At 52.7% G+C, this 138,574-nt stretch overlaps 3 protein-coding genes and 2 non-coding genes across 31 annotated transcripts; 4 read left to right on the top strand and 1 right to left on the bottom strand.

Moving 5' to 3' along the window:
• Nucleotides 1-25,668: 25,668 nt before the first annotated feature.
• Nucleotides 25,669-111,410, top strand: PRRC2B (proline rich coiled-coil 2B). Of its 20 annotated transcripts, none has more exons than XM_069582115.1 (32): nt 25,669-25,974; nt 53,531-53,700; nt 55,084-55,261; nt 57,263-57,365; nt 59,626-59,698; nt 63,595-63,738; nt 65,593-65,834; nt 66,291-66,412; nt 66,843-66,985; nt 70,576-70,666; nt 72,970-73,156; nt 77,202-77,517; nt 78,687-78,880; nt 81,232-81,427; nt 85,810-86,026; nt 86,649-88,700; nt 89,978-90,174; nt 90,740-90,885; nt 92,862-93,003; nt 94,775-94,857; nt 95,164-95,352; nt 95,498-95,695; nt 96,256-96,342; nt 96,847-96,951; nt 97,098-97,290; nt 98,057-98,154; nt 99,075-99,202; nt 99,724-99,964; nt 102,422-102,601; nt 103,047-103,138; nt 105,785-105,866; nt 107,070-111,410. In XM_069582115.1, the coding sequence occupies exons 2-32, from the start codon at nt 53,586-53,588 to the stop codon at nt 107,202-107,204; spliced, it is 6,669 nt and encodes a 2,222-aa protein (XP_069438216.1). In that variant the 5' UTR covers nt 25,669-25,974; nt 53,531-53,585; the 3' UTR covers nt 107,205-111,410. The 20 variants fall into 20 exon arrangements, with proteins under 20 accessions (XP_069438216.1, XP_069438213.1, XP_069438215.1 ...); XM_069582112.1 differs by having other exon boundaries at nt 77,199-77,517; XM_069582114.1 differs by having other exon boundaries at nt 72,964-73,156; nt 95,167-95,352; nt 102,425-102,601.
• Nucleotides 97,767-97,852, top strand: LOC138931523 (small nucleolar RNA SNORD62). Its single transcript, XR_011446592.1, has one exon. It is a non-coding gene; the product is annotated as a small nucleolar RNA SNORD62 (small nucleolar RNA).
• LOC138438461 (small nucleolar RNA SNORD62) lies at nt 101,801-101,886 on the top strand. Its single transcript, XR_011256389.1, has one exon. It is a non-coding gene; the product is annotated as a small nucleolar RNA SNORD62 (small nucleolar RNA).
• Nucleotides 111,404-130,012, top strand: POMT1 (protein O-mannosyltransferase 1). Of its 3 annotated transcripts, none has more exons than XM_069582145.1 (20): nt 111,404-113,066; nt 113,719-113,874; nt 114,975-115,081; nt 115,465-115,515; nt 116,057-116,203; nt 116,919-117,030; nt 117,364-117,429; nt 117,511-117,604; nt 117,924-118,079; nt 118,433-118,563; nt 118,857-118,952; nt 122,468-122,560; nt 124,233-124,329; nt 125,643-125,735; nt 125,956-126,076; nt 126,347-126,444; nt 126,942-127,055; nt 127,718-127,844; nt 128,578-128,755; nt 129,259-130,012. In XM_069582145.1, exons 1-20 carry the CDS (start codon nt 112,672-112,674, stop codon nt 129,431-129,433), a joined length of 2,607 nt encoding a protein of 868 aa, XP_069438246.1. In that variant the 5' UTR covers nt 111,404-112,671; the 3' UTR covers nt 129,434-130,012. The 3 variants fall into 3 exon arrangements, with proteins under 3 accessions (XP_069438246.1, XP_069438247.1, XP_069438248.1); XM_069582146.1 differs by having other exon boundaries at nt 112,624-113,399; XM_069582147.1 differs by having other exon boundaries at nt 112,912-113,115.
• Nucleotides 130,004-138,331, bottom strand: UCK1 (uridine-cytidine kinase 1). 6 transcript variants are annotated; one of them, XR_011255432.1, is made up of 7 exons: nt 135,288-135,513; nt 134,739-134,898; nt 133,819-133,915; nt 133,515-133,657; nt 131,908-133,423; nt 131,708-131,756; nt 130,004-131,246 (listed from the first exon to the last, which is right to left on the bottom strand). XR_011255432.1 is itself a non-coding variant. In XM_069582150.1 (7 exons), exons 1-7 carry the CDS (start codon nt 135,642-135,644, stop codon nt 131,065-131,067), a joined length of 1,083 nt encoding a protein of 360 aa, XP_069438251.1. In that variant the 5' UTR covers nt 135,645-138,331; the 3' UTR covers nt 130,004-131,064. The 6 variants fall into 6 exon arrangements, 2 of the variants coding, with proteins under 2 accessions (XP_069438251.1, XP_069438250.1); XR_011255433.1 differs by having other exon boundaries at nt 132,471-133,423; XR_011255434.1 differs by having other exon boundaries at nt 134,739-134,926; nt 135,288-135,512.
• Nucleotides 138,332-138,574: the final 243 nt, after the last annotated feature.

Raw genomic sequence — 138,574 nt, 5'->3', positions numbered from 1 at the left:
GGATGAAGACCCACTCCCTTTCTGTCAAAGTTCAAAGCACACAGCAGCCTGGTTTGGCATCAGTGACCTCCGTAAGTCCCATCCTGGGCCGTGCCCCCCTCAAGGCTGAACGAGTCACAACCTCCATCACAGGTCTCAGCTACAAACGGGAACACGAAGCCCAAAAGGCCACACACAGGAGCTGGGCACAAAGTGAACCAGGTGCCTGCACACCAGCACTTACGGGATTGACTCCAGCCTGAGACCCCCACAGTGGTAGATTCAGAGAGAACTCGAGGCCTGGGTCCCCGGTGGTCCCTTCTCAAGGCTGCCCAAGGGGAACATTTGCAGAAGGCAGACCCAGTCTGTCTTCTCCCTGCCTCCTAGTCCCTCCTGCTCCCCAGGCTGGGCAGCCTGTCGGCTTAAACAGATGTCTGCTTGCTGAGGGTTCCCCAGGAAACCCTCCCTGCCTGCCTCAGCGGAAAGTATCCACATTCTAGGTCTCTTCCCTCCCCCACCCCCAATAAAACCCTTTCCATCTCTGGAGCTGCTGCGGGCAGAATGAGACCAGGGGGCGCAGGCAACCAGGGAACCAGGACAGGATGGCAAGTCCCGGGGACCCCGCAGGGCTGGCAGTGAGCTCCCCAGCTTGGGGGTGTTTATGCAGAGTGGCTGGTCATGTGGCCAGCATGTGGGAGAGGTGAGCCCACCTGAGGAGAGCTGAATTAACAGATCTTACATGGTAAAGCATCTGCCTGCAATGCAGGAGACCTGAGTTTGATCCCTGGGTTGGGAAGATCCCCTGGAGAAAGAAATGGCAACCCACTCCAGTACTCTTACCTGGAAAATTCCATGGACGGAGGAACCTGGTAGGCTATAGTCCATGCGGTCACAAAGAGTCAGATATGACTGAGCAACTTCTCTTTCACTAAGGGCCGCTTCCAACCCAGCGGGTCTCTGGTTTTCTTCAAAACTTTCTAATTTCTCCTAATTTTTTTTTTTTTTACCAAAGTCATAAAAGAATGGAGTTCAAAAAGAAACATGAGGCCCCCCCAGTGTTCACTGCAGCACTGTTCACAATCGCCAAGACATGGAAGCAACCGAAACATCCACAGACAGATGAATGGATAAAGGAGATGTGATATGGCTTCCTCCCGGTGGTCCAGTGGCTAAGACTCTGGCCTGCCACAACTAAAGATCCAGTGTGTCGCAACAAAGACCTGGTGCAGGCCGATAAAGTAAATAAATAGTTACCAACCACGACAACAAAAGCTGCGGTAGAGCACGCCTCAGGAATTCGAGATCGTCTTTCACCTTGGGGTGTGTGACCCCCGAGGGAGCTCACTTGGTCCTTATCAGGGGCTGCAGTCCCTGACCCCGGCTGCCTTTCCCCTGAGCTGGGCAGGATTCAGGTTCCTTCACATTCCAGACAGGCCGGCTCTCCCAGGGCTCTGTGATAAAGCAAACCACAAACAGACTTCCCACGAACTTGTGACAGCCTCGTTGCCGGGAAGGTGAAGCTTCCTTCTCGCCCTCAGCACTGCCCCAAGGAAGCGGGGAGGAGGCAGGTGGGGGAGACAGAGGGGGTCAACTGTCTCACTTGCAGAGGACAAACAGCTGGGACCAAAAATTCAAGAAGAAATAGGAGGCAGCACCATGCTGTGCCAACTATGTCTTCCGTAGCAACTTAATCTCTCTGAGTCTCAGATCTTACAAACCAAACTGCTCTGGTATGCACTCCCTTTTTAAAATTAAAAACCATGGGCCCCTTTTCATCCTGTCTTAACATTTACCACTCTTATGTACAGGAGACTTGGGAGTTTACAAGGCCGTGTGTGCGCGCTTAGTCGTGTCCAATTCTTTGCGACCCCATGGACTGTAGCCCGACAGGCTCCTCTGCCCATGGGATTTGCCAGGCAAGAATACTGGAGTGGGTGGCCATCTCCTCCTCCAGGAGATCTTCTGAACCAGGGATCGAGCTCACGTCTCTTGTGTTTCCTGCGTCGGCAGGCCGATCCTTCACCACTACTGCCCCCTGTTGTCGTGCTGTTCAATTCCTCAGTCGTGTCTGTGACCCCATGGACTGCAGCACGCCAGGCTTCCCTGCTCTTCACCATCTCCCGGAGTGTACTCAGACTTGTGTCCATTGAGCCGGTGAGGCCATCCAACCGTTTCATTCTCTGTTGCCCTCTTCTCCTCCTGCCCTGAATCTTTCCCAGCATCAGGGTCTTTTCCAATGAGTTGGCTCTCTTCACCTGGGAAGCCTCTTATAAAGCTCATCAACGAGGCAATGCATGGCAAAAACCACTACAATACTGTAAAGTAATTAGCCTCCAATGAAAATAAATTAATCAATTAAAAACTTTTAATGGAAAAAAATCTATTATCGTAATCAATTCTCACCACAAACTCAGGGGGAAATAGTAGAAGTCTATTTTCCCCCTTACGAGATTAGAAAACCGACGCTCAAGACGAGGTCATCGTGGATTAGGAAAGACTTTAACCCAACGACTTGAGTTCTCATATGGGAAAAGGACGATGAGGACACACAGACCTGCCCAGGAAGGATATCACGGGACGAAAGAGGCAGAGGTTGAAGTGATGTGTCTCCAAGCCCAGGAACACCAAAGATTGCCAGCGAGCACCAGAGGCTAGAAAGAGCCAAGGAAAAACTCCCCCCAGATCCTGCAGAGGGAACATGGCCCTTCTGATACACCGACATTGGACCACCAGCCTCAGAACTGTGAGAGAATGCATGCCTGTTGTTTCGAGCCCCCAGCTGATGGTCCTTTTTTCTAGCAGCTTCAGGAAAGCCATATAACAGCACTGTAAGAGCAGAGGCTGAGTGAGGGATGTTCCACCCACCAGCGTCCATCTGGCCCTGAGGCGCTGGCCCCTTCCGACTGGAGGAGTCTTTGAGGATTTCATTACCCATGTGATCCCTCCCATGTCACGGAAATCAGGCAAAACCCCGTCTCAGTTCATTGCAGAGAAGGCTTTCACAAACATTGTATACGTTTTTTTGTTTTTTCACTCTGAATATTTTTTTTATTTTTAAAAAACTTGTAAATTGAAATATAGTTGATGTGATATTAAAAACATATGTTATACATATAGATATATTGATATATAATGATATATGTGATGGAATATTACCCAGTCATTAAAAAGCCATAATAAATAATATCATTTGCAGCTACATGGATGAACCTAGAAACCATCATACTAAGTAAAACAGGTCAGAGAAAGACAAATATTACACGATATCATTTATGTGTGGAATCTAAAACCATTCCCATCAGTTGGTCTTAGCACCCTGGTTGAAAATCAATTGATCATAGAGATGACCGTTTATCTCTGGCCTCTCAATTCTACCCCACTGGTTTATTTATCCAGCCTTATGCTAGCAACGCTCATTTGTCTACTGTACCTTTATGGTACATTTTGAAACCGAGAAATGTGAGTCCTGCAAATTTATTCTTTTTCAAGATAGTTTCAGCCATTCTGAGCCCTTTGAAATTCAATATGAATTTTAGGATGGATTTTCCCATTTCTGCAAAAATACCATTGAGGACATCCCTGGCGGTACAGTAGATAAGAATTCGCCTGCCAACACAGGGCACGTGGGTTTGATCCTTGGTCTGGGAAGATTCCGCATGCCTCAGAACAACTAAGGCCATGCACCACAACTGCTGAGCCCATGTTCTAAAGCTCTCAAGCCGCAACTACTGAGCCTGCACGCTGCAACTCCTGAAGGCCGTGTGCTCTGCAACAAGGGAAGCCACTGCAATGAGAAGCCTGTGCGCCACAACGAAAAGTGGTCCCTGCTCACCACAACTGGGGGGAGACCACACGGAGCAATGAAGACCCAGAGCAACCAACAGAAGAATAAACGATTTTTTTAAAAAACACCATTGATATTTTGGTAGGAACTGAATGGAACCTGAATATTTCTTTGGGTAGTATTACCATCTTAACAAGAGTCTAACCCAGTCTAACAAGTCTTCTAACCCAGTGACATGTCTTTCCGTTTATATAGCTCTCTTTTCATTTCTTTCAGCAATATTTTGCAGTTTTCAGTGTACAAAACTTACACTTTCTTTACTGAATTTATTCCTAAGTATTTTCTTCTTTTTCATGGGATTATAAATTCATAATTGTTCTCTTTATTTCCTTTTTCGATTGATCATTTCAGCACCTAGAAACACAACGGATACCTGAATGATGATTTTTTAATCCTACAACTTTGCTGAATTCATTTATTAGCTCTAACAAACAGGCTTATTTTTACGTTCTTTAGGATTTTCTACATATAATATTGGGCTTCCCAGGTGACTAAGTGGTAAAGAGCCCACCTGCCAATGCAGGGGGCCCAAGAGACACAGATTCAGTCCCTGGGTCGGGAAGATCCCCTGGAGAAGGAAATGGCAACCCGCTTGCCTGGGAAATCCCATGGACAGAGGAGCTTGGCAGTCCACGGGATCACAAAACAGTCAGACATGACTTAGCGACTAAACAACAACAACGGACTAATGTATGCAGAACACGCCCAGACCTGCATGGAAACAGAGAACCTCGGGTATTTGTGGGTCATCATTCTGTTCTCCAGGGGATCTTCCCAACCCAGGGATCGAACCTGGGTCTCCTGCAGTGCAGGCAGATTCTTTACCATCTGAGCTACCAGGGAAGCTCCCTGTGTAGTATTAGTTATTGTTATTGCTGGGCTGGATGAAGCACAAGCTAGAATCAAGATTTCTGGGAGAAATATCAATAACCTCAGATACGCAGATGATACCACCCTTCTGGCAGAAAGCCAAGAACTATAGAGCCTCTTGATGAAAGTGAAAGAGGAGAGTGAAAAAGTTAGCTTAAAACCCAACATTCAGAAAACTAAGATCATAGCATCTGGTCCCATCACTTCAGGGCAAATAGATGGGGAAACAGTGGCTGACTTTATTTTGGGGGGTTCCAAAATCACTGCAGATGGTTACTAGAGCCATGAAATTAAAAAATGCTTATTCCTTGGAAGAAAAGTTATAACCAACCTAGACAGCATATTAAAAAGCAGAGACATTACTTTGCCAACAAAGGTCCATCCAGTCAAGGCTATGGTTCTTCCAGTAGTCATGTATGGATATGAGAGTTGGACTATAAAGAAAGCTGAGCACCAAAGAATTGATGCTTTTGAACTCTGGTGTTGGAGAAAACTCTTGAGAGTCCCTTGGACTGCAGGGAGATCCAACCAGTCCATCCTAAAGGAAATCAGTCCTAAATATTCATTGGAAGGACTGATGCTGAAGCTGAAACTCCAATATTTTGGCCACCTGATGCGAAGAACTGACTCACTTGAAAAGACCTTGATGCTGGGAAAGATTGAAGGCAGGAGGACAAGGGGACGACAGAAGATGAGATGGTTGGATGGCATCACTGACTCAATGGACATGAGTTTGAGTAAACTCCGGGAGCTGGTGATGGACAGGGAGGCCTGGCGTGCTGCAGTCCATGGAGTCCCAAAGAGTCACACAGGACTGAGTGACTGAACTGAACTGAACTGATTGATGTTTCAGCATGTTTGCCCCCTGCTGGTTCTGAAGAACTCACCAATTTATCAGCTTTGGTTATGTGACAAAAGTAAAAATATGGCTAGTCCTGTACTGATAGAATAATCTCAAGTGTTTTTAATCTTCCTAGAAAATTGAATGATCTGGAATGCTCTTAATGATCTGATTTGGGGACATTTTCAAAACAGCTATAAGGCAGAATGCTGTTCATGTTGTCTATTTAAAATATATTTATTTAGCTGTGCCGGGTCTTAGCTGATGCATTTGGGATCTTCTATCTTTGTTACGGTTTACAAACTCTTAGTTGCAGCACATGGGATCAAAACCAGGCCCCCTGCATTGGGAGCATGGAGTCTTAGCCACTGGACCACCAGGGAAGTCCTTCCTGTGTCTTATTTCTGTCTTATATGGCACCTCCTTATGTGCCCGTGTTCCCATGGGTCTCTTAGAAATACTGTTATGAAGATGACTGGCTTAACGGACCTCACCTTTTAGTATCACTATGTCCTTTTGAGGAGAAGGCGATGGCACCCCACTCCAGTACTCTTGCCTGGAAAATCCCATGGGCAGAGGAGCCTGGTAGGCTGCAGTCCATGGGGTCGCTAAGAGTCAGACACAACTGAGAGACTTCACTTTCACTTTTCACTTTCATGCATTGGAGAAGGAAATGGCAACCCACTCCAGAGTTCTTGCCTAGAGAATCCCAAGGACGGGGGAGCCTGGTGGGCTGCTGTCTATGGGGTCGCACGGAGTCAGACACGACTGAAGCGACTTAGCAGCAGCAGCAGCAGCAGGTCCTTTTGAGAATATGTTACCCTTGTTCAAGGCCAGGGTGCGCTGTTGCAGGGATTTCCACTAGATGGGAAAGTTCGCTTCCGTTTATTAAATATAATCAAGGGACATCAAAAGAAGAGCCATCGTTACTGTTTTCTGTTGTCTCTGATACCACGGAAACTTTGCACTTTATTCAGATTGTTGCTGTCGTCACTCTTACCATCGTAATCCCACAGGCAAGTGCACTGTGCATCGCTGAGAACTCGGAGTAAGCTTGCAAAACACCTTCTCCCAGAAAGTGAATCAGATCTCTCCTAAGGCCTCAGACACCTCACTGATTAAATTGTTGATCCAGAAAAATGTCTGGTTTTTTGTGGTGATGGGTGGAGCCTTCCATTTAAATTCTTCAACGTTATGACTTTTGTTTTTTTGCCATGCCTGGTGGCTTGTGAGATCTCAGCTCCGGACCAGGGATCAAACCTGGTCAGCAGTGAAAGTGCCCGAACCCTAACCTCTGGACTGTCAGGGAATTCCCAGATGATCCTGGGGCTCATTTCCCCCAGATGTTTGTTCTTCTGCAAGAATTATGATCAGGACAGGGTTTATTTGCCCTCCCCAGGTCACAGAGCTTCACACTGGAGAAGCTGTGCACAGATTTCTGATTGCATTTCTCCTGGATCCTTCTCCCTTGGCCAAATGTCTTCAGTTCCTCCATTTGGCTCTGGAGATGAGTTTATAGGCTGAAAGTCCTCGCTGTTAGCAAACAGCTTTTTGATTTGTCTTTTCAGAGTTTCCTTGCTTATAAACCTCTGGCGGGCAGGTCATTCCTCTGCCGGAGAAGCTCCACCTGCTCAGTCACACCCAGTTTCCTATAACTGCTCCAGACGGATTGTGGTTATGTGCTTGAGCAGACTCCTCCAATTCTGGGTTCCAAACCACTTAGGGCTTCCTAGGCTCGGTGGCTTCCCAGGTGGCTCAACGGTAAAGAATCCACCTGCAATGTAGATGTGGGTTCCTGGAGAAGCAGATGGCAACCCACTCCAGTATTCTTGCCTGGGAAATCCCATGGACAGAGGAAACTGGCGGACTACAGTCCATGGGATCGCAGAGTCAGACACGACTTAGCGACTAAACAACAAGGTTCAGTGGCAAAGTGGGCGCCCTGCCAGGGGTCTCGTGTCAGACTACGACGTCTAGCTTGAGCGCAATCTCCTCCACCAAGGTGCCCGATGGCATCCAGGCAGGTCCTTCCGGGGGCAGCGGCCGCCATCCCGCCTTGCCTGCACCTTTGGCTTCCCCCGGCCCCTCCATCCTCGAGCCGCATCGCCTGACCGGCCCCACACCCCCTAGGCCCAGGGCTCAACCCGCGCCGCCCAAAGGTGAACACCGGGAAGTAAGCGCCCACCCGGGGCCTGAGCCTACTCCCCGCGTCGCCGTCGGGACAACGTGAAGGTTTAGCCTACCCCTCACAGCACCTTGGCCAATCGACGATGCTCACCGGTAGATAGGCGGCGACTCAGTCCAATTGTGTCCTTCCGACCACAAGCGGCTCGCCCAATCGCTAGGGGAAGTAACCAAGGACGCCTCCGGAAGAAACTGGGAAGGCGGGGGAAATTGAAGGGGTGTGGCCTCAGGGCCCCGCCTCCCACTCTGCGAGGCGGAGGTTCTGCGCGTGCGTGATGGAGGGTGGGGCGGCTAGGGTGGAGGCTTCCCTAAGGTGGGCATTCCGTCATCGTTAATTCTTTGCAGGAATCTTTTAAAACCTCTTGTCCAGAACTAGCTTAGCCAAAACTAAGCATATCACACTGATCCCCTTATCCAATGACTGCTTCTGTTTATTCTAGAAAAAAAAATCAGTAATATTAAATTTTACTAATCACTTCTTGGCTTTTGGGCTAAGACCAAGTGTAGTATGGGGACTTCCAAGGTGGCACAGTGGTAAAGAATCCGCCTGCCTGTGCAGGAGACGCAGAAGACGCAGGTTGGATCCCTGGGTCAGGAAGATCCTCTGGAGTAGGAAATGACAACCCGCTCCAGTATCCTTACCAGAAAAACTCCATGGACAGAGGAGCCTGGTGGGCTACAGTCCATGGGGTCTCAAAGAGCCTGACATGACTGAACACAGACAAATTTTACTAATTTACAGATTGATCCTCAACTGAGAGAGGATGACAGGATCAAGCTGTGTAATACACACTGGCAAAGTTTAATATCACTCATTAAAAAAAATTTTTTTAATTGAACTGTGGTTGATCTGCAACATTGTGTTCAATTTCTGCTCCCCAGCACATTGACTCAGCTATACATCTATATATTCCCTTTCGTATTCTTTTCCATTATGGTTTATCACAGGATATTGAATATAGTTCCCTGTGTGAGTTAAAAAAAAGAATAAAGATGAATCAAGACTTCCCTGGCAGTCCAGTGATTAGGACTCCACCTTTTAAGGTACAGATGCAAGGGGCACAGATTCAACCCTTGGTCAACACCCCACATGCTCATGGCACAGCCAAAAAGAAAAGAATAAAAGGTGAATAAAAGGATCATATTTCCCTCTTCCCCAGTGGACCAGGTGGAATTCTCCCCAGAGTACTAGCGCCTCACTTTGGAGGCTCTGCCCTACAAGCCCATTTGTTGTCTTCAGAGACAGGAGAGTGGCAACGCTTTATCTATATTTTGGAGAAAGTCTGCCTAGAATGACCCCAGGCAAGTCAGTTAACCTCTCTGTGCAGTTTCCTCATGGTTAAAATAGAAGTATTAACAATATCTGTCTCATAGGGGATTGGGGGAGGATGGAGTGAGTCAATAATATGAAAGTGCTTAGAACAATGCCTAAGGGCACAGGATAAGCTCTTAAATAATGAGGGGTGAGTAGGCGTAGTGTCAGAGCAGCTCCCTACTGCTAACCTGTCCTTACTTCTTTTCAATTACTGGGTTTGGAGTCAGAGTGATCTGGTTCCATATTGATTTATTCTTCAAGCATGAGCCTCTCACCTCCTTGCTGTTGTTGTTTGGTCGCAAAAAGTCGAAGCCAACTCTTTGCAACCCCATGGACTGAAGCACACCAGGCTCCCCTGTCCACTATCTCCCAGCATTTGCTCAAACTCATGTCCATTGAGTCGATGATGCCATCCAACCATCTCGTCCTCTGTTGCCCCTTCTCTTCCTGCCCTGAATCTTTCCCAGTGTCAGGATCTTTTCCAATGAGTTGGCTCTTTGAATCAGGTGGTCAAAGTATTGGAGCTCCAGCATCAGTCCTTCCAATGCATATTCAGTGTTGATTTCCTTTAGGATAGCCTTCTAAAATGTACTTAAATTTCTGAGCCTCCGTTTCCTCCTCCATAAATGAGAGGCGTGCTATGCTGTGCTTAGTCACTCAGTTGTGTCTGACTCTTTGTGACCCCATGGACTGTAGCCCCCCAGGCTACTCTCTCCATGGAGATTCTCTAGGCAAGAATACTGGAACGGGTTGCCATGCCCTCCTCCAGGGGATCTTCCCAACCCAGGGATCCAACCAAATGAGAGATGATGTACAGATAAAATGACAACATGAGTGTAACTTATTTATCTCGGCGCCTGACGTTTAGCAGATTCTTAGTTTTTGAAAAAAGAACTATCATTTTTGTTGTAGCAGAGACTAATGTGTTCAACAATCCCCACTTCCTTTTCCTCCAGGGCACTCCATTAGACTATATTTCCCAACCTCCCATGCTGGTAGGTGGGGACACAAGACTGACTTCTAGCCAGTGGAGTGTGGGCAGAAGTAATACGCACGCTTCCAAGGCCTGCCTTTCTCTGGAGTGATGGTAGAACCAGAGGATGGAAGGTTCCTGAATTCCCGAAGGAATTTCCAGAATTCCTGAGTTCTGCTCCATTTGGAACAGAAGGAATTAGGAAAACCCATGTGGAAGAAATAAAAAAATAAACTTGAATTGAAATGCACTGCTAAAATGCTAGGGTTGCTTGTCACAGCCTTGAGCCAACCGAATACATAGCCATTTCTCTTGTTATCATACTTTTTTTTTTTGAAATCTCAACTCTCCTGACTTCAGTTGGCACAAGATTTGTTCTACATTTCAAAAGTATGCTGTTTGGTGGTGGCATTTTAAATGTGTGCACACTGCCCCCCAGCAGGACTGTAAACCCATCTTTGAGCTGTTTCTTTTGTGCACACTCCCTCTTAGTCCTGAGTCCCACACCCACGGAGCCCAGATCCTCCAGTGGCACCTGTGGAATGATGCGAGGGTAACTATCCACAGATGGGGGCAGAAGTTGTTCCCTGCTTCATCACATTCCTAGCTCACCTGTTTTTCCTCCTTTCCTCTCCTTGTTACAGGTTCCTGTTTTTAAAAATTTTAATTGTATATTGGAGTAGAATTAATTTACAATGTTGTGTTGGTTTTAGGTGTACAGCAAAGTGATCTAGTTATACATATACACATATATGGTCTTCCTAGGTGGCACTAGTGGTCAAGAAGCCACTTGCTAATGCAAGGGACATCATGAGATGTAGATATGATCCCTGGGTTGGGAAGATCCCCTGGAAGACAGCATGGCAACCCACTCCAGTACTCTTGCCTGGAGAAACTCACGGACGAAGGAGCCTGGCGGGCTACAGTCCATGGTGTCTCAAGAGAGCTGGACACGACTGAAGCAATTTGGCACATGCATGCATGCATACACATATATTTTTTTCCGCCACGTTGTGTGGCTTGCAATATCTTAGTGCCATGACCAGGAATCAGAGCCATGCTCCCTGCATTGGGAACACGGAGTCTTAACCACTGGAGTATGAGGCAAGTCTTTATTCTTTTTCAGATTCTTCTCCCATTTAGGTTATTACAGAATACTGAATAGAGTTCCCTGTGCTATACAATAGGTCCCTATGGATTATTTTAATATAGCAGTGTGTATATGTTAATCCCAAATTCCTAGTCTATCCCTCTTCCCTTTGGGGAACTGTAAGTTTGTTTTTGAGGTCTGGTTTGTAAATAAGTTCTTGTGTATCATTGTTTTAGATTCCACACATGTGGTATCATATGATAGTTGTCTTTTTCTGACTTACCTCACTTAGTTTGATAATCTCTAGGCCCACGCAAATGGCATCCTTTCATCCTCGTTATGGCTGAGTAATATTCCACTGTGTACATGTACATCTTTATCCATTCTTCTGTCGATGGACACTTAGGTTGCTTTCATGTCTTTGCTATCTATTATAAATAGGACTGCTGTGATCACTGGGGTGCATGAATCCTTTCAAATTAGAGTTTTCTCAAACATATTCCCAGGAGTAGGGTTGCTGGATCTTATGACAGCTCTTGCGCCTCCTCCATGACTTAGCAGGTAAAGAATCCACCTGCAGCGTAGAAGACAGGGGAGATACGGGTTCGATCCCTGGACTGGGAAGATCTCTTGGAGGAGGAGATGGTAACCCACGCCTGTACTCTTGCCTGGGAAATCCCATGGGCATGGACATAGGAGCCTGGTGGGTTACAGTCCAAAGGGTCACAGAGAGTTGGACACAACTGAGCGTCTAAGCGCGTTCACACACACACGCGCAGTACCTCTATTTTTAGTTTTTTAGAGAACCTCCGTTCTCTTGTCTATAGTGGCTGTACCAATTTATATTCCCGCCAACAGTGTAGTAGGGTTCCCTTTTCTCCATACCCTCTGTAGATTCCTTTTTCATTACCTCATTTATTTAGCAAATATTTATTGAACTCCCTCCTATGCTGTTCCAGGCACTGTGTGAGATTTGGGGATGTAGTAGTGAACATGCAAACACCATCCCAGTCAGAGGATCTTATAGCCTAATGGGCAAGACAAGCAAGGAGGATTTTCAGCGTAAAACACTGGCCCATAAGCTCCGTGAGCATCATATCTGTCTTGTGAGCCTTGGTATCCTGGGACTAGTGCCAAAAAAGGCATAGAGATATGATACTATGGGAATTTGGAGGTGGGTATCAACAGGAAAGTGTTCTTAAAAGAGGTGATATTCATGGGAATTCCTTCATGGTCCGGTGGTTAGGACTCCAAACTTTCACTGCAGGGGGCACAGCTTTGATCCCTGTTTGGGGAACTAAGATCCTGCATGCCAGGCCACACAGCCAAAACAAACAAACAAAATTAATCAAAAAACACTAAACCAAGGGACATTAAAAACAAAAAATGAGGTGGTGTCCAGCCTGAGTGTTGAGGGTTGAGTAGGATTCCACTAGGCAAAGGAGGTTGTGTGGGTCCAGGGACAGTTTATTCCAGGCAAAAGGAACCTGTGGTACCAAGTCGGCTGGCAAAAGCTATGACCCTGGACAGTGATGGGGCGAGAGATGGGCCTGGAGAGGTCAGGAGGGATAAGATCATATTTCAGAAGTCCAAGGAGTTTGGCCTGCGACATTAATGAACACCTGACAAGACCATCATCTGGTGTTTCACTGGTTAATTCTTCCCCTGCAAAGAACAGGCACAGCCTCAGGAGTGACTCAGTTAAACTTCTCAGGGAAAAGCCATTCTTAGCCAATCTAGGTGCTTTCGAACTGTGGTGCTGGACAAGACTCTTGAGAGTCCCTTGGACAGCAAGGAGATCAAACCAGTCAATCCTAAAGGAAATCAATCCTAAATATTCATTGGAAGGACTGATGCTGAAGCTGAAGCTCGATACTTTCACCATCTGATGGGAAGAACTGACTCATGGAAAAAGCCCCAGATGCTGGGAAGAATTGAAGGCAGGAGGAGAAGCGGGCATCAGAGGATGAGATGGTTGGATGACATCATCGACTCAATGGACATGAGTTTGTGCAAGCTCTGGGAGATGGTAAAGGACAGGGAAGCCTGGCGTGCTGCAGTCCATTGGGTCGCAAAGAGTCAGCCGTGACTTAGTGACTGAACAAGTTGCTCTAGAAGAACTTTTGCAGGTGTGGCCCCTGACCAGTGGGGACCCAACCCAGGGCAGCCCAATCATCTCATTATTCTTGCTGTTTCATTTTTGTTTCTTTTGACCTTGCCTTGTGGTATGCAAGATCCTAATTTCTGGATCAGTGATCGAAACCGAGCCCCCTGCAGTGGAATCTTGCTACATTTCATATTCTGCAGCTGGGCCCCACCGGCATGTCATTTCCTCTCTCTGGCTATTGTTTGTGTCTAGTCCTCTGGTGGGATGATAAAATTCTGGACATCCACACCCAGCCTTTGTGACAAGGGGCTTGCTGCCCTCATTATCTCCCATCAATCCTTTTTTTTTGGCTGTGCCATACTGCTTGCAGAATTTTAGTTCCCTGCCCAGGGGTTGAACCCAGGCCATGGCAATGAAAGCCCTGAGTCCTAACCACTAGACCGCCAGTGAATTCCCCATCGTTCTTGGTATACCCTCTTTAGACCAGCTATACAGTTAGCTGCTAACCCACTGGCCCAGGCAAATGGAACCATCATGTCTTCATTCACTGTGTTAACTAAGAAGTAAACATATTTATGCAGACATCCTAGTTATTCAAACTTATTTCCAAAATTGTCTTAAATTTTCCTCCAATTATTTTCCTTTCTTTTTGTTCATCTAATGCTACACCAAAGATTTTGGTGCCAAACAAATTCAGTATGGCATAATGACTTGAAATCAGGCAAAACTGGGTTTGACTCATGGATCTGGTCATCGTTAGCTGTGTTGGCTAGTTACCTACTCTCTCCGAGCCTTGCTTTTCTCATCTGTAAAATGGGGATGACAGATTCAGTGAGACAAGGTATGTGGACTGTTTAACACAACACCTGGCATGTAGTAAGCCCTGTAGGCGGCAGCCATTCCTCAAGATTCAAAAAATATTTATTGAGCACCTATTAGTACGCATGCACGCATGCATTATGAGTCATGTGCTCAAAAAGTAACTCTACATGAGCCTGCTGCTGGTAGTTTTTATCTGTTCTGCTTTTTAAATTTTTAAAAAAATATTTATTTATTTGGCTGCATCTGGTCTTAGTTGCAACACAAGGGAGCTTCGATCTTATTTGGGGCATGTATGATGTAGTTCTGTCAATAGGGATTGAACCTGGGCCCCCTGTGTTGAGAGCAGAGTCTTAGTCACTGGACCACCGGGGTAGCCGCTGCTTTTATTTCTGTTGTTGTTTCTGACTGCCCAGTTTGTAGGATCTTAATTCCTCAAACAGAGATTGAAAGTGCCCTTGGCAGTGAAAGTAGAGTCCTTACCACTAGATCACCAGGGAGTTCCTTTTTCTGCTTTTAAATTATGAGAGGAGAAACACACTCAGGCACACTGTTTCCAAATTGTGGCCTACAGACCCCTCACCTCTTAAGGACCTAGAAGAGTCAAAACCATTTTCATAATAATACTAAGACACTATTTGATTTTCACTCTGTAGACAGCTACTATGGTGGGTAAAATTGCTGGCTGCCTAGCTTGAATCAAAGCAGTAGCTCCCAATGGTACTATTAAAAGTTGCATTCTGCATTGCCATGCTCTTTGCAGAAAAAAAGGAAGGCCACTTCTGCTTCAGAATGACGCTGATGAAGCCGTAAAATTTCAGTAAAGCTCAACTCTGAAGGACGTACCTTTTTAGTATTTGTCTGACAAAATGGGAAGTACACAAACGCGCTTCTCTGAGGCAGACTAAAGAAGTCTGGTCGTCTCCAAGAAAGGCACTTGTATGACTCAGTCGCCAGCTGAACTGGCTGCTTTTCTCAGTGATCACCATTCTCCTGAAAGACAGACGACCGCTATGGCCATTCAGACTGGGCTGTAAAATAGACCTGCCATCCGCTTGACTGCCGTCAGGTTGCCAGCCTTGTCATTATTAGGTCATCTACTCCTAATGGGGACCCAGGAGACTCCTCAGATGGCATAGGAGAAAGTGTCCTTGACTCCACAAATCCTGTTTCCCCTTGGACTCAGATGAATAAGCCATTTAGAAATAAAGTGTGTATTTCCCTTAAAATTTAAATATCACCAGGCAGGTTGGAACCCTAAATGATACACAAGGAACTTTCCTGGTGGTCCGGTGGCTGAGGTCTGTGCTCCCAATGCAAGGGGCCTGGGTTCCACCCCTGGTCCAGGAACTAGACCCCTGATCTGGGAACGAGATCCCACGTGCCACAATTAAACGTCTCATGCTGTGACTAAAGATCCTGCATGCCCCCAAAAAAGATGTGCTGGAACTACATAAAAGACCTGGAGCTTTTTAAAAACTAAATAAAAGACCCGGGGCAGCCAAATAAATAAACAGATAGTTCTTTAAAATTAAAACAATAAATATATGCATGTGAACAGATGGCAGTAACATAACTGACCAAGATCCCAGCAAAAGGGCCATTTCAAATGAGGAATATTTTTATTGTGGTAAAATATACATGCCGTGAAGTTGAATATTTTAACTACTTTAACATGTGTGCATTTCGTACACTTGGAATGTTGCACAATCTTCACCTCTATCTAGTCTCATCATTCCCAAAAGGAAATCCCACACCCATTAAGCAGTCACTCCCCATCCCCACTCCTCCCAGCTCCTGGCAACCCTAATCTGCTTTCTGTTTCTATGGATCTGCCTATCTGGGGTATGTTTCATAAATGGGATTATGTAACATATGGCCTTTTGTATCTGGCTTCTCTCTCTTTGGGTAATGTTTCCAAAGTTCCTCCATGTGATAGCACCTAACAGTACTTCTTTCAATAGTTAAATAAATAATATTTCACTGGCACTAGTGGTAAAGAATCCGCCTGCCAGTGCAGGAGATGCAAGACATGTGGGTTCCATCCCTGGGTCAGGAAGATTCCCTGGAGTAGGACGTGGCAACCCACTCCAGTATTCTTCCCTGGAGAATTCCATGGACAGAGGAGCTGGGCGGACTGCAGTCCATGTGGCCAAAGAGCATGGAACACGAGTGAGCAACTGAGCACACGAGCCTACCACATTTTATCTACTCAGCTGTTAATGGACATTTGGGTTGCTTCTACCTTTTGACTACTGTGAATAATGCTGCTATGAACAGTCCTGTATAAGCTTTTGTTTGAACCTCTGTCTTCAACTCTTTTAGGTAAACACCTAGGTATAGAATTGCTGAGTTATGTGATAATTCTATGTTTAATGTTTTCAGGACCCTCCATCCTGTTTTACTAAGCAGGTACACCATTTTACATTCCCATCAGGAATATATGAGTGTTCCAATACATTCCCATCCTCACCAACACTTGTTATTTTCCATATAGGCATCCCAGAGGGTATGAAGCTGTATCTCACTGTTCTTTTAATTTGCATTTCCCTGATGGCTAATGATGTTGAGCCTTTTTTCATTTGTTTGTTGGCCATTTGTCTATCTTCTCTGGAGAAATGTCTATTCAAGTCCTTTGCCCACATTTTCATGGAGCTGTTTGTCTTTTTGTTACTGAGATGTGTTCTTTAGATATTCTGGGTATCAGACCCTTTTCAGGTATATGGTTAGCAAATACTCTTTTTTCTCAGTTTGGGTTTTCTTCTCCCTTTTGCATCAGAAAGTTAGATTTTGAGATCTATTATTTCTCTAGTACCACATTTCTGGAATCCTGCCACAGAAGGCAAGACCTGATTCCTAAATTCTCCTGCCAGTGACCTTCATTTATTCTTCCATTGGTCTTACCTCCTGGTCATGTGTCAACTCCATCAGTTGGTATGGCTTCTCAGGCTCCATGCTGAGGAAGATTCAAAAGTGGGAAGATTCTCATTGGGAAAGAGGACCACAGTTCAGGAATCCTGCCATTGGTACTTGCTTTTTTGGTACTTGCCATCCCATCTTCATTTAGAAGCCTCCTTAGTGAATTTCTTCTTTCCTTTCCCTCCTCATGATCAGTTGCTAAATTATGTCCAATTCTTTGCAACCCCATGGACTGTAGCCTGTTAGAATCCTCTATCCATGGGATTTCCCAGGCCAGAATAGGGGAGCCTGTTGCCATTTCCTTCTCCAGGGGATCTTCCCCACCCAGAGATCGAGGCTGAGTCTCCGGCATTGGCAGGAGCGCTGAGCCACCAGGGAAGCCCTGTCCCTCAGATTTTTCACCCTCCTCTCAGCCGAGGTTGCCAAAGTTTTAACTAAATAAATATGTATTTATTTGGCTGCACCAGGTCTTAGTCGTGGCATGTGGGATCTAGTTCATTGACCAGGGATCAAACCCAGTCCCCTGCACGGCATGCTTGGAGGCTGAGCCGCGGGATCACCAGGGAAGTCCCACAGTTGCCAGGTTTTAAATCTTATCTTCACACATCTTTGCTTCCCCAGTCTTGGCTCGTTCTCTCTCCGTGGTGGAAAACAGAGGGCAAATTCGTTAAGACTCAGGTGTGGTGTTGAAAAATTGACAGCACTCCAGCCCTGAACTCCCTTTGTCATGAGCCCCTCAGAGGAGACCTCGCTTTTAAGCCCTTCTATGTGAGGTATTGAGACCTAGATGTGAACGCCAAGGTCTGTGCAGGGCCCAGGCTGCCTGTTCAGACCCAAGCGTCATATTTTTAGCCCAAGGCTCCCATTCCTGCCAGAGGGCACATTTCCTGGGATGTGGCCACTTTTCCGATGGCCACCAGCCAGCTCATGGTCCCCTTCTGGGGCGCAGATGCTCCCATCTCTGGCCCTTCATTCAAGCTGGTCCTTCCATCTGGAATGTTCTTCCCCAGTCTCCTCTGATTAAACTCCACTGTTCCTTCAAAGCCTGGTGTCAAAAGCACTTGCTCCAAGAAGGCTCCCCCAGCCTCCCTGGCTAGAAACAATTTCTCCCTAGACTACGGTCTTTTTTTCCTTAAGATGACCACATTTTCTGAACAGTAATTGGGACTCGGGCTCTCTGTCACTGGTACAATTGCCTTTTGGAGAACAGGTGCAGAGACTATGACAGCAGGCCCATCCAGGAATCCCTGGCGTGTGGGATCACTGCACAAGCTGTAGGCTCACATTCCTAGATTGTACTGCAAGTTACTGCAGTTCTGAGCCGGGAGAGTGTGCTGCTGCTGCTAAGTCGCTTCAGTCGTGTCTGACTCTGTGCAACCCCATAGATGGCAGTCCACCAGGCTCCCCCCGTCCCTGGGATTCTCCAGGCAAGAACACTGGAATGGGTTGCCATTTCCTTCTCCAGTGCTTGAAAGTGAAAAGGGAAAGTGAAGTCGCTCAGTCGTGTCCTACTATTTGTGACCCCATGGACTGCAGCCTACCAGCTCCTCCGTCCATGGGATTTGCCAGGCAAGAGTACTGGAGTGGGGTGCCATTGCCTTCTCTGGGAGAGTATGCTACTAGGTCGGAATCAGGCCTGGATGATTCAGACCCAGCTCAGGCCCCTGCCTGTGTAGTAGGGAAGAGCCTTTGTATTCTATTACACGTTAATCACTAAAGGGATGTTGCCTGTAAGCTTCAGTGATACATAATGGCCCATCTCTGAGAACCGTGCCTCCCAGGTAATGATTGTTAAACTAAAATACCTTTGTTTAGCTCACCAGGAAACCTCCTGACCAGGCCCACCTGGTAAATGACTGCAGGAAGGGAGAAATGAACACAGACACTCCAGAGGCTGACTGGAACCAGGAAATGTTTGACTTTACTACCCCCTCTTTTTTTTTTTTTTACCCCCTCTTTTTAGTATAAAAGAAGTCTGGATTCTAACTCAGGCAAGATGGCTCTTGGAACATGAGTCTATCATCTTTTCAGTTGGCCAGCTTTCAGAATAATTGCCATTCCTTGCTCCAACAACTCGTGTCTCAATTTATTGCCCTGTCTTGCCACAAGAATACAAGCTTGAACTCAGTGGCACCTGGACGTAGTGAGAGCTTGATGAATCAGTTTTTGTTTTTGTTGGGTTTGGTTTTTTTTTTTTAATTCCTCTTGAAAGTTTCTTGAATGAAGAGATGAGTTATTTCTCACCTTGCCATTTCTCAGCATCTGACTGGCTGCCATGATGGATCTCAGTAAATATTTTTTGGCTTCCCTGGTGGCTCAGATGGTAAAGAATCTGCCTGCAATGCAGGAGACCTGGGTTCGATCCCTGGGTCGGGAAGATCCCCTGGAGAATGAAATGGCAACCCACTCTGGTATTCTTGCCTGAGAAATGCCATGGACAGAGGAGCCTAATGGGCTACAGTCCATGGGGTCGCAAAGAACTGGACACGACTGAGTGACTAACACACACACAAATAATTTTTTCAGTCGGATGGAATGTCTTCACTAGACAGAATGAGTGGAGGTTTGGCTAAGACATGGGGTGAGGGAAGGCAAGAGGTTCTGAGAACTGATTCACTGACGGACGGAATGCACGTGTAAGAGGCCTGTCAGCTTCCACTTTCACTCCTTTGGAACCCAGCTGTCATGCTCTAAGGAAGCCCAGACTGTGTTTCTGGAGAGAGGGGCTACAAAGAAAACCCTGGAGCATGAGACACCTCGTGGAAGAAGAGACAGTGCAGCGGCCGCAGTGATCCCTGTTGTACCAGGTGGAGTGAAAGAACCCAGCCAGGTCAGTTCAGTCGGGCAGTCATGTCCGGCTCTTTGCGACCCCATGGACTGCAACACGCCAGGCCTCCCGGTCCATCACCAACTCCCGGAGTTTACTCAAACTCCTGTCCATTGAGTCGGTGATGCCACCCAACCATCTCATCCTCTGTCGTCCCCTTCTCCTCCTGCCTTCAATCTTTCCCAGCATCAAGGTCTTTTCCAATGAGTCACCTCTTCGCATCAGGTGGCCAAAGTATTGGAGCTTCAAGCTTCAATATCAGTCCTTCCAATGAATATTCGGACTGATTTCCTTTAGGATGGACTGGTGGATCTCCTTGCAGTCCAAGGGACTCTCAAGAGTCTCCTCCAACACCAGAGTTCAAAAGCATCAATTCTTTGGTGTTCAGCTTTCTTTATAGTCCAACTCTCACATCCATACATGACTACTGGAAAAACCATAGCCTTGACTAGACGAACTTTGTTGGCAAAATAATGTCTCTGCTTTTTAATATGCTGTCCAGGTTGATCATAACTTTTCTTCCAAGGAGTAAGCATCTTTTAATTTCATGGCTGCAGTCACCATCTGCAGTGATTTTGGAGCCCAGAAAAATAGTCTGCCACTGTTTCCACTGTTTCCCTATCTGTTTGCCCCGAAGTGATGGGACCGGACGCCATGATCTTATTTTCTGAATGTTGAGCTTTAAGCCAACTTTTCCACCTATCCAAAACCCCCCAAATTGTGAGAAATTACAATTTGTAGTTGTTTAAATTTATGTATTTATTTATTTTTGGCTGTGCTGGGTCTTTGTTGCTGCGAGCAGGCATTCTCTGCTGCTGCTGCTGCTGCTGCTAAGTCGCTTCAGTCATGTCCGATTCTGTGCGACCCCATAGACGGCAGCCCAGGAGGTTCCCCCATCCCTGGGATTCTCCAGGCAAGAATGCTGGAGTGGGTTGCCATTTCCTTATCCAATGCAGGAAAGTGAAAAGTGAGAGTGAAGTCGCTCAGTCGTGTCCGACTCTTAGCGACCCCATGGACTGCAGCCTACCAGGCTCCTCCACCCATGGGCTTTTCCAGGCAAGAGTACTGAAGTGGGGTGCCAGTGCCTTCTCCAGCAGGCATTCTCTAGTTGTGGCTAGCAGGGGCTCCTCTCTAATTGTGGTGTGCCGACCGCTCATTGCAGTGGCTTCTCTTGCTCCAGACTCAAGAGCTCAGGCTCCGTAGTCGCAGCACACGGGCCTACTTTTCCCTGAGGCATGTGGAGTCTTCCTGAAGCAAGGACTGAACCCGTATCTCCTGCATTTGCGGGCAGATTCTTAACCACTGAATCACCACGGCATTCCCTGTTGTTGTTTCAAGCCACTAAGTTTTGGGGCTGCTTGTTACAAAGCAACTGATGACTGACAAGGCAGGCTCCAAGGTGTCTGAGATGAAAAAGGAGTAGCGGTAATAAGCAACGTGTGCTGAACGCCTGCTGGTTGCCAGCTTGCGCTAACAGCTGATACAGTGTGCACAGCACCTCATTCAATTCTCGCGACAATCCTCTTCCCCAGTTTTCAGAGATTCAGTGAGTCAGAGCCACTTGTGTAAAGACACACAGTAAATGAGAATAGAGACAGAATCTAACTCAGAGGTGTCTGACTTTGAATCCTGCATTCGTTTCAGACCATGGCTCCAGGCTGGGGGCAAGCCCAGGGGAAGGACATAGACTCAGTGCCTGCTTCAGGGTTGAGCGTGGACACCCACCGAAGAGGTGAGTTCAGGTGAGCTGACTGGGCCTTACTGGAACCTGTGGGTTGTGTGCATGGCCATGCCATGGACAAGACTCAGGCTCTGAGTGGCTGAAGGGAGGCTTGGCTTTGAAGCCAGATGGGGCCACCAGGAGAGGCTGCAGACCTGTCCCTGGACTCCATGCCTGGGTCAGTGCTTTAAGGCTGGCTTCCTGTTTGTGTTCTGTGTCTAGTGGTCCTCCACTTCCCTTCCCTCCAGTGGGACACTGATTTGCCAGAGCTTTCTGAGGTCTGGAGGGCGAGAGAGGTTCTCTTGTCCATCTCACAGCCAGGCAGTGGTGGTGGATGAAGGTCCAGTGGCCTCAATAGATTGATCTGTAAAATGGGGTTGATGATAGACCCTAACTCACAGAATCATGGTGAAGAGGCTGTGATATGCAAAGTGGGAGCTGTGCGACAAGCCCTCAACAAGTGTGTGTACTCCTTTCTACTCAGCTCTGTCACCAGCTCCCTATGGAAACTCGAGCAACTCCACAAAACTGTGTTTTAATTTCCTTACCCCAAAGTACTCAATAAATAGTGACTATTCTTTTCGTGTGTGTGTCTGCTTTGGGTCTTAGTTGCAGCATGTGAACTCAAAGGTGCAGCATGCGGGATCTAGTTCCCTGCCCAGGGATGGAACCCAGGCCCTCTGCATTGGGAGCACCGAGTCTTAGCCACCAGACCACCAGGGGAGTCCCAGTGGTGAATACTCCTGAGGGAGGCATGAAAGAAACCCGGCAAAGTCTCAGGCTCTCCAGGCAGTGGAGTGATGAGAGGCAGCTTTTCTGGCTTCCTTTTGAGGCCAAGACTATAGAGCACCAGCAGAGGTCAAATTCTGATCTTCAAGATTCTCTGTCCCTTCATTTTTTTTTTTTCTTCTTTCATGCAATCATCTCTCATTAAGCACCTACGATGTGATACAGATTGTGGGCTAGGGGAATTAAAAAAATGAAGAATTCACTGAGTCTGTCTGGAGGAGCTCCTAGTCTTGTAGGGGCCACAGATATGCACAAAGATGAGGACCACCAGGAAGACTGGGACTGTGATAGAGGGAAGGTTGGAGTGTGCCACTGGGGTTAAAGAAGAAGAAAGTAGAGGGGAAAAAAGGAGAGAGAGAGAGGAAGAAGAGGGAGCACAAAGGGAGGCAACTTTCCAAAGGGCTAAGAAGAAAAAAAAAGACCTGAATATGACCAATGATGGGCTTTCCATGTTCCATGTGAAATTAATGCAAAGGAAATAAAAATCTATCCATTATGTGGTTTTAGAAAAGAAAATCATGAATGAAGAAATATATGCATGTGTTATACAAAAATATTAAATTTCAATGTAACCAAAAACAGTGAACACATTTTGGGACAAATAAAATTATGGATTCATAAAATCTGCAATTTGCTGTGAGAAATAGATGGAATCCTCCCTCCGACTCACTTTGGGGGTTCGAAGAGATTTCTCCACTCATAAGCATAGTTTCTGAATATTTAAAAGAAGAAGAAGAAAAAACCCTAAGCTGAACAAGCTATGGTTTTTCCACTAGTCATGTATGGATGTGAGAGTTGGACCACAAAGAAGGCTGAGTGCCAAAGAATTGATGTTTTTGAACTGTGGAGCTGAAGACTCTTGAAAGTCCCTTGGACAGCAAGGAGATCAAACCAGTCAATCTTAAAGGAAATCAACCTTGAATGTTCATTGGAAGGACTGATGCTGAAGCTCCAATACTTTGGCACCTGATGCAAAGAGCTAACTCATTGGAAAAGATTCTGATGCTGGGAAAGACTGTGGGCAAGAGGAGAAGCGGGTGACAGAGGATGAGATGGTTGGAGGGCATTACTGACTCAATAGACATGACTTTGAGCAAACTCTGGGAGATAGTGAAGGACAGGGAAGCATGGCATGCTGCAATCCGTGGGGTTGCAAAGAGTAGGACACAACTTAGCTACTGAATGACAAAAAAACAAAAAACTGAACTCTCTCTTGTCCATTGCTTCATGCCAGCTCTCCCCAGCTTTGCCTTGCTTGGGCCACTCAGTTCGCACTTCCTTTCAATGTTCCAGCTCTGACTACTGCTGTTTATAGTTGTTCAGTTGCCAAGTCATGTCTGACTCTTCTCGACCCCATGGACTGCAGCACACAGGCTTGCCTGTCCCTCACCATCTCCTGGAGTTTGCCCAAGTTCATGTCCACTGAATCGGTGATGTCATCCAACCATCTCATCCTCTGTCGCCCTCTTAGTGACTTGAACGAAATGAAACTGGCTCATTGATTGTTCCCCTCTGCATTGCCCGTGGTCTCCTGGGGATAAATGACCCCAAAGTCCAGCCCTGGTCCAGCCCTCATACTCTGATCCCTTTCTCCTTCCTACCTCTGTCCTCTCTAGGTCTTCAGTTCTGGGAGAGCTTGATGGACACTTTCAGGGTCCTGGAGAAACCCCAGGTACCAGCCCTAACTGACAGTGTTAGTCCAAGGATAACAGCCCCTCTCCCTGCTCCAGCATCTTCGCCTTGTTTTCCCCACAGACCAGCACAGCTGGGGTCAAATCCTTGCTCCACCACCCATGACCTCAATTTCCTTATCCATCAAGTGGGAACAATAATAACTGTTTCCCATGTATTGAGTTATCTCTTGTAAAATGCTTACCAGCCTGCCCAGCCCGGAAAAGTGCTCAATAAACAGTACCTAGCATTGTGGCTGTTGTCACCCCAGAGAAGTGCAGGATGAAAATGATTTCCTGAGACTGGGACAAAAGCCGGGTTTCCTGGTGCTCGTGAAGCACGCCATTTCAACTCCCAGGGACTTAGCAGCCTTTGCTGTCCCCAGAGGGCGTCACTCTCCTTTCTCTTGTCCATTTGACTTTCTCCCTGCCTGCCATCTGTAATATTTCCTCACCTGTTTTCCAGAGCACTCAAAACCCTCCAAACTTTTCATCTTTTTTTTTTTTTTTTGGTCCTCTCTCTCCAGATAATAAAAGAGATAACCTCCTGATTCTTTAAGAGTTCCAGAGTCCCTTACCTTCCAGCCAAGACAGTCAAGGGCCGGACACTCATTCATCGCCATTCTACAAACCAACCAATATTCACTGAGCGCCTACTATGTGTCAGGCACTGCGGTGCTCAGTGCTAAGCATAAACTTCACCCTGATCCGAGTTAAGTTGAAGCGGGTTAACTTTCCTCCCAAGTCTGGCTGTGTGGCCTTGGGCAAGTTCCTTCACCTCTCAGAGTCTCCGTGTCTCACCTGTGAATTGGAACAATCAATATCCGCTCAACAGCTGGGATGAAAGGAAACCAATCACTCCCCCGCGGCTGGCCGCTCCCCGTCGGTGCTGACGGTGTGTATGGACAAGTGCCAGAGACGATTTGGATTCCCGGCTCCAGATACATTTCTTTGTCTTTGCTCTTTCAAATCGCTTGCTTTCCTAAGTGCCCAAGTATCCAGAATAAAAGGCGAGAATGCCCCCTGAGCCCTCAGACCGCAGAGGTCTCCGGAGCAGCGTGCCTTCTCCCTGACCTTTTGTTTGGCCTTCACACACACACACTCAAGAGGCTGAGTTTATTATTGTCCTTCTTACGAAAATGTAATAAAGTATCTAGACTGGGCGACAATCTTGCTTTTGAATTAACAATGCATGATGCCTGCGGCTCCCTTTCCGGGCTTCTGTGAAATGACGTGTTGTAACAGCACCGGGCTCCCCGTCTGGCGGCGGGCGCCGCAGTTCTGCAGGAAGGGGGGGCGGGGGGCGGGGATCCGGGCTCTCCCCGCCCCCCGCGCGCCCCCCGACTTCCCCCCCGCTTCCCAAGCCGCCCTGCGCCAGGGCCTCGCCCGCCCCTGGCCCCCTCCAGCCCAGCACCCCCTCTTCCGGCCCGCTCGGCCCGCCTCCCGACCCAGCCCCGCCTCAGGGCCTCCTTCCCTTTCCCTCAGCCCCGCCCCTCGGGCACCCCTCCCCCCTGGCTCCCCCGGCCTCTTCAGGGGGCCCCCGTCCCAGATTCCCCCTCTCCCAGGCCCCCTACCCCCGGCTTCGTCTCCTAGGCCCTGCAGGCCCTCCCCTGGGTCCCTCGCGCGAGCTCGACCCCCCTCTCCCGGGACCCCAGCCCCCCCTCTTCGGGCCCGGAGGCGGGAGGCGACCGCCGGTCCCCGGAGGCGCGGCAGGGGGCGCTGCGCGGGCCGAGGCGCGGCTGCGGGCTGAGGCGGCGGCGGCGGTGGCGGCGTGAGGAGGAGGCGGGCGGAGGCGGGGGCGGCGGCAGGCGGGGGGGCGGGGAGCCGAGAGCTGGAGGGAGGCGAGCGGCGAGACACAGGCTCCGAGGCTCCAGCGAGCGAGCGAGCGAGCGACGAGCGAGCCCGGGAGGGAGGGAGCGAGCGAGCGAGCAGCCGCGCCGCCGCCTCGCAATCCGCCGCCATCCCGCCGCCTGACCGCCGCCCGATCGCCATCGCCAGGCCCAGTCGCGCCCGCGGAACTAGACCAGGTGGGCCCGGGGCGCCGGGCTGCGGGGGGCGGCGCGGGGCCGGGGCGGCGGCGGCGGGCGCGGCGCTAAAAGATGGAGGCGGCGCGGCGCGAGCCGGCTTTTGTCTCTCGGTGGCTGCTGACTGACAGCGGCGCTCGGGCCGGGCCGACCTTTGTCCGCGATCGCGGGGGCTCGGCCCGCCCCGCGCCGCCGCCGTCGGCCCGCGGGGCCGGGCTGGGGGCGACCGTGGGGCGGGGGGTGCGGCGGGCGGCCCTCTCCCCATTGTTGTGGCGGCGACGAGCGGCCTAGGCTCGGGCGCGCGGCGGGGTCGGGGCGCCCCCGGGGCTGGGGGGCCTCCGAGGGAGGGGCCGCGGGGCGGCCGAGGCTGCGGAGAGCCCGGGGAGTCGCCTTTCCGGCCCAGATTCCGGCGGCCGCGGGTGTCTCGGCGGCCCGAGGAGTCTGGGCCGGTTTCCTGCCGCCCGGCCCCCCATCTTGCTTCCTCCTGAGAGCGGCCGCGGGATGCAGGGCCGGGGCCCGGGGCCGACCCTCGGGGCCGGGGGGGCGGAGTCCCTCGCCCCTCGCCGGGTGTCCCCGAAGTTGGTGATCAGGGTTGCCGGCCTGGGTGCGAGGGGCCGGGGGCTCACAGTCGCCCAGACGGCCGCGCTTTGAGTGCGGGAACGAGAGCATTATTTTCAAAACACTTAATGCTCTGTTGCTGAAAATGTTCAATAATAAACTGGATCTCTCCCCGCTCAGGGCCTGCCAGATGGTTTTTTTTTTTCCCTCTCTTCCTCCCCGCCCCACCCCCCGCCCAAGTAAAACCCAGCACTGTTGAAATCGCGGGCCTCTGAAGAGTGGATTTGCCTTCGTAAAATTGGAAGGCGGTTTTTTTTTTTTTAAACCGTTTTCTCCCTCTTTCGAAATACCGTGGGAGGTCCAAGCCCACCTTGAGGCGAGCCGAGGAGGTGTTTTTCAGCCGAATGGTCGCTTGAAGGAAGGGGGGGTGGTGGGGGGCTGAGAGCTCTCCGGAGTGTGTCATTTGCTACATGGCTGCCCGAGAGAAACCTTTAGAAGGCTTTGGTTCACAGGATTGTTCACTTGTCCCTGAGATTGTTGTTTTTCTGTAAGGTTTTGTGTGCATTTTAAGTGGCTTTGTACATCATCCAGTTGGGTTCCTGTAACCGTCCATTTGAAGTCTCAGCATGGTTTCTGGGAATCCACTTGCAGCCATCTAGCCCTGTTTGCGCAGTGCTGGGGTGTTAAGTGGGCCTGGGGAGGCCCTGACTTTGAGGTGCAAGCCCTGCTTCTGTCAAATAGCTCAGATTCCCAGAGCCTTCGTTGACACAGGTAGGGACCTTGCATCCTCTCCCTCTTAAGGCCTGGCACATAGTTGGTGCTTAATGGTGGTTTCTCCTGTGGCTGTTTGTACACCTGCCATCAAGTCCTAGGATGGAAGCTGAGCCACTGGTGGTGCCACCCTTCATGCTGAGCAGTCAGGCAGATGCCACAGGTGCTGGGCTGAGGCACGGCCAGGGAGAAGGATTGCAGGGCACGGAACATCACTGGGCTCTTGCTCCTTCAGCACTGGGGCTCAGTGGGGAGACCAGGCTGGAGAAGAGCAGGCTTTGGAGCACTCAGGAACTCCATCGATCTGGGCTGTGTGGCAGTGGGTTTATCCCCTGGGATCGGGGTGCCTGCCCTTTCTGAGGCTGTTCCCGCAACTGGATTTAAGGCACAGCAGAAAACATGAGATGCTGGAGGCTGAGGACAACAAGCAGAGGCCCAGGGAGTCTTGCCTCTTGAGGGTAACTGCTTTCCCTCGGGAATGGCAAATAAACATTTGCTTGGACACATGTGTCCCTTGGAGCCTGGATTCTGGTCCTCATTGGGTTAGCTTACGCAAGTCTCAGCCTCAGCTCCTGCATCTGTAGAATGGGAATAATTACACCTTGCCTTGGGTATCTGTTGGGGCTCTTGGGAGCCTCACATATTATTTGCAGCAAAGCACTTCCATCCATGGGAGGGTGATGAAAATGTATGTATGTATGTTTTTGTTGGTTATCTGGTTTTCTGGTGTCTTTTTAATTCGTGATCTTTTGCTCCTGTCATTTTGGTGGATGGAACCACCCCAAATTCTGTCCGTAGCTGATGTTTTTATTTTGCCTTGTAGCACCAGAAAAGCCAAAAGAGAGAGGCTACTCAGCCAAGTCTGAGGTTTGTGCTGTTTGTGGGAGACCATAGGAAGGACTGAGGCTAGTTTGGGGAGACTGACCCCAGTCTTGGCCACGGGTGAGGACTGAGACCTAAGTTACCTCTGGACCAAACCTATAGCTTGTTTGTAAAGGGCCCTGGAGACTCTGCTTGAACGTAAGGTGGTTCTGCAGTCAGTGGGGAATTTGTTTCAGTTCATTCTGGCATTCCCACAACCACCTTGGTTTTGTTTTGTTCTCTGTGTGTGGTTTTTTTTTTAAACCTCCTTGGAACCTTCTGGCCTCCTGGCTGTGTGACTGAGACGTTCTAGTGGGTCAAGTCATCCTTTCAATTTTCCCTACTTCCTGCCTCTTGGCCCATCCTTTCCGTCTGATTTCAGTCTGGCCCAGCACTGTGGAGGTTAGCTGGGTGGTGATGTGATGAATTCACTGCCCCTTCCACAACCTTTTTATTTACCTGTGAATTTCAGCTCTGACTGGCTCCCTAATGCTACCTGCACGGTGGAGGGGCTTGTTTCAGCCAATTGTAGGTGCTTGTCTCTGCTTAAACATTCTGGGTCCTCTCCAGTCTCCTTCAAGCCCAAATGGGTAAAAAGAGAGTCTGGGGAAGGAAGAGCCAGAAAACCTTGGGAGAGAGGAATTTCAGGAATGGCAAGTCAGAACTAGTTCCTGCCCGGTCTAGTTGCCTGGAGCCTGGCCCAGGGATTTTTGTTAAGCCTTTTGGTTGGCCCATTCCCTACTCCCTTTTAAAAATCAGGGTTGTTTTTTTTTTTTTTCTGAAGGATTGTTTTATTGTGCTTCCAAGTTTTTTTTTTTTTTATTGCACAAAGTACTGACTCATGTTGCTAATGGCTGTATGCTGGTTGTATGTCTCATTGTTCTACCGCTTTAAGATTGCTCATTTCTGTATTTGTTTCTATTTCAAACCAGAATAGGGCAGGTGGGCCAGTACATTTATTTCTAAATTTGATAATGAGGCTTCTCTTTTGTCAAAGGTGTGTATCTTGCTATGGGTGGGCAGGTGTTAAATAGGGCCTATCTACACTAGATTTTAAAGCAGTGCATTTCCCTGTGAAAAAGAAAATTTCTAACAGAGAGGTGTTGGGGTTTGTGTCCTGAATTTCATATTTTAGTCAGGGCAAACTAGACTGGCTTCTTTTCCAATCATAGCTTGATTTCTTTCTTAAGATTTTTTTTCCTGGGGCTTGTACAGACTTAAACCTTGGATTTGTCCTTTTAACAAAGAAATAAAGGCATAATTTGGAAAATATATGTACATATAACTGAGTCATTTTCCTGAAACTCAGGAATTGTAAATCAACTATAAAATTCAGTGAAAAAGAGGCAACGAGGTATATCACAGGACTATATTGAGTATCTTGTAATAGTGTATAAGGGAAAATAATCTGAAAAGAAAAATATATGTAACTAGATCATTTTGCTGTACACCTTAAACATGTTGTAAATCAACTGTACTTCAATTTAAAAAAGAAAAGTAAGGACGTCTTTGGTGGTCTAGTGGTTAAGACCACTAGAAGACTCTGTGCTTCCAACAGAGGGGGTGCAGGTTTGATTCCTGGTCAAGGAAGTAAGATCCCACGTGCCTTGGGGCACAACCAAAAAATAAAGTAAAGCAAAAAAAGAAAAGGCATGGCCTGTGGTGCTGGAGATGAGAGAGAGGTGGGAGAGGGTGAGCTTCCTGATGGAATAGAATTGTTTAGACAGGCTTTTGGGTGAGCGAGGTGCCATTTGGACTGGCGTCTCCCCTGGGAACAGGGGGACCTGGGCTTTGCTGTAGTGCTGTCGCTGTGCCTCTCTGGGTGGCACGTGGGAATCTGCTCTGGGAGGGAGGCCTGCCTTCCTGAGTTGAGCCAAAAGTCTTGGTTGGGCTTGTTCTGAGCTGTGCTTGCTCTTTTTTGGTGGTGGTTTTCTGTGCGGCCTGAGCTCAGGGCTGGGTTGCTCCTGTGAGGCTGTTGGCTTGTGAAGCTGTGCAGGTGGAGAGGTGTCTGTGGGCAGAGCGTGGTCTATCTTGAGTTGCTGGCAGTCCTTCACATTCTCCCAGGTGACTTCCTTCCACTCTCACCTCTGCAGCTGGTTTTGTAGCTCTGCTCTGTATCCTTCCTCCTTTCAAGAAAGCTGCCAGCCTTTTCCTCCTTGTGGTAATGCAGAGACAGTATGTGTTGCTTTTAGAAGTCACTGCCGGACTTTGGCCAGGCATGGTGCAAGGCCCTTTAAGTACTTTTCCCCAAAAAACAACCTTTCCCCTGAGGGGTAGGGGGACTGCAAAATACTGAAAGGAATAAAGACAAAAATAAAAACACAAATCACCTCTAACCTCACCATCCAGAGGCAACTGCATTAAGACTCGTGGATTTCCTTCCTTTGATTATATGTTTTTTTCAAAATTAGAAAATACTACTATATACACTATTCAGGGATTATAGATCCTCTTAATGTTATAGTATATTTCCCCACGTTGTTGAAAACATGATTTTTTAATAATAATAATAGTTGCTGTTACATGGATATGTCATGATTTACTTAATCCTCCATTATTAGATTGTTGTTACCCACTTTGTGTTCTTACAAACAAGACTTTAGGGAGCATCCTTGTTTACCAAGCCTTGGGTCCACGTTGCTGTTTCCTGTTGGTGGAATTCCCAGTTGGAGGGTGTGCAGGCTCCTGCTTTGGCTCAGCAACAGTGTCTCCTGCAGCCATGGCTACCTCTATGTCCAGCCTCGGTCACAAGGTGGCTTCCTTCTTAGACCACTGAGTTCTGGGTGTCTCAGTCCTGGCGAAGCCCTTTGATGAGTGGAGTTGGGGTCTTACTCTGTTTCCTGGCTTGGATGTGGACAAAGGTCTCGATTTAGACACTTACTGTCCTGGGACTTAGATGTGGATGCTCCACTCATGTTCCTCAGGAGCTCATGTCCAGTGGGGGGAGATAGCACTTCCTTAGAGAGGCCTTCCAAGCCGCTCAGCCCATCTCCATCATCACCCTCCGTGATTCTTCCTAGCCCGTGCTGCTTCTCTATTTGCTTTTTTCCTCTTGCTTTCTTTTCACAACTTTAAATACAGGGTTGGTTTTTTTCATTGTTGTTTTGTTAAAAAATTATTGTGGAATAGAAATGACATAAGATTTACCATTGTAACCATTTTTAAGTGTACAGCCTAGTAGGATTAAGTACATGCCCAGTGTTGTGCAACCACTGTTTGTCTCTAGAACTTGATCGTCCCCGCACATTGGAACTCTGCACTGATTAACATGCCCCCCGACCCCCACCAGCCATTCCCCCTGCCTCAGGCCCTGGCAACTTCCAGTTTACTGTTTGTCTCTATGAATTTGATTGGCCTGGGTCCCTCAGATAAGTGGAATTGTCCAATATTTGTCCTTTGGTGAATGGCTTCTTTTACTTAGCGTGGTTTTTCAGGGCTCATCTGTCTGTGTTGTTGTGGCATGTGTCTGAATTCCATTCCTTTTTAAGGCTGAACAGTAGTCTCTTACAGGCTTCCCTGGTGGCTCAGCTGTAAAAGCATCTGCCTGCAATGCAAGAGACCTGGGTTTGATCCCTGGGTTGGGAAGATCCCCTGGAGGAGGGCCTGGAGAATCCCACGGACAGAGGAGCCTGGTGGGCTCACACAGAGCCGGACGAGACTGAAGCGACTAAGCAGCAGCAGTCTATGTTATGCCCTCAGCGACCGCCTTTTGTTTATCCCTTTGTCTGTAGATGGCCTACAACTTAGAAATACTTGGGGTTTTTTTATTTTTGTTGTTTGTTTGTTTGTTTCTGTGCTGCCCTGCATGCAGGATCTTAGTTTCCCCACTAGGGATCCATCCTGGGCCCCCTGCAGTGGTAGCGCAAAGTCCTAACCACTGGACTGCCTGGGAACTGCCCAACATTTTTGTTGTATTTTTTTGACTCGCTCTTACGCCCCAGTGGAATGCGTGTCACGTGAAGCAGATTCTTCACTTCCCGCCTCCTGATGCTCTGCGTCTCACACAGATGGCCCTCCATCCGTACATGTCGGGTGAGAAGTTGAGCCCAGCTCGGCCCGGGTTCAGGCGGTCAGGGAAGGCCTTCTAGAGAACGCCTTCTAGAGAACGTAGCTGACTTGAAGTAAGCTCTTCTTGAAAACAGGGAGCCCTGGAGTATTAAAAATGTGTTTCTAAGTTGAAATGCCTGGGCTGCAGTAGAAAGCTAGTGAGTCAGCTTGCTTTCCAGAGCACGAGGCCCTTCAGTGTGGATGTGGTGAGAATGCTGGGGGGGTGGGGTAGGACTTCAGCTCCAGGCCTTGAGTTGATTTTCCCAACGTGCTTCGAGCTCATCTCTGTGTGGAATTGGGGGGGTGAATCTCACTGCCGCACCAACTGGAAAAAGGAGGTCACCTCCAGCACTCTCTCCACGGTTCCTTTGTTTCTTTAGAGCTTTTTTTGGCAGGTGTTGTTTACATCCAGTTCAGAGCTTAAAGAACTGCTCTGTTCCAGGGCGTGCAGAACACACAGGCTGGTCTGGGAGGACCAACCTGTCCATGGGTCTGAATGGGCTGAGTGTTCAGAAATAGTTGGGGAGAGTGGAACACTGCCCTGAAGCATAAAGTGGAATTCTTTCTGATATAAAATTAATTGCAAAAATATACTTACTGGGGAAAAAAAAAAAAGCAAGTGTGTGTAGAAAAATGAATGCTCTTCTCTTCAGCTTCTAAGGCAATAGGCGTCATTTATGGTTCGGTGTGTTTATCCTTCTCATACTAAAGAGCAAAGGTGGGCTCATGCTGTTCTTTTCTTCATTTTCAAACTTAACCATGAGCTTTTTTCCCCCAGACTAATATATACAGATCTATCATACTGTTAATGTTTTTAAAATAATATTTGTAAGGTTTTTTTTAAAAAATATGAACGTGTATGGAAGAAGAAAACAAAAATAGATCTTAATCTTAACCTTGGCCCAGATAGTCCCAGTTGATTTGTTTTAGAAAATACTTAGGAAAATTAAATCTGTATTGAAAAATATAAGGGTTCTTCCCCAGTCTTTCTGAAAGGAGACCGTTGTTTGAAAGCAGGGAAGAAAAGTTATGCACATTATCCATTCCCTGTGTGTGTGTGTGTGTGTGTGTGTGTGCGTGCGTGTGTATGTAGACCTACAGCAGGTTGTCCCTCTCACTTAATGTCGTATGTGTGTATCCATTCCCCGTGTGTGTGTGTGTGTGTGTGTGTATACCTACAGCAGGCTGCCCCTCACTTAATGTCTTGGTGTGCTCCATGACACTTGTGTAGACTGATTACATCATTTATTTTAGCAACTACAAAGAATGATCTGTGGATTCACATGATTTTACCCTGTTTCCTATCGGTGGACATTGGGCTATTTCTAATTTTTGGATAATAATACAATTTTGGTGAAATTCAGTCGAATTTGTCTTCATAAACATATAATTTGTATGTGATAGCACTTGAGAGTATGTTTCTGTAGTGTGGGGTCTTCCCGTTGAGTAGCGTTTCGGTAAGAGTTCCGTTAAACTCTTTTTTAAAAAAATTTGTGCCAATTTACATAAAATAGTATACGAGAGTGGGTGTTTCTGAACTGGGGGCTTTTCTAAATGAATCATCATTTGAGGTCATTTTGGGCGCACACATTTCCCAAATTAAAAGCAGCGACTGTTGAAGGCTTCCTGTGGTCTGGTGTAGGATCTCAGCGTTTGATTGGCATTGACAGGCACAGCAGAGGTGGCATTCCCGAGGACTCCAGTGCAGGTGCCTGGGCATCTGCTCAGATGAGGCCGATGGGGGCTGGTGGGGGTGGTGTGCGGAGAGGCACAGGCAGCCAGGTTTCCTTTGATTTTCCTTTTCAGTTAAAGTCATGGGGCTTGGCACAGTTGTTTTCCTCTAGCCTCTGTGCATTCAGGGACCGCCCCCGCGGGGGAGCTCTCACAGAAGCCCTTCCGGGGGTTTCTGAGGCTTGCATCACAGCCCTCGGTGGTCTTGCTGCTAGTGGTGCGGCTGCTGTGTGGGAGCGGTTATCTGGGGGCCGCTGCCCTCTTGCTCCCAGTTCTTCACTCACCCACTTGTCTCTGGCCCCCACTTTCCCCGCCTGTCTGTTCTGGGAGCTCACACCTAGTGGGCGAAGTGACTACGGAAACGAAGCCCCTGGAAATGCCTGGGTGGGATTTCATCAGGCCAGGTGCTCCGGGAGACGAGTGCCCAGGGCAGGGTGCCGTGGGGAATAGAGTGCCAGCCCTTGCGCTTGTTATTGTTAGTTGGAACCTGGATAGAATCCCTTAAATTCCTTCTCCTGAGGGAGAGTAGCCCTTGGCTTTGGTCAGCTGTCTTCATATCCAGGTTCTTCCACTTGTGAGCTGGGTGATTAAGATGATTTAATCTTCTGGAGTCTCCATTCTCTTTGTCTGCAAAATGTCACAGTGACACCTGCCTCCTAGCACTGGGGGAGGATTCAATGGGTCCTATGCTGAAGTGTTTCTAAGGTGCCTGGCACAGGTGGGCAGGCGCTCAGTAAACAGTAGCTATTAATGGCTCCTGGATCCAGCACTAGCTGAGGGCCTGGGGGTTTGGAGCAGGCAGGCTTATACACTTGGGGCTCTTTAGTTCGCTGGAGGTTGAGGTTTCTAATTGTGTACTCAGCCCTGTGCTAAAGATTTAAACCCAAGCCTCACAGCACCCCCGCTCACCGGCAGGAGCTCAGACAGTGTAACCAAGGGCCTCCCTGGGGCATTGGCGCTCTCCTTACTGTCCACTCTCTCCAAGGTAAACACGCCCAACAGGAGCGTCTGGTCACTGCCTGCTGCCCTTCACTGAGTTTGTTCTTTCTTGGAGAGTTTTAGGTAAATGTCTTGAAAAGAATAAAGACAAGGTTTGTTGAAGTTGATGGCGTCAGGCAGACAGACCTTCTGGACCTTAAACAGACCTCCTTCACCCCTGTTTCCATATGTGAGCCCCTGTTTCTCAGTCTGCCCAGAGGGGATGGAACCTGCCTCCCAGGGTTGCTGTGCTGATGGCAGCTGGTCAGCTCAGAAGCAGGACGCCGTGTCGATTCCGTACCGCCAGGTTTGGTGGTGGTTCAGTCGCTCAGTCCTGTCCGACCCTTGTGACCCCATGGACTGTAGCCCGCCAGGCTCCTCTGTCCATGGGATTATCCCCACAAGAATGCTGGAGTGGGGTGCCATTTCCTTCTCTGGGGGATCTTTCCCACGCAGGGGTCGATCCCGGGTCTCCTGCGTTGCAGGCAGGTTCCTTGCTGACTGAGCCAGCAGGGGTTCTCACAGCTCAGTTTATCTAAACACTGAAGAATGCAATGGAATGACAGGCCAGGCCCGTTCCACAAACCCCAGACACTCCAGAAAGTACACAGGGTAGGAAACAGGTCATTCCTTGCAGTTGCTCTCTCTTTCAGATCGAGAGATGAGTGCTGTCTTAAATAATTTCGTTTTCTAGTAATGGGAATGTTTTAGTCACCTGTGAGCTGTTACCCTGACGTGACCACCGGGAAACAGGAGATAGGAACCTATCTTTAAGTGTATATACTTAAGACATGCTCTATGTGGCCCCCCAGCGCCGTCACTTTGGTCCTTTCCTGCCCAGAAAGGGCCATGGTCGCTCTCTCTGCTCGGGTGAGTCCTCGTGCCGTGTCGGTCGTGTCTGGCAGCCGCAGAGCATAGCGTTCGCCAGGCGCTGCTCTCCACAGAGCGTCAGGCGAGTGACAAGGTGTTGGCGTGGGGAGTCCGGGGAGCGGGGGCAAGGTGGGCGTGTGCTCTGTGACGTGGCCTTGTTGGGAAGGGGCAGCACAGTCTGTGATAGTTGGGCAACGGGGGCTGCAAGAGCAGAGCTCTGTCTGGAGGGGGCTGGTCCTGTGATAGCCAGTTCTCATTAATAACCCGCTGGGAGGGATTGGGGGCAGGAGGAAAAGGGGATGACAGAGGATGAGATGGCTGGATGGCATCACAGACTCGATGGACGTGAGTCTGAGTGAACTCCGGGAGTTGGTGATGGACAGGGAGGCCTGGCTTGCTGCAATTCATGGGGTCGCAGAGTCAGACACGACTGAACTGAAAGTCAGCCTGTGTGCATGCGGGCGCATGGCTCCTCTTCTCCAGTGCTGAAAAGACAGATTGGCATCCTTCTGAAAGCCCCTGGGCAACACTTGGCCCTCCTTTTTGGGGTTCTTTCTTTTCAGACCTGGTCTTGCCTGATTGGTGGCCCTGGACTGTCATTGTCCTGGGTTTCCTCTGGAGTCTGAGGCTTGGAGAATAAATGGCATACGGGTTCCCGGGCTATAGTCCTTTGGACTTTGTTGGAGGGCGTTGAAACCAACCTGGCCCTTTTAGCCCCTGCCTTCAGTATGTGTGTGTTAGTCACTCAGTCGTGTCTGACTCTTCTGCAACCCCGTGGACTGTAACCCACCAGGCTCCTCTGTCCGTGGTATTCTCAGGGCAAGAATGCTGGAGTGGGTTGCCATTCCCTTCCCCAGGGGATCTTCCTGACGGTCTCCTGCATTGCAGGCAGATTCTTTACCATCTGAGCCACCAGGGAAGCCCTGCCTTCAGTATATTAGGATTTTATTTTCTTCAAAGAGGAGTGGCTTGGGGTGCTTGGTTATTGATGGACCATCTCTGTCACAGCACACACACCCTGCTGCACGCAGCTTAGCTCTGCATGGGCATGACAGAGTGCGAGAGGGCGTGATGCGACTTTGGCCTGGTCCTTCACCTCTCAGCCTCCACTCCCTCATCTTCGGGGGCCACAGTGAGGACGGCCACCCCAGCGTTGTTGGCAGGATCCTCTGCACAGCTGTAATTACTATTCTGCCAGCCTGGTGGAGTAATTCCCCGCTCGGATTAGAGGGAGGTGTTGCCCTCCAGGTGGAATGCTTTGTATGCTAACAAGCCTCCTCTGGGGCCGCGTGCAGCCTGAAGCTGGGGAGGCTGGTGGGTGGAGGAGGGCTGCCTGAGGAGGGCAGGGTCTGTTCTAAGGGTGCTGTGTGCCACATCCCCGTGGGCATGAGCTGCCGGAGGGCCTCCCATGTGATAAACCTGATTATAGAGGTCTGGGGTCTGAGCCCTGCTGGTTTCTCTGGATGGCGTCCCAGTTCTCTCCTTCCTCACCTCCCTGTCTGCCCTGCGGTTCTTTGGGCACAGACTAAAAATAGGCTTCGTAGAAATGTCAGACAGTACAGGAGTATTGGCCCACGTGTAAAGTTATATGTAGCAGGACGTTAGCTGTAGCATTATTTGTCACAGGACGAGGTTGGAAATAAGTTACATGTCTGGAGAGCATGGGTAAACAAATGTGGCACAAATGTGCAGTGAAATACTAGGCAGACATTAAAAAGAGTCTCAGGGTGGTATGCATTTTTTTGAAAAAAAAAAAAAAAGACCACATGTATAATAAAAAGCAAGCAAGCAATAATAAAAGAAAGCAAGTTTCTGCATGATACAGTAACAACCCTCATCTATAAAGTCCAAGACCACAAAAAAAACTGCTGATAGCTTTACACAGCATCCACCAAGTTCACATTGTTACCTTTTGAGTTGGATTGACTTGTTTTGCCTATTTTAGGACCATTTGAATTTGTTACACTGAATGTGTATTAGAAATACCTGTTAGTTAATAGAGATAACTAATTACAGAGGTAACCCATATAAATTTAAATGAAGTCATGTACCTATGGGCCAGACCCCTGGGTTGGTGCGGATTGGTGCCTTACTGGCTCTTTCCTGGTAGAGCATCTTCCAGACTCTTGAGTTTTGCTCAGACTCACCCCAAGTGCCTCACCTCCTGGTTCTGGGGCCCTGATGGGGGTCACAGGAATCTAATCAATTCAGTCATGTCTGTTTATATATCACTGGTCCTCAGAAATTGCTCTGTTGAGCTGGTTAAAAGGAACAATCCAATACAAATGCCATCTCCAACTTCTGTTCTCTGCTAAATCAGATTTTACAATATAGATTGCGATGGCATTTGCAGAGTGCTTCTCACTTGATAATTCGCCATTATTTGGAGGCAGAAAAGGAAGGAGAAACGGAAATAGAACTTATATGTCCTGTGTTTCTTTTATTTGCCAGGTCCTTGCTAAGTTTTGACCCTGGGCAGGGAGACCTTTATGTGGCACATCCGTCCAGCTGTCCATCCCTGGCTGTATGTTGAAATTGCCTTAAGTTTTTTATTTAAAAATTTTTTTCTACTTGCTAAGTGAACTGCATGTTGAAAAGGTGAAATAGGCCAGTAGCTGTCTGCAGATTGCAAATGAATTTCTATCCGAGTCCTCTCTCAGGACTCAGCTCAAGCCAGTGTGCCGCTGAGCTAGGTGAACAGGGACTGACCCCACTGCCCGTGAAAGAAGGAGCTGTAAGAATTTTAAGTAGATCAGCAATGATGACGATGGTCACCGGAACCACTGAGCAAGTGCTGTGCTTGGGGAGACACAAGGCAGACCCCAGTGGGTGAGGAGCCTGTAGCCGGCGCACACCATGTGCCCGTTGGACCCTAAATTAAGAGTGGGGTTCTTTACCTGATGCTTTCCTGCTCAGACCCCACTCCACCCTGGGCCAGACTCTCCTGCACAGTCACCATGGCCCCAGGGGTACGGACAGAGTCTGGGAGAACTGTGGGCCTTTTATTTTGGGCCTGGGCCCCTTGGTGGTCAGTGTGGACCCTGTAATCACAGTAGCAGGTGTTTCTCCAGTGCCCAGCACTCCTGGATGTCAGACTTGACTGGGTTCAAGTTCAGGATTTGCTGTGCCTTAACCTGAAGCTAGTGACCTTGGGCCAGTCATTTAACTTCCCTGAGCTTTGGTGTCTTGCTTGTAATTGAGGGTATAAGTACTTTTCTCTAAGTGGCTATTTTATTTTTTGTTCTAAAGAACTCCTGTTTTAAATTTCAGCTTTATTCAAATATGCTCATTAAGTTACTTTTGGCTGTTTTCTTTGTTAATTGTTTCTGCTTGCCTTCGCATTCAGTTGTGTCTTTTTTCTGACTTCTTATCAGATGCTTAATTTCATTCTTTTCTGTTAGGAATTTTAAGTTTTTAGATTAAGTTTCCTCTGAGTACAAATTTGTCTTTGTTTCACGTATGGTGTTCTTTCTACATCTATGCTATTTTCTAGGTATCCTGCAACTATGATTTTGAATTCCCCTTTGAGTCAAAAGTTTTTTAAGAGGGAGTTTTAGGTTTTCCAACGGATAGCATTATTGTTACTTCTCCTTTCGTTACATCTTGTTTCATTGCACCGTGGTCAGAGATTTTTGCTCTTTCAGGATTTGGGGCTTTCCTTAAAGTCACACAGAGAGTAACTTTTTGAACATGTTTGCTGATGTACCTTTTCACATGATTCATGAGTTTCTGTTTTGAGTGGGCTTTAGATCAAATCTTACTTAAGACCAAGGTTTAGAGATTTCTGTGTTTTCCAATGTTCTCTACTTATAGTGATTTTTTTTCATTTTTAAATTATTCTATAAATATAGATTCATGACAGTTATATTTTCTTTGTGGAGTGTACTTCCTACCCATGTAAAAATGACTCTTTTCATTCTGCTTTTGTGTCTGGCTTCTTTCAGCAGTGTTGTTACATGTATTTGTGAGTTTCACCCGTGTAGTTGTGTGTGAGTTTATTCCTTCTCATTTATCTTTTTTCCAGTTTTATTGAGATATAATTGACAAGGTGTACCGGATAGTGACTTCACTTTCATACACTGTGAAATGATTATCCACAGTAAGTTTAGCGAACGTCATCTCATACAGATAACAAAATTAAAGAAATAGAAAAAACGTTTTTTCCTCCGGATGAGAACTCCTAGGATTTACTGACAGATTTTCGTATATAGCATACAGTAGTGTTAATTATGTTTACGTGTTATACATTGCATCCCTGGGACTTACTTATCTTGTGACTGGAAATTTGTACCTTTTGACCACCTTCATCCTTTCCCTCTCCACTCCCCTCCGGTAGGCACATATCTGCTCTCTTTTTCTGTGAGTGAGTTATAGTTACTTAGTTACTTAATTACTGGTACTTTGTTTAATTGACCCGCAGCACTATATTGGTTCTTGGTACACAGCATAGTGATTCAGTATTTTTCCACGTTTCAAAAGATCACCACAGTAAGCCGAGTTACCATCTGTCTGTTCCTTCTCATTGTTAAATAGTATTCTGTTATGTGAATATAGTGGCTTCCCTGGTGGCTCAGACAGTAAAGTGTCTGCCTGTAATGCGGGAGACCTGGGTTCGATCCCTGGCTCAGGAAGATCCCTTGGAGAAGGAAATGGCAACCCGCTCCAGTACTCTGGCCTGGAAAATCCCATGGAGGAGCCTGGTAGGCTACAGTCCATGAGATCGCAAAGAGCTGGACGCGACTGAGCAACTTCACTTTCACTTTCATGTGAATATAGTATTTGTTGATTCTAGTGATAGATTTTTTAGCTTGTTTCCATTTTGAGCTATTCCGAATAGTACTGGCTGCCATGAACACTCTGACACATCTTTCATGCGTGTGAGTATGTGTTCTCTTGGATTCATACCTAAGAGTGGAACTGCCAGGTCACAGGGGAGACCCTCGCTCGGCTTGGGTGGACAGCTGCCTGTTTTCAGAGATGCTAGCTGCTGCCATGCCCGCCGCGGGGCAGGAGCAGTGTCCTCCACACTGCAGCGCTTGTCGTCAGGCTGTGTCAGCTCTCCCCACACTGCTCTCAGGATTCCGTGACCGATTTCTGAAATTGATAAGAAAATCAAAGGCCGAGGATAATCAAAGCATCCTCGAAGAACACAGCTGATGTACTGAAGAGCATGGTACTAGATGTGAGGACTTGGTAAGAACTACAGTGAGTGAGGCATCGCAGTGTTGGCGGAAGGATAGGCAAATAGCTGGATAGGACAGAGCTGCCCTTGACACAGGCTGCGCGTGAATAGCCACTTAGTTTGTGACAAAGGTGCCACATAGCAAATGGGAAGGGCGGCCTTTTCAGAAGCACCGGGAGGGGGCTTTCCTCAGCCTTCTAGCGTGGGGTCATGGGTTCAGTATCTGGTTGGGGAACTAAGGTTCCACATGCCATGGGTGTGGCCAACATTTTTTAAAAAACATAATATTAAATAAGAAGTACTGGGAAAGTTGGATTCTCTGTATGGGGGTGGGGTGGGGGGAGAATTTTTCTACCCCAAATCCTATCCAGGATCAGTTTTAGGTAGATTACAGAGCTAAACATGAAAGAGAAAACAGCTTCTAGAATAAAACAGGAGAGTTAGCTTTATGATCTTGGAGAAGACAAAATTCTTTAAATAGGATACAGACAGCACTACCAAATTAGGAAAGATTTAGAAATTGAAGTGTACTTTAAACTTCCTATATTCTGGAGCATTTGATTACAAATGCTCCAATAAAATGCAACACGTACTGTCTTGTAGTTGCCCAGGTGCCTTAGAAGGTGTGTCAGTTCTGTCTGCCCTGGGGACCCCTGCCCTGCTCTCGTCAGGGCCGGTCCCCTCTTGCTGCAGTGCAGCTGCCACCCTGGGCCTTGGGTGGTGGTCCCTCTGGGTCTTGCCCTCTGTGCTGGACCCCTTGTGTCTTGCATCCCGTGTGTATCATTGGTTGGGGAGCTGAGCATCGAGTAACAGCAACTGCCTTAAGCTGTCTTAAACGATAAGGACATTTATTGGCTCAAATAAGAACTCCAGAGGTGGGCAGGCTCTGGGTGTTGGTCCTGTGTGGGGTGTCCCTAATGAACCAGGTGGGTCACTGGTAAGGAGGCTTGAGTTTTTCCCTTAGACCAGGCGTGCCCCTCGCCCAGCTGGGTATGGGCCAGCCTCTCAGGCCTCTTGTCTGCCTGGGGGAGGACTAGGTCACTTCCTCTAGAAAGGAAGAAGGGAGAACTGACTTCCTGGCAGGAATGGCTACTGCATTTATTTGCCTCTTGTTCACGAGAGCATCTTTCCCTGCAACTTTCTAAGAACGTAAATGTTTTGTGGCCTTGTGTCACGAGTTGAAAACGTCCTTCCATCCCCACACTTGGCTCAGTCAGCTGGATAGGAGGGTTAATGATGCTCAGGAGAGTCAAGTCACTGGCTCATGAGGACTCACTGCCATCCCTTTGTTCCTCCCTGGGACCTTTTTTGCGGGTGATGGTTGGCTTTTGGCAGCTTTGGGGTTCTTGTCTTTATCCCTAATGTGCTGAGATTTCCCGTTGTACCCTGTGTTCTTTTTACCCCCATTTCTCTGAGCACTTGGCAGGTCCTTGCAGTCTTGTATACTTCCGCTCTGGGAATTTCTCAGGTAACTTTTATTTGATAATTTCCCTCTTCTTGTGGTTCTGGAAATCTTAGTTAAATTTGGACCCTTGGATTAATCTAATTTGGGGTAGGAGTAGAGACTAGTATTCATTTATCCCCCTTGTTAATTTTTCTGAGAGATCCTTTGTCTTGCATTTCTTCTACTGATGTGAAAGTTAAAATTTGTGAGAATAGTTTGGATTTATAGAAAAGTTGGAGATGCTGTGTATTCTGCTCCCAGTTTCTCTTAAAAAGATCTTCCATTATTATGGTCCATTTGTCCTGGCGACTTAACCAGTGTTTATACATTGAGGCTGCTTCATTCATATTTCCTTGATTTTTGCCTATTGTCCTTTTTCTGTTCTGGGATACAACGTTAGTTGTCACGTTTAGCTTCTCTTCGGTTGGCAATTACCAGGTTTTCCTTGTCGCCAGTGACCTTGAGAGTTTCGAAGAGAGATTTTGTAGAATGCTCCTAGTTGTGATTTCTCTGGTACTTTTCTCATGATTAACCTGACATTATGGGGTTTTGGCTGTCATGTCTTTAATTCTTCCTCGGGCTTTTTCCTGTTTTCTGATTGCCCCTTAAGAGGAAAAAAATCCTGATGTGTGCACACAGCATCTTCTCTTAATTTCCTCAGGACATTAATTAAAAAAAAACAACAACTTTGGATCCCGGGACTGTCTGTTTCCTTCAGGCTCTTTTGTTTGGTTTGTCTTTCAGTTTCGGTCTCAGATGAGCACAGCTGATTGGAAAACCTGGTGGGTGGGTCAGAAGGAGCTCTTGGGGGTGGGGTGGGAGAGTGAGAAGCCATCCTTTTATTCTTGAGTCCCCAAGAGCCTGCCTTTTTTTGAGAAGACCCCCTTCTTTGCCAGGAGTGTGGAGACCTCAAGGGAGGCAGTCTTGTTTGTCTCCCTCTTTCCTGTGAGGCCAACTGCAGAGGGAGTTTCAGGCCCTCAGGGCTGGGCCTCAGGTTTTCACTTAGCTTCTGTTTTTAGCTCCTTTCCTCACTCCCACCACCCTCTTTGACCTGGTGTTCTCAAGTCTAGACTTCTCTTAATTTATCCAGAGAGGAGGGGAACAGGGAGCTGACGTGGGAGGCTGGCTGTTGTACATACAGCCTTTGTGCAAGTGCTCCCAGCTCTAACATCCTCTCCCCTCCTCCCACCCCCGCCCCAGCCCTGCAGTCTTACAGGGTGCCCAGTGCTCCTAGGACTTCCTGAGCTCTCTGGAGTCCTCAGTTTCTAGGATCCTTTAATCTCCTGTTTGTTACTACTCATGTCTGTTCTTTGCTAAAGTTGTCCCTGTCTTTTGGGTTCTCTTTGTTGTCGTTTTTTAGAGGGTTTTGGAAAGATGAACCATAAATGCCTGTGGTCTTTATGCTGCGTTTAGCCAGAACACCCCTGCTTTTTAAAGAGTTTCTGTGAATCAAGTGAAATTGAATGAAGGGTCATTTCTGGGATGTGTGTGCACATGTAGATAGGTGTGCAGTCACGTTTATGTACGAATGTGTGTGTCTGTTGATGACCCCACTCAGCTGCTTTTTTCCACGTGATCAGTGGTGGTTGTCTCATAGCATCAGGACATCTAGAGCTGCCTTTGCAGTTGTGGCTGCAGAGGTTTGCAAGTCCCTGAAGAAAGGGTGGGTTGGGAGGTCTGGTCATTTGGCACCGTGTCCTTACAGAGCTCTCTGTTCTCTTGAGAAGGGAGGGACCCTGAAGGTGCAGGGTGGGTGGGGGTAAGGGAGTGACCAGGCCTGTTGGTGGATTCCTGCTCTGCCACGGAGGTCTCCATCGCACCTTGGGACCACTATCTCTAGTCTCTGCAACAGTCTTCCAAGTAGATCTTCTGTCCCCACAGCGGGGTTTGGGCTCACAGGCTCCTTCCATCCTCTCAGTCTGTGTGGAGAGAGCTGCTGCCTGCTGGAGGGAATTGGTCCTCGTGGGGAGGGCTTGCCCCCAGAGCCCGTGCAGCAGCAGTCGCTGCTCCCTGGTGATAGAGCCGATCTCTCTCCCTCTCTCTCTCTCTCCCCGCACCCCCCCCCCATCCTCTGTTTTCAGCAGTGGAACTGTGAGGTCCTGGGGTTTGGCAAGGTTGGAAGGCATGCTGTCTCCTGGGCTAAAGAAAAGCACTTCCTGCCAGTTAGTCCTCTCGCTTGCTTCCAGTGCCCAGACTCCAGCTGCTGCGGGTGACGTCGTTCCTACAGGAAGGGCTTTGGGTGTAAACACCGTTGCTGGTGGCTGCATGGGGCGGGAGAGTGACAGGCGCGGCTGGCTGGGACGGCGGCCTCCAGCGCTTGAGCTCAGCTTGTCTGCAGTGTTCTCTAAGCTTTCCTTAAAATCACTTTCATAATTTTTTTAAACGAAGATCTGTTTAGAATTTAGATAGTAGTTTTTGACTTCCATTGCTGAACTCCTGAAGTAGGAAACAAAACCGCAATGGAAGAGTAGCAGGAGGCAGATAATTAGCATTGCAGCCCGGTGGCCCCTGCCTCCCAGGGACTTGTGCTGGTAGAGAGGTCCAGCAGTTTGACTGGGAACTGGGTGACAGTGATCATTTTTCATTTTGTGTTTTAAGCTTCACGGTTTTTTTGTATCAAGCATCTATTCCTTGTTACTAAGACATGTTGGGGGTAAATGAATGAGCAGGACCAGGGCTGTCCACCGCAAGTCTGTCCTCACCCCAGCGTGTGGCTGCCTTGGATGCCCCTGCTTACTGCCCTCACGTGGGTTGCCTTGAAACCTGGGCAGCTCAGTGCTGTTCAAAATGCGGTCACAGTGGAGTGTTGATCTCCAGGGTTTCTGAGCATTAAAGCACATCTCTGTCTCCTAAGAATTAATTAAAGGTGTCCACAGGCAGATCCTGAACCCCCGTGAATTTTCGGTCTTGGTTTGCAGATCTGCTCTCTGCCGTCAGGGTCCTTAGGCTGTGAGACTGCAGAGAGGGGTCAGGTCCCTGGAGCCTGGAGGTAGGCAGGAAGCTGGAGGCGTCACTGGCCGCAGAGGAGTCGGAAAATTGAGTAGTGTTGCAGGGCCAGTGGTGGTGCTGAGCCTGGGGCCCAACCTGCGGGAGAGCCCTGGGTTGCGTGTGTTGTGTTCTTCATTCATTTATTCCTGATGCCAGACCTTTGAGGTGCATAGCAGGGTGTTCATCTCAGTAGATCCACAGGAAACCGGCCAGTGTGGAGGTGACATGCGACCTGAGTTTGGAGAGAGGAGAGCGGCAGGGGTGGGGTGGGGATGAGAGTGGCAGGGGTGTGGGGTCGCCTGTTTGTCCTGGATTTGACCCTCCAGCGAGCATCAGGATGAGGTTGAAGGTGTCTGAGCAGGTGCCCGTGACCTGGTTTGGTTCTGGTGGGGGGTGGTTAAGGCTGGACGGGGTTCAGGGAAGCGGGCGCGGGGCTTGCAGACCCCAAAGTGTGCCGGAAAAGTGGGGGTGGGGAAGGGCTCTAGGCCCTGCAGCTCGGCCGTCGCCCTTACTGCCTTCCTGTCTCACCTCGGTGGCTTCCTGAGCCTGCTGTCTCCTGGGGGTGTGCTTCTCCCCCGCATCGTCCCCCGCTTTGTGTCCCTCGGGCCTTTGCTTCCCTTCTGCCTGTCCTTGCCTGTGGAGGTGTGTGCTGTGTTCTGCAGTCATACCTCACGCCTGTCCTGCAGAAATCTCACCTGCCTGGGGCTCCTGCAGGTGGAATGATTGGGCCTGAGCTCCATCTTTGCAGGTGGGCCAGCTCCTGCCTGTTGGGGCCTGGAGAGATGTTAGGGCGGGTCCCCTGCTTCTGGCAGGCCAACATGATTTTCTGACTGGGGCCCTGAAGAGAGCCACTGAAAGCTGGAGGTGTGGAGTTGGTGGTGCGATCGCTGGACGAGATAGCAGACGCTCCCCTGCAAACCCAGGTGGGGCTCCCCACTCTCCACCCCCCACCACATCCTGGGGCATATGTGAACCCCTTTTTGTTGAGTCCATTTCCATATCTACTTCTCCTTTTAGACTAGGGGTCCGCTGGCTGCAGCCCCCAACTCTGGCCCCCTTCCTGTTTCAGTGAATGGAGTTTTGCTGGAAGCCAGCTCTGCTGCTTCCTGTTGTCTGGTCGCAGCAGCGCAGGGCAGGGTGGTTGGCGTGTGCTGGAGATGCTCAGTCTGGCCCTCCACGGAAGGCACTGTGGAGCCTGCTCTGGAGGGCGGGCTGGGGTCTTTGTTGCCTCCACATGCCCAGCACTGAGTAACCCCTTGGCAGCCACAGAGTGGGCAGCACACATCTGAGAACTTGAACTCGGTGGTTGGCACCTACCCCTGTGTTAACGTTCTTTTTTCACAGACGCTGACATGTTGGAGAAGGATGGGATTATGTATTCATCTCATCCTGGATTGTGTGGTGATGGTTCTTTATGTTCTGACTGAGACTGGACAAGCATACTGTCTGGTGACCATGTCCTTTCCAGACCTGCTTATTTCCTGACCTGTTTATCCAGCCCCGCTCTCCGCTTCCATTCCGGAATGGTTCATGCTTTTTGGTGTGTTCTGTGTGGCAGTGGGATCTTTCTTTCCTTTCTCTTCACCCCAGGCTGGGGGCTTTTGCTTGTGCCTGGTGGCTGTGGCACCTAGGCTGAGTACACTGTTTTTGTGGCTTGTGGGTCTTCCCCGGGGACCCCTCCTCTCTGAGCACGCAGTGGGCCCTTCCTTGTCAGTCGGTGACTGGAGGAAAGAGCCACGTGGTGTTGGCTCCAGGTGTCCTCAGGATTGCGGACTGCTCAGGAAAGCAGAGGTTTGCTCAAATGTTGCCAGACGTAGGGACACCTGTGAAAGCCTGGGTTTGCCCCGATGTAAAGCTGGCTGTTGTTTGCCAGCAGTGTTAGCGTGTAGAAAATGTTTTGTTTTTAAGCACCTTGTCTAGCCTCGTCATCTGTGCAGTCGCTGGGAGGCACCCTTAGAGGCAGGGTTGCCACATGGCTGGGCCGGGGCGCTCGCTGTCCCCCCGGCCGAGCCCCAGCAGCCTGGAGTCAGGGTCCCTGGGCAGAGAGTCTGCAGCCAGCTGTCCCCACCCGGGCTCCAGGCCTGCCCCAGCACTCAATGGCCTGTGACCCTGGGCGGTTTACTGCTCTGTCCTGACCATAATGTAGTGTCTTTCTCTGTAAAGCGGGCTGATGACCGTAGTGTCTTCTGAGCATGGAGGACAGTGAGTGTCAGCGGGTGCCCAGCTCACCCTGAGGGCTACCCCGGGGAGTCCCCAGCTGGGCGGGCGTCTGCCGTTGGCTAGTACCCAAGTGGAAGTGAAATGAATCCTATTACTCGGAAACGGCTTTTTATAAGCTGGAAGCTGGGAGGTCCTCCCTCTGGTGGATGAGAGCAAGCGTCTTCTGGTGACCTAACGGCTGGGACTACTGTCTGGAGGGGCGGGGCCTGGACTAAGTTGCCTTTGTTGGTGAATCTTTCTGGTTCCTTTGTTCTTATAGAGCCTTTCCTCTCGGCACTTTTAGGAAGGTTGCCAGAATAGGCAGACCCGGATTTAAGATGTCCTTTTTTTCATTCCCCTAAAGTTGTCTTCACACGGATTTGGGGTACTTTTTTTCCTTCTTTCTTTCTAGGTGAGAATGCCCAGGGACCCAGGCAGGGCCTGGGGGGGTGGTGCGGGACTGGGTGGTGGGGAGGGCTTCCAGCAGGAGGGCGGGACAGGGCTCCCTTGTCTTATAGTTGCTGTAGATGGAGTACCGAGGACCCAAATTAGATCTTGTTTAGAAAAAAGAAGCAACACCCCAGAAAAGAATTCTGCTGCCTACAAAAGGGAGCGCGTGCAGAGCGAGAGCCCTGGCTGGGCTCCCGGCTTGCTCTGTGCCGCCCACAGAACCTGGAGTCTCCACTGGTTCGTCCCCAATGAGCCAGGCTGAACGGACATGCCCCTGACCCACCAGAAGCGTGTTCTCTGGCCTCCCAGCCTCGCGAGCCACACCCACATGTTTGTCTCTGCCATCTGACAGGCTAGTCGAGCCCTTGTGTAATCTTTGCGTGTGTATTGACAGACCAGAAACTCAGCAGATATTCATAAGCTAGATAAAGCCATACTAACAGTATTCTGGGCCTGATGCTTGTGAAAACCCAGGGGTAGGCAGAGCAGCCAGAGACGCAGGTGCAGCAGAGCTGGGCCCTACACATGACCCCTTCTTGGAGGAGATGGATACCTGTGTGTGCTGGTGGGGAAACCAGAATGATTTGATTTGTATTTGGTGTTTGTTCAGTGAAGTCTTCATGCAAAGAACCCTTGCATGCCCTGAGGCTGGTGTCTGTAACCTTGCTTTGTAAAGGGTAAATACCAGTAGTTGTTGCTCTGTGGGCCCCATGCGGCCTCTTGCAGTTTCCGCAGGCTGGCTGTGTGTAACTGGCCCGCCCTGCTGGAGGGGGAGTTGGGCCTGAAGGACGTCCATCTGTGCACTCTATGTGGAGCCTTATGGTGAACGAGTATCAGGCCCCCTCCCCCACAGGGGCTGTTTCCGTAGCAATGGGGACTCAGTCGCATTGCCTGTTAGCACCCCAGATTTCTGTAGCAATGCAGAATCCAGTCCCGATGTGTGGTGAGACGCTGCTTTGACAATAAACCGCATAATTTCATGGCCATGGGTTATTAACATTGGGTATGTTTGATTTTAGAACCTGTTGGCATTTGTGAAATCTGGCTGTGGTCCCTCAGTCTGTGTGGGAAAACTCAAGTGCATAACTTGGTTAAAAAGTGGGAAAGGGGCCTTCCAAAAAGTATGCCTGTGGGTTCAGAGCAGGTGTTAGTCCAGCGCGTTCCTGCCTTGGCTTCACTGAGGGGCTTTTGTCAAAAGGAGTAGAAAGCACATTCCCTAAACGTAGTAGGTGCTCGGTTAGCATTTGCTGAGGGGTTGAGTTTATTTAGAGGACGTAATTCAAGCAACAATTATTGACCATTCAAGCAACAATTATTGACCGATCAACACTTCTTAGCTCCCATTGGCTCAGATATTTTCCTTATTTTTTTCCAGGATGCCAAGAGTGGGGGTGCGGTCAGGCTCTGGTTCCCTAGTGCTTCTTGGGGGTGAGTGTGGGGACTGGTTAGTTCTGAGTGGTGTGGTGTCATCAGGAGACCCACTGAGCGCTCTGTGTCCGCTCTGACCTGTGTGCACTCTGACCTCTACCCCCGGGCCCAGGCAGTGCAGAATCAGGGAGATCTGTTTGTATCAGTGAACTGGTGGAAATTTGGACTAAGGAATACTTCTTAAGATTTACTTTTTATCGAGGTAACACTGGTTTATAACATTGTGTGTTTTATCTGTACAACTTTGTGTTTCTATTTCTTGTGTCCCAGAGCATGCTGACCACAAAAATTGCATTTCCATCCATCATCATGCAGATGAGCCTCTGCCCATTCTTCCTCTGCTTGTCCCTCCCTTGCTGCTCACCACTGCTCTCTGTATCTGCGTGTGTGCTTTGGTTTCATTTATTTTTTGCTTGATGGTTTAATTTTTATATTCCACCTGTGAGTTGAAATCATACAATATTTGTCTTTCTACATCTGACGTATTTCACTTAGCATTATACCCTAAAGGTTCATCCTTGTTGTCACAAATGGCAAAGTTTTGTCTTTTTAAATGGCTGGGTAGTATTTCATTGTGTATATGTATCACAGTTTCTTTATTCATTCATCCTTTTGGCTATTGTAAATAATGCTGTAATGAACACTGGGGTGCATACATCTTTTCAAATTAGTATTTTCATATTCTTTGCATAAATTCCCAGAAGTGGGACTGTCAGGATTATGTGATAGTTCGAGTCTTGATTTTTTTGATTGCCCAGAATGTCTGATGAATAATTTTTATTTCGCTTGTCTTTGTTGGTTTGGGTTTTGATTCAGTAGGGAATAGTGTACCTGGATTTAAATGGTGGTGTTCCACCTGTAGTCCTGCAGGTCATGTGGCTGGGAGGAGGGCACCGCTGGCTTTGTTTAGAAGTGTTTGTAGGTTCAGGGGCAGCAGACACGTGGCTGAGACTTAGCATTTCCCACGACAGTGCTAAAGTGAGACATTCTGGAACATGCTTCTTATTAATCAGCTGTGTGACTGCAGACCTGTAGGCTGGACGTGGGGCGGAGGTTATGTCCCAGGCCCAGCTCAGGGCTTGGACACATGGCAGTGCCTGCCTAGTAAAGACGTGTTGAATGAATGAATATATTAGTTTTCTGTTGTTGCTGTGACTGATGACCATAAAACTCTAGTGGCTGAAAACAAAACAGACACATTCTCTCCTGGTTCTGGATGTTAGAAGTCTGCAGTGATGCTGCTGGGCTGAAATCAAAGCAGCGGCAGGGCTGCGTTTCTCCTGGGGGCTTTCCTGGCCTGGTGAGCTTTTCCGGGTGGCCTGCACCCCTCTGCTCCTAGTCCTCTTCCAGCTTTAAAGAGCCTTACTCCAACCTGTGCTCCTGTTAACCACTCAGACTCTGACCCTCCTGCCTCCCTCTCTAAGACCCTTGTGATTACATTAAGCCCACCCGGATAATCCAGGATGATCTGTCCATTTCAGGATCCTCAATTTAATCATACCTGCAAAGTCCCTGTTGGCTGGGAAGGTAACATACTCATGGGTTCTGGGAATTAGGGCATCCACACTTACGTTACTCAGCAGGCCACGGGAGTTTGTGGAGAGTGCTCAGAGTCCTCAGTGGAGTAGTCCCCTACTGATGAATAAGAGACTCCACCCCGCTGCCTGGGCTGCTCCCACTTTGGGGGGGCCCTGCTTGGACCCCTGCTGGAGCTGTAGGGCCTCCTCAGGGGTGCCCATCTATTTCCCATGTTCAGGGCTTTTCCTTTTAGACCCAGAGTCAGCAGATTTTGCCAACCACATGTCCTGTTGCATATTCTTTGTTTTTTAAAAACAAGTGTGAAAATGGCGGGGCGGGGGGGGGGGAGTCATCTTTACCTTGAGGGCCTTAGAAAATGAGCCATTGACTGGTGCCTGACTAGTATTTTGCCAACCCATGTTTTGGACTGAACCCTGCAGGCTGGGGCTGCCTGTGGCTATCACCTTGGGGACAGTGTTCGAGAGCTCTTGTTAGTAGTGCGATGCGTGCACGCGTGTGAGTGTATTGGGAGGGGTTCATGTTCCTACCCTAGTGAACTTTTCTGTTGTTTCTTCTATCTGACAGAAACATCTGAAAATCAGATCTCATCTAGTCTTAATGGAGAATTTCAGGTGGTTTTCCATTTGAAAGCTTATTATTAATTACTGATCATTCTGACATGGGACAAGATCCAGTCTCTTTCCTGCAGGGCCTTGCAGCCCAGGGTTGGGAAGCAGCTTGGGGAGGTTAGTTATTACCAGTTCTGATTGTGGCAGAAGCTCCGTGTGTGCAGCTTTAGGGGCAGGGATTTAAAGATAGAGGGTGTGTAGCCCCTGGCACATGAGCAGGCACCAGAGAGGGAGCTGGCGTGGAGCGCTCTGATGGGCCGTCTTGGTGAGCGCTTGCGATTATCAGTCCTCATTTGTTCCTTCATGGGGCCTGCTCTCCTCTCCTGGCCACCTGGGGCCTGAGCGCTGGGCTGCGTGGGGGCCTCTCCCTGGCCGGCTGTGTCTGCCTAAACCGGGTTCTGAGTGAGGAAGGGAGTTAAGTACCCGTCCTGGGTGGCTCTGTCCTGGTGGCCCAGTGGTAAAGAACCCACCCATCTGCTAATGCAGGGGATGCGGTTTCCATCCCTGGGTTGGGAAGATCCTCTGGAGGAGGAAACTCCAGTATTCTTGCCTGGAGATCCCGTGGACAGAAGAGCCTGGCAAGCTACAGTTCATGGGGTCCTGAGAGTCAGACATGCCACACCGCACATGGGTGGCTGAAGGCCTGTGGGGAGGAGAGTGGCACTTCCGTGAAGGAGGGCAACCACTGGGTGGGTGACCCCTGCACGTCGTATGCAACTCAGGACGCTCAGCCCCAGGTGTCCATCGAGGTGCTGGAGTGTTTCCAGATACAGAATGGGTGCCTATCTGTTCCTGCACCCGAGACCGTGACTGGCAGGGCTTGAGTATCGCATTTCACGTGACAGGAACGAAAGGACGGATGCGCCCAGCTCACTGGGTGTGCTCCTCTGGCCGAGGTGGCTTCAGAATAGGGTGAAATGACTGACCTTCCTGCAGCGGCTATGCCAGGTGCCTGTTGTGAGTCATGGATATTTTCACTTCCCTTTTGTCATTGAAAACATTTTATCAGTAGGCCTAAGTTGATGCTTTAGCTTTTTTCCGCATACGTTGATTCCAGTGGGAAGTTACAGTCACTTGTACGAGTTTTTGTTCTCGCACGATCAGATGTAGAACCTAAAGCCAGGGTGAGCGTAGAATGGAAACACTGGCGCTGCTGGTCCTCAGTGCCCGGCACGTGGCCTCACTGGCTGTTCAAATCGATGAATGCCAAAGGGAATGAGGAAGGTGCTTCTGGAGGAGCCGGCGGAAAGGTAGAAGGTGGCCCTTGGGAGACGCTGCTTCCTTGGCTGGCCTTTCAAGATTTTTTTCCCAGTGGAGGGCAGGCATGGACAGTACTGCCCACATGGGCTCCTCTCCCCAAGGGGGCCTGCTCTGTCTCCCGCCCATGCCCTGCTCTTGGCGCCTGAACAGGTGTTTCCCTCTGGGTGCTGGTTCTTTGGTTTGAAAAGCGCCCATACCAGCTGCTTCATGTGATTTCCTGGCTGTGCACTTCCCTGTGGCTTGGTTTTGCTCATCCTGGTAATGGACAGCTTTCCATGAGGAAGACGTTATTTGTGATGTTACATTGTTGTGCTACAAGGGAATGAGCCTTTGTTTTTCTACCTTGAGGAGCTGTCCTTGATTCAGAGGGCCTGATGTGTGAAGTTTACCTCTCATTGTGGCTGGTGAGTGCGAGAGTGCAGCTGATTTTCAGGCAGGGAGAGTTCCTATCATTGGAAGTGGGGTGGTGTCTACAAGATGCTCTTTAAATGTGAGAAAGGCTGCCTGCGTGGGAACGGCATCTTTCTAGGGACAGAGTCCGAAGCTTTCTTCACATCTTCAAGGAGATCCATGATCCCTAAGGATTCAGTTCACTGGATCAGAGGTTCTGGTGGATTAACACTTTTTTTCCCCCCCATTTCAAAGGCAGATCGGGAGCGGTGCCGAGAAAAATTTCCTTACTAGATGACATTTCATCGCAATGTCCGATCGTTTGGGGCAAATAACCAAGGGCAAGGATGGGAAAAGCAAGTATTCGACTCTCAGCCTGTTTGACAAGTATAAAGGAAAATCAGTAGATTCAATCAGATCCTCAGGTAAGAGCGGGTAGGGGCCCAGTACCCTATGCTTTCCCTTAGGGAGACTTTTGGGTCTAGGACCAGGAAAACCTAGGGTCCCCTGTCTGGTTAGACAGATGTGGTCCACACAAGCCAGTCTTCTGGGCCTATGGGGTCACCCCCATAGTTCTTGGGGAGCCCATTACCCTCTACTTCTATGTGATGTCCTATTTCAGATCCTGGACTATTCCTGACTGCTGTAGCAGGATTATTTCCTCATCTGTCTTGTCTTATTGAAGCTCTGGCTATTTTGAGCCCGATGGGTAGAATGGAATTTAATTTGCACTAGAATTACCCTTTTTAGCTTTTGTGGTTCTGCTATTCCGGAACTTGGTGGGAAAATTTCCTGTTGATTCTGTCCACACCCCCTGAGAATGTTTTGAATGTTGGGGTCCCTGCTTAGGCTTGGCTGAGTCCCCGCAGTCCTGCTGTCATGAGGCCAGAGCAGTCTCCCCTTGCACAGGGCTGGTGATTGTGTGGGACGGAGGTTTTGGGGCCTGGCTCTTTACTGTGTCCTAAACTTAAACTCCCTGAGCCTACTGCCCACAAATAACCGGAAGCCTCCACAGTGGCTTCAGCAGCCAGTGTCTTTGAAGTCCTTGGTGAAGAGCTTGTCAGTTCAGTTCAGTTCAGTCGCTCAGTCATGTCCGACTCTTTGCGACCCCGTGAATTGCAGCACGCCAGGCCTCCCTGTCCATCACTGTCTCCCGGAGTTCACTCAGACTCACGTCCATCGAGTCAGTGATGCCATCCAGCCATCTCATCCTCTGTTGTCCCCTTTTCCTCCTGCCCCCAATCCCTCCCAGCATCAGAGTCTTTTCCAATGAGTCAACTCTTCTCATGAGGTGGCCAAAGTATTGGAGTTTCAGCCTTAGCATCATTCCTTCCAAAGAAATCCCAGGGCTGATCTCCTTCAGAATGGACTGGTTGGATCTCCTTGCAGTCCAAGGGACTCTCAAGAGTCTTCTCCAACACCACAGTTGAAGCTTGTAAAGTGACTATAAGTTACGACCACGCACTTTTGTGTGTTTTTGTTTAAAATACTTTGATTTATTTATTTGGCTGCGCTGGGTGTTAGTTGCTGCACGCAGGATCTTGAGTTGCAGCATGCGGGTTCTTAGTTGTAGCATGTGGGGTCTAGTTCCCTGACCAGAGATTGAGCCTAGCCCCCTGCCTTGGCACTGCAGTCTTAAGTCACTGGGCCGCCAGGGAAGTTCCTTCTCACGGCAGATCTGTCCCTTGTTTTTCACTTGGTCGCCATTGTCATCATCACTTAGAGTTTAGAAGAGCAGCCGAGTGAACCCAGAATCTCTGCTTCCGTGGCTTCCTGTGCAGCATCTCTTTCCATCCCTCCCCCTGCAGTTATTCCTCGACATGGCTTACAAAGTCTCGGGAAAGTTGCCACGGCCCGGCGCATGCCACCGCCTGCAAACCTGCCAAGTCTGAAGTCTGAAAACAAAGGAAACGACCCCAACATCGTGATAGTACCCAAGGACGGAACAGGATGGGCAAACAAGCAGGACCAGCAAGACCCAAAGAGGTGAGAGCGAGGGGTGGGCGGTAGGCGGGAGTTGGAGGACGCCCCTTCCACCTCTACTCCTGCTGCTGAGTTGTTTCTCGCTTCCTGGCTCCTGGAGCCAAAGCGGCAGGGTTTCTGTGAGCCACCTGGTCCCCAGTGATCAGTGTCCCTCTTGCCTTATTAAGAAAGCCCTCATCACTCCCAGAGGAGCTTATGCAATGACTCGAGCCAGTTCCTGAACAACCCACTGTGGACAGAGCCGAGTGCTTGATTTTGGTTGGGGTCCCTGGGTGCTGGGCCCCAGGTGGAGAAGGAGGAACCTTCTGCATTGAGGGATCACAGCGCCCCATATAGGCGGCTGCTCTCCTCCCCACAACCCGGTCACTGAGGAGAGCCACACCAGGCCCAGGCACTCCGGGTCAGTGCGCAGCTGCCCTGCATCGGGGACGGCTAGGAAGGCATCAGGAAGGGACAGGGCCTCACTAAGGCCAGCAGGCAGAGCCCGGCTGCTGGGGTTTGCTTGTCAGGCAGTGGAAATGGAGCAGTTTGGCCTCGTCCACCTTTGTGCCCTGTTTCCCTGAGGTCCAGTTGCTGATACCCCAGACCCAGAAAGTAAAGGTGGCCCAGATCACGGCCTGCCAACCAGGGTCCTTTTCTCTAATTGAAAATGGCCCAAAGCTTCCTGTAGTTAATTCAGACAAGATGTAGAGAGTGAACAGATTATTAGGCCAGGTGATTGATCAGTAATAAGCAAATACTGTAAACATTTCCTAACAGTCTGAATAGGGATCGTCCCAATTCATGGGGTAGTGTGACGTGTAGAATAGGCTCTGCTGTGTGATTTCTAGCGAGGCCGTTGATTAGCTTTGTGGAAGCTGGGGAACCATTTGACTTCTGACCATCAGTGTCCTCCTGTGAAGTACAAATAACCCCTGGCTCCAGGGGCGGCTACAGGAGAGGGACAAGAGGACCCAGGTGACATGCTTGGCACAGGGCCTGGTGGGTGGCAGATGTCAGTGTTACTCTTCCTGCCAGTCACAGACACTGCAGCCTCTAATGAAACGGGTGCTGCACGTTTCAGTGTAAGCAATGAAATGCCTCTGCTACTGCTAGTTCTAGAGAGCTAGGACGAAACCTCGCTCCCTCCTTTTATCCAGTCTTAACACACCGTCGGCATGGCATCGGGCAGCTTGAACGGGGCCGGTGTGCTGAAGCATGTTTGCCAGAGAGAGGTGGAGAGCGTTGGTAGTGGCAGCAGATGCTGGCGCTGCGTCTCTGCTGCCCCCTCCCTGGTGGTCAGGCAGGTGGCCGAGTGGGGAGGACCACACCCACTGGGGCTCGGTGTTTGGAGTACACAGAAAAGTTCATTGTGGTTTTATCTGTCATGGAAGAGAATCTGGAGATTGGCACGTTCTAGGCCTTCCACCTGTGTCATTAGGAGAAAGTGGTGGGTTCACGTGTGTTGTCATACTGAGATGTGCGTGTGGTGTTAGCCTACTTGTGTTAAAAAGTACTATGCTAACGTGTGTGGAAAAGTCTGCTAGAGTTTCTCTCTGGAGGATGACATGGTGACACATTCTGTATGGTATGTGTTTATTTTTACCTTGAGCATATATTTTTTTTCACAAACCGATAGGTTAAAAAAGGATCTCCTGTTTCAGAGTGGTCAGCCCCTGAGGAGCTGTGAATCCTTGGTCAGGAGTGAGAGGCGGGGGCCCCTCCACCCACCACTGTAGCCGCCTTCGTGGCAGATTCTCCGTCTCTCTGTTGTTCGCCCCTTTGTTGTTCACAGTGGGCTTTCAGTCTCTGCAGGCAGAAGCTGTTCAGGAAGGCAGACAGCTGTGCTGGCCGTCCTGTTAGGGGTCGGTGAGCAGACCTCACATGTGGTCCAGTTCTCATTCTCTTGGCCAGCCTAGGAGTCTGCCGGGGGGAGGTATTTGTAACCCGCCAGAGGAGGTTGGAATGTGGAGGGACCCTGAGGTCATGGCCTCTGATCCTCGTGTGTGTCCTGCCTTTGTCCAGTTCCAGTGTGACGGCCTCTCAGCCGCCGGAGTTGCTGCCGCAGCCGGGTTTGCAGAAATCTGTCTCCAATTTGCAGAAGCCGACACAGTCGATCAGTCAGGAGGTAGGTGCTGGGGACCCCATCACCGTGAAGGGTGGCTCCCTGTGACCTGCCCATTCCAGAGGCCAACCTGAAGAGTGACTTTCAAAAAAGACCCCAGATTCAGGATAGAATGTAGATGCCTAGTTGGATTCCTGTTGGCTTAGCTCAAGGTGAGTCACCTGGGCAGCTGCATGCTAGATCCGGGCCCCGCAGTGTCTCCTCGGAAGCAAGAGCCATAAGGAGACAGCAAGCGTTAGGCCACAGGAGGTTCAACAGTCTGGTGAGTTTGGAAAGCAAAACAAAGCGGGCACCTTCATGGGTTTTCTTAGCGTCAGACTTTCTCTCTGTATCTTCAGTATGCTGATGTGTCCTGGGTCTCCAGGTGAAGGACACTGTGGACAGCAGTCCCCGAATTTACTTGTCCTTGGAAATGTCTTTTAGCAGACTGTCTCTGGGGACTAGTGTTTCTCAGAATATGCTTTGTGGAATAATGAGCTATAATCCTTCATTTGTCAATGCATTTCAGACACCTCTCTAAACAGAAAATCATGATTAATCAAGAGCTCGTATTGTACTTGGTCCATCAGCATCTGTGGGTTACAAAGGCTAGCAGCTGGTAGCTGGAAATCTGGACAGATACCTGGCACTCGCTGGCTCTCTTGAAAAGAACCACTCTGTGGGGAACATTCACCGCTTTGCCAAAGGGACACCCTCCTCCAGCCAATACTGAACTGTGCTTTTAAATCAAAGGAAAAGAAGAAGAAGGAAAAAAATCTATATTCATGTGAGACTCCATGTTCACCAGCCTAAGTCCACTGAGGCCTGTTGAACAGTGGGTAGCGTGGAGTTCGTGTCTCTTTCCCAGATTTGAGACGAAGTGTGGTTAGGGCGCCTTGGTTGTTCTGTAGCCCTGGCTTGGTGTCAGAGCTGGCTCTGTGAGCCTGTTGGAGATGAGCTCGCCACGTCCCTGCCGTGTAGGGCCTGGGCTCCCGTGGAGAACGGGTGCTGTGGGCCCGTCGGGGCCGGATCAGGCCCTGCCCTGGAGCCAGCCCGCGGCCCCTCTGGCGCTTCCTGGCTTTCCTTTCCTGCAGAGACGGTGAGAGGAAGAGGCCCCCAGTGTTTCCCGGCTTTGAAACCTTGTCTCAGAGGCAGTTTGACTCTGGGCACGCAATTTGCTGCAGTGTTAGTAACCCTTCCTTGGCCGGCCCCACAGGCCTTCTCTTCCAGTTTGGTGCCCTTGGTGGGCGAGGGCCAGGGCCCCTGTGACTGCAGACCCCAAGGGGGTGGCTGTGGGATAGCAGTGACCTGGGGCCTCTGCCTCCTGGTCCGGAGGCCCACCTCCAGCTCCCAGCTGTTCAGACCCCCCCGGGACCTGTGGGCATTCCAGGTCACTGGGAGCAAGTCTGTGATAAATGGGTTGTTGCACTTAAGCTCTGCCTTGGAGGCTGGAGAGACCACCATCTGCCCTGAGCGTGTGTGGAGGTGGCAGCAGGGGAGGACAGAGAAGGGAATTATTTGATCTGGGATCCAGTCCAGTGGGTGAAGAGACGTCACGCTGCGTCAGCTTGGTTTTGTGTATCTTTACCTTCAGTTGTTTAGGCATGTTGCTGGGAGAGGCAGCTGAACTCAGTGGTTGGGGACCTGAAGGGGCTTTGGACCCTGGTAGGGTGGGAACAAGTCCTGGTCCTCCTTCCCTAGTTGGGTGTCTAACCCACGTGACCCTGGTGTGCCTGGCACCTGGCTTGCATGTAGGGAGCTTTCAGCAAAGGTGTGCCGATGAGGCGCGCCCAGATGAGGTGGGAGCGGAAGGCTGGGCTTGGGGAGTCAGGCCTTGGAGGATGACAGGAGCCGTGGGAAGTGGTGCCGGGCTTGCCAGCGACACAGCAGGCACGTCAGCTTTCCCATACGTGTATTCTCTTAGCAGCAGCACAGTTTTTAAGGCACGTGCTGGAGTTGGGTTTGGTCTTGTCCCTGGAGCAAGACAGAGGAGCTCTGTGTGGGCGCGTGTTCCAGGCTGTGGCCCTGGCTCTGCTCTGTGACCCTGGGCTGGCCGCTTGCCCTCCGGCCTGCTCTGCATCTGTCGTGTGGCCAGTGCTTCCTGAGCCCGGGCTGCTTCCTGAGTGAGTGGAAGGCTATGTGGCAAGCACGTGTGCTTGGGTCCTGCCCAGCTGGTGGTAGTGGGTACAGCGATGTAGCCTCGGGGCACCTTGCTGTGACATGGTCGGGGCACGGACAGCAGCCTGCTGGGCTGGCCCTGTTCTCATTCTCTTCTTTCTTTCAGAATACAAATTCAGCTCCAGGTGGACCAAAGTCATGGGCACAGCTGAATGGAAAGCCAGCAGGACACGAAGGTGGTAAGTGAGCGTGTGGTGTCGCACTGGGTCGTGAGAGGGACGAGTACCTTTTCTGGACTGTCCCAGTTCAGTTCAGACAGCCTGAAGCTTTGTGGACTCTCCTCGCTGAGCGAGGTACTGCCTTTGCCTGGCGTGGAGGCGCTGATTCTGCGGACCACATCAGCTCTCTGGTCTCATTGAACATTAACACTGAAGACAGTCCCCCGGGTGTGTGGAGGAGACCCCAGCACACCCTGGTTGGCTGAGCTGCTAAAGGAACAAGTCCTCACTCAGCGAGCACCCGCCTCCTCCCTGGTGGGGCGAGGTGTCATGTGCGGGACGCTGGCTTGCGGCCCGGGTTTGTAAATCAGCAGCCCTGGGAGCTGAGCTGCTTGCTTTTGGACGGTGGCACCAGAGCAGGCAGAGGTTATGTGGGGTTTGTTGCCATGGTGTCCCGCCTGACACAGGGAGACACATGCAGACGGCTGTTCAGCCCAGGGACGGTGGAGGGCGCGTGGGAAGAGGAAGTGTCCAGAGCCTTAGGTCAGTGCCGAGCCGCGGGCTGAGATGGCTCCAGGGCAGGCCAGGGTACAGTGGCTGCGTGGTGGGGTGGGGATCTGGGCTGTGGGCCCAGGTCAGCAGGTGTTTTTGCAAGGAGCCAAACATCCGGATTTCTCTCTGGACTCTCCTGGTTTTCCAGTGTTGGGGGCATTTTTCTAGCACGATGTGTAGACAGCACCAGTCAACGCCTCGAGCTGGAAGGAAAGGGATGGAGGTATGAGCGGCTTGACCACAGCTGCCCTTTCCTCCGTGACCAGCACAGGCCACCGTCTTTACCGTCAGCCCTGTCCTGGCGTTGCCTCTGTCTTCTGCGTGTCCCTGCTGGCCGAGGCCTTCCCAGGCCTCACGTGTCATGGTTGAGAGTGGACACCAGCTCCACCCGCCAGCTGCCCTGCACACCTGGCTGCTCTGCCACTCTGAGCATGGGCCCTTCTGGGTTGGGTTGCCGTGCGGGTGAAGACTTGCCCCTTCCTCCGTCTCCATGGGGATGTCAATCAGTCGGTGTGGCGGGGACACGCAGCTTCAGCCGGGAGGGTGAGGTGGAGGGAGCCAGACAAGCAGAGAGGGTTGGGTGGGGGCTGTGACAGGGCCTTTTAGACCTAGACAAGGTCCTTCCAGAGGCTTTGTGGAGACCATTCACTGGGCTGTTCACAGTGGGTCTTTGCTCTCTGTAGCCTGTATTTCTGTGAGGTTGAAATATTCTTAAGTAAATTCAATGTACTTATTTTTAATTAACAGGAACGATAGAGGTTATTTGAATTAAAGTTGGCACAGCTCTTATGGAGGGCAGCCTGACACTGCCCATCAGTACCAGCCTGATACCCTCTGACCTAGCAGTTCCTCTGCGGGGCGATCACCCTGCAAGTGATACCTGTGTAACACAAGATCTCACTGCCCTGTTATAACTGCAAAAGATTGGAAGCAGCCACTTGAAATGTCCATCAAATGATGGTACTTTAATGAAATGCTGTTTGGCTAGAAGGAAAAAAATGCAGTTTTCTACTGATCTGGCAAGCTTTCCAGGACATATTATTAAGTGAAAAAAGCATAGAATAGTATGCAGAGTATTTTACCATTTGTGCAAAAAATCAGGATGAGAGAAAATACGTTTCTAGAAAATGTATGTGCATTAAAAAAAAAAAAAAAGATCTCTGGAGGGAAAGGAAGAGAGGGGACAGAACAGAAAAGTGCATATTTTGTGAGGACATTTGATGTAGATCAGGGCTTCCCTGGTGGCTCAGACAGTGAGAATCTGCCTGGGAAGCTGGAGGCCCCAGGTTCCATCCCTGGGTTGGGAAGATCCCCTGGAGAAGGAAATGGCAGTCCATTCCAGTGCTCTTGCCATGGATGGAGGAGCCCGGCGGGCTGTTGTCCACGGGGTTGCAGAGAGTCCCACACGACTGAGCAACTGACACTTCCACTTTTCTTTGATGTGGAAAGATGGGGTACCTGGGTGGGAGGAGGCCTTCTGTTGATTCTTCTTTAAGGCTTCTTACCTTTGAACCTTTTGATTTATTTATGGAAATGAAACTTGGTTTAGAAATAATTTTAAAACACAGTGAAATATCCTGTCAACATGTTGTAGCTCGTCTGGGAGGCGGCAGAACCTAGTAGCCCAAGAGGAAAGAACAGACGTGTGCTGACTATGACCCCTCCTACGCGGGGGTTACAGCCTGTGAGGCTTCCAGGGCTGTGCACAGACATTGTCACGACTTTGGAACTGTCGATGTCCTTCCTGAGTTGATGGACTCTGCATGTGGAGGGTGGTCCCAGGCCTGTTTCACCTGGACCAGGCCCAGGCCTAGGTCTGCCTGTGTGGTTCAGGCAGAGGCCAGAGGTGCGTGGCCCGCAGGCTCTGCTGCCTAAACCACCAGCAGCTCCCTCTGGGGCCTTGCAAGAAGCCCCTGATTGTGCTGCCTCTGTTCCTCCGGGCAGAGAACAGAGGGCAGGAGGGAATGCTGGGTGAGCATTACAGGGCATCGGAACCTTAAGAATGTGATTTTGCTGTGAATGTTGGAGTTCTTCACTTTGTCCTTTTTATCTCTGGAGGGCAAGTTTTATTCATAATTAGAATATCACCTTTATGATTATTAAGACAGGAAAAAAGTACTAGGCTTTTTTTGTTTTCTTGGTTATTACTTTAACTTCCAACTGTCTACCTTTTTTTGTGTGTGTGGCCACATGACATGTGAGATCATTCCTTGACCAGGGATGGAACCCGTGCTCCTCTGCAGTGGGAGCTCGGAGTCGTAACCCCTGGACCACCAGGGAAGTCCGTCTATTCCTACTTTTAAAGTATTGACTTTCATATTTCACTCCTGCCAGTGACCTTTTGATACAATGAGGCAACTGTGAGAGTATTGGTCCTCCTTCGTGACACCTGGCGATTGTCTCTCAAGTGAAGCATTGGTTAGTAATGTGTCCGTCTACCCCTGTGGTGGGTTCATCTGACCCCCCTGTCCCTTTTTACTAAGGGGGATGGTGGACGGATGGCCACCTTGAGCTTCTGCACTGACCCTGCCGCCTCTTTCTGAAAAAGCCTGCTGCGGTCAGCAGGTGCTCCGGTCAGTAATTCCTGGGGACAGACGTGGGTGTGTTGCCTGGGGGTCAGGGTGAGCCACAGTCGGATGTTTACCGTGTGGTGCTGCACGTGCGCTGTGTGTTCACTGAAGGGACCGGACCCCACTCCAAGCCCTGAAATGCGTCACTCGTCCGTGCCCATTCATCGAAGATGATTGCAGGGTCCCAGTGCCCCTTGCTCTGAGTGATAGGAGCAACCCCTTTCTCTGCAGGGGTTGATAGTGTTGGAGAGTGAATGAAAGAACAAGGAAAGAAGTTGTTCCTGGGATTATAAGAGTTAAAGTGTTTGGCCTTGGAGGGCTTGAGGAGCTTTGTAGGAAATGGTTTACTGGAGTGGACAGACAATCCAGGAGGCAGTGTGAGCTGTGAGGTGTTGGGGAGGGGCATTACCTCCACCCAAAAGCCGCTGACCTCAGACAGGTTTCCCCAAAGACTGTGCTTGTCTCCCCTCTCCTCAGGACCACCGCCGAAAGGACGGTACTGCCTTCCTCCAGGAGTGGGAAGGGAGGCTCAGACTGCAGTATCTGCCATACCCAACCTCTGCTGTTTGTGACCAGCTCCAGCAGGGGGCCTGCTGCGGTCTGCAGGCAGCCTCCCCTCGTCACCCTCAGGAAAGCCTGGTGCCACTTTGTGGGCACAGAAGGCCAGCACAGATGGCACCGCGGGAGGCAGTGCCCTTCAGGGTGGTGGGGCCGCCAGTGTGCTCCGAGGCTGAAGCAGAGAACCATGGACACCAGTCTCACCTGCCCCCTGAGTCTTTCTGATTCTCTTGACAGGTTTAAGGGCCTCAAGCCGACTGTTATCCTTCTCTCCCGAGGAATTTCCGACGCTGAAAGCAGCTGGAGGGCAGGACAAGGCTGGCAAAGAAAAGGGCGTCTTAGATCTGTCGTATGGGCCAGGACCAAGCCTCCGCCCTCAGAGTAAGTGAGCTGCAGCCTCCGTCTGGAACAGCAAAGTTCCCCTTCAGCTTCTGCCTCTTAGACACGAGCCATCTCTCAAGCAGCCAGGCTCCCTGCCTGGAGAGCACGGCTGCCGATCCTGTACTGGGTTCTCGTGTCTGTGGACTCACTTCCTGGGCTGGGCTGGAGGTTGCGCCTCCCTTCCCGTCCTTTGGGTCAGTCCAGGCCTGTCCGTCTTCCCAGCAGTCATCGGAGGCTGTGCTGTGCCTGGGTGGTCATGGCAGGGACAGCTGAACCAAGGGCAAGTTAACTTGACTCCCAGTTCAAGAGCTTATTTTCTAAGCAGTGGTTTCCAGAGCTAGCTGAGTCTTGTCAGAATCACTTGGGGGTTCGTTAAGTCTGATTTCCAGTCCTCTCCTACCCCGCAGCCGAATTAGAATCTGTTTTTTAACATGTTTCCCTGGTTGCGTAGCCAGCCCACCGCTCATCTCCATGGCCCCTAATTGGGGGTCTGGCCAAGGGGTAAGCAGGGTTGTGTAGCAATTCTTATTGGTAATAACTTTTTTTCTTCATAGCCTTGGGTAGTTAGAGTTTAAGGTATTGTTTGGGAGTGGGATTTCCCATCAGTTCTAATCACAGATTCTGAAATAGCCCTTGGGTAGGGAGTTGATCAGGTCTTGAAATATGAGAGACTTTTTTATCTGCTTGTTTTGATTAATCCCCAAGGTATCCCAGAGTCAGAACGGATATCCTATAAATGAAATGATAACCGTGAAGCTCTTTAATAAAACATACTGTCTTCTCGGTGGTCTATGCTGGGTTATTTTGTTTGTTCCAAATATATAATCAGATTCCTTAGGCCAGAAACATCATCTTTCTGGGATTAATTAAGATGAGCTGTTGTAGGACTATAATAATTTAGAACTAGAAGAAGCTTCTGGAATCAGTTCTGTCCCCTTGTTTGAGAAGATGAAGAAGCAGATGACCTCAGGTGACCAGAGCTTGGCTAAGGTCATGTACAAGGTGGCTGAAGAGTTGGGAGCAGTGTGACTTTGTGGCTCCGATCCTGGGTTCCATTCTCTTAGGGGTCAAGTACTCAAGAACCTTTCATGTTTCAACTTCTCTAACTATAAGTTGACCAAAAAGAGGAGTCTTTTTGGCGCATCTGATTCCTTGTTGGCCTATAATCCCACCAGGCTTTGCTACGTTGAGCAGGAGAAAGCGTCATCTTAAAACAATGGTCAGAGAGGATTGGCAGATTTCAGTCTGTGACCTGCAGGAGGTCCCCCGGCCACTGTGGGAGCAGGTGGGATGAGGCCTGAGCAGGGGGCCCAGCCCCTTCCAGTGCCTAATTGAGGGAGCCAGTAGCTGTTTTCTACATCACAGCTAGGGAGTCCCTGACTAGAGTTGGCACTGCAGAGCAGGGTTTGAATTCGGGTCAGGAACTCTGGTTCCAACATCAAGTCCAGTGCCAAGCCTGGTACCAGTCCCGATGGGACTGGGTCAGTATTAGTGGAAACAGTGACCCAAGACTGCTCTTATGGGGCTTCTGGGTCTCTTTGGGGTGTTAGGTCTCAGGTTGTGTGGTCTCTGAGTTGATGAAGGAAGACCATCCCTTGTTTACACTTGCCTTCCCTCTGAGCAGACTGTGTTTTGTGTTTCTCTGACAGTCAGACACCCTCAGCAGTTTCATACTCATTGGCCAGATGTCTGCCCCCCACCTTCCCTGACAGACTTGACCAGTCAACTCAATTCTTCACTTTTTTTTTTTTAATTTTTGGTGAGTGAGGGGGGTCCCTTGACCTTCAGAACCTCATACAATCCCTCCTCCCCCTTCCTCTTTCCTCTCCCCTTTTGCCCCCTTTCAATTTCCAGATGTGACAAGCTGGAGGGAGGGCGGTGGGCGAAACATAATTTCTGCCACGTCTCTGAGCGCCTCCCCAACTGAGCTGGGCAGCAGGAACTCGAGTGCAGGAGACGGAGCCCCCTCCTCGGCATGCGCCAGCGGTTCTAAGGACCCCTCTCTCCGCCCGGCTCAGCCTGCCCGCAGAGGGGCTTCACAGTTCTTGGGGAGTGTATACCACCCACCTACATACCATGACATGCTTCCTGCTTTTGTAAGTCTTCAGAGTGTGCATTCTGTCCCCGCAGAGTCAGATCGTTCATGTCCAGCAGAACCTACTTCACGTGGTTGAATGTCCACCGTGGGCATCCCCCATCCCCACCCAGTCTCTTTGCCCTGGTGCCTTACCCTGGAGGTTTCCATTACTTTTGCATTTTCACTTCCCCCGTTTCAAATTTTAAGGGCCTCTGGCTTCTTTCCCTGGCGATGTGGATGTTATCTTAACCTTGGTTCTTTTAGAAGGAGGAGAGGCAGGTATTCCCCAAGACACAAGTCCCCAGATTTGTGTACTGATAGCAGGAAAAATGGGGGAGATGGTGATAGGATTAATTGGGAAACCCCAAGACTTTCCTGTTTCTGTTTCCCGTTTGCCAGAACAAATTCTGATGCCAGTGGAACTTAGACTCTGGGCCATTACTGGAAAACCCTGTTCATTGATGTTATGTTTCAGATGTGTTCGCCACAGTCAACAGAGAACCAGGGTACAGTGGAAAGAGGATCTTTTCCCCTTCCTCAGCTCCGTCTTGAACCCCGTGTTCCTTTTAGACAGTTCCAGATGAATGACCAAGACGGGTAAGGCCAAAGCAGTGTAGCCACGTATGTAGAAGCCACCCTGGTTGGTGGTATTTGGGCAGTACAGTGGGTTTACATAGGACAGCGCTTTGGCTTCCGGAGGCCTCAGAAGCTGGAAAGCACCCTGATGCCCAGGGTGCGTGGGAGGGCGGCCTCCCGGGCAGGGCCAGGAGGGGCTGTGAGTTCAGCTCCCTGCTAGTTGTGCACTGCTGTCACCGTGGATTTAACACCGAGCAGCTAAAATGAAGCAGAACTTCTCTTGGCGATGTATTTGTTGATTATATGTTCTTTAAAAAGGGGAGGATTATAATATCAAGGGCACACGTGAACCTTTGCAGTGGGGGACATAGTTCTGGAGAAGTATTTGGGTTTGCTTCCATCTGTGTACTTGACACCAGCCCAGTGTCTTTACCCTTCTCTCTGTCATCAGAAAAGAAAATAGATTGGGAGTGAGCCGCCCAATCCGTCCACTGAGGCCGCTGGTGGAGCGGGTGCCACGACCCACCATCGTCAACGCAGAAAACCTGAAGGGCCTCGATGACCTGGACACTGACGCCGACGATGGCTGGGCAGGTGGGTGGTGGCGTTTGCCGGCGGGCTCTCGACTGACGGTTTAGCAGGCGGGGACTGCACTCTTGTTTCTGCTTCTTGCCAAGGTTGGCAAGTTCCTGCGACACAGTGTCTACGGGAACTCATGGGGGCAGAGGGCAGCAGACAGCCTTGGGCCTGAGAGATCCTTGCTGATCCTTACCAGCAGTTGTTTCCTCACGCAGCCACATTGTCTGTCTTGGTCTTTCGTCTTACTCTTAGAGGGAGAAAGAGTGTTTGTAACAAAAGCGTTAAAACAGGAGGGTGGCGAGCCCCACATAGCGCCCTGTCAGTGCATTTCAGCAAGTTCCAACATTCTGCATTCTCATAATTACCCACACTCCCGATCTGATTATTTTCTTTTAAAATTCTTCTGGAGGTTTGTTTCCAAGTAAAAGGCGCATATTAAGTTGTAGGGTTTTGATAAACCCACGTGCTTGAGCAGCACAGCCGCGTCAAGACACAGTACTCACTCCATCCCTTCCCAGCCAGTCTCCCTCCTGACTCTGCCCGAGGCCTCCCCCTTCTGATGAGTCCTAACTGCAGATGGATGGAGTGGTGCGGCTTCCCTTCTGCTGTAAGGTTTGTGAGACCACCCGTGTTGTTACGTGTGTCAGTGGTTGCTTTTAATCACTGAGGCGTGTGTCATTGTATCAAATCCTGTAGTTTGCTTGAAAGTTTATTATGGATGCTGTTCTCATTTCTCTTGAGTTAATATCCAGCAGTGGAGTCGTTGGTTGAAGGGGAGGTGTGTGACGAGGTCTGCCAGAAAGCACGCAGACCTCCGCGGTGGCTGGTGTGTGCTCCAGTGGCAGTCCTGAGAACTTGGCTCTGCATCCTTACAGTGCTCTGGTGTTCATCTCTTTAATTTTAGCCATTCCAGTGGGTGTGTAGCGTTAGCTCATTGTGCTTTTAATTTGCATCTTGCTGATGAGTAATCATACGCTTGTTTTCATGCCGATTTGGCTACTGGTATATTTTTTGAGTGTTCAGATACACATCGTTGGAGGCTTAATATTTCACAAAAGTTTTTTCCCACTGCCTGCCTGATCCATTTTCTCAGCACTGCACTTTAATTAGCAGAAGTTTTAAATTTTGATGAAGTTTAACTTATAAATTTGTGTTTTTTATGGTTTATTGTGTCTTTTATAAAAATCTTTGTCCCTCCTGGTGGCAAAGATAACTCCCTTATGTTTTATAATTTTAACACTGGTTTTTAGATGTGTGGTCCATGTATTAATTTGTATATGGTGTGAGATGGGAGTCAGGGTTCATTTTAATCCAACAGGATACCCAGTTGTTCTACACCGTTTGTGACAAGACTTCTCTTTCCCTGTGGCATTGCTTTGACACCTTTGCCAACAATTGATCGATCATAGAAGTGTGGGTCTAATTCTGGACCCTGTTTGTTCTATTTATTCATCCTTATGCCAACACCACACTGTAGCGTTGTGGTAAGTTAGTGTAAATTTCCCAGCTTTGTTCATTTTTAAGATTATTTTACTCTTCTAAGTCCATTTTCATATAATTCTAGAATCTTTTTTTTAAAAAATGATGTCTGTAAGATTTGTAATGATATAGATATCACTCTTTTTCATCGCTGATAATTAGGTAATTTGTATTTTTTCTCTTGTTCACTTCTGCCAGGGGCTCATTAGTTTTATTCATCTTTACAAAGAACTTTTGGCTTTAATTTTCTCCATTGTTTTGACTGTTTTCTAGTTCACTGATCATTTTAATTGGAAATTTCTAGATTTCTCATTTAATCCCATTGTAGTCACAAGGGCTTATTCTGTGTGACTTCCATTCTTTCCAGTTTATTAAGACTGGTTTTATCACTAAGATACGTGGTCTGTTTTGCTGCATAGTCCAAGTGCTTTTGAGAAGAGTGTATTCTGTAGCTCACATTCTGTATGTATCAGTTTAGTCAAGGTGGTTGGTAGTGCTGTTCATAACATTTTTGTCTAGTTCTACCCGTTACTCAAAGTAAGGTATTAGACTCTCTACTACAGTTGCAGATTTATCTGTTTCTACCTTTAATTCTGTCAATTTTCGCTTCATTTATTTTGAAGCTGTTACACCCACTTTCTATTTTTATGACTGGTGTGCTGGCCGTTTCTGTTGTTTTCACATGCTCTTGGTCTCTCCTCCGCCTCTTGCCTGGAGTCTGTCTCGCCCTGTGTCAGGTCACCTTCTGGCTGTATTTACTGTTGTCGTGCTGTGTTTTTGCATCCGCATCCTTCAGCCCATTGGTGTCTGTATGCACCGCGAGGCTCTGGGAGATAGTATGTGATCACATTTGCTTTGTCGTCAGATCTAACTCTTTAACTGGATTGGGCTTTTTGCCACGTCCCTTTTTTCAGTGATATAATTCATGTGACAGATTTTTGTATTATATAAAATTTGCCCCCTTAAAGTCTACCATTCAGAGATGATTAGTATATTAACAAGTTTGTGCAATCATCCCCACTGTTGAATTCCCGAACATTTCCATCACCCGCAGAAGAAGCCCCGTACCCATGAGCACTCACTCCCGGTGACCCTCCCTCCACACACAGCCTCTGGCAAGCACCGTCTACTTTCTGTCTGTGGATTTGTGTGTTTCGGATGTTTTGTACGAACGGAGTCGCACAGCAGGATCTGAGGCCTTTCGCACCTGGCTCCGTCTCTCAGCATGATGTCTGCAGGGGCCGGCATGTTGTAGCGTGTGTGTGAACTCTTTTTTTTTTAATGTGGCCAAATCCTGTTCCATTGTGTGCATCTACCATGTTTTGTGTGCTCGCTCATCCATTGATGGACACTTTCTGCCACCTGAGCCACTCGGTCACAGATCCCACCTCTCAGGAGTGTGTGTTGGCAGGGAGGCCTCCTGGCTGGTTTCTGCCTGCTTCTGCTCACTCCTCACCTTGTAACACACTTGCAGAACACTTGGTCTGCACAGATTTAAGGACTGTTCTCTTAACAGAGTTAATCTAACCAGGGAGGCTACTGTGCTGTGACCAAAGCCAGTACTATCTTCCGCTTGTATTTTTGTTGTTATTTGTTTAATTAATTTATTTTTTAATTGAAGGATAATTGCTTTACAGAATTTTGTTGTTTTCTGTCAATCCTCAACGTGAGTCAGCCGTAGGTGTTCATATATCCCCTCCCTTTTGAACCTCCCTCATCTGTCTCCCCATCCCACCCCTCTAGGTTGATACAGAGCCCCTGTTTGAGTTTCCTGAGCCAGACAGCAAATTCCCATTGGCTATCTATGTTACATATGGTCACTTGTATTTGTTTTAATATGGTTTTTATTCATTTATTTGGCTGCATCATGTGTTAGTTGTGGGATCCAGATCCCTGAGCAGGGATCGGGCCTGGGCCCCCTGCATTGGGAGCGTGGAGTCTTAGTCCCTGTCCTCCACTTCTCTCTGCAGTGTGTGCTCTGGTGGTGGCAGCTGGGGGTGCCCCTTAGCCAGGTGGGCTGGCGCCCTTCCTGCCTGGAGGCAGCGCTCCCCCCACCCCAGCGGTGCTCTTACCACTGTTGGGATGTGCATCTTGTATCCTTCTCGCTGGCCCTCCTCCTGTTGCAGGCCTCCATGAAGAAGTGGACTACTCCGAGAAGCTGAAGTTCAGTGATGATGAGGAGGAGGAGGAAGTGGTGAAGGACGGCAGGCCAAAGTGGTAAGGGCGCCGTCCCTGCTCACAGCACCGCTCCCAGTGCCGGGGGCTGAGGGGGCGTACGTGCACTGGTGTTCTCCGTGCTGCCGTGCGCTGACCCTGGCAACCTCGTGTGGGCAGATGCTGCTTCCGTTTTGCAGATGGAAGGACAGCTGTTTGGGGGTGGGGAGCCAGGGTAGGCACCAGGCGTGGCTGGCTGAGTCCTAGCCATTTAGCCACCGAGCCCGCATTTTTCCCAAGTGTGTCTTGTAGACTGATTGTTCTGCATACTGCCATGAGTGTGTGGTGCCCCTAAAGGCTTCTCTGGCCAAGCAGACTTGGGAAACCGCCTGGGTTCAGCTCTACTCCAAGAGTGCCCGGAGCCTAGGATGTGCGTGCTACAGCCTGCTGGGAATCTGGGAGTGGGGGAGAAGCCGAGAGCGGGGCATGCCACGTTGCCTAAGCATATTTGACCACTTGAATCTTTTCTCTCTCTTTTTTTGGATCATTTCGTTGTACTGATGCTTGCTCCCAACACCATTTGGAAAATACTTAAATTGTAGTCTAGCCAGTCTAGTTTTTAGCAGAATACCAGTAGCATTGGCTTGTACTTTTAAAATAGTACCTATGGTCACTTTAATTTGCGTACCCCCCCCCCCGCCAGTGTTGGGAAATATGGATGCTTCTCTTTATATGGAATTGCCTGTTTCCTTTGTACCTATATATCTGTTAGACTTGCTGTGCTCTATGTGAAAATGTGATCACTGTTCTATATTGCTTAGATAGTAGTGCTTTGGTGTTTTTCCCCTTTGTCTGTTTCACTGTCAGGAATTGAACGTTTACGTAGTCGGGTCTGCAAGTCTCTGTTGTGTCATCTTTGGCTTCACAGCTCCTCTTCTGCAGGGAGCTGGTAACGATCTTCTGTCACTCTTCCTCAGCTGGCACACAGACAGTTAGCTAATTGAGGCTTCTGAAATTTATTTTAATGCTGCTTGATTTCAGCTGAAGCTTTGGATGCCCTTGGGAAATAAATATTTATTGGTCAGTTTTTGGAACTAAGCTCAGAAGGAGATGTGATCCAGAATTTAAATCAGTGGAAACGTGAAGCTTTGTAGGTTCATTGGAGCAGCAGTCCACTCCGTTCCTCTCTCTGAATTGATGTGACTTGACTGTCCATCTGAAAGAGTGAGACTCTGGCTGTCGTGCCCAGGGACACGCCACATTGAGTCCCCAAGCCGGCCACCACTCAGTGTTCTCTGAGCTGGCTGAGACTCCTCCTGCAGGCCCCACCCATGATGGGCTCCTGAAACTTCCCTGGCTCCATCCCTACCTGTTCACTGTCTCTGGGACCACAGGGACCTGAATCGTTTCCTTCACGCACCATCCAGAGGCTGGCCGGCTGGTCCCTCCTTCCCTGTCCCCCTCACCCTGTGGCTTAGTCACCGTCTTGATAGACTTGGGTCTTTCCTGGCAGGTCGGGAACCTTCCGTGGGCACCACACCTCGGCTCGCCACCAGGAGGCACTGGCGGGCGTTGCTCTGTCTGGCCTCCTGCCTCTCCTCACCCGCCTCACCTCCCTCCACCGCCAGAGCGTTTGTGCACGTGTGTGTGCGTGTGCGTGCAGGAGCATGGGTATTAGCCAGGCCTGACTCCCTGACTTTCTCTGTGCTCCCGCTGGGTTTTTGGGCACCACTTCTGCACTAGCAGAGGTGTGAGTAGATGCACACATGTTTTGTCACAGAGCTTTTGTTTGCACCACAGCGTGTAAAGGTGAGCACCACTCAGCGAACCTTCCCGGAGCCTCTGCTGGGCGTCTGTCTCCTCCTCCTCCATCCAGTGTGTGCATTGCTCCTCTTGCTCTTTGTAATGTATCACTCAGCAAGCCTTCTTCTGCTGTTGTGCTGAACATTTGTTCAGTCCTGGGATGGGGCTTTGGCAGAGACAGAAGGGCCTGCAGTGGGAGGCCTGGGTTCAACTCTGTTAGCTCTTTCTTGTGAACAGCTCCCCAACCTCCCAGAGACTCACTGACCAGCTCTTTAAAATGGAGGAAGTAGAGGCGTGTTTTTTTTTTTTTTTTTGTAGTAGTAGATGAAGTAATGGATGTGAGGCATCCTGCCTGGAGCTGTGTCTTTAAGACTGACTTGGTAAAATGGGTGCTGGTGTAGGTGCTCTGGGCGTGTCCTCTCAGCCATAAAGCAGATGTGCCATTTGTCTTTTATGAAGGAAATCAGTTTGTAGAAGCTAACTTTCAAATTGCTAATGGTCTGATGAGACCATGCCTGGGCCGACCAGGAAAACCAAGTCTTCACGGTTTGTCCTAGGAACAGTTGGGACCCCAGGAGGCAGCGGCAGTTGTCCTTGAGCTCTGCAGACAGTGCTGATGCCAAGCGCACCCAAGAGGAAGGAAAAGACTGGAATGAAACAGGAGGCGTGACCCGTGTCGTCCGGAAGGTGCCGGAACCTCAGCCACCTTCCAGGAAGCTGCACAGCTGGGCGTCAGGCCCTGACTACCAGGTACCGTGGGCACTGCGGGGGAGGGGTCCTGTGCCTGTTTGGCTGGGGGACATGCCTGTGCGTGTGCGCACACACAAGCCCTCCAAGTTCAGTTGACCAGAGATCCAAGGCAGAGACTCCAGCAGGTCACCTGAAAGGCTGTTCTGTGCATTTACAATGAACAGGAAGGGGTGGAGCCAGGGAGGTTTCAGGAGCCCATCGTGGGTGGGCCTGCAGGGGGAGTCTCAGCCAGTTCAGAGAACGCTGAGTGGTGGCCGGCTTGGGGACTCAGTGTGTGTCCCTGGTCACTAAGGCCAGAGTCTCACTCTTTCAGATGGACAGTCAATTAGGTTTCACTGAGTTCAGTGGTCTGGTCGGTTTTCTGAAAAAGTCTAAGCAGACATTTCTCTCTCTCTTTTTCTAAGCTATTTTAAATTGGAGGATATTTACTTTACAATATTGTCTTGGTTTCTGCCCTACATTAACATGAATCAGCCATAGGTATACATATGTCTCCTGCCTCTTGAACCTCCCTCCCTTTTGTTTTTATTTTGACTGCACTGTGCAGCACGTGGAATCTAGTTTCCTGCCCAGAGACTGAACTTGAGCCCCCTGCATTGGGGCAGAGTCTTAACAACTGGACCTCCAGGGAAGTCCCTCTTTAGTCACAAACTTATAGAAAAGTTGGTGTAACGCAAAGAACATTTTTCCTGAGCCATTTGAAGAATAAGTTGCTAGTCCGATCAGGCTCTGTCACCACAGAATGCTTCTCAGGTAAGCACAGTCAAATCCAGGAAGTTCGCGTTGACTTAGCACCGCCACCTTGTCGGCAGACTCCATCCCATTGCCCCCGCTGTCCAGCTGATGGTCCGGATGCACAGGAATCTGGCTCAGGGTCAGGTGTCCTTCAGTGTGAGGTGGACCCTCAGCCTCTGCTCCGCTTTCCTGAGGTTGACGCTCTGGAAGATCAGAAGCCAACTGCTTTGTGCAGTGTGCCGTTTGTCTGGAGCTTCCTCATGGTGGGGTTCAAGGCTTCCCTCTTGTGGCTAGAGTCTCTCAGAGTTGGCACTGACTCTTCTCATTGCTTCCGCCTGGATGACCCTGGTCCCTCTCTGCCCGCTGTGACAGCCTTACTTTAATCTCGGGATTGAGGTGCTGGCTACTGGGTTTCATAACATCGAGCTTTCACATGTACCACAGATTGGTAATTGATAGAAGTTTTGTGGCTAGTTACTTTAAGACTATGAATATCTAGTTTCTCATCAAATTTTTAATTAATATTGTTTCTTTGGATGTTCAGGTTGTCTTTGATTTGGGAGCTTCAGGTTTGTAGCCATGTGCTTTTCACTGTCTCCATTCTTTTTTTGAGAGATTCCTTGCTTTCTGGTAGAATAAGCTTTTCCAAGCTCATTTTGTCCTTATCTAGCCTTGGCCCTGGAGTCAGCCTTTAATGACACTTATAAACTGGTGCGTGGGCACCAGGAGTGCCTCTGCTTCTGGTCTTTTCCATGGATAGTTGGGGAATGTATGTACGTGAGAGAGACACACACACACAGACACATACATGGAGTTAGGGATTGTGTATATGTGAGAGAGAGACACACACATGAGAGAGACAGAGAGACACACACGCACACAGTTAGGGAATGTGTGTATGTGAGAGAGTGGGAGACACGAAGCACGCACACACACACTTCATTCTGGCTGTTTCCCGTTATCTCCCTAGTCTCTCTGTTTCTACCCTCACCCTCTCCCTTGCACAGGTGCCCTCCTCAGTTCCTCACATGTCAGCCCCCTCCCAGAGACCCTGAATTTCCCTGCTGAGCCATCTCTTCTAGAAGTTCCTTCCTCCTCCCACTTGATTGGGCTCCACCTTCCTCATCAGCCACACCTCCATGTGGACAACCTGCTTACCTGCCTGGGCTCCGACTACCTGCCCTGAGCTGTCTGACCCGCAGGGTGCTGACCTGGCGCTGCCGCATCGCCTGGCTTCGGGATGGAACTAAGCTGGAAGGGCAAGCTGCGGAGGGGAAGGCATTCATTTAAAGAAACTTGGCAGACTTGCCATTTCCAGAGCACTGTGCTGTTTAAAGGACTTCCACATCTTCCTGTAAAGTGAAAATACCTTTTATCTTGAGTTTTTGTGCTGAGCACATATCGTGTCTTGCTAGGCATTGTGCTCGGTACAGGGGACACAGGAATGAAAACAGACACAGTACAGCGCTTATAAATTATCTTGCGATTAACCCAGATTTCATCCCAATATTGGGGTTGCTCAGTATTCAAAAGAAGATTTTTTTACTTTGATCTGCTCATAGCAACCCTGAATTATCTTGAGTGTTTTTATTATTATCTAGAGTCAACAAAGATAAAATCTCTTATCATTTCATGAATACAAATTTCTGAAAAGATTGTCACAGCTTAAATGTTTTGCAGAATATTTAGTTTATAAAATGATAGCTCACTTCGCGCAGTTTTGAAAGGCATGTCTGTAGTTTTGATGATATGCACATACCCTTTGATTCTGGTATTTACTTTCTGGGAAATTGTGAAGAGAATAATAACAGGGGTGTGCCTTAGGGATCATCCAGGTGTCCTGAGCATCAGGGGGTGAGATGTGTCTTGGTGGAGACTCGAGGTGAGACAGTACATGGCTGTTACGGTGCCTGGACAGATGGCAGTGATTGGGGCAAAGTAAAAGGAGAGTGCACACTTGGCCCCAATTATATCATGTAAAAAGTACCTTTGTGATTCTAAATTAGACATTTATAATCTTGTAGTAATTGCCTCTGGATTATAGGAAGTTAGTTTTCGGGAGAAAAATCACTCTCTGCTGTCACTGCTACCCACTGCTTTTATGGAGGTGTAATTTACATAAAGGGCTTCTTCCCTGGCTTCTCAGTGGTAAAGAACCTGCCTGCCAGTGCGGGAGGCATGGGTTTGATTCCTGGGTTGGGACTGTCCTGTGGAGAAGGAAATAGCAATTCACGCCAGTATTCTTGCTTGGAAAGTCCTGTGGACAGAGGAGCCTGGTGGGCTACAGTCCATGGGGTCACAAGGAGTCAGACACAACTGAGCAACTGAGCACTATTCTAAACCTGAGGCAGCCTTTCTCTTGAACCTTATAGTCCGTGGGTTTGTAGAAGAGTCATACAAGACTTAGCAACTGAACGATGACAATTAAAATACAAGAAAAGACACAACAGACCTTGGTTTCATATGTCTGATGACTTTTCAACAGTTACCTTCATCTGTGTAACTGTCCCTCAAAACAAGAAGTTGTCTGTTTTTCTGCCAGTTGTATGTCATTCGACTTCCAGTGGCTAGGTCCAGGGGTCCAGCCCATCTTCTGTTCTGCTGCATATTCTGCCTGCAGCCTCTCTTCCTGCAAATCAGTAAGAAATCATCCCAGAACTGAGAGGTTTTCACACTGCATCGTTTGTGCCCTGTTGGTTGTCTAGTAACTTAACAATCAACTTGAGACTTAAAAGTAGGTAAAATACCTTGAAGAGATGTTTTTAGAGATGCTGTTTTGTTTTTACATTAATCAGTTTGAAACCTCACCAGTTTCAAACCAGTGTGAGTGTGAGTTCTGGTGTCTTGGGGCTCTTTGTACCCAGAGGTTCATCTGCTGTCGTGGGAGGAGCAGTAGGGCAGTTCTGTGGCTGAGGAGTGATGAGCATGTGGTTTTTCGCTCCTGTTCTTTAGCTGTGGACACCCTGACCTTGCATGCCCAGAGGTGGCTGCAGGAGTGCCCATTCTCGTGAGCGTTTCCTGCATTTCAGTCATGGTGTTAAGAGGTTTGCAAACGATTCCGTGCACCTTTACAGCCTGGAGGGCTTCCTTGATTATCAACAGTTTCCAAAAGAGAAATTAGGGTTTAGACTGTTGGTGCTTGCCCAGCCCTCTTTGCAAATATAGCATAGGGCAGAGCAGGATCGAAGCTCAGGTCCTTTTGCCGTAGGCTTCTTGAAGGTGCCCAAGGGTCTTGAGAAGGGAGCTGACCCCCTCCAGGCGGTGGCCTGTCTCTGAGTTGTGACATCCTCTGACCGTCTTCTCTCAGCAGAAGTCCTCCATGGGCACCTTATTTCGGCAGCAGTCTGCCGAGGACAAAGAGGACAAGCCCCCCCCGCGGCAGAAGTTCATCCAGTCGGAGATGTCAGAGGCTGTGGAGCGAGCCCGGAAGCGCCGGGAGGAGGAGGAGCGCCGCGCGCGCGAGGAAAGGCTGGCTGCCTGTGCTGCCAAACTCAAGCAGCTTGACCAGAAGTGCAAGCAGGCTCAGCGGGCCAGTGAGGCCCAGAAGCAGGCGGAGAAGGAAGCTCCCCGCTCTCCGGGGGCTGAGAAGGTGACTCCCCAGGAAAATGGCCCTGCCATCCACAAAGGTGAGCAGTGAGCCTGGCCCCTGACCTGGAAACAAGGGCTGTGTCATTGGGCATCTCCCTGGCTTCTTAGCACAAACTGTGGCCAATGGCTGGACACACAGGGATCCAGTTGTTAAGAGTTCAGGCCTGGATTAGGGGCCTGGGTTCACGTCCTATTTTCACCACTGAAGCCAGCTGGCCACTTGCTTCCCCTCTGACACCTCCCCTCTGACTTCCCACTTTCCTCGCCCATGAAGTGGGTTGGGGAGAGTTTGTACCCACCCCCTGGGCTCAGAGTCCTGGGAGATGATGTCACGAAGCATGTGGCACATTTCTAGGTGCAGAAGCACCCGCCTTCTCACGGGCGCTTCTAACGAAGCACTGTCTTCATTACCACTACTGCTTGGCGGTGGAGATGTGGGTACTGGAGGACCTCATTAGGAGCACAGCGCTCTCTGTGACGCTGAAGGAAGCCTGCCTGCTTTTTAGAATACATTTTCCCTGATGTTAATCCTAAAAGGACTGGATCACGTGGCTGCACTAGACACACCAAACAGTGTTAAGTGGTGGAGGGGGTCTCTTGCTCTAGGTTTTAATAATATGATCAGTTATGTTCTCTGTGACTTTCTTAAGTGAACTCAAACAAAGTCTCTAAAGTAGAGAAGGGCCTGATGTTAGTTTCAGTTGCTGAAAGCTTCTCAGATGGAGGGCGTTCTGGTGACCTCGTGGTGATCAGTGCCCTTCAGGCCAAGGAACTCAGACCCTGGTCCTTCTGTAAATGCCGTGTCACTGAAGTCTGGTGAAGCCTGGGCCCAGTGTCGGGGACCTACTGAGGGGGCAGTAGAGAGTCAGGGAGTGGACGGCAGGGTGCAGAGTGGGCTGGGCCTGGGTGTGGGGTGTGTCCCCGGCTCTTCCATACCCGCCCTGCCTATCAGCATTCCTCTAGGACGCTGCCCCACCTCCAGGCTTTGCACTGGTGTTTGCTCTCTGCAGGAGATTTCTTGAGAATGCAAACGTCAGTTATAATGAAGGTGGAAGAAAGAATGCCAAGCTGGGATGGGGAAGACAGCAGGGGATTCCAAGCGGCATGGTCTTGGAGACCGTGGGGAGCATCCCGTTTGAAGCGCACTCCGTGGACTGGAAGCTTTTATTAACTGACCTGGCTGTTTCTCCACTTACTTGTTCTGTAGGCTCCCCTGAGTTCTCTGCCCAGGAGACCGCCAGCACGTTTTCAGAAGAAGCCCCCACAGCTCCTCCAGCAGTGGCTCAGAGTGGCAGCAGTGAGGAGGGACCCAGGGAGGCTGGGTCCCCTGCGCAGGAATTCAACAAGTACCAAAAGTCACTCCCTCCCAGGTTCCAGCGCCAGCAGCAGCAGCAGCAGCAGGTAAACAGGAGACGCCTAGCCCATATTGTAAACAGATCCGCCCCTCCATCTCCCAGGCCCCTTCAATTAAAGCAGATGACACCCACCCTCCTGTACCCCAGTCGCCAGCAGGGACGTGGAGAGTGGGGGCCTTGGAGATCAGCTCTGGCCTTTCATTTCTCCAGGTAATTCATCCTCTGGATGAAAACCTTTGTTGGTAGTTTGTGGACCCTGTTGTCTAGCGTTGAAAGGAATGGCTGGTGGTGTCTGAGTGGTTTTTTTACTGCGAGGTGTACAGTGTGGCCACTCTTCACACTGATGGCGGCCCCACCCTGGAGCCTACCCAGGAGGAAGAGGCCTGGGGGCTCTGTGGACAGCACTGGAGAGGAATGTTGGCTTTGAGTTAAGGGTGGAGGCTTGTAGGTTTCACATCAAACAGCTTTGGGTTCTGCTTATCTAGCCATGTGGGGCCTTGGACAGGTCAGTGTGAAGCGGAAGGAATGAAGCCCTGACTCTGCGTGGCGGTGAGGGGTTCTGTGATGCCTGTAGACTAGTTTGTCGATAGTCTAGTAGTGTCTTTATTGGTGTTCCATCAATGTTCTTAAAATATTGAGTCTCTCTCTTTGTTTTGGCTGTGCTGGGTCTTCGTGGTGGCATGTCAGCTTCTCTGTTTGCAGAGCATAGGCTTAGGTGCCCTATGGCATGTGGGATCTTAGTTCCCTGGCCAGGGATCAATCCGTGTCCCTGCATTGAAAGGTGGATTCTTAACCACTGGACCCCCAGGGAAGTCTGGTAAATTATTGTTAGTAATCGAAAATGTTCCAAAATGTGGGTGCCCTGGGGAAACAGATAAAATTTTATACCTTTACCCAGAATTTTTTTAAAGTTCCCTTTACAACCTTCACCCCAGACCCTATTTTCCTTGGGCTCCTAGGAAGCCTTCCAGAAGCCCACCGTGGCCTGTGTTCTAGACAGTTAGGTGCGTTCACTGTGCTGTTGTGGTTTTGTACCGTGAGCAGGCGCCATGCAGTCACTCCTGGACTTGGTGAACACTTACTGCCGACTGGAGAGATCTCTGGAGTCACTCCAGCCAGACACAGCCGTAACAGCTGCTCTAGGGAAGTCTTCTGGGGAGGGTGGGGATGGGCAGTGACAGGTAAATCCTTCCTGAAGAGTAGGAAGAAGGCTGAACATGCCAGAATAGCCTGAGGGAGTCTGGCAAATGGACTGTCTGGTCAGCTTCCCTGGGGACCTGGGGTCTAGACAGGAGGAGGAGCTGTGGGCAGAGCCCTGGAGAGCTCCGCTTACTGAGTGCTGAGCGCTCCTAAGAGGTGCTAGGGCCCCCGGTGAGCCATCTGGGGAACCCAGCCCAGGCTGGAGTTGAGCCAGCCGGCTGGGATAGGGTGTGCTGGGCCAGCTGTCCCGCTTGTTTGACTGCCCCTGTGTCTGCCTAGGACGCTGGTTCGGGATGTGCTTGTGAGGGAAGCCCCAGGGGTCGTCGGTGCTGTGGAGCAGGTCTGAAGTGAACCCTCGCTGGGTCTAGGTCCTTGATTTTTAATACTCTGTTGATGTGTTACTTCATCCATTCATGCAGTGAGCTTTTTCCGCACTGTGTCTGGCGGTAGAGGTGAGTGGACTGTGTGAACTTGACACGCGATCCCCTGATATAGAGAGGGAGGCAACCGCAGGAGAAACATCAGTGCTGTGAGAGCCGAGACCAGGGGACCTGATCTTCCTTGGAACTTGTGGCAGGCTTCCCAGAGGAAGTTCTCTTTAAGCTGAAACCTGAAGGAGGGGTGTGGGTGAGCAGGTTTGGGGCCCAGGGAACACATGGCCCAGCATGTTTCCAAGGCCTGAAGCAGGCGGGCAGGCAGGTGTGTGGACTGGAGGCCAGGGCAGTAGTGGGAGGTGATGCTGGAGAGGCAGATGGGTCAGGACCCGCAGGACCCTGCAGATCACATGCAGCCCTCTGGGATTCCAGCTGTTGGATGGAGAGCCGTGGAGAACCCAGGAAGACTCTGGCCGTGGTCAGGGCATTGGAGTGTGGAGAGCGAATTGAAGGGACAGTGGGGGCTGGGGATGGGGAGGAGCACTGGGGAGGGGTGCTCTGGGAGGGGTGCTGGTCAGGTGTCAGCTCCAGGAGAGCCTTTGATCTGCGTGAGCACCCAAGCTGCCATGTGTAGTGGAGGAGCCTGAGGGCCCCGTGTGACGATGGGATGACTGTGCATCCATCCTGGGAGAGGGCCCGGGCCTGAACGTGGTCATGGTACACTGGGGCCTGCCCTCTCTGGTCTTCTGTCTGGTGGGTTTTCCCTGGAGGCGTGTGTGTGCGGGCACCACGGCACCTGTGCAGCCCAGTCTCTCTCTGCCAGGAGCAGCTGTACAAGACGCAGCACTGGCAGCCGGTGTACCCTCCGCCGTCCCACCCGCAGCGCGCCTTCTACCCGCACCACCCCCAGATGCTGGGCTTCGACCCCAGGTGGATGATGATGCCCTCCTACATGGACCCCCGGATCCCGCCCACTCGGACCCCAGTGGATTTCTACCCCTCAGCCCTGCATCCCTCAGGTAAGCACCAAGGTGCAGTGAAGGCCAGGGTATGTAGTGTGGTCAAGGGCATGGCCTTGGGAGGTAGACAGACCCCACCTGGATTCCAGTCTGACCTCTTTGCAAGTCACATATCCAGTCTGAGTTATAACTTCCTTGTTTGCAAAACAAGTGTGTAGTAGTACCTCCCACAAAGAATTGTTAGGAAGAGACTTTAAGATTCTGAATCATAAATTGTCTTTGTTAATTTTCATGTCTCTGCCACGTAGTTTGGTCCCTCTTTCCGTTCTTTAGTGTTCTTTTTGTTCTCTCTTTTCCTTGATTAGTCTTTCCCAAGGTTTATCAAATGCCGTTTTTTTAATGCCATTTTAAAAAAAGTATCTTTTGAGGTTCTTAATTCCTGTCTTTTATTTGGCTTTTATTTCATTAATTTCTGCCCCCCCCCATTATTTCCACTGAAATTATTTTGTTCTTTTTCCGATTATGTTGGATGCTTAATTAGATCACTAGTTTCTGAGATTTCTGATGTATTTATATCTCACCCGAGTTTATGAGCCACTGAGTTTTAAAATAACATTTTTATTACTGTACAGTTTTAAATATTAGTCTGATTTTGAGTGATTTTTAATGGTATATTGTAAAATTTCCAAATACAGAGTTTTAATATCATCCATATGTTGTTAATTTCTACTGTGGCTGCCTTTTGGTCATATATCATGGTCTGTATGATATAGACCAGCAGTCACAATTTTTTTCCATTAATACCAGATAATAAATGTTTTAGTCTTTGAACTGCTACTCCAGTTTTGCTGTTGTAGAACAAAAACAGCTATAGACAATAGTAAGTGAATAGGTGTGGTTGCTTTTCAGTAAAACTTTATTTTTAACAAGCGGCAGATCAAACTTCACTCAGGGACTTAAAAAGAATATATTCTCCTATTGGACATGGTCCATTAAAGTGTGCCTGCTAACTGTGCTGTAGAAATATCTATCATCACAGTTTTTTTTATCCCCTTGATCAGTTTCTAAGAGGTGTGTGAACATTTTCCACGGTGTTGTGGGTTTGTCAAATCTTGTAATCATGTCAGTTTTTGTTTGACCTACCTGGAAGCGTATAGGCTTGAGATGACTGCATCTTATTTCTTGTATCTTCATATAGCACCTTTGTTTCTTGGGTTTTCTGTCTTTAACGTCTACTTTATCTGATGATAATTTCAGTCCAGTTTTCTTTAGATTAGTATTCGGGTGGTATCTTTTTACCCCAACTTTTTATTGTCAGCCTGAGCCCTTTGTGGAGGAGAATGTCTTTGTATGTTTAAGATGTGTCAACTGTGACTTTAGTCACCGAAGTTGTTCCCTTTAGATTGGGGGCGTGGGTGTCAAGTCTTCTTTTTGTTTTCCTTCTACATTCTGTTTCCACTGTGAGTGGTTAGGTTAAATTCTAACACGTACCCTTGACTTAACACAGGCTAATCAGATTACCCTGAACCTGAGCTCTGATTCGGGAGTCTTTTAATCTTTGCCTGGAATTTTAATTCTTCCCTTGTTTTGATGCTTACCAAATTATTCTCTCTGCTGTTTCATTCAATCCATGCTTGTTCAGATCTGCCTACGTGTTTACTAGTGTCTTTGCTGCTTATCCTTCCATCTGGGTTCCATTTATTTTTTTCAGAACATACGTTCTGTCAAGGCCTCTAAGAAAGTTTTTTGGCAATACGTATTCTTCACATGGGGTTTCCCAGGTGGCACTAGTGGTAAAGAATTTGCCTGCCAGTGCAGGAGACGTGGGTTCCAAACCCGGGTCTAAAAGATCCCCTGGAGGCGAAAATGGCACCCCACCTCAGTATTCTTGCCTGCGGAATCCCATAGACAGAGGAACCTGACTGGCTACAGTCCATGGGGCTGCAGAGTTCTATGCAACTGAGCACTATTTTCCACCTACGGCAGCCTTTCTCTTGAACGATAGTGCAGCTGGGTATGGAACTCTAGGCTTGCAGTCACTTTCTTTCAGGGCTGTGAAGATAGTATTCCTTTTCTTCTGGCTCCTGTGTCTAGTCTGTGTTGCTTTAAGACCGCTTTGTCTTTGGCCTCCTGTAGTTCTTTCTCAAAATGCTGTGTCTAGGTATGTATCTATATCCATCCTTACTTTATTCTGCTTAAAACTCACAGTGCTCACATCTGAGGTTGTATTGCTTTCATCACTTCTGGGAGTTTCTCTTCTAATTACCGTGCTGCCTGTTTGCCTGCTTTCATTCTCTGTCCTCTCTTCCTGTGTCGCCCACTTCGGTTATTTGTGCTGACTGTGCTGAACGAGTGCCTGCATCATCGGGCTGCTCCGCACTCTGCCTCCTGGTCTCGAGTGCATGAGAGCTGATGTCTGTGGTGCCTTCTGGGAAATGCCTGGAATTATTCTCTAATTCCTCGTTCTCTCAGGCTGTGCCTCATCTGCTGTCTGTATTTTTTACTGTCCAGTGGGTTTTTACTTTCAGTGGCTGTATTATTACTAGGCTTTTCCTCTCAAATCTTTTTTTCTCGTGTCTTACATTTTTTTGTGAGTTTTCAGTTCCTTCTTATTTGCTTTTAATCAAGTAAACCGTAATTCTCTGGTGTTTAACGTTTCGATCTGTTCCTGAGGTTCTTGGGGAATGGTGCATGATCCCGTGGACGTGCTGTGGACTCGTGGTGGATTGCTTTCCCGGCGATGTTCTGGGAGTTTTGAACGCATAAGTTCGTTTCCGGCAGAGCTATTCTTACCTTTGGGACTCGGTGTAGCTTCGTTTGAGAGTGTATCCCTCCAGGGTGGCTCTGTGTTTTCATCTACCAGCCTAGAACTACCTTTCATTGTAACTCAGGAAGTTTTTGGAGAATTCTAGGGGTGTAAATCTGAACTCCACTCTACTACCCCCAAGCCTGTGTGAAAGCTGGCATGCAGCCATGAATTCCTCACTGGGGACGGTTTTCCCTGACCTGACCCTGGCTGGGACATTAGCTCAATCATCTACCTGTCCTAAAGAGTGTGAGGTTTTTCTGGTCTGCCTTGTAATTGAATGCATAGCCCTTTGAGGGTCTTTGTGTAAGCAGCACCTCGGCTGTAACTCTCTGCCTTATGCAGAGAAGCCTCGTCTCTTGTCGGGAGCGGCGAGGGGGTGGTATTTAGGAGCGCAGCTGTAGGTCACTACCTCTGGCAGATGTGTCCCTGCGTCCCCTCTCAGGAGCCCTGGCTCGTGCCTCTGGCACCTGGCTCTTGCCCACGGCTGTGGTTTCCGCTCCCTGGGGGATTCCTGGTTTTGGGGAGCAGAGCTCTGCAAGTGAAATGTGTGATATGTTTTGTGCAGTGTTTTTGTGACAGGAGGCTTTTTTCAGGTGATGAGCTGCCATATTGCCAAAAATAGCTCTGTGTGGTGCTGAGCAGTTCTGCCTACCTCGTGATCAATACTTAATGAACGGGGTGTAATTTTAGGATTCCAGAGAGGGTCCTCGCCACCACATGACTCAGACTACCTTTGTGCCGGAGTTGTATATTGGTAACCTTTGGACAGAGCATCCACAGCTGAAAGAAAGTATAAAACTACTAGCCTGATGCAGAATCATTTTCCTGATCAGATTATCTCAGCTTTAAAAATGGGCACAAAAAAACACTGGTGGCCAGTAATTAGCTTTGTGAAATATCTGAAAAATCAGACCCTCTTTTCTACACAGACTCTGGCCACATGGGAGGCCTTTAATGTCGTCTACAGCATCCCATCTGTTAGAACTGGACAGAGGGGCCCTAGTGAGGGGGTGCCGTCTCCCAGGCTGGTTTGTATCTGGTTGGACCGAGATGTCAGCTTATCCCTGTTTCCTCAGGCCAGTTAAGAATTGAGTGTCATCTGTGTGTCCCCTTCTCCCGTTTCCTGGAGAGAAAGTGGATTATCACTATAAGCTCAGGGGCAGAAACAAGCAGAGCTGAAGTCCAGACCCCTTTCTGAATCTTCTTGTAGGGTTTGGAAGCAGGCAGACGCTGGCTCCTTGGTGCATGTAGGCTTCCTGGAGTGTAGCTCATCTTCCCTGTGTCTGTGCAGGAGACCCTCGGGCATTTCCTGCTGCTGGCTGCCTGGCCCCTTAGCTTTCTGCTGCCAGCCACGGGCTCTCTAGTTGGTTGTGTCCTGTTTCCATCTGCCAGTTGTTTAACATCCTTCAACATAGGGGATCTTCATCGGGAACTAAGACTGGACCTCCAGGGCCTTCGAACAGGCCTTTCAGATGGCGTGCCTGTGTGCTTTTGGAGGCTCTATGATCAGATGACGTGAAGCAGGTGGGCTGCCGCATCCGCAGGATGGTCAGGGCAGCTCGTCTCCTCTGGGCCTGTGGGCCACCCATGGTTTGCTGAACGAGGTGACCAATTGGCTGTTTGCCTTCTTCAGGATTGATGAAACCCATAATGCCCCCGGATTCCCTTAGTGGGACTGCCTGTCGCTCTGAGGACCAGAGCTGTGTGCCCCCGCTGCCAGAAAGGAAGGTGACCGCCATTGACCCCGCCCCCGTGTGGAGCCCCGAGGGTTACATGGCGTTGCAGAGCAAGGGCTACTCGCTGCCCCACCCGAAATCCAGCGACAATTTGGCCATGGACATGCATGTCAGGTGAGGTGACGCTTGGTCCTGCTGCCTTGCAGCTGAAGGAGGAGTCTCGGTCCTCAGTGAGATGGGCTCTGGGAGGAGGCCATCCCGGGAGACACCGCCCTCAGGAAAGGGGCGCCTTGAGAGAGACCAGTGTGCTCTGGGAAAGGAGAGTGAGATGAGGATAGCTGGGTGCTTTCATGTGAGAGGCTCCGATGGTGACTGAAGGTCCAGGAGGAATCCTGGGGTCAGAGGCAAATCCCAAAGAACCTTGGGCCAGGGCCGTGGGGTGGGGTTGAGCATGTGTGTTACGGCTCCTTCCTGTGAAAGTAAGGTGAGCTGGCTCTGCCGGCCCAGCACCCCAGACTCTTCTCGGACTTTCCGGCTCCAGCGTGTTTGAACCAGAGGATGCCCAGCTGTTCGTGGAGTCCGCCAGCCACTGATCATCACTCTGGACTCCAGGGGCCGCCACCAGCCCATGGCCCAGCATCTCTGAGGCCTGTTTAAAGATAGAGCGAATGTTCGTGCCTATGTTTTTTTCTTTTTCATTTAAAAAAAAAATTTTTTTTTTTTTAAACTGTGTTCAGCGTGGAAACCAGGAACCAGGCTCCAATCACATTGACTGATTTTTCTGGTTCCTTTTCAGGAGTGAAAGCTCTTACTCTGCCTCCCCCGGAAGGTCAGGGGGCGTGAGTGCCCAGCGCGAGCTCCTTGAGGAGAGAGGGCAGGAGTACTTGAGCGCTTCTGACAAGAAGGCCCCAGCAGACTGTGACTCCCGTGTCTCCTCTCAGAGAGTAGGCCAGGAGCTTTTGTTTCCACCCCAAGAAAATGGTCAGGAAGCAGGCACTCCTGTGAGTCACACCCCAAACCTCAGGTGCTCCCCACTGGAGCCTGACTTTGCCCCCACGGAGAAAAAGCCCGAGTATGGTGACTGGGATGTGAACCACCAGTCAAAGGTTGCCGACCCAGACGCTGCGGTTGAGAAGGAGGTACCGCGGGAGGAGCCACCCTTCAGCGTCTCCTCCTGGGAGAAGGAAGGGAGCCCAAGCAAGCCGCCGGCTCTGGAGCCTGAGTGGACGCCAGAAGCCCGGGGCACCAGCAGCCAGCACCCGGAGCAGACCAGCAGGACCCGTAGGTCCGGCCCCATCAAGAAACCTGTCTTGAAGGCCCTCAAGGTGGAGGACAAGGAGAAGGAGCTCGAGAAAGTAAAGCCGGAACTGGCAGAGGGGAACACCCGCCTGGCCCGGGAGACGGGGCCTGTCCATGAAGTGGCTGAGGATGAGGACCAAGAGAACGACCCCGCGCTGGCCAACGTGGCCCTGGCCACCTCAGAGGACCAGGGCTCAGCCCGTGGCAGCTTGGGCCGTGAGGCCAGCTGTCCTGAGGAGGACAACAAGCCTGATGGGGCCCCGGAGGCCAGACCCTCCAGGGAGGCCAGCCACACACCCCCGACCAAGAGGAATAACTGGATCTTCATTGATGAGGAGCAAGCCTTTGGGGGCCGGGGGCCGGCCCGGGGCCGAGGCCGCGGGTTCCGAGAGTTCACCTTCCGCGGGCGGCCCACTGGTAGCGGCCTGTGTGGCGGGGGCGTCCTTGGGGCGCGGGGCATCTACAGCGGCAGTCAGAGGAGTGGCCGGGGCCGCGGGCCGCCGGATGACTTCCCCCGGGCCAAGCCCCGGCGGAGGATTGCCAGCGAGACCCACAGCGAGGGCTCTGAGTACGAGGAGCTTCCCAAGCGGCGGCGGCAGCGAGGCACCGAGCCTGGGGATGAGGGCACGCTCCCGGAGCGGGAGGAGGCCACGGGAAGGAAGGGCGACTTCAGGGAGTCCTGGCGGTCCGGCAGGATGCACCCCGAGGACCACAGTGGGCCTGAGGCCAAGAACCGAGGCCCCCGGGCCTTCGGGCGTGCCCTACCCCCGCGCCTGAGCAACTGTGCATACAGCCGGAGAACCTTCGCGGCTAAGGAGGTGGCCCCTTGGCCCAGCCGGGGTCCTGGTGCCTCCTGGCAGGAGTCTGGCCCCCCTGATGCGTGTGGGGCCCGGCGGCCCTTAGACAGAGACTATATCCCAGATGCCTACAGACGCCCCGACGCCTTGGGCTCCCGGGGCTTCGAGGATGGCCGCCTGGAGGACCGGAGGGCCTTCTTCCAAGATGACCATGCTGCAGAGTCCGAAAACACAGAGAACCGGCCCTTCCGGCGAAGGCGGCCCCCACGCCAGGACAAGCCGCCCCGCTTCCGGCGCCTCCGGCAAGAACGGGAGGCCCTGGGCCTGTGGGGGCCGGAGGACGAGCCACCTGTGGTGGCCGGCCAGTGGCCGGGCCGTCCCAGACCCTGCCCTGGGGACAGGAGCGGCGCCTCAGGCCGCAGGTCCCCTGAGCTCGCCTATCAGAACTCCTCCGACCATGCCAATGAGGAGTGGGAGACAGCCTCTGAGAGCAGCGACTTCAGTGAGAGGCGGGAGCGGCGGGCCGGCCCCGAGCTGGACCCCCAGGCTGATGGCGGCCCCCCTGGGGTGAGCGCAGGCGAGAAGAAGGAGCTGGCCAAGCGGAGCTTCTCAGGCCAGAGACCCCTGGTGGACAGGCAGACCCGGAAGCTGGAGCCGGGAGGGTTTGGGGAGAAGTCTGTTAGGCCAGGTGGCGGTGACACTTCTCCCCGCTATGAGAGTCATCAGAACGGGACGCCTCTGAAAGCCAAAAGGTAAACCAGAAGCAGAGTCCCGGGTTCGTTCTTGTTGTTATGGTTCTGTCAGCCGGTGTTTCCGGCAGCACCTCACGCATGCTGTCCCGCCGTGTGTCAGGGCCCCGACTCCTCCCCTCTCGTTGTGCTCCAGGGCGACCGCCCGCCGAGGCCATCGTGTGTGGGCACCTCCATCATTGGCTCTCACCCTGCTGTCTGCTTCTCTGGGGTGTGTTGTTGCTTCAGAACCGAGACCAGAGGCCCTGTCCGGTGATCCCCTGGAGTGGCTGTCCCAGTACCACTCCAGGGTTCAGTCTCTGTATGTCTCCTCGGGGTCCAGCCAAAGGGCCACCACCACACGGTTGGGGTCGCTCCCTGTGTGTGGCGCCTGGTGAGCACTGGTCTGTTCCCCAGACTCTTTGGCCCCTGACTGTGACAGGCAGTTTCTTCGCTGGGGCATTGCTGGCCTCCTGGCCGTGCAGAGAGATCTTCCCTGAGTGCCTTTGCTTTTCCACAAAAGATAAGCAACCCCACCCCGGGGATAACGCCCACACTTGGTGATAGCCAGGCAGTAAACAGGGGCTGTTTACTGTTACCGAGGCCCAAAGGGCGCCTCTCCAGACTCAGAGGTGTTGAGGTGGGTGCCCTGTGCTCGGTGTCTGCTCGCTGCCCACAGCTGGCCCGGGATCAGGGTAGGGGCAGAGCCCGTGCAGCCCACATCCCTGATGTGGCTCTGGCCCCGCCCAGGTGCCGAGGAAGACAATTATCCTACTTCCCAGCCTCCTCAAGGGTTCAGGGCACAGAGGCCTGGCCTGTAGTTCACTCGTATCTCTGAACAAGGCGCCACAGGAGAATGTGGGTTCTTGTCGGTATGGATCTGAAGGAGCTTTCTAGGCCCCAGATGCCAAGACCTGGCTTTCCTTCTGGTTTCTGCCCCAGGGGACTGGCAGTGGAGCGAGACCTGGGCTCCCTCTGCGGCCCAGTTCTAAGCCTTGCCCCTTATCTCTCTTCTGTAGCCCTACTGGCTGTGGTAGGCAAAGGGAAAGGACAGGAGTACTAGCCAGGGGAGAGGGTGAGGACAGAGCAGCTTTCCCAGGGCCTTTGCTGGAGCAGTGGTCTGGGGCAGCCTCCCCACAGGCTCGAGACAGCATGTAACCAGCCACCCCTTCTGCTGGGTGGAGGGGACAGCTGGAGGGAATGACGGAGACCAGGGCTGAGCTTGGGTGTGTGCTGGGCGTGTATGCAGCTTCACCTTCTTGGGCCACTTCTGAGCTGATGAGATCTTCCTTCCTCTCTAGGTCCCCAGACGAGGCCTTGCCTGGAGGTCTTGGCTGCAGCAGTGGGAGTGGCCACTACACCCTGGAGCGGGCAACCCGTGCTGCCACTGACGTCCCCGAAGCTTCCTGTGAGGAGGCGGAGAAGGAGGCCAGGCTGGCTGCCCAGAGGTCAGGCGAGCAGGGAGAGACCGTGAAACCGTTCGACCTGAGCTACGGACGTGAGTGTCAGCTCACATCTCCAGGGGAAGGAGGGTCCAGGCGAAATGGGGGAGGTGGGCATGGCCACCGCCGTGGGCTGCTGAGTTTGCCATTTGCTGAACATCTTAGGTTCTGGGCACATACGTACTGGGTTAAGAGCAAAACAGAAGGATTCCTGCCCTTGTGTTGCTCACAGCTCTGCTGCACTCCCGTAACACCCCTGCAGTGTCTCAGTTTTAAAGATGGGAAGCTGAGCCCCAGAGAAGCTGAGTGGTTTATCCAGGGTCACACAGCTGGTTAGGAGTAGAGCTGGGACTTAGGTGTGTGTGTCTCTGAGGCCTGTTTTCTTAAGTGTGACCTGTTTGGTTTGAGATAACAGTGCATTGCAGGGTTGTGAGAAGGGTGTAGAAATCCTCACTGGGTTTCCTAGAGCCTGGTGATGGTGAATATGCTGAGGCCCAAGCCAGCTAAGCCCCTGGCCTTTTGAGCTGACTCAGTGCTTAGATATCAGGTGTCTGTAGGGTTAGGTTATCCTTAGCTTTCAGTAAATGGAACCATTGCCCTTCCTTGTGAATCTTGGTTCAGATGCCATCATTGAAAATTGCGGATCCAGCCCTGGGGAAGAGAGTGAGGTGGGCTCTCTGGTGGGCGAAGGCTTCATTGAAGTCCTGACCAAGAAGCAGCGCCGCCTGCTGGAGGAGGAGAGGAGAAAGAAGGAGCAAGCCGTGCAGGTGCGGGGCGTGCTGTGAGGGGGCACGGGGCGCGCTGTGAGGGGGCACGGGGCACGGGGCGCGCTGTGAGGGGGATGCGGTGCGCTGTGCGGGGGCACGGGGCGTGCTGTGAGGGGCACGGGGCGCGCTGTGAGGGGGCACGGGGCGCACTGTGAGGGGGCACGGGGCGCGCTGTGAGGGGGCACGGGGCGCGCTGTGAGGGGGATGCGGCGCGCTGTGCGGGGGCACGGGGCGCGCTGTGAGGGGGATGCGGCGCGCTGTGCGGGGGCATGGGGCGCGCTGTGCGGGGGCACGGGGCGCGCTGTGAGGGGGATGCGGCGCGCTGTGCGGGGGCACGGGGCGCGCTGTGCGGGGGCACGGGGCGCGCTGTGAGGGGGATGCGGCGCGCTGTGCGGGGGCACGGGGCGCGCTGTGAGGGGGATGCGGCGCGCTGTGCGGGGGCATGGGGTGCGCTGTGAGGGGCACGGGGCGCGCTGTGCGGGGGCATGGGGCGCGCTGTGAGGGGCACGGGGCGCGCTGTGAGGGGACACGGGGTGCGCTGTGAGGGGCATGGGGCGCGCTGTGCGGGGGCACGGGGCGCGCTGTGAGGGGGATGCGGCGCGCTGTGCGGGGGCACGGGGCGCGCTGTGCGGGGGCACGGGGCGCGCTGTGAGGGGGATGCGGCGCGCTGTGCGGGGGCACGGGGCGCGCTGTGAGGGGGATGCGGCGCGCTGTGCGGGGGCATGGGGTGCGCTGTGAGGGGCACGGGGCGCGCTGTGAGGGGACACGGGGTGCGCTGTGAGGGGCACGGGGCGCGCTGTGAGGGGGATGCGGCACGCTGTGCGGGGGCACGGGGCACGGGGCGCGCTGTGAGGGGGCACGGGGCGCGCTGTGCGGGGGCATGGGGCGCGCTGTGAGGGGCACGGGGCGCGCTGTGAGGGGACACGGGGTGCGCTGTGAGGGGCACGGGGCGCGCTGTGAGGGGGATGCGGCACGCTGTGCGGGGGCACGGGGCGCGCTGTGAGGGGCACGGGGCGCCCTGTGAGGGGACACGGGGTGCGCTTGTGAGGGGCACGGGGCGTGCTGTGAGGGGGCACGGGGCGCGCTGTGAGGGGGCACAGGGCACGGGGCGCGCTGTGAGGGGGATGCGGCGCGCTGTGTGGGGGCATGGGGCACGCTGTGAGGGGCACGGGGTGCGCTGTGAGGGGCACGGGGCGCGCTGTGAGGGGACACGGGGCGTGCTCTGAGGGGGCACGGCGCGCGCTGTGAGGGGGATGTGGCGCGCTGTGAGGGGGATGTGGCGCGCTGTGAGGGGGATGCGGCACGCTGTGAGGGGGCACGGGGCGCGCTGTGAGGGGGCACGGGGCACGGGGTGTGCTGTGCGGGGGCACGGGGTGCGCTGTGCGGGGCACGGGGCGCGCTGTGAGGGGGCACGGGGCGCGCTGTGAGGGGGCACGGGGCGCGCTGTGAGGGGGCACGGGGCGCGCTGTGAGGGGCACGCGGCGCGCTGTGAGGGGCACGGGGCGCGCTGTGAGGGGACACGGGGCTGGGACGCAGGGACACCTGTAGCCTGTGGCATCAGAGTGTTCTGAATTCGGGCTGGGAGAAGAAGAAAGGCCTGCTTGTCAGCAGGTGCTCCTCCCAGGGCCCACTGTCGCTGTGCTCCATGGGATAGATGGTGTGATTTCCCTGGTCTCAGAGGGTAACTGATCCTTGGTGACACCAGCTGAGATGGGCTGAGCAGGACACAGACCTCTGTTAGCTCCTGAAGTACAGCCTACGCCTACTGTAGTCTCAGATCTCAGCCCACTGAGCACTTGCAGGGGTGGTTTGGTCAGCATTGCAGTTCCCGCGTGGTTGAGGTCTTAACCGACGGTTGGTGAATTCTCTGGAGCAGTTTCCGGGTGTGGTTTTGGAGCCCACAGTCGTCTTCCTGGGGGGAACTCATTTTTCTTGTCTGCCATCGAGGCTGGACCGTATCACCCTCTTCTCCGTAGGTTCCTGTCAAAGGCCGAAGTCTCTCCTCTCGAATTCCTCCTCGGTTTGCAAAGAAGCAGAACAGCCTGTGCCTGGAGCAGGGCGATGGGCCTGTGCCCAGCGGCAGCCTGGGCACCGAGATCTGGGAGAGCAGCAGCCAGGGTAAGAGCTTGTGTTCGGCCCTCGGGCCACCTCCCAGGCTTGGGGCCCTTCTCAGGGAGGGCTCTGCCCTGGGGCCATGAGCATAGGCACAGCACTGCTTGTCTCCTGGCTTTCTCTGTCTGGGGTTAATGCCGCCTGAGCACCACGTGCTGCTGCAGCCTCTGAGCAGATGTCAGAGTTTCCCTGCCTGAAGCGTGGTGGCGAGCAGAGCATTCCGCATCCAGTGACAGGAAAGAGTGGTCCCCACCCCGCCTGGCCGAGGTCGCTCAGGAGTTGGTTTGACTGTTGCCCACGTCAGCTGTCCTTCCTTCTTGCCTTGCGGGCGAGGAGCAGATGACTGTTTGGGAGAACAGGAGTCCAGAGCTTTCCCGTCTGTGCTGTGCGCCCTTTCCTTGCCAGAAGGAGGTTTCTGTCAACTCCTCTCCAAATGTTGTCTTAGGCTTGAAACCAGGCTAGGGTGTCCCTTAATCTATAGAAAACCTGTTTCCCTGAAGCTAAGAAAATTTCTTATCCAGTGGCATTTTTCTGATAATCTTTCAGTTTAAAATACAAAACCATTTGAGCAGATTATTCTTGAGTTCCTGCTTTGGGCAAGGCCCTGCAGGGCGGGCAGCAGGAGCGTGGTGAGATCACCCATCGCTAGCTCTTTTATTCAGAGCAGCGGAGGCTTCTGGAGTGAAGTGACAACTCCGGAGCCACGTGACAGACAGCCAAGAGTCGGTTCTGAGCCTGATTCTCTCAATTTTACCACATGGCCTGTCTTCATGTTTCTGATTGAAACCTTGATTCTAACACATTTCAATGTAATATTGGGAAATTGGCAACTCTGATTGAAAGTAAAATAGCCTTTTAGTAAATTTTGGTATCAGTCAGTTTGGTTTTGTGAGAGTGGTGGGTGTCACAGCGTAAATGTCCAAAAATACATACCTTCCAGCTTGGTCAAGCAGGGTGGACCAACTCAGGAGTTGCCCTTGGCCGTCAAGGCTTTCCCTCCTGGATTGTGCAATGTCTTGTGGTTGCTCAGACCAGGGGTGTGTGGGTGGCTTCAGAAGGGCCCTGGATCTTGGAAAAGAGCTTGGGAGGTTTTGTGCACACAGACAGGGTCTGTGACTTTTGTTGGATTCTTAAGAATGGTTGAGCTAACAACAGTTGGGTAATAATCAGCTTGACTTGTTTAAAGACTTGTAGCCGCTGCTAAGCTGCTAAGTCACTTTAGTCGTGTCTGACTCTGTGCCATAGACGGCAGCCCGCCAGGCTCCCCCGTCCCTGGGATTCTCCAGGCAAGAACACTGGAGTGGGTTGCCATTTCCTTCTCCAGTGCATGAAAGTGAAAAGGGAAAGTGAAGTCGCTCAGTCGTATCCGACTCTTAGCAGCCTACCAGGCTCCTCCATCCATGGGATTTTCCAGGCAGGAGTACTAGAGTGGGTTGCCATTGCCTTCTCCATCAAAGACTTGTAGAGAGATGCCAATTTGTAGAAATAAATAGTTGGCTTATGTGAAAAAAGCTTTACCACAGCAGAGGTAGTGATACGGAGCTCTAGTCCCTATGAGTGAGAAGTTGCTGGTGTGTTTACCTGGAGCTCATCATCCATGAAATCTTGGGAAGCACGTTTATGGAGATGTTCCTGGGGACATTGGGAAGTCGAGTGAAGGTGTCAGACTGAGGAGGGAGGTGGTTTGGAGACTGGAGTTTGTGTGAGCTGCCCGTGGTCGTGTTTCTGGCTTGGTGGCTCCTCTTTGATGTCCTGACTCTGTCTTCCTCCTCGGCAGCCCTCCCCCTTCAGGCCTCGACCAGTGACTCCTGGACCAAAGCTGCCACTGCCTTCACCAGCACCGAGCCTGGCTCTGCTGAGGTGAGTGGCCCCCAGGCACCAAGCGTGTGCTCACAGCCCAGGGCCGTCCTGGCCGCCACCCAGGCTCTCCCTGGCGACACAGTGAGCCTGGCTCATTGCTGGTCTCCAGTCTTGCTTTCAGGTGTGTGGGAAGGAGAAAGAGGGGATGGCCAGGGAGTACCCATCCTGGCTCCTTGGCGTCTGGCCGTGCTCACAGTGCAGGGGCCCACGTGTACTGGGGATCACAGGCTCTGTCCGGGAGACATGTCATGCCCCAGGTCTCGCTCTGCGGGACTCGGGTGCTGATTGGCCGTGTGTCCTGCACAGCAGGGCTTTAAGAGCAGCCAGGGAGACAGCGGTGTTGACCTGAGCGCCGAGTCCCGAGAGTCCTCAGCGACCTCCTCGCAGCGCAGCTCCCCATATGGCACCCTGAAGCCCGAGGAGGCAGGCGGGCCCGGCCTGGAGCCCAAGGCCGACGGCCATAAGGAGCAGACTCAAAAGCAGTCAGAGCCAAAGGTAATCTGGAGCCCAGCTCTCAGGGGCCAGGCTAGGCACAAGGGCTGGTGTCTTTTGTCTTCTTTTTTGGCTCTCAGTTCCTTGGAAGCTAGAGGTCAGGGTCACTCCAGGCTGTGTGTCTTAGCCTCTTTGCTTTTCTGTCAAGGATTCAGAACAAGGCTCGGGACAGAGCAAGGAGCACAGACCAGGACCCATCGGCAATGAGCGCTCTCTGAAAAACAGAAAGGGCTCCGAGGGGGCCGAACGGCTGCAAGGGGCTGTGGTTCCCCCTGTTAACGGGGTGGAGATTCACGTGGACTCTGTGCTGCCGGTGCCACCCATTGAATTTGGAGTCAATCCGAAGGTGAGGTTTAAAGTGCTTCTTCTACCCACCGCCCCCCAAGCCCCGTTTCTGGTGCTTGGAGAGGGAGGAGGGGCCTTTCCTGGAGGAGCAGAGTGGTAGGTGCTGGCAGCACTCGAGGGTGTTGTGGGGTGGCATCGTGGGTGAAGAGCTGCTGTGGGCTGGCCCTGTCTCCCTGCCAGTGCCAGGCAGGTTCTCAGACCAAGCAGGAAGCCAGACAGAGAAGGGGATGGCCGCCTTGCTTGGGGGCTGTCGGGGAACAGCTGGCTGTTTTGTTCACGTGGTGAATACTGCTTATTTATTTATGTGGCTGTGCTAGGTCTTAGTTGCATCACATGGAGTCTTTGATCTTAGTTGCGGCATATGGGATCTAATTCCCTGACCAGGGATTGAATCCAGGCCCCCTGCGTTGGGATCCCAGTCTTAGCCCCTGGACCACCGGGGAAGTCCCATACTGGGTTTTTTGAGTTGCTGAGGCTATGGGTCTACTTCATGTGTGTCTCTGCCAGAAGGTGAGCCAAGGTGATTTCTGTGTGCTTTGTTCCCCCTTTTTATTTTCCTAGGACTCTGATTTCAGCTTGCAGCCCGGCTCTGCCTCTGGTCCCGCGGGGAATCCAGTTGTCAAGCTTCAGGACGCATTGGCCAGTAATGTAAGTCTGTGCTTCTACCACCCAGCTCGGTTTGTGTCTTGGTGCCGTCTCTAGTTCCACGCGCGTGGCAAGCTGTTCCACGCCCTGGCTTTGTGCACTTAAAGTGGAGTGGCGTAACTCCTAAGGTCTGGTGTGTTTGGCACTTGGTGATTTGAAACTCTCCTGGTTCCATAGTCATACACGTTTGAGAATGCTGTGCTAAATAAACGTTTCTTTACTCTGCAGTTTCTCAGAAATCCTGTGACCTGCAGGTGGGTGCTGGGCACGGCAGGAAGGGGCTCTAGCACTAGGTTTCTGACCATATTTCCAGGGCCTTTTTTCACGGTTTGGGGGAAGGGGCTGAGACAGGAACTGGGACTTCCATGCTGTGCAGCGGGGCCTGCATGCTGGCCGCCAGCTGTGCTTCTGTTGCCGAAACATGGCAGCGCTGCTGGAAGGCTGGGTCCAGGCAGGAGGGGTGTGGCTCCCCTGCCTGCAGGGGTCCCACCGTGTCCTTCCCTCCAGGCCGGGCTGGCCCCCAGCATCCCCATTCTGCGGCGGGACCACCACATCCAGAGGGCCATCGGCCTCTCCCACATGTCCTTCCCCACCGCCGACCTCACTCTGAAGGTAACTCGGGGCCCAGCTTGTGAGGGGGCAAGAGCAAGCAGAGCCCACCCTAGCACACCCGCTCCCCGCACCCCGGGGCTTAGCTTGTACTGCCCCCTGCCTTCTGGGTGGTAACTTCCATCTCCCCCACCTCCTTGTTTCCGAAGATGGAGTCTGCGCGCAAGGCTTGGGAAAACTCGCCCAGCTTGCCGGAGCAGAGCTCGCCAGGAGGCGCCGGCTCGGGCCTGCAGCCCCCATCCTCCGGGGGGGCCTCCAGCGGGGTCAGCTATAGCTCCTTTGGCGGCGTCTCCATGCCCCCCGTGCCCGTGGCCTCGGTTGCACCTTCTGCATCCCTTCCAGGTACCTCTCCCCTGGTCCAGCTCAGGGACGCTTCTCCAGTCCCTCGAGGGAAATGCAGGGTCTGTAGCCCTGAGCACTCCCTGCCTTGGCCTAAGGAGCGAGTTCCCGGCTGGGAGCCACGGATTCCTGTGTGCTCTGGTCTTTGGCACTTGCTGCTCTTGGCCTCCAACCCTGGGAGGCGACAGGACTCTGTGACCTCGGCAGGGCTGTCTCACCTCCTGGAGAGAGGCCCCAGCAGAGACTCTGTCGCATGAGTAGCTGTCTGAGCCTTTCCCCCTCCTCTGTGAAATAGCACAGGGTCGGGAGGGCCAGGTGTGGGGTCACCATGCTGATAAGATGAGCTCACACCTGGGAAGGGTTTGTATCAACTGAGCCTCAATAAGCGGGAGCCAGTTTTACCCCAGTTGTCACTGTCCTGGTCACAGTGTCAGTGCCTGAAGGAGCCCGTGGGGATTCAGGGGGCCCAGCTGCCAGCGTCTCAGTGATGCGATTCCAATAGATCCTTCTGACCCTCCACTGTGGACTCAATAGCAGGGAGATGAAGAGGAACGTGACTGAGAGACCATGGCAGCCTCCTTTATGACCGAGCCCTTCCTGGGTGTGCGGGGTGGTGGGCAAGGCGGGAGGCCGGCTGCAGCGGTGCCTCCCCTTAGGCTGCCCAGGAGCCCGGGGCCAGCTCTGCTACGTTCCCTCCCCCACCGCTTCTCTGGACCTTCTGGGACAGTGAGACTTGATCCTGTTCCCCTGCCTCAAATTCTGTTTCTAGGCAGCCACCTGCCACCTCTCTACCTGGATGGCCATGTGTTTGCAAGTCAGCCCCGGCTGGTTCCTCAGACCATACCTCAGCAGCAGAGTTTCCAACAGGTGATGCCAGCGAGACCGGCGACCCAGGGACACGGGGGAGGGCGCAGCACGGGGCGTGATTGGCCGCTTCACGTGCCCGTTCACTGCCTGTCTCGTGTTTCGCACCCCTCACGTTACTGCCCTGTGCCTGGCACGTCACAGCAGCCAGGTACTGTTTGCTGAGTGAGCACGTGAGAGCCGAGGAGGAGGGGCAGAGCCGAGTGCTCTGGACCACTTAGCTTTCCTTTCTTGACGCTCTCCCTCCTGCGCCCTAGCCGGGGAATTCACTGAAATGGAATTCTCTTTGGTGATCAGGTATCCTTCTGATGAAGAGAAGAAAGGCCTAGACTCCCAGGCATGGATGCGTTAGAAAGAGGTAGTTGTAGAAGTGAGCAGGTGTCTATGTTCACGCACAGTGGGCGCACTGCTGTGCTGCCAGGGGCCACATGTGGGAGTCTCCTCCTGAAGCCGGTGCTGGGCCTTCCATGGGGGGTCCTGTGCCTGCAGAAACCAGGGTGAAGCGCCGCCCCAGGGGCAGAGGACACGGCCCGTCCTGGTCTTTTCAGAGCACATTCTTAAACATGTCGTTTGGTTCTGCAAGGTCTCGTAACTGGGTCATACCGCACATATTCCTCTGTCTGTGGCATTTTCCATCCACCGTTTGGTTTCTGAACCCACCTCTGTTGGCCGTGGAGCTCGGGCTTGTTTGTCCCACTGTGCAGGGTCCAGTGTAGGGACGATTGTGCTGGTTTGGGGTTGCTGCCAGTTCTCTGCTCGCTCCCGAGAAGGAAGGAAGCACAGGCAGACTGTTGAGTTCGCGTTGAGGGCGGTGTCGGCTGCCCCGGGGAGAAGGGCCAGGGTGGGGGTGAGGGGGTGCCAGTGGCGGGCTGTGAGAAGCAGCTTTCAGGGCAGTGCGGTGACCGCCCGCCTCCTATCTGCAGGCTGCCGCTGCCCAGCAGATCCCGATTTCCCTTCACACGTCTCTGCAAGCTCAAGCCCAGCTGGGACTGAGGGGTGGGCTGCCCGTCTCCCAGTCTCAGGAGATCTTCAGCTCCTTGCAGCCCTTCAGGTGAGATGCCCAGGTTTGGGGGGCTTGGTGGCTTGCCCCCAGGGCTTCCGGCCTTCCCAGTCTATGGGGCTGGTCCCTTGGCCACTGGTTGCTGCGCGCATGTCCGAGGGGGCCGGGAGTCAGGGGTGAGCTGTGCTGTGGGCAAGGCCGCGGCCCAGCCTTGTCTTTTGTGCCCGCGTCCTCCTGCCCCCTCCCTGCTCTCCCTCCTTGCCGCCCCGGCCCGTGCACTCAGTGTGTCTGTCCTGTGCTTTTGGCGTCATGCAGGTTTTCCTGTGTCTCACATAGCCTGTATGTTTGCCTAATACGGTGATGTTCAAACTGGGGTCCCTAGACTGGCAGCAGCAGCAGCAGTGTCTAGGAGCTTGTTGTAAATGCAGGTTCTCAGGCCCCATCCCAGGCTTCTGAGTCAGAACCCCTGGGGCTGAGCCAAGAGCCCGCGTGGGAGCAAGCGCCTGGGGTCTGAGGTGAGAGCAGCTGGCGCAGCCGCGTGCCTGACCTGCCCTTCCGTCTGGCTCTCGCAGGTCTCAGGTGTACATGCACCCCAGCCTGTCGCCGCCCAGCACCATGATCCTCTCCGGAGGCACAGCCTTGAAGGCCCCCTACTCGGCGTTCCCTGGCATGCAGCCCCTGGAGATGGTGAAGCCCCAGTCCGGCTCGCCCTACCAGCCCATGAGTGGGAGCCAAGCCCTGGTCTACGAGGGCCCGCTCAGCCAGGCGGCCGGGCTCAGCGCCTCCCAGATGTTGGACTCCCAGCTCCCGCAGGTCAGGAAGTCAGTCATGCCTGCTTCCAAGCCTCAGGTCTCTTTTCTTCATGACCCTTTCTCCTCGTATCTTCCTCTTAACGCGCCCTGGCTTCTGTGTGGCTCATGGCCGCTGGGACTGGTGCCTGGGCTCAGGCCTGGGCCGGCTCCTCCACCCACCATGAACAGCTCCGAGACCTAGCTTCTCCTGCAGCCTCTCCTCCACCCGGGCTCAGGGGTGCTGAGTGTCCGCTCTCGTGCTCACTCGTGCTTCTAGGCCCCCTAACCCTGGCCTCATCCCCACCCACCATGTGCTACAAGCGCCAGGTGATAGGATCTCTGGTTCCATGTCCTCCTGGCCCCTGGCCCGTGGGCACATTAGACTGTTCTGAGGGTCACTCCCTTTGGCCCCTGGATCAGTCTTCAGCTCCACTCCTGTGTGGTTCTTGGCAGGGCGGACGTCTCTGTGGATGACCCTCCCGCAGCCTCCTCACCCCCCGGGCTCCGCTCACCAGTCCACGGTCTGGACAGGTCCCTGCTCGCAGCTGCGCCTCTCCCATCGTCTTGGGCTTAAGGGTCCTACCCGTTCACCACCTTGAATTTTTTCACCCCCTCCTCCTAGTGACCAACTACCTCCAACCACTTTTTAACACTCCCTCCTACTTCCCTACTCGTTGTGGGATGGGGTGCACCATGGCTTGTAGGATCTTAGTTCTCTGACCAGGGATTGAACCCGTGTAGTCTGCGGTGGAAGCGTGGGGTCCTAATCACTGGACCACCAGGGAATTCCCCACTCCTTGTCGTTTGTACTCAGCTTCCCACCCTCACCTCTGTGCTCACCCAGGTTAGACCCTGGCCTGTCTCTGCCTCTGCCTGTGAATGGATTCAGGCTAAATACAGACCCTCCAGATGGCCCTCCACAGACACAGGGCCCTCCCCACCCAACGCACAGCCCCCTGCATGCACAGTTCCCAGTGGCTGGATTCAGACTGAATACAGTTCTCTCCAGACAGCCCCCTGCACTCACACAGGGGCCCCCACCCGACGCACAGCCTCCCTGGACGCACAGTTCCCTGTCTTGGTACCTCGCCTCTTCATTGCCTTCTCCCCCACCTTGACGGTTCCTCTTGTGTCCACAAAGAAATGTGAGTCGTAACCAGGATCTCTGAAGGCCAGGAAGGGCCCTGGGGCAAGGGTGGCAGCTGTCCTCACCCACCTGGGTGCTGCCCTAGCACGCATTAGCACCTGCCACCCTCGGCCGCATCCCCAGGCAACCCTGTCTTCCACTTTCTTCTAACAGAGGAAACTTTTTAAGGGCATCAGCCCGCCCCACATTACTGAGCCTGCCCTTCCCCCTCCTCTTCCTGCCCGGTCAGCAGCATCTGAGCCAGGAGTCAGCCTCGCTGGGCCGCGGGGACTGCCCCTGGCTCTCCGCCCGCCCCGAGGCCCTCCTCCGCCGTCCCTTCTGCCGCCTCCTCCTCGCCTCCCCTGGCAGTAAGTCAGTGTGCCTCCTGGGCTCTGTCTAGACCTGTGCTTCTGAGCCTCATCCCAGCGCCAGCTCTCCCTGCTTCTGTCTTCAGCCCAGACCTGCCTCTCGACTTGAATTCAGACCCAGTGAGCTGCCCGCCATTTCTGCTCACAACTCACAGTATCTCAAACTTAAGGGAAGCAAACTTCACGTCCAGCAGGGTCATCTTTCTGTTTCTGTTCCCCTCAAGCCCCTATTGATGCCTAAGCCCATTCCGTCAGCTGTACCTCTGAAAAGTATTCAGAGTCTGGGCCTTTCTCGTCCTGTCTACCCCGCTCCCACCCTCACCCGCATCAGGGCTCTGCCCAGGGTACGTGTGAGTGCCCCTCGTCTCAGTGATGCGACTCCAGTAGGTCCTTCTGACCCTCCACTGTGGGCTCAGTAGCAGGGAAATGAAGAGGAACGGGACTGAGAGACGACACGTGGGGACCCCGGCCCCGCTCCTGGGTCTCCGGGCCCACCTCCTTGCTCTCCCACACCTCGCTCCAGCCTTCAGGAGCCTGGTGGTCCCCGCCTTGTCCTGTCATAATCGCCTTCAGAAGGACCCAGAGACACTGGGAGCCCTAAGCCCTGGACCCCGGCTGCTTTCTGTCGCCTTTGGAGGCAAAGCATAAGGGACTCCTGCCTTTTTGTGCCACAAAAGGGCCCTCAGACACCCTTGCTCTCCAGCTCTCCTCTTTGGGGGACTTGGTGGGCCACTGCTTAGGAGGAGGTCTCTGGCCCTCGCTGACCTTTCTCTCCCTCCCCTCAACCCCTGCAGCCAGCCTGTGGTTCTCTTCTCCTGCTCTCCCGAGAGTGTAAAATTAGGGTAATTGCTGCTGCGGTCTGTCGAGAATCTGTTCTGCTGGGGGGGGGGCCTTGCTTCCTCCTTTGGAATGAGAGACCCTGAAGTGTGACATGGGCTTGCTCTTGGACATGCGTGCCATCCTCCTGACTGTGCCCCTTGTCCAGCAGCTGACGATGCCCCTGCCTGGCTCCCAGCTGCCTCTGCCCCGGTACGGCTCCGGGCAGCAGCCCCTGCTCCTGCCACAGTCCATCCAGCTGCCCCAGGCGCAGAGCCTCTCAGTCGGGGCCCCCCGCAGGATCCTCGCCCCTGGGTCCCAGCCTTCAGTCCTCAACACCAGCAGAGAGGTGAGGCTCACTCTGTCTTGCTATGATCCTGGGATGCGGGGCGGGGGAGTCCTGGCCTTGGGGGACCCTCCTTGTAAGTCAGGAGCCGTAGCTGTCGTGCAGCATGGAGACTCTGGGCCTTACCAGATGGCTGGCTTCCCGCTCTCTGCCAAGTCCTCTCTGTCCCAAGGCAGGAGCTCCTGCTCACCTGTCACTACAGCATGGACAGGCCTGGGTGCACAAGTCAGGAGGGCCTTAGGGGCTGCTGCTGAGGTCCGGGGGCCAGAGCCTTTGCCAGCTCCAGGTTCCACACAGGGCGGCCTCGGTGGTGCGTGTCCATCCTCCTCATCTCGTGGCACCCCCACCCCCCCACCCCGCAGCCCCAGCTCTGCCCAGGGTGGTGGTGTGGGGGCAGCTGTCCCCAGGGCCCTGCTGTGACTGTCGCTCCCCTTCCCGGCGTCTCTAGTCCTCTCAGATGGAGATGAAGGGCTTCCACTTTGCCGACAGTAAACAGAATGTTCCTGCAGGAGGCTCCGTGCCGTCACCGCAGACCTACAGGTAAAGCATCACCCTGGGGTTGGGTGCTCACAGCGAGCCCTCAAGGCACAGTCATGGGCCCTGGGAGAGCAGGACGCTGAGGTGGGGTCGCCTTTGTCAGCCCACCTGTCACCAGGAAGCTGCAGTGCGGGGATGCAGGAGACTTGGGGTTGGTTCTGCTTTTTTTATCATAAACTGTTCTGATGCCAGAGAACTTTGTGGAGAAATAGGGAAAGGAAACGCTGATGTCACTCACGGTAACATCAGGGCCGACCCTGGCTACTGGCAGCCTTCTCACCAGGTTCTTCATAAAAGACTCCCTGGCATGGGGGTGTGCACTCTGGAGCGGGGACTCCTCTCCCGAGGCCACATGTCCCCCGTGGGCTTCTGACCCACCAGGGCTTGCTGCTCTGGGCTCGAGGGCATGAGTGGACCTCCTCTGGATCCGCCTCCACCTCTAGTAAGTGTCCCAGGTCGCTTGCTGGATTCAGAGGGGGCTTGGTGTATGTAAGCCATGGGCTGAGTTATGGCTGACCCTTGAACTTATAGGGGGTAGGGGTGCTAACCTTCCATGCGGTTGAGAAGTCAAGTATACTTCACAGCCGTTCATGTCCACAGTTCCATATTTGAGGATTCAGCCAACTGTGGGCTGTGTAGTACGTGTATATTGAAAAACATCTGCGTGTAAGTGGACTCCGTGCAGTTGTTCAAGGGTCAGCAGTTCTTAGTATGTTAGGAACTCAGGGAGCGTCCAGTTCTGACAGCTTTTGCACTGGCTGGGAAGGCCCCACACTCTGCGGTCTGGCCCAAGAGTTGGTACAGTCGACTCTTGTTGACCGTAGAGGGTTCCTGGAATTCCCTCCTGTTTGCCCGTGAGGAACACTGGTGTGCGTGACCTGCAGTGCCTATGCGAGGTGACCGCGTAGCTATGGCTGAGCTTACCCCCCCACACAGCCAGCCGCCTGCCCCCTCGACCCGGAGTGTGGAGGCTGAGTCGCCCTCCTTTACGTCAGTCCTCCAGCTGCATGCAGTTCCTGAGAAAGGGGTTTTTGTCAGTCGCCCCCTGTTTCTATTATCTTTCCTGTTCTTATTTTCACTCTCTTGGCTTGACATTTTTTCTTGTTGTTTTCAAGCATATTTTTCATACAGGCCCAAACTATAGACCTGTAGAAAGTATCTGTGGGCAGCAGCAGCAAACAGTGAGTTTGGGTAAGAAAAAGGAAGCTCAGACACAAAGGGATTCCCCTGCTGCCACAGGCAGGTTTTATCCCATCTGATTGGAGAGCCTTCCTTGGAGGCAAACCTGGAAAAGGCACGCTCATGTAACAAGAGTCACCTGTGTCCATTTGCTGTCGGCATGGCAGCAGCGGCTTTGTTCTTGGGAGAATGCTTAGAAAAGACAAGCGTAGCTGGTAGCCTTTGTTGGTGTCTTAGTGGGGTTGGGAGAATGGGAGTGGGTTACAGTGCAGTGTTGCCCAAGTTTTCTGGAGACAGGGCTTCAGATGCATGCCCTGTCAAAGAAGGGTTCCTTGACCAGATACTTGGCAGGGGTTGTGAGCCCGGGAGGGCTTGCTGGGGAGTCAGGGCGCACCTCAGCAGAGGGCTTACATTCCCCTGGCCCTCAGGGGGTCTTGTTGAGCTCTTCTCATGACCTTTGACCACAGAATCCTCCACATGTTATTTAGTCGCTAAGTGGTGTCCGACTCTGTGGCCCCATGGTCTGTAGACCACCAGGTTCCTCTGTCCATGGGATTTCCTAGGCAAGAATACTGGAGTGGTGGGTTGCTATTTCCTTCTCCAAGGGATCATCCCTACATAGGGATCGAGGCCACATCTCCTGCATTGGCAGGCGGATTCTTTACCACCGAGCCACCAGGGAGGCCCTTTTGGCCACACAGCACCTGGTTAATTAACATCCTTGGAGCTAGTTGTCTATCAATGGTACACATGTAGAAAGATGATTTACATTTTTATTACTTCTGGTATTATTCTTTGCTACCCACTACCCTCTACTTCCCAAATGAAGACTGGAAGGATACTTGGCATAGCTCATGTATCAGGCTTTTTTTTGGGGGGGGGCACGCTGTGTAGCTTGCAGGGTCTTAGTTCCCCAGCCAGGGGTTGAACTTGGGCCCCAAAAGTGTGAGCACTGAGTCCTAACCTCTGGATCACCAGGGAGTTCCCTTCTTTTTAAAGTCTAAACTCCTATTGGAGTTTAAGCTCATTTTTATTTTTTATGTATTTCATCAATTATATATACACATATGTACCTGCCATGGCACTCGGCTTGTGGGATCTTAATAACCTGACCAAGGATTGAACCCAGATCCACGGCAGTGAAAAGCGGAGTCCTGACCACTGGACCACCAGGGAGTCCCTTCATGTATCAGGTCTTAGAGCCCTTTTGTCTGGAGCATCAAGTTGGTCCAGACCCTCCAAACCTGAGAGACGATTGGTGACGGTCCTTTGGTCGGCGTCTGCCCGTGGTGGGACCTGGCCACCGCCCCTCAGGTGTGTCCCTGTGAACTGGGTTGGAGGTGCCAGGGCCCCGTGGCGACACCCTCGCCCCCTGTGCTCTGGCTGTCTGGGTCTGTGTCCTCCGATGGAGGCTTGACTCCGTTTCTGTGGTGACGCGTGTGTTCTCACCCCCTCCTTTGGTTTTTTCAGGCCTAGCTCTGCTAGCCCCAGTGGGAAGCCCTCTGGATCAGCAGTTAACATGGGCTCTGTGCAGGGACACTACGTTCAACAGGTAGAAGATGGCTTTCCAGACCCTCCAGCCCCGGACGCTTAGGCCCGTCGCCAAGTGCCAAAAGAGGAGGGACTGTCCAGCCTGTTTGCGTGCTCCTCTTAGAAAGAGACATGCCCTGGCGCTTAGAGAGTGGCACTGGGAGCCTGCGTCCCTCCTGGAGAAGGCGCTTCTCCTTTTGCCGGGCGTCTGGATCCTTCCTTGTCCTGCTGAGAAGGGAGGATGCGGATTCCATGGAGGAGGTCACGCCGGAAGGGGGACTCTCCCTCCGTAGCAATTGGGCTGTGAAGGCACTGGGACCCGGTTAGGCCCGGGGGTCAGCTCTAGAAGCTGGGGGTATGCGGGCGCGTATGCGCCTGGTGTGTGTGCCTGTGTGTGCTGGCCTAGTAAGTGCTGTGTCTCGTTCTTCTCTTGGCCGGGTGGGGTCCAGACGGACTGACATTCTCCTGTTTATAACGAGAGGGCTGGCTCAGCATCTTTGCCTTTGGCACCATCTCTTCACTCCTGTAAAATGTGACCGGGCTCCAGAGCTCAGACAAGTCAGGTGTGGGATGTTAGCAAGACAGCCTTCCTGGCTGGTGGAGGTAGAGGCTCTGTTGTTCAGTTCACTTCTCCTAACTCAGTTCCCCAAGGGTCACTCTCTGAGTTGCTAGGCCTGAGCTTCTAAAGCTTCCTTGAGAACTCACACCACCGTGTGAAGGGCAGAACCAAGCTGCTCACTCGGTGACACCCCTCACTGTGCAGAGCTGCAGCGTAAGGGGCTCCTGGCTGTGACCTGGAGGTCACATTAGGGGCTTGGGGAAAGGCTCCCACAAAATGGGAGTCGGGAGGGTTGAGGATCTGGGAGGCTGAGTTGGTTGAGAGGCCCCCCGCTCCTGCAGCACGGGCTGGGGTGCGCTGATTTGAGAAGGTCCCTGGGGCGGCCTTGGGTGGGCCGCCTTGGGTGGGCACAGATGCTTCCCCAGGACCCGGGCCTCCTGCCTCTCTGAATCACTGCACTCAGCGCTCTGGGAGGGAGCAGAGCCTTCTCAGGCCAGGGTCCTGCCAGGAGAGGCATTTCTGAGTCTGGTCCTTGACTGAGAGATGGGCCTCTTAGGGTAGCTTTCCTCTTGACGTAGGAGCAGGAAGCAGGTGGTGGGGCCATGGTTCCTGGCAGGTATGTCCGCACAAGGCTGACTTCCTCTGTCTCTGTCTATCTGTCCAAAGGCAAAGCAGCGAGTGGATGAAAAGCCCGGCCTGGGAGCCGTGAAGCTGCAGGAGCCTCCCTCAGCCGCTTCCCCGCTGAAGCGAACTGGAGCGATCAAGCCCCGGGCAGTCAAGGTGGAGGAGAGCAAGGCCTGAGGGGCTGGGCCCGGCCTGCCCGGGAGGACTCTGCCCTTGGCCTCGCCGCCGCCCGTCGCTGGGGAGTCTCGCCGAGGGATCCCCTGTCCACCTGCCTGGCCCGGACTTCGAGATCTCCCTTCTCTCCTCCACTCCCGAAAGCTCCGTTTTCCAACCGGCTTGTACCCATGGATCTCTGGCATTGACCTGCTTGCTTTAATACGAAACGAACAAGCAAATGACTCCATTCCCGTCTCCTTTCCATCACGACCGCAGAGTGACCGAGCGTCATGCCGTGCAGACTAACCCCGTCCTCTCCTGCTTCCTCCCCTCCCCGCCTCCCGTCCCCGGGCACCGTGGGCTGGCAGCAGGGCCGTTTTAGTTTGAGGCTTTTTGTTTTAAAAAGCAGCTGCAGGTTTTTACAAAAGAGAAAGGAAAAGAAAACAGAAACACAGGCTATGTATAGCTAGACTCTTATCTGTCCTTTGCTGCCCTCTCCCTGACCTCCTCCTGTCACCTCCCCTGTTTGATGTGGTAGGTCACTGCAGTACCGGCAGCGGTGATGCTTGGGAGCACGCCTCTCCTGCTCTCTCTCCGCTGGTTATTTGCAGAAAGAAGTGGTTTCAGACACTGCTCCTGAGCTTGGGAAGCAGTGACTTGCGGGGGGCGGGGAGCAGGCAGATGGGTTGGCATTTCGATGGCTTCCAGCCTCTGGGCTGATGACCACAGGGAGCTTATGGTCAGCCCATTGACACTGATGTTTTTAGCCTAAGAATGACACAGAACTTCTATCTCAGACTCTTCCTAAAGCTGGTGGGGACACTGACTGCTGGGAACCTGAGGTGAATCATGGAAATAAAAGGCAGTGGTGTGTTCCTGTCTTGACCAGGGCAGTGCGAGCTGACAGCACCACCCACTCCCCTGCCCCCCTATCAGTGCCTGCTGCACCCACAGGGCCTGATGTCTTCTCATGCCCCCTCTCTTCCGAGCTGCCTTGTCTCTCTGGGTCCTCTGTCCATCCATCTCTCCTGCAGCTCGGCACTGGAAACCCCACTGTCCTCTGTGGCGACAGGCACCTAGACCGTTGTCACTAGAGGTGACAGGTGTGGTCGGGTCTGTAGCCGCGGCCTGAGCTCTGGGAGGAGGCGGGAGGGCTTGCTGCTTTCCTTTCCTCCCCTCCCAGCTGCAGGCCCAGGCTGTGGGGCCGGAGAGGCCTAAGGGGGCAGTGGGGTCTCCAGTCTTTCCAGAGGCCAGAGCAGGGCCCAAGGGGAGTTGGGTGAGTGCAGGGCTGGCAATGCCGCCAAAACAGCCTGCCTAGCCTCTTAACATGTGCAGAGCTACTGCCGTCCAAATGTGGAGACATTTTACGCTAGGTCTCTGTTTGCTTTTAAAATAAGAACTAGAAGGAAATCATCCTAAATTCCAAGGAAAGGTGAGGGGAAATATGAAGTTTTGCCTATGCTCTTGAGAGAACTAAGCGCTCATCAACCTGCTGTTGCTGGCAGGTCTGGGGAAGACTTGGCTCGGAGGATGGGAAGCAGGGAGATGGCATGGCCCGCAGGGTCCACCTGCAGCGTTGCCCCAGGTGGTGACGGCTGTTCGGGCTGAGACTCGAGGCTCAGTCTAGTGCGGAGCACTGGGAAAGAAGGGCCTTAGGAACCGCTGTAGTCACTCATTGCTCTTCGCTGCTTTAAGGAAGTGTGGGAACAACAGGCTTCTGGCAAAAGGTGCAGGGTTTCAGCGTTTAATCAGTGGTGTCCAGCACTCCCCTCCTTGCCTCCACTCAGACCTTACTTCTCACTGGCGTGTTTTTTTTGTTTTTTCTTCTCCTTCATCCCCGGAATCTTTACTCTGAAGTCCTTTCTTGCAGGGCTGCCCCTGGACAGAGCTCCCTGTGCGCTCACCTGCCCTTTTCTCCCTTCTCCTGCAAGCGCCTGGCTACTGTCCCCACTGAGACAGGGCTCCCCTCCCCTCCAGTGGCCCCTTCAGCGGCCTCAGACTCACAAACAGAAACGTGGCCAGACACCTCACACCTGATTCCAGTGCACATGGTCAAAAGGAAAAAAGGCTTTCTCGTTTTGAAATTCAGCAGGACAGGCCTGGATGCTGTTACAGACTCTTTAAGATGCGTCCTTTCAGGTGAACCTGCCCTCAGAGTGACAATACTTCCTGTTTGAGGGGAAAAAAAAAAAGGGTCACCTGTTTTCTAGCCCTTTTCTCTACCTACCCCTGTATTCCTCCCACCCCCAATAAAAACAAAACACTAGAATTTATTTATATGTATTGATGTCGTAGGTCTAGGTGGAAAAAGAAGTAAATGTTTCACTGCTCTATTTATATATAATGTCTGAATTATTCTGTGCAGGAAAGGCCAGGAAAATTGCATGTGAAGTTCAGTGCGTTTACCACCTTTGTGTGCCCAAGCTGCAGTCTCTTTCTGGATGAGACACAGATTTTACATTGAACTCTGGAGGCAGAGGGCGGGCAGCACCCCATCCCTCCCTTGGTCTGATGAAATGCAGTAATTAGTGCAGAGATGTCTTGGGGGGCAGTCTCTCTCCTTTCATGTGGCTTTAGAGCCAATCTCCAGGTAATAGGACTTGGGGTCATATTTTGCCTTCACATCCCCATCCTCAGAGTGCAAATCCACACAGAGGCCTCTGCCAGAAAGCCTTGGGTCGACCAGCTGGGACACGTAAAGACTAGCACTCAACGTTTCTGCTCCTGGGCAGGGTCAGGGGTCAGAGCCCTCTCACTTGGCCTTCAGCTACTCAGATTACCCTTCTTTCCCATGCTGGCTATTCCACCCTGGCCGCCGATGATGCGTCCTGTTCCTCGGCAACCAGTGACCCTGTAGTACTGTGTGTCGTCCAGCATCAGTTCCTCTATGGGGTAAAACCCAAGAGCGTGAGCTCATGTACCCATGCGGCTTCATCCACCCCCTGAAGGTTTCTTTGCCAGCTGTATTTGGTCTGGTTTTTGTTTCCTGTTTTGAATCAATGTTACTGTTTTCAAACTTGGAATTCCTACACTTTGGGCTCCAGGTTCCTTCAGGGAGAAAACTAAGGAATGACTATTACCCAGAGAAATCGGTCAGTCCGGTTCCAAAGCCATGGTCAGGGCAGCAACTTCTGGGGATTCGGGGATATCTTGTTACATTCTGACATCATTTCTTCCCAGCTCTGCCCTCACCCTCCTGTCTTGTAGATCTGCCTTCTGGACGGCTGATGAGGTTTGCCAAGGGCCGTGGAGGCTGAGTGTGCACTCACAGGCATGGTCTCAGAACTGGCCCGCTGAGGCAGCGTGGGGTCAGCGGCTGAAGCCCCCTCCCTCCCGTGTGGTTCCCCTCCGTCGAGTAGCTGCACGTTACCTCTCAAATCTGTATTTGTCCCATTTTTCTTCTTGCAGAGCTAGCCTGGGTTAGAAGGTCTGTTGGAAATGGCCTTTGAGCACCAAGGACACTAGGGTACTTGAACTTAGTACTGTTCTGTGATGACTGGGAAATGCAGACTTCAGAAAGCTGGCTCTTCCAGTTTGAAAAGTGAACCGGACGTAAGACATCACCAGGACAGGAGCAGCTCAGTGCTGGGGTCAGACGCTGTTGTCCAGCCATGCCCTCCACCGGGACCACCAGTGCATATCTGGCCAGTGATCTTCCAGGCGCATCCATCCTGCCGTTCACCATTTCTCCACCCCAGTTAGGTGACCTCCAAGAGGCATCAGTGTCCCCGAGGCCCTGCCTTCAGCATGTTACAAAGCCTCGTAGTGGAACTCTCTGCTGAGGCTCTCTGTGGATGACCTCCTTCCATTGTGAAAAGGGGGTCCTGCACACCAAGCTTTCAACCTCATGCCTTGCATAGTGAAAAGCGTTCGGGTTTTTTTGTTGAGAGAGGGTTGTTTTTTTGTTTTTGTTTCTTTTTGATCTTATTTTGGCCTTTCCTCTCTTTGTCTTTTCATGTAGACCAGATATTTGAAAGGGCAGACGATGGCTAAAAGGTGTAATGTGCAGCTTGTTTCTACGTGGTTTGGGGGAGCTTTTACCTTAGATGGGAAGATGGAACCCTGGATTTACCAGGCCATGGTGGCACCCTCCTCCTTCACCCTTCCCTCTGGTTCAGTACCTGTTGTTTCTCCTTTCAAATATGTGATTGTTCTAGCTCTTTCCATATGAAAGAATTCTCCTTATTTAAATAAAAAAGTTTAAAAAAAAGACCCACTGAAACCAAACATGCTTTGTTAGGCTGTGTGTTCCTCGACCTTGTCACTTGACTAGAAATGGAAGCGTCTTCCCCATGTGTAGAAATTAAGAGAGACTGGGCAACCTGAGGGCAAGGCGGGGCTGAAGCCTGGGGTTATTAAGGTGGGTCTTCGCAGTGGGTGGACGTTAGCACTGCCTGCCCCCTGCCCCCCCTCACCCCACTCCCCTTGAGGAGTGGGTGGGTCACAGAAGTTAAGTGCTTGACTTGTGTTTTGTTGCCACTTCTAATGTCCCTTTTGTTTTGCTTTAATAGGAGCGGTAATAAAGTACAAAGTTTTGCGGTACTTTGGGCTGGGAAAGCAGAGCAGGCCGGGTGTGGGCCAGGAAGGATGGAAAGCTAGGATCTGGGTCTGAGCAGTTCTCGGTTCTGCCCTCCACTAGGTGTGTCACCTTGAGAGAGACACCTCCGCCCAGAGCCACAGTTTCCATAATTACAAGATGTGGGTTGTAAACAGTACCTACTGGGCAGGGTACTGTGGATGCAGAGGCCATGGGAGCGTTCAGTACAATGCCTAGCCCCAGGTAAGGATGTAGGAAACTTATATCCAGTAAGTTTAACCCTTTCCAAAAAGAAACCCTGGGCAGGCGTGGCCCCTGGGTTCCCTGCTCCTGGGAACCGGCAATTCACATCTGCAGGAGCCTGGCTGTGAGGGAGGGGGTGGGGGGGCAACAGGCAGGAGGCCCTGGGTCCTCAGGACCAGCCCCTACTTTGAGAGCCCAGCCCCACTCCTCTGGGTCCCAGGACGCCCTCTGGCTGCAAGCAGGTGAGCCTGCGCTCCCTCCCTCTACACAGCTGGGGTGAGTCACCTGCACTACCACCTAATGCTGGGTGACGGGGCGAAGCCAGGAAAGAATCGTAATTCCTTATTGGACTTGCAGTATCCTTCCATGCAGTTTAGTCGCTAGGTCGTGTCCGACTCTGCGACCCCATGGACTGTAGCCCACCAGGCTCCTTTGTCCATGGGATTTCCCAGGCAAGAATACTGGAGTGGGTTCCCATTTCTTTCTCCAGGGAATCTTCCCCACCCAAGGGATCGAATCGCCTCTCCTGCATTGTCAGGCCGGGTTCTTTACCGCTGAGGCACCAGGAAAGCCCGTCAGGAGTACTGACTCCCAGATAAACGAAGGTGGACTGAAGAGCAGGGCTGCTTTCCTGCCCGTTAATCGTCGGGTCATTCCCTTGACCGGAAGACGCCTTGTCCCGCTGCAGAGCAGGCTCGGAGGGCCCCCATGGGCCGGAGGGTGGGGGTCACCGCCGGGGATGAGCCTCCGCCTCACACCGATCGAAATGCCGATATGTTCGCACTGTGTCGTTTAACAGATGTAGCCATGTGTCTCGTGGCGCAAAGGAACCTAGACTCCCCAGCCGGGAGACTGATAGCCCTCCGGGATGTCACGCATTCTTGGAGCGCCGATCTCGGCTCGCCCAGTGCGCATGCGCGCTGCACCCTCGCTGCCCCGGCAGGCCCCGCAGACGCGGCGAGTCGAGCGTCGAGCGGACCAGTGGGCAGCAAAGAGTGCCGAGCGGCCTCACCCCCTACCAACGGTCGGCCTAGCGGCGCACCCCCGCCCCAGGCAGGTCTGAGGCGCAGGGAGCGGCTCTGCGGGGACCTGAAGAAACAGCAGTACGTTTGTGGCGCCGGGGGCCAGAGCCCAGTCGGGCCCCCCGGGCAGGTGAAACTCTCGGGAGAGAAGCGGAGTGCCGGGCAGAGGAGAGGGGCTCCCAGGGCGGACAGGGTCCCTGGAGAGAAGGTGGTGCCCTGGGCCGACGTAGCAGGAGGGAAGCTTGTCGCCCTGAGGACAGAAGGGGGCCGCCGCAGGCCAGAGGCGGCGTTGCTGTGAGAACGCGGGGGAGGGTGGCCCCCACGGCACCTGCAGCCTCCAGAGAAAAGTGGACCCGAGGGATGGGGGGAGCCTCGGGAAAGAAACAGGGTGCCCGGTGTACACGCGCCCTCGAGGTGAGAAAGGGGGCGCGACGGGAGGGCGGCCCTTGGCGCAGATGGGGAGGCTCTGAGGCTCTGGGGTGGGGGACGGACGGAAGTCAGCGGCTGTCAGCCGGCCGCACTGCCCAGGTGGGCAGGGGCCCCGGGGTCCAACGCTGTCACTGACCCGAAGGGCTCCGCGGGTGGTGCTGGAGTGAGGGACTCTTCAGTCCTGAGGTGGCCACCTCACCGCGTGTGACTGCTTGTGAAAGAGGGTCCTGATGTCACAGCCTCCTCCTAGCCTTCGAGGGAGCCACCGGTGTTCTTGGTGACAGCTTTTCCTCTGCTTTTCCAGGGCATCCTCCTCCCCCGGCCTGCTTTTCTGCAAGATGTTGGGATTCTTGCAGCACCCTGTGATGGTGACCGCTGAGGTAAACTTGAATATGGTAGCTCTGACCGCGATGGGATTGCTGAGCCGACTATGGCAGCTTGCCTATCCAAGGGCCGTGGTGTAAGTCAAGCAACTTGATTCTGGGGGCCTCCAGAAGGAACTGTAATTTTTTTCAGTGCATTGATGGCTGGAAGTGCCTTTTTGAGCCCCGTAAAATGGGAGAGCCAACTTCTGGGCTTCCTTGGTGATGGATGCCTTGGCTGTTAGAGGAGAGACCAGCTGGTCCCCAGGACAGCCCCTGCAGAGTCCACCTGTTCAGTCTTGCCCCGTAGGTCAGTAGTAGGTGTAGTATCCATGATGAGTGACCTTTGACAGTCCAGAGAGTGGAAGGCAGAAGACTGAGGAATTTGGAAGCGAGTCCTCGCTGATAGTAGAGTGTGTTCTTTGTCATAATGAGAAATTGTTGTTATTATTAAAGGGCTGTTAATGATGTGATTAATATATGTGTTTCTTTTCACTTAACTTTTTATTATGGAAAGCATCAAACATATACAAAAGTACAGAGAATGATATGTTAGTCACCCAGTTAACAGTTACCAGCTCATAGCCAATTCCCTCCCTGCAGTGGATTTTTTTGAAGCACATCATAGACACTATATTTCATTCATTAAACGATTTAGTATCGATTTAGATCAGGATTCTTCAAAATCACAGGGTCACAGTAGCATCATCATGCCTAAGAAACTGACAGCAGTTCCTCCGTGTCAGCAAACGTCCCTGATTATCTGAAAGGGGTTTGCTGCAGTTGGCGCCTCTCCCTTTTACACCTGCAGCTGTTTTGTTGGGTCACCAGCTCTTATTCTGACTCTCACCTGCAGACACGCAGGTAGACAGCCAGATCAGCTTTGTGTCCAGTAGGCCTTTGGTAGACTGGCTCGTGGTACACGCTAACCTACACACAGGGAGAGAAGTAGAATCTGTGTCAGGAAAGCCTCCTGAATGCCCAACTTCCAGGGGGGCGTTTTCCCTCCTGTCCTTGTGGATATGTGGTGCTGCACACGTGTCTTCATATTCAGGGACGCCATGCACTTGGAGCAAAGATTCCAGCCTTGACTGGTCACTCTCCAAAGTCATTTGGAAGCAAAGGTGTACGCTGACCCTCGCACCTTTTGTGCACAGTTAGGATCTCTAGCTGAACATAACGTGGGTTTGCTTTACAGTTTTGATGAAGTGTATTACGGGCAGTACATCTCTTTCTACATGAAGCGGATCTTCTTTTTGGATGGCAGTGGACCACCGTTTGGCCACATGCTTTTGGCCTTGGGAGGTAGGATTTCTTAGTAAGAGATGTGGCTCTTTAACACTTAAACATGGAAGTTCATGAGGGCAGAAGCGGTGTCTTATTTTATTTATTTATCTGTTTGGGGGTGTCCTGGGTCTTCATTGCTTTGCACCAGCTCTCTCTGACTGTGCCAAGGGGGCCTAGTCTTCATTGTGGCACACGGGCTTCTCACTGCAGAGGCTTCTTGTTTCAGAGCACAGGCTCTACGGTGCACAGGCTTCAGTAGTTGCCACACATAGACACACTGGCTTAGTTGCTCCGTGGGTCTTATTCTTTTCTTTATCATTGTTTGCCTGTTGTCTTCTGCAGTTTGGTGCTTCAGAAGTATTTACTGAACAGGATAGTTATTGATTCATCTTTTGTTTTAGGTTATTTAGGAGGATTCGATGGTAACTTTCTGTGGAACAGAATTGGAGCAGGTAAAATATCATTGTCATCTTCCTTATTAATGTGCACGTTTTAGAATTGAGAGGAAGCAGCTATCCTAGAGATTAACAACTACAGCTTATTCATCTGAATCCAGGGTGTGATAAATAGCTTGGGTACAAGTGAAAGACTTTCAAAAAGTCCAGTAAATTCCTTAGTGCTTACTTGTCATAAGTGTGTTGCCCTTGGTCTTTGGTACACATAGCATGCTGTACATGGCATCTGTGCATGCCACTGTATGTGGCAAGTACCTTTTGTACATATACATGTGTTGCCACAGTGTTTTTGGAAACAGATTGGGTAAATCTGTAAATAAGCGTTAACTCATTTCAGAGTCCTCAGGTTCCCGTACTTACTGAGAACCGGCACTCGACCATATGAAGCCGAGGCCCACACACTCAGTCCCTGATGAGACTCAGCCTTGCAGACTTGCGCTGTGGTCCGTGGGCATGTGCGCCATGTGAGAACATGTGGCGGTGTAGGGAGGGGGGTATGTGTCTCATGCGCTCAGCCCCTCTGTGCTCGCTCTTCCAGAATACAGCAGCAATGTGCCCGTGTGGTCCCTGCGCCTGCTGCCGGCCCTCTTGGGGGCCCTGTCGGTGCCCATGGCCTATGAGATCGTGCAGGAGCTCGGCTTCTCTCACTGTGCCGCCACGGGGGCCGCTCTGCTGGTGTTGATCGGTGAGGCCCAGGCGTCCCCCTGCTCCGGGGGGCCAGGGCAACCCCAGCGCTGATCTCTGTCTCTCTGGCCCAGGAGGGCTTGGGGTTCAGTGGGTGTGCCCCCTCCCATGTCTGCTACTCGCAGGACAGAAGGAAGCGTGTCCAGGGTGTCCAGATCAGACTCTGGCAGTCACCCCACTCCCAGGACGGGGGTTGTGCATAGGTCTGTGTGTTCAGACTGTGATGTTGTGGAGGGGCAGCCAACATGTAGCGGGGCTGCCCAAATGATGCTCCTATGTATGCACCCCCACCCCTGGACCATCGCCCCTGGCAACCCAGTCTGTCCTTGAATGAGAACCTCCCCCACGCCCCACCCCTCTTGACCAGTGGAGACAGATTCAGGAATGAGTGGGTATTCCTCAGAGCGGACTCTCTCAGCCCAAGTCTGTGAACAAATGAAGTTAAGTCAGATGGAAACAAACCAGAATTCATGTCTGTTGAGTGACAATCCTAACTGGGGCCGTGCCCACAGAGTGTTAGAATGTCCAGGCACCCTGCAGAGTTGGTATTTCTCCTGCAGATGAGGAAAACGAAGGTTCAGGAGGGCCAGTAACTTCCAGCCAGGTCGAGCCCCCACTTCCCACCTCCAGACTCTGGGACGTTTGGCAAGGACCCTTTTTTGTGGACATTCACCCTTGCTCCCCGACACCTGATGCCCGTGTCCTTTTCCCAACAGAGAACGCTCTCATCACTCAGTCAAGGTTAATGCTTTTGGAATCAGTGCTGATATTTTTCAATCTGTTGGCCGTGCTATCTTACCTGAAGTTCTCCAACTCCCAGAAACACAGGTATGGAGAATGAGACAGAGGAGTCTGGGGGCTTGTCCACCTGAGCAGGTCTGATACCCTTCCACGGGGGACAGCTGCCCCAGGCACCTCCACTGGCTCTTGGCTCCTGTCTTCATAAATAATTCTCATCTCTCTATAATGTAAACTACGTGGAAACATCTTCTGACCCAAAGGAGAAGTTATATCAAGAGGACTGCTCTTCGGGGAGATGAGAAATCTTTCCCTTGTACCTGGAGCTCGGCGTAGCCAGCTGAGATGTCTGAGGCTGTGCCTTCTCTGGCCTTCAGGGGAAACGTTCCAAGGCCTCAGCTCTGCTTCTGTGCTTTGCTCCAGGCCGTTCTCCCCAAGATGGTGGTTTTGGTTGGTGCTGACGGGCGTGGCCTGCTCCTGTGCAGTTGGGTGAGTCTGGTGCACTGGGTCTGGCAGCCACTGCCTCCACGTGTGTCTCGTCTTGACTTCCTCTTCATCCTGTGTCTTTAGCATCAAGTACGTGGGTGTGTTCACATACTTGCTGGTGCTCGGGGTTGCTGCTGTCCACGCCTGGCACGTGATAGGAGACCAGACGCTGTCAAACGTAGGTGCTGATGCCAAGGGGTGGGGCCGGGCTGGCCTGGGGACAGGGCTGGGGGGGGCAAGGCTGGGGGATCAGGGGTGGGGCGGGGCTGGTGGGGATCAAGGGTGTAGGTCTGGGGTAGGAGTGAGGCTGATCCTGGGGGAGCAGGAGGCGGGGCTGGGGTGGGGGTGGAGCTGAGGGCAGGGCAGAGATATGGTGGGGTCGGGGGTGAGGCAGGGCTGGCTGTCGGGGCAGGGAGCAGGATGAGAACCCTGAAAGGAGGACCGGCCTAGGGCCACCTTCCCCCGGGTGGGGTGATGTCCCCTCCGTCCTCTGGCAGGTCCGTGTGCTCTGCCACCTGCTCGCGCGAGCGGCGGCCCTGGTGGTGCTCCCGATCCTTGTGTACCTGCTGTTCTTCTACATCCACCTGCTGCTGCTCTACCGCTCCGGGCCCCACGACCAGATCATGTCCAGTGCCTTCCAGGCCAGCTTGGAGGTAAAAGTGCCATCCTAGAAAGAAGGCCACACTAGACTCAGGGTTTTCTTAATGTAAACCGCCCCAGGCGAGCATCAGAGGGAAAACCAAATCGGGGAAGTGAGGCATGTCTTCACTCTCTCTACACTAATTCTGAATGTGCTAGTGGCGTGGGAAGGGATGAGGGGTCCGCCTCCCCAGGGGCTGCCTCCAGTCATTGGGAATATGTAAGGTGCCAATATTATGTCATACTTGACCATGGCTGATGGTGACTATGGCCCGGATGTGGGGAGGGGCTGTCAAAGGGGCTGGCTTGGGAGTCACGTGTGTGCTCTCTCTCTCCCTCACTGGCCGACCCTGTGCTCCTGTTTCAGGGCGGGCTGGCAAGGGTCACGCAAGGTCAGCCCCTGGAGGTGGCCTTCGGTTCCCAGGTCACCCTGAAGAATGTCTTTGGCCAACCCGTGCCCTGCTGGCTTCACTCTCACCAGAGCACCTACCCTATGATGTAAGTAAGGAAAGTCATGTTTTCAATCCAGAGATTATAACATGTTTTGGGACTTTTTTTTTTCTTCACATTTTTGCTGTTACCAGCTTTCACTTCATGTGAAGGAGTTTGTGAGATAAAAGAAATGGAGCTCTCGGACCCTGGTGTCACTGAGTCTCGTTATATACCATCGATGGGGGGACCAGCCCCTCTGGGATGGAAACATATCTGACACCTCGCTGGGTGGTGCCTGTAGGGACCTGGGGGAGGGCGTGGGCCCCCGGCACCCCACCCACAGTTGCACCTTCTTGCAGATATGAGAACGGCCGTGGCAGCTCCCACCAGCAGCAGGTGACCTGCTACCCCTTCAAGGACGTCAACAACTGGTGGATTGTCAAGGACCCCGGGAGGTGAGTACAGGTTGGGGGACAGCTTGGCCTCAGTTGCTGGCCACCTCGTAGCTTCGGGACCAAGTCTGTGCCAAGAAGCCCACGGTCAGGGACATAGCAGTGTTCCTAGCAGGTACAATGCAGTTCAGTTCAGTTCAGTCGCTCAGTCGTGTCCGACTCTTTGCGACCCCATGGACTGCAGCATGCCAAGCCTTCCTGTCCATCACCAACTCCGGGAGTTTACTCACATTCATGTCCATTGAGTTGTTGATGCCGTCCAACCATCTTGTCCTCTGTTGTCTTGTTCTCCACCCACCTGCAATCTTTCCCAGCATTAGGGTCTTTTCAAATGAGTCAGTTCTTTGCATCAGGTGGCCAGAGTATTGGAGTTTCAGCTTCAACATCAGTCCTTCCAATGAATACCCAGGACTGATTTCCTTTAGGATGGACTGGTTGGATCTCCTTGCAGTCCAAGGGACTCTCAAGAGTCTTTTCCAACATCATAGTTCAAAAGCATCTTTTTGGGGCTTAGCTTTCTTTATGGTCCAACTCTCACATCCATACATGACTACTGGAAAAACCATAGCCTTGACTAGACGGAACTTTGTTGGCAAAGTAATGTCTCTGCTTTTTAACATACTATCTAGATTGGTCATAACTTTTCTTCCAAGGGGTAAGTGTCTTTTAATTTCATGGCTGTAGTCACTATCTGCAGTGATTTGGGAGCCCCAAAAAGAAAAATCTGCCACTGTTTCCACTGTTTCCCCATCTATTTGCCATGAAGTAATGGGACCAGATGCCGTGATCTTCGTTTTCTGAATGTTGAGCTTTAAGCCAACTTTTTCACTCTCCTCTTTCACTTTCATCAAGAGGTAGTTCCTCTTCACTTTCTGCCATAAGGGTGGTGTCATCTGCGTATCTGCGGTTATTGATATTTCTCCTGGGAATCTTGATTCCAGCTTGTGTTTCTTCCAGCCCAGCGTTTCTCATGATGTACTCTGCATAGAAATTAAACAAGCAGGGTGACAATATACAGCCTTGATGTACTCCTTTTCCTATTTGGAACTAGTCTGTTATTTCATGTCCAGTTCTAACTGTTGCTTCCTGACCTGCATACAGGTTTCTCAAGAGGCAGGTCAGGTGGTCTGGTATTCATTCACATCTTTCAGAATTTTCCACAGTTTGTTGTGGTCCACACAGTCAAAGGCATGGTCAATAACCCAGAAGTAGATGTTTTTCTGGAACTCTCTTGCTTTTTCTTTGATCCAATGGATGTTGGCAATTTGATCTCTGGTTCCTCTGGCTTTTCTAAAACCAGCTTGAACATCTGGAAGTTCACAGTTCACATACTGTTGAAGCCTGGCTTGGAGAATTTTGAGCATTACTTTACTAGTGTGTGAGATGAGTGCAATTGTGCGGTAGTTTGAGCATTCTTTGGCATTGCCTTTCTTTGGGATTGGAATGAATACTGACCTTTTCCAGTCCTGTGGCTACTGCTGAGTTTTCCAGATTTGCTGGCATATTGAGTGCAGCACTTTCACCACATCATCTTTTAGGATTTGAAATGGCTCAACTGGAATTCCATCACCTCTGCTAGCTTTGTTTGTAGTGATGCTTCCTAAGGCCCACTTGACTTCACATTCCAAGATATCTGACTCTAGGTGAGTGATCACACCATCGTGATTATCTGGGTCATGAAGATCTTTTTTTGTACAGTTCTTCTGTGTATTCTTGCCACCTATTAATATCTTCTGCTTCTGTTAGGTCCATACCATTTCTGTCCTTTGTTGAGCCCACCTTTGCATGAAACATTCCCTTGGTATCTCTAATTTTCTTGAAGAGATCTCTAGTCTTTCTCATTCTATTGTTTTCCTCTATTTGCGCTGATCACTGAGGAAGGCTTTCTATCTCTCCTTGCTATTTTTTGGAACTCTGCATTCAAATGGGTATATCTGTCCTTTTCTCCTTTGTTTTTCGCTTCTCTTCTTTTCACAGCTATTTGTAATGCCTCCTCAGACAGTCATTTTGCTTTTTTGCATTTCTTTTTCTTGGCGATAGTCTTGATCCCTGTCTCCTGTATAATGTCACGAACCTCCGTCCATAGTTCATTGGGCACTCTATCTATCAGATCTAGTCCCTTAAATCTATTTCTCACTCCCACTGTATAATCGTAAGGGATTTGATTTAGGTCATACCTGAATGATCTAGTGGTTTCTCCCACTTTCTTCAGTTTAAGTCTGAATTTGGCAATAACCAGTTCATGATCTGAGCCATGCCGTGTAGGGCCACCCAAAACGGACGGGTCATGCTGGAGAGTTCTGACAAAATGTGGTCCTCTGGAGAAGGGAATGGAAAACCACTTCAGTATTTTTGCCTTGAGAACCCCATGAACAGTATGAAAAGGCAAAAGATAGGACATTGAAAGATGAACTCCTCAGGTCGGTAGGTGCCCAATATGCTACTGGAGAAAAGTGAAGAAAGAAATAACTCCAGAAAGAATGAAGAGACAGAGCCAAAGCCAAAACAACACCGAGTTGTGGTTGTAACTGGTGATGGAAGCAAGGTCCGATGCTGTAAAGAGCAATATTGCATTGGAACGTGGAATGTTAGCTCCACGAATCAAGGCAAATTCGAAGTGGTCAAACAGGAGATAGCAAGAGTGAATGTTGACATTTTAGGAATCACCGATCTAAAATGGACTGGAATGGGTGAATTTAACTCAGATGACCATTATATCTACTACTGTGGGCAAGAATCCCCTAGAGGAAATGGAGTAGCCATCATAGTCAACAAAAGAGTCCAAAATGTGGTACAAATAAAAGAGTCCGAAATGCAATATTTGGATGCAATCTCAAAAACGACAGAATGATCTCTGTTCATTTCCAAAGCAAACCATTCAATATCACAGTCATCCAAGCCTATGCCCCAACCACCAATGCTGAAGAAGCTGAATTTGAACAGTTCTATGAAGACCTACAAGACCTTGTAGAACTAACACCCAAAAAAGATGTCCTTTTCATGTTAGGGGACTGGAATGCAAAAGTAGGAAGTCAAGAAACACCTGGAGTAACAGGCAAATTTGGCCTTGGAGTACAGAATGAGGCAGGGCAAATGCTAATAGAGTTTTGCCAAGAGAACGCACTGGTCATGGCAAACACCCTCTTCCAACAACACAAGAGAAGACTCTTCACATGGACATCACCAGATGGCCAACACTGAAATAAGATTGATTATATTCTTTGCAGCCAAAGATGGAGAAGCTCTAAACAGTCAGCAAAAACAAGACCTGGAGCTGACTGTGGCTCAGATCACGAACTTCTTATTGCCAAATTCAGACTCAAATTGAAGTACAGCACAGCTGCGGTCAATGTGATGATGACAAAGGGGGCCATGCCAGGAAGCGTGGAAAGTGACCTGAAGTTTCAGAAAAGAGTTAAATAAAACGTTCCTCATATGAGGAACATGCTGATGGGGTGGCTGTGAGACTCCACAGAGCCTGAGCAAGGACCCCCGAATCCAGCCGTGCTCTCTTCCAGGCACCAGCTGGTGGTGAACAACCCCCCGAGGCCCGTGCGGCATGGCGACGTTGTGCAGCTGGTACACGGCATGACCACCCGCCTCCTCAACACGTGAGTCCCTGCTGCTGCTCAGAGTGGGCGTGCCTGCGTTACCACCTCAGGTCCTGCTCTGTAGTAGGTGTCGAGGGCGGGGAGGGGAGACCTCAGTGATGGCGTGCGGGCTGGGAAGGAGAGTGCCACCCAGAGTGAAGTGTGGGGCGCCCTGGCAGATGGCGGCACCTGCTGAAAGGAGAAGCAAATTCAAGAAGGCTGTGAGCTGGGGGACAGAGCCAGGAACCCTACCTGGCCTGACCTCTGGGCCACCTCTGCTGTCCTTCCACCCAGCGTCTCGGGTCATCTACATGGCCTCAGGGACCCCGCCCTCCCCCCTTGGACATCTGGGCTCTCCACGCCGCGTCCGCCTTGTCCTCTCCCCCTTCTGCCGTCCCTGGGTCGGGAAATCCACGGGGCTCCAGTCCTTCCTGCCCTCACTCCTAGTCCTGCTGGGAATCACCCGCCCTCTGCACATGGCAGGCACCGCTCCCTCTGAAAACTCACACTTGACCAACCTCACGTCTCTGCCAGGAGCCTCCAGGGATACCCAGCGTGACTGTCACACTCAGAATAGCTCCCCACTCTCCCCTGGCTGCCGCCCCCCGGGACCTGGCCCACTGACTCCCTGGTAGACTTCATGCCAGTCACCCTAGCCCCCCGCTGCCCCCAGAATGACCCCATGCAGCCTCGCTGGGGCCTTTGCTCACTCTGCCTAGAATGCTTTTCAGCTCAGACCCCACTGCCATCCCCACCATGCCCCACGCTTTCACTTTTTTAAAGAATGATTTTATTCATTTATACTTTTGGCCGCACCAGGTCTTCACTGCTGCCTGCAGGCTGCTCTCTAGCTGGGGTGCTTGGGCTTCTCTTTCGGCGACTGCTCTTGTTTCGGATCACTGGCTCCAGAGCTCAGGCTCCCGCAGCGGTGCTGCGCAGGCTCCATAGTTGCAGTTCCCGGGCTCTAGAGCACGGGCTCAGTTGCCCTGCAGCAGGTGGGACCTTCCTGGAGCAGGGATAGAGCCCGTGTCTCCTGCATTGGCACACAGATTCTTTACCACTGAGCCACCAGGAAAGCCCCCATGCAGTCACTTCATTCAGGGGTCAGCTGAAATCTCCCTGCACCAAAAGCATTTCTTACGCACTGTGCCCGCCGGGGTCAGTGTTGTTCATGACACTCACAGGGCCTGCAGTCATATCTGACTTTTCCAGGGTCGTGAGGGCCTCTTCCTTACTGCTCACTGCGGGTCCTCCCCTGATGTGGTCCCGCACAAAGTCCGATCTGGCATGGTTTCCCTGAAAGTAAACACTCAAGGGGAACTGACGTCCCTGGGCACTTGTTTTCCAACAGTCTTCTTGGTGCCCCCGCCATTTCCATGACCTGGCATTAGGGAGCCCCCAGTGTCCAGGCTGTGCTCCCAGCTTGGTTTATCCTCTGCAGAGGGGATGGTGAGCCCGTGGTTTAGATGGACATCCCCCTACTTCCCCATCATGTGCGTCCCTGGAGGCATGGTCACTGCAGGGCCTCTGCCCTCCATGAGGGATTTAGCGCCCTGGGGAATGGCAGCCGAGGTGCTTGAAGGTTGAGCTGGCTTTGTTTCCTGAGAAAAAGTGCTTTTTTTCTCCTTGAAGAAAAGCGAGTGCCTTTCATGAGAGCTTCGGTTGCCCCCAGCAGCGCTGTTTGGTTTTCCAGGCATGACGTCGCAGCCCCCCTGAGCCCCCACGCGCAGGAGGTCTCCTGCTATGTTGACTACAACATCTCCATGCCCCCCCAGAACCTCTGGCGGCTGGTGAGTCCCCGGCCATCTCGAGCATGGGCATCATGGCCCTTTCCGAACAGTGCTCTGGAACAAGTGACCCCCTGCTCTACAGAAAGGGGGAGCCAGGGGATTTTCTTGTGTCCAGGAAGGAGCTGCGGGATGGTGGGTGGGTATTGAAGTGCTGCAGGGAGGAGGCCCCTCCCACAGTCAGCTCAGACCAGCTGCCTGGACACACCCGGAGCCTCTTTGATCAACCCTCGCCCAGGGACAGGCAGGGCCATGGAGGAGTGGGGGCAGTTTCTGGCACTGCCCCCCTGGGCCCTGGGCCCTACCGCGGGCTCTTCAGGGTGGCACACTGTGTCCTGGGCCAGGCTGCAGGAGGGAAGTTCCATGGCTGGGCTGCTGGACCATCTGAAGTCAGGGTCGTGAGTGCAAAACGCAGTAGCAGGGCCGTGATCGCACTGGGCTTAACTTCTGGGAGAGGCGCGCCTCACTTCAGCCTCCATACCCGCTCCCTCGTAGCCCCAGCCCCTCAATAGGTGTGAGGTGAAGCCAGGGGCCGTGAAGGCCACCTCTGTGTTCGTGCCCAGCGGGGCCCAGGCGCTGGGTGCCGCACACGGGTGCTCCATGTGTCTGCCTCTGTCCTTCCCCTGAGGCTGCTCTGATGTGGTTGTCGCCCCAGGTCCTTGTCCCCAGGGTTGTCCTGAAGGTCCTGCCTGCTCCCCTCTCTGGTGAGGCCCATCGCTGACCCCTTCTCTGCTCCTCAGCCCCTTTCAGCCCCACCTGCCCGTTTCCAGGACTTGAAGCTCCATGGTGGGCAGAGAGGATGGCCAACCGGAGGGTGTGGCCTCCTTGTCCTGCTCCTGCTCAGCCCCTCTGGTGTTGGCTTGTCAGTAGCCACAGGACGTCCCGGGGTCGTGCCAGGCACCCGCCAAGCTCTTCCAGTGTCAGCTCTTTATTCCCTATCCCCAGGAGCCCCCTCTCAGGGTGGAGTCTCGCGGGGACAGTCTCTGACCTTCCTCTGCACTGTCCTCATGTTTGGCCTGAGGTCTCAGGGAGCAGGCATCACAGAAGCTCAGGGAGGAGCACCATCCTTAAATCCCCACTGGAAAGGCTATCCGCATCTGGGGGAGGGTGGTGTCCCCACCCCCACCCCCAGCACCTTGCACAGACCTCTGGAATAAAGTTGATGGCACTGTCTGGGATCAGCCGTGTCAGCTTCCCTTGGGGGACTGTCCCCTTGTATCAGACCAAGCCAGTCTCACCGTGGTGACTGGTCTTCATCTTTACATTTAAGGAAATCTGAAAAAGAGTGAACTAATGGCCTAGATCTGCTTTTACAGGACATCGTGAACAGGGAGTCAGACACGGATGTCTGGAAGACCATCTTGTCAGAGGTCCGCTTTGTGCACGTGAACACCTCGGCCATCCTCAAGGTCAGCGACCACCTCCCCGGTCCTGCCCAGAGGGACAGACTGAAGGGGGCCATGGGGGGTTGAGGGGTCTCTGTAACTGCTCAGAACTGAACCCTGGCGTGAAGAAGCTCCCTGAAGGAGAGCCACTGCCCTTGTGGGTGACCTGGGTGACCTTGGGCTCCCCCAAGCTGGGCAGGCCCGGGCCCTCCATCATGATCCCCCCACCATCTTGCTTTGCCAGCTGAGTGGAGTGCCCCTCCCGGACTGGGGCTTTCGGCAGCTGGAAGTGGTGGGGGAGAAGCTGTTTCGGGGCTACCACGAGAGCACTGTGTGGAATGTGGAGGAGCATCGCTACGGCAGGAGTGAGCGTGCGGCTCTGGGGGCGGGACAGCCCGCGGGCTCCAGGCCCTACTGTGGACCCTCCCCTTCCCCCCGCACCCCCTCCTGAGTGGGCAAGGGGGACAGTGCCACCGGAAGGCAGGGCAAGGAGAGCTTTTGACTGGAGAGACAGCCGGGCGGGTGGGGGACCGTGGACCGTGTCCTGCGGGTTCTTTGGAAAGCAGCGGTGGCTGCCGTGGGCGGCTCCCTGACTGGGTTCTGCTTGCGTCCTCCGGTCCCCGTGTGCCTGCCAGGCCAGGAGCAGAAGGAGAGGGAGCTGGAGCTGCACTCCCCGACCCAGGTGGACATCAGCAGGAACCTCAGCTTCATGGCCAGATTCTCCGAGCTACAGGTGACAGGCAGATGGATGGGCAGCTGACCTTGCCCCTCGCCGGGAGGGCCACATGATCTGTCCAGCATCAGCATTCAAACTGGGACCTGCCTTGGCAGGGAGGGCCGTTGCCCTCTGTCCTCTCCATGTCGTGCCCAGCACCGTCAGCCCCGGCCCCCCTGCTGTGTGGCTTTGCTGGCAGTAACCGTCAGGAGCCAAGGAGACATGCAGGAGTGTGGCACTGCCCCCAGGTCAGGTCGACACGGCACAGCCGCAGGGAAGTCGGAACTGGGCACTTAGCGTCCCCAGTGTCAAGGCACCCTTACCGCCCCATCCCATCCCTTAATCCACAAACTGGAACCCGGGAAAGGTGCCTCCTGGGCTGCCTCTGCGGGTGACCTGAGTGAACTTGAGGTTGGACCCCCCATGAAAGGGGCAGTGGTTTACTCCGCCCCCTGGCAGATCCCTTCGCTGTGAAGGGCTGTCCGGTGACTCCTGGTGGCCTCTGTTGTCTGCAGTGGCGGATGCTGACGGTGAGAAGTGACGATTCGGAACACAAGTACAGCTCCACGCCACTGGACTGGGTCATGCTGGACACCAACATCGCTTACTGGCTGCACCCCAGGACCAGTGTAAGCACAGTGTCTGCGGGCAGTCAGCCCATGCCCGAGGCCTGTGATGTTAAGAGTAGCCATTGCATCCGCCCAAGCCCCGGCCTTCCTGCGCCGTCCTGACAAAAGCCAAGGGCTTGCTGTTCTCCGAGTGCTCTGGCAGCACGGGGCCCAAGCTCCCCTGAGGTGCCAAGGGGTCAGGTCCCCACGCGTCCGCAGGGAGGGATACCCGGCTTTGCTGCTGCCATGGCGGCGCGTGGTTCCCCTTGCCCAGCCGACATGGTTTTTAAAACCATCCCACTTGATTCCCCTCCTGGCACCTGGTATCCAGGCCGGTCAGTGCTCTGCTTCCCTGTCCAGTGTGTCTTCACCTGGCAGGGCAAACGCAGCACGTGGTCGGTACCTGGTAGTGACTTAAGCTAGGGGGTGCACCCCCTTTTCCCCTGCGGATGTGGGAGGCTGTGGCTTGCTGAGAAGCGGGCACTGAGGACCTTCTGCATCAGCGCCCCTGTCCCCCTCCTTGTGAGCCGCTCTCCTGTCCAGAAACAACCCCATCCACTCCCGGCTCTGATTCCACTTACAGAGCCGAGCACCTTCACACGTCCGTCCTGGCCGCAAGGGCCAAGTGTGGGCAGCGCCCGCGCCTGCCCCAAGCCACACCAACCGGCCTCTCCCTCCCACAGGCGCAGATCCACCTGCTCGGGAATGTTGTAATCTGGGCCTCGGCCAGCCTTGCCACCCTGGCGTACGCCCTGCTGTTTGTCTGGTATCTGCTCAGACGCAGAAGGAGAGTCTGCGACCTCCCCGAGGGTCTGTGCCGCGGCTCACGTGCCTTTCACGCCCCGTCCCTCTGGTTTGGGCCAGAGCTCCGTGTGCTTAGGGCTACATCAGCAAGTGTGGCCTTGGGCCACCTCTGTGTTTCTGCCCCGAGGGCACTTGTCTCTTCCCCAGAGACAGGATGCCACCCTCCAGTCCCCATGCCACCTTCAAGGCTTCTCCAGGGCCATGCAGGTGTCGGGCCTGAACTGCTCCCTGACCCCAGCACCCCTGGAAGTGGCTGATGGGACAGAGCTGCTAGGAGGCACTTGGGGGCGGGTGGTTTGCAAGAACAGAACCTCCCTTAAAACCGTTCTGATACAGGAAAGGAGCCAACGCCTGGGGTGGGCCCCAGAGGCCGCCAGGGGCGGGGATGCACCCTCTCTGGGCTCAGCTGAGCTGGTCATTTTGTCCACTAGTCCCGGCTCCTGGGCGGGTGCACAGTGCAGGCCTGCCCCGCCCCCTGAGGAGTGAGACCAGAGACCTGCGGGGAATCAGGAGTGAGCTGGGCCTGGCCCAGGGCTGGCGCGTCTCAGGACTCGGACGGCAGGGGCAGCAGGAAGTCCAGGAGGTTCTTAGACCACAGTCTGCTCTTCCAGAGACGGTGGAGGGGCTGGGATAGGAGACAGAAAGCAGGGGCCGCGAGTTCACGGGCTCGCGTGTGGATGACAAAGTGAGCCTGCCCGGCGGCAGGGAGCCTCCTGGCTCAAGATGGCCTTCCCTGCAGACCGCTGGCTGCGCTGGGTGCTGGCCGGGGCTCTGTGCGCTGGGGGCTGGGCCGTGAACTACCTGCCTTTCTTCCTGATGGAGAAGACGCTCTTCCTCTACCACTACCTGCCGGCGCTCACCTTCCAGATCCTGCTGCTGCCCGTGGTCCTGGAGCACGTCAGTGACCACCTGTGCAGGTACTGGGCCTTGGCAGCCACGCGCCCTGGGTCAGGGGGGTGGGGTCCAGGGGGAGTCATGAATGGTGATTGCAGCGTGGTGTGGACAGGGTTAGCCAGAAGAGGCACTAGCAAGGCTCCTGGGGTTCCGAGCACAAAGCTAAGGCTGCTGGGAGGTGAAACCAGGGGATACACACGGAAGGACCTTTGGCGTAAAGGAACAAAGAAAGGAAAGGGGGGCGCGTGGTGCCCAGCAGATACACCGGGGGGCCTGTAAACCAGAGCGGGTCCTGGAGGCTGGGCCCGGGGCAGCTCAGGAGGGAGGTTCTGTGCTCCCGCTGCTGCGACGGAGCAGGAGTGTGGAGTTCAGGAAGCAGAGCGAGTGAGGAGGGGCGCCGAGGGGGTCAGGCCGGACTTGACGAGGGCTGACACTCTGGCCGGGGTGCTGAGGGGACCTTGCTGTGGAAAGGGCCAGCCACCCGCCCACCCCCCCCCCACCACTGTACTCTGCTCCGGGCTGGCAGGTCCCAGCTCCAGAGGAACCTCTTCACGGCCCTGGTCGTGGCATGGTTCACCTCCGCCTGTCACGTGTCGAACATGCTGCGCCCGCTGACCTACGGGGACAGGCCGCTGTCACCCAGTGAGCTCAAGGCCCTTCGCTGGAAAGACAGCTGGGACATCCTGATCCGGAGATACTAGTGGGACACGGACTCACCGGCGAGCGGCAGGGCTGGGGCGGGACAAGGTCTTAGACGGGCGTGTTTCCTGCGGGCAGGCAGAGGGGCTCTGAGCTTGGTGGACATGGTCTTGGCTGGGATTCCGCCTTGGTCTCATTGAAGAAATGGCCCTCCAACAGGCACCTTGTTTTCAGCAAAGTCTGTTTCCCCTGATCATAAAGAGTACCTCCTCACAGCCGCCTCATAAGGCCCACGCACTCACTCAGTGTGGAGCTGCTGGGTGGGATGCACAACAGCCAAGAAAAGGCAGGGAGGGGCTGGTTCTAGTCGACCCAGACAAGGCCCAGTCTTGCTCAGAGGCCGGTGGTGGGCTCAACCCGGGCCCCTGCTCCTGACCTAGGGAGGCCCTGGGGACTCCCCCTCACGGTTCAGTGGCCTGTGAGACCTCGAACGCCAGCCCAAGGGTGCTGGGGAGGCCAGCTGTGACTCCTCTTGCTGACCCAACCCCCACCCAGAGCCTGCTGTGTGTAGCCTATCATCCACACATTTCCTGGTCCTGATTCTGCTTTTATGTAATTAAAAGGGGACAAACTGGCATTCACATTTGGTTTTATTTATTGGTTGTCTCTCCAAAAAGATCAGTAAACTTGACAAAACCGTCAGTCATCAGGAACCAGCCCTCGAGCTCAGCCAAGCTCACCCAACGTCCCTGTGTAACTAGTTAGTACTCGAAAGCCGGCGGCAAAGGGGAGGGACCACTTTTACAGTAACAGCTGCCACATGGAATGGGGCACAAACCAGGGCAAGACCACTAGTGTCTGGTCACTAGGCAAGCACAGGGCCACTTGCCTAGACCACTAGGCAAGGTCACTAGGCAAGCACAGGGCCACAGCATCTGCTCATGCTTCCTGATCCACACACACCTTGGCCATGGGCGACACTAAGAAAGGCCTGTCCAGATGGCAGCCTGGGCTCCGGGGTGCCAAGCAGGACACTGCTTGCAGGAAAGCAGGCCACTGCTTGCAGGAAAGCAGGCAGGGCTGGGCCAGGGGGACCCCATCTGTGTTTGGTGCTGGTTAAGGAAAAGTTTGCTCCCCAGGGCTCCCTCCTGGCTCTGCCTTTGGGGCACAGGCCAAAAGGAAGGACGCCTCTCTGTGGCTCCTTGCGTACCAGATCAGTGTGTACCAGGACCACGACCCACTGGTGGGTCATGAAGTTGGGTTACTAGGTCACAGCGAGCATGGTGGTAGGAAACCAGAGTAAACAGAAAATGTGGTTGTATAACAAGTAAAACGGAAGAGGGTTATCTTCAAACTTGTGTTCCAGTTACACGTGAGTGAACCAGGTCACACTAGTCTCTTGCCGGGGGTTCACCGTCAAAATCACGGCGACCAGGCTGTTCTCCCAAACATGGGCCTCGCGTACCACACGTTCTGTGGCCCTTTCTCAGCAGCAAAGAGCGCTTCCAGCCCCCGTGACGTGAGGAAGCGGGAGAGGAGGTCAGGGCCACCGGCAGAGAACCTGTCATACCGCCTGGATGACTCGTCCAGGTCTCCCGAGTTAGCCGAGACCCTGACAGCGCCCCGTCCGTGGCCGCATGTTTTGGGGCAGGCGGGCCTCTCTGGGCCCGCCGGGCGCCGAGCAGCCCGCTCCTCAGTGGGGCCTGCTGCTGGACTCAAGGTGGGAGCGCTTGCCCGAGGCCAGCACCCCGGGGTGCTCCCCCGGCTCCGGGAATGTCCTCTTGTGGCTGCGCCCGTTGGCCCCCGCGCGGTGCCACTTGCAGATGTCGCCGTTGAGGATGTCCTGGATGTGCTGCACGATGAGGTTGATGGCCACTGCAGGGTCACACGGGCGGGGTCAGCTGCCCGCCCGCCCAGCCGCCACCCACCGCCACCCGCGAGGCACACGCTTCCCTCCACAGGCATCCGCCTGCCACCGAGCCTCGGCAGGTAGACCAGTGCCCGCTGGGGCTGGGCACAGTAAAATCGACCTGGCGTGGTGGCGCGGGTTTCTGTTAACTAACCCTGGGTGTGATACTTCCTGCCAACAAGGGCCTCCCTGTCAAGCAGTCCTCCGTGTATTTTTTTCCCACACCACCTTTACTGAAACTTAACTGACGTCATACACTATGTCACCTTAAGGTGTAAAACATGTTGTGCGTTCTAAGTGTGTTGTGAACCTCTGCCACACATGTACGTGGACGGGCCTCACCCCGCAGCGGCATCTCAGTAACCTGGACGGGCCGGGCCTGCCGCATGGCCCTGGTGGGGGAGTGTGGCACAGGCCTGCTCCTTACCCATGTTGTCAACCCCTCGAGGGATGATCACGTCTGCGTACTTCTTTGTCTACAAGGCAAGAAAAGGAGGGTCTTGTGAGATGCTTTGGGCATGCCTGGGCCTAGATGCGGGGCGCACGCGCAGGCCACCTTGAAGGGTGAGGAGGCGGGGGCAGGGGCTCAGGTGAGAGGCCACGAGCCCAGAAGCGAGGAAAGCTGACCCGAAGCAGCGGGAAGGGATGGCGCGCGACTGCCGGCTTCTCGGAGACGCTTGTCTCTGAGAGCACTGCCGTCAGGGCCAGTGGTCTGCGCTGACCGCTGGGTGCTCTGGGCCGGCTGAGGTGGGGCACCCTCCCAGTGCACAGGGTGTGGAACCCTGCGAGAGCAGGGCTGCACCCCAGGCAGGAAGTCGCGGGACCTGCTCCCCTTCCTGCTTCGCCTCCCCTCTGCTCCCACATCGAGTAGCCCACTCCTGTCTGGCACTATGGTGCCGCCAAGGAGGGACCCCCAAGTGCTGCTGGTGGGGGAGGGGGGCTCACAGACGGCTGAGCACCGCCGGTGCGTGGGCCTGGGCCAAGGAGGCCTGTCCCAAGAGATGAGCCTCGGGGGCGGAGGGGAACAGGGACAGACTGGGTCCCAGGGCAGCCGTGTCTGCAGGCAGAGGAGACCCAAGGCTGAACTCCCACGGGGCTGGGCCACTCTGCTGGGCTGTGGGGGCAGGCGAGGGCGACCAGCAGAGGGCTGAGAAAGGTCCTAGCGACCAGGACACGGGCAGCTCGGTCACCTCGCCGAGGCTCCCCGTGAAGGCGGGGAGGGACTGGCTGAGCACACTTCTGCCTCCATCCGGGGGCACCCGATCACACCTGGTGTCCAGAGCTTCACGGTAAACCACCTACTTTTCAAAAGCGTCTTTCTGGGGATAAGAGACTGCGGAACAGTCAATTTCCTAATCATTTTCTAGAAACTCCAAGACCATGAATGTAAAATAAAATGTTTTCATGAACTAGCAAAGACAGAACTCCTTTGTCCCATTTATCTAAAGCAGGAATCCTGCTTCTAATTCCTCTGTACCTCACTTTACCCTTTGGGAAACGATACTGTGAAATTTCCCTTTGAATCTCTCCGCCATCCTGTCCAGTGAGAGAGGCGAAAGGGAGAAGACAGACGGCCGCACACAGTGAATCCCTCCTCGACACACCAGCTGGACCTCCCTCCACCCCCGAGACACACAGTGTGGAGGAAGTCTACAAGCACCTACTGTGCGCCAGACAGCACTTTGGCAGCCAACAGACAGAGATCCCTGCCCCCACGGAGGCCCCCTGCTCCCGTTCAGAAGGGCTGGGGGGAAGGAGAGGCACAGTGTGGGCAGTGGACGAGCAGTGCCCCGGACAGATGCAGACGAGGGCCCGGGGGGGAGCTGACGCCGGTGCACGGGGTGAAGCCTGGTGCGGGGAGGAGGGGTGCGAGGGACAAAGGACCCATTCCCAGCTGAGACTACTCCCTGGGACTGCGGGAACGAGAGGCTAACTTCTCCACGTATACAGCAGACCACGTCCGTCCACGACTCGGCTCTCAGAATGGGCACCAGGGGGCCTTCTGACAAGGGGGGAAAGGAGGTCCCTGGGCAAGTGGAAGGCGGTACCGGCAGGCAGAACTCCTCGAAGGCCGGCTTGACAAACGTGGTGTACTGCGTCAGGATCTGCTCCAGGTCCCGGCCCCGCTGCACATCCCGGAGAACTGCAGTGATAGGAGAGAGCAGGGGCCTGCACACGCCAGGGGGGCCTGGGGCCAGCCTGGCCAGGGGCAGAGGGGCCCGCATCCGCCTTACCTCTCCGAGATAGCCTGACGTCGGAGTCAGTGTCCACAAAGAGGCGCAGATGGAACATGTCCCGGATCTCCTGACTGTAGAAGACCAGAATGCCCTCAAACAGGACCACGTCTGCAGGGTAGACCACCGTGGTCTCCGCAAGCCTGCGGGACAGGCCAGGGGAGAAGCCTGCCATCAGCATCAGACCCTGGGTATGGATAAGGGGGGCTGTCCCAGGAACCAGTGGGGCACAGCCCCAGGGCAGGAGGGGTGTCCTCACCAGCCCCCCAGACACAGCCCTCTCCTCCCAGAACCACCCGCTTACCTTGAGTGGGTCACAAAATCATAGGTGGGGACCTCGACCGTTTTGCCCTCCACGATGTTTTTCAGAGTCCTGTGCATCAAATCGTTATCAAAAGCATCTGCAGGGGTGGAACAGAAAACAGGGCAAGTCTTTATGCTGAGAACTTGCTCGGCCCTGGGGTCTGCTGGGTGCGAGTGCTGCCAACGACCCTAAGGAATGTCTGGCCCGGAGGAGCCCCCACGGCTTCCATCAGCAGGGCCCTCTGCAAACCACAGGCTGGACCTGTCCTCGCTGCCCTGGGGCAGTGCCACCACCTGGGCTGCTGTCCCACCCACAAGTCTGAACACACGGATCTCCCGATCAGCCAGTTCCGGGAGGTAGGTGAGCTAGGCGTCTTGCTTCTAGTTCTGGGAAATAACACAGGCTAATGCTCCTCGGACCTTCTTCCCATGTGTCCCCTGGAAAGGAATGAAGATGGGAGCCAGCCACTGGGTGGAATCGTCTACTAGCAGCAGGGAGGGGCAGTATGGCTATCCCCCTCACCCATCTCCTCTCCACCTGTTCCCCTGGCCAAGGCCTCTGGTTCTCATTCACCCAGTGCTGGCCTCTCGAGGACTCTGCCCCAGTGGAAACGGTCTGCATAGCAGGCCCCTGATAGCAAGAAGGCGTTTAGTTTTCTCCACTACCACAACTGTTGCAGAGCAGTGGGCCTGAAGGCCCTTCTGAGCTGCAGACTCCCTGACCGGCTCCAACCGATGGAGCCTGGAGCTCCTGCAGGGTCCAGAGTGCACAGGAGAGACCCCGGGCTTAACCCCAATCTGCTCCACAGAGGTTTAGCCAGGGACCACCTGGGGCCTCTTCACCATCCACGGCCAACTCTGGATCCAGTCTCCACAGTCCGCCCTTCTCCCTCACTCTCTCTCCACCTTCAGAGCCTCTACCTGGGTGGTCGAAGTTGTACTGTCCTTTCAAAGCCTTGGCCTTCTGCTCCGCAGTCAGGACCTTATAGAACCTGTCTTGGCTCAAGATGACCAGCTTGCGCTGCCGGTGATCCACTTCATTCTGTCCCAGCAGCTCCATGATCTTCTCGCATACAGTGGACTGGGAAACACACAAACAGGAGCCCCGCCTGGAGACGCCCACCCCGGCGCATCAGCTCCCGAGCGGCCGCCGGGTCAGCGGCTGCGCCTGGCGGGGAGGGCGCTGGGGTGCACCAGCAGGGGCAACGCGGACCCGGAGGCCACGAGCGGCCAGGCCAGCCGGGAGCTTGCGGGGGTGCCCCGGGGTCCAGCAACCCGCTCCCCGCCTGGCCCGCCGCGGCCCCAGCCCCTCCGCCCCCGGCCCTGTCCACGCCCGGGAGATGGGTGGGGGGCACCTCGAGGCAGCTAGAGGCGGCGGTCTCCCTCTGGAATGAGGCCCGACAGGCCGCGCGGAGACCCGGGGGCGCCCAGGGTGACTCGCAGGCCCCGCCGCGCCGCCCAGCCCTTTACCTTGCCGCTCGCGGTGCCGCCGCTCACGCCGATCAAGAAGGGCCGCTGGTGAGGGCGGTCCGCCTCGGGCCCGGCGCCCTCGCAGTCGCCGCCTCCAGCAGAAGCCATCTCCGGCGTTGCTCGACCGCATCTGACTCCCGGCTCCCGCCGCCGCCGCCGCCGCCGCGCAAAGGTCGGAGACGCCCCCCGCCCGGGGCTCCACTTCCGGGAGGCACGCGGCCCGGCAGGGGGCGGGGCGGCGGGCGCGGGGCACGGCGGGAGTTGTAGTCCTGGTTGGTGGCTGAGGGTGCTGCGCATGCGTGGGCCTGGCCGGGCCCTTCCGCTGGGCCTGGAAGGCCGCCTAGGCAGCTGGATCATTTGCCGCGACGCCGGGTTGTTTTTTATTATTTGCTGCAAAAGCCAAAAGCCAGTCGGTTTCGCAACTGGCTGCAGTAGTCTCTAGATGTCGGGCGGCCTCCGAGAAGGTTCCTTCTGCCCGCACCTCCGCGATGCCTTGGGTGGCGGTGGGAGGCGTCGGAATGATCTCCAGGGCGCAAGGTCGGGGTCGGGTGCTTGGGCATAGAGGCGGGTCGGACTCCTGAGCCCCGTGACCCGAACTGGAAACTAGAACCGGTTCTGCAGCCTCGTGTGCAGTCACCCAAGAGCACGCTGTCACCTCCGCACCGGCCCCAGTGGTCAGCCCTTGCCTCCAGCGCGTGGGTCTAGTCCTCTTGCCTGGGCACAGGCTTAGCCCTGCTCCTGTTGACCCTCCATGCCAGCCGAGCCTCCACGTTATCCCTCCCTCCTCGAGTTTCTTAACACGACCCTGAGCCTTCAGTGGTCCCCCACTGCCTCTGGCCAGCAAGTTCCTGACCTCCTCAACCTGCCCCTTACATGGTGGGCAGAAGTCGTGGGATGACTTTTTGACTGAGCCCTAGACAAGCTGGGAAGAAGGGACCCTGTCTGCTGGATTCCACCTGTGCCCCTGGTCCAAGAAGGCAGATACCAACCTATTCCTGTTGTACAATGTCCTCAAGGCATCAAGTCTCTCTGCAAGCCTAGCTCCTGCTGCACTGTGAGCCCTCCATGAATATTTGATGAAACTGAAATATGCAAGAGAAACTAACATGGAGACGTCAGGTGAAGAAGCACTAACCCATTTCAGCAAGGGTTACAGGATGGTTCTGATGGGGTTGAGCGGAGAGGGGATGATGAGGGGTTGGAGGTGGTTGGGCCTCCTGAGTCCTGAGGACCTGGGCAGAGGGAAGCGGATGAAGGGCGGCTGGGTCAGCATGAGAAAGCCCGCCCCCACAACTGAGAGGAGCTTACAGGGAAGCTCAAAGTAGGGCATTCACACGTTCAGGGACAAGGTTGGGGACCAAGCCCCAGCCAGGGAGAGAGTTAACAGTGACTGACCACCATGTTTCCTTACTCCCCAACTGTTAGGGGGGAATGTTGTGATTTTTGTGAAATTAACATATGTGAGTGAAGAAGGGCAACTGATGGCCAGCAGAGGTTCAACAACAGAAATGGAAACAGAGAAATTTATTACTCACGGGTCCTGGAGGAGGTACACCGCATGCCTGGAGGGGTCATGCAGGAGGGCTAGGCTGAGTGCCTAGAAGCAGAGAGAGGCAGGCCCTAGGGCGTACTCCTTTATCAGAATCCCTTTGTGGAGTACTTAGGAGTTCTCAGACTAGGACTGGATTGGTTAATTCAAGCCAAAAGAGTAGGGTTTTGCTCGAAAGTTGGACTGTGAAGAAAGCTGAGCGCAGAAGAATTGATGCTTTTGAACTGTGGTGTTGGAGAAGACTCTTGAGAGTCCCTTGGACTGCAAGGAGATCCAACCAGTCCATTCTAAAGGAGATCAGTCCTGGGTGTTCTTTGGAAGGACTGATGCTGAAGCTGAAACTCCAGTACTTTGGCCACCTCATGTGAAGAGTTGACTCACTGGAAGAGAGTTTGATGCTGGGAGGGATTGGGGGCAGGAGGAGAAGGGGACAACAGAGGATGAGATGGCTGGATGGCATCACTAACTCGATGGACATGAGTTTGGGTAAACTCCGGGAGCTGGTGATGGACAGGGAGGCCTGGTGTGCTGCGGTTCATGGGGTCGCAAAGAGTCGGACACGACTGAGCGACTGAACTGAACTGAACTGGGGTCTTAGACATAGAGGCACTAGAAGGCAGTGGGGAGACTCTTGATCACAAGAGCATGTGTTTGCTGGTAAACAGGCTGCTATCTAGGGTGTGTGGGTGTGTGAAGGGGCTCGAGTCAGTTTGAGGTCTCTCCAGGCAGTTGGCCACAGTGGATACCAGGCAGCAGAACGATGGAGTATCTTAGCAAACTCTCAACAGGGAAATCCCACAGTGAGGCTGCCTTGCTCAAGGCACACAGAGGGCCTGGCATAAGGCCCGGCTCTGAGGAGGTGCCTGTTCTGCCTGCGTCTCTGCATTTGCCTGTTTGGCATCTGCTCCTCCCAGGGCCAGTGATATTAACTAGATCGTTTGTGTGTGCACGCGTGCTCAGGCGTGTCCGACTCTTTGCAACCCCGTGGACTGTAGCCCACCAGGCTCCCCTGTCCATGGAATTTCCCAGGCAAGAATACTGGAGTGGGTTGCCATTTCCTGCTCCAGGGAATCTTCCTGACCCAGGGATCAAACTTGTGTCTCTTGGGTCTCCTGCATGGGCAGGTGGATTCTTTATCATTGCATCACCTGGGAGCCCATGAATAGTCGAAGTGGTAACTGTTAATAGTAAAAGTTGATTGTGCAAAAGACAGTTCTTGAACAGAGAGCTTTCAAAACAAAACACAGAATAAGGCTCAGGGTATGTTATTATAAAGCAGCTCGGACAGTGAGAGGCAGTTGACTATAATCTTCGCCGTGATTGGTTATGTTAATAATGCTGGGATTTTCTTAAGTGATAGGGAATTGGTTCCCTCACACCAATTCTGGGAAACAGTTTCAGCTGTGCTTATGATTTCCAGAGGCAGAAGGGAGGAATGACCCCAGGCAAGTTGCTCTTGCAAAATAAGCTACATTAAATTTTGTTTGTATGGCTGAACTGTCAGGAAACCAAACTTGAGTCTGTTTGTCTGAACGTAACAAAGCCAATCTGCCCACACCAGGTTGTGGTGAAGGAAAATGGAGTGTTTATTGCAGGCACCAAGCAAGAAGTCCAGGACAAGCAGTGCTTAAAAGTCCTGAACTCCCCAGAGGCTTTCAGGGAAGGTTTTTAAAGACAGGGTGAGGGAGGGGGCCTTGCGATGCGTGATCAGCACTCCGACATTCTTCTGATTGGTTGG

The sequence above is a fragment of the Ovis canadensis genome, chromosome 3 (genome assembly GCF_042477335.2).
Source record: "Ovis canadensis isolate MfBH-ARS-UI-01 breed Bighorn chromosome 3, ARS-UI_OviCan_v2, whole genome shotgun sequence".
Classification (NCBI taxonomy): Eukaryota; Metazoa; Chordata; class Mammalia; order Artiodactyla; family Bovidae; genus Ovis; species Ovis canadensis.
This window is presented reverse-complemented; position numbering and strand designations above follow the sequence as displayed.

Bases quoted from the DNA above. Each gene is read 5' to 3' on its own strand.
- PRRC2B (XM_069582104.1), top strand. From the start codon at position 53,586: ATGTCCGATCGTTTGGGGCAAATAACCAAGGGCAAGGATGGGAAAAGC. The intron at 66,986-70,575 runs GTGGGTGGTGGC...CTCCTGTTGCAG, and splicing joins CGCCGACGATGGCTGGGCAG to GCCTCCATGAAGAAGTGGAC. The intron at 81,428-85,809 runs GTAAGCACCAAG...TGCCTTCTTCAG, and splicing joins CTCAGCCCTGCATCCCTCAG to GATTGATGAAACCCATAATG.
- POMT1 (XM_069582145.1), top strand. From the start codon at position 112,672: ATGGGCCGGAGGGTGGGGGTCACCGCCGGGGATGAGCCTCCGCCTCAC. The intron at 118,953-122,467 runs GTGAGTACAGGT...GCTCTCTTCCAG, and splicing joins ATTGTCAAGGACCCCGGGAG to GCACCAGCTGGTGGTGAACA. The intron at 122,561-124,232 runs GTGAGTCCCTGC...TTGGTTTTCCAG, and splicing joins ACCACCCGCCTCCTCAACAC to GCATGACGTCGCAGCCCCCC.
- UCK1 (XM_069582150.1), bottom strand. From the start codon at position 135,644: ATGATCCAGCTGCCTAGGCGGCCTTCCAGGCCCAGCGGAAGGGCCCGG. The intron at 133,658-133,818 runs GTAAGCGGGTGG...CCTGTCCCGCAG, and splicing joins GATTTTGTGACCCACTCAAG to GCTTGCGGAGACCACGGTGG. The intron at 131,757-133,328 runs GTACCGCCTTCC...CTTGCCTTGTAG, and splicing joins TCGAGGAGTTCTGCCTGCCG to ACAAAGAAGTACGCAGACGT.